Raw genomic sequence first — 136551 nt, 5'->3', positions numbered from 1 at the left:
GTCTTGGCATATTTTATACCCGTATGGAACTCTAAGACCTACCAGGTTGCCTGGCACAGGATAGATACTCAATAATTGCTTATTGAATAAATGAATGGATTATGAGCTCCATGAAGGCATTCCAACTGATGCAGAATGTTGCCCTGATTCCTGATGACTTTCTGGTTCCTGGTTTCTTTCCTTGGAAAGGCCCATTCCAATGCCTGCCCTTGGGTTCCACTAGGACTTTCTGTATCACTCAAGATTCTCTGGTTGCAACCAACAGAAATCTCCTGTGGCTAACTTAAACAGAAAAGGAGTTTACTGAAAGGAAATGCGGAAGGTTAGAGAATCAAAGGGCAAGCAAAGCTGAGGAGTCTGGACAGGCAGGAGCCATCTTTTCTTCCCCGTAGATGTCCCCTTTTTTGCTTCAGCCGGTTTGAGTTTGTTATTTGCAACCAAAATGGCATTTACTAAGACGCTCTGCACAGCCCCAACTGGTAGCTCTGAGAAGCTACCAGCGATCTTTCTTTCCCCTGACATTGTACCAAGGGACAGCAAGGTACCTGCAGTTCCCCCCCAGAACTCCCAATCTTCTGATCCCCCAAGAAGCTAAGCCAAACAACTTCCTTCCACCCTTGCCAATGGGGGCCCATTTGGATTCGTGACTTTGCAGATAAGGTGCCCTTCTCCAGCAACTTGGCAGAGCCAGCAGTGCCTGCTGTTGTGGAAACCGGGGTCATGAAGTGTCTATGGAAGAAAACAGCTTCCCCTGGATCCGTGTTGCAAAGTGTGTTGCTGGTAAGTGGAGTGGTTTCCAATTTTTTAGGATCTTAGGAATGAAAGCAATACACTATCGATGAGAGGAAACACAAAATCTTCTAATGCATTTTTTATTATTATTATTATTTTTAAATTTATGGCTGCATTGGGTCTTCGTTGCTGCGCCCGGGCTTTCTCTAGTTGTGGCGAGCAGGGGTTACTCTTTGTTGTGTTGTGCGGGCTTCTCATTCTATGGCCTTCTCTTGTTGTGGAGCACAGGCTCTAGGCATGGAGGCGTCAGTAGTTGTGGCTCGCAGGCTCAAGAACGCAGGCTCAGTAGTTGTGGGGCACGGGCTTAGTTGCTCCGCGGCATGTGGGATCTTCCTGGACCAGGGCTCGAGCCTGTGTCCCCTGCATTGGCAGGCGGATTCTTAACCACTGCTCCACCAGGGAAGCCCCTCATTTACTCTTAATGCTTCCCCCTGTTGAGGACAAACAGGAGGAAAAAAGAAAGGGCAGGGCTTCCTTGGTGGCGCAGTGGTTGAGAGTCTGCCTGCCAGTGCAGGGGACACGGGTTCGTGCTCCGGTCCGGGAGGATCCCACATGCCACCGAGCGGCTGGGCCCGTGAGCCATGGCTGCTGAGTCTGTGCGTCCAGAGCCTGTGCTCCGCAGCAGTAGAGGCCGCAACAGTGAGAGACCCACGTACCGAAAAGAAAAGAAAAAAAAAAAGGGCAATAGCAAGGTTCCAAATGAGCTGAGAATTGACCTTCTAAAAGGGCTCTCAATCTGGCCTCTGGTAGATGTCTGTCAGGGTTTCTGCCCAGCCTAGACCCTCCTCAGGAGAGAAGACGTTTAGGGCTTACAGTGGGCTGACTGGTGGCCCCAAAGATCTCAGGCTCTAATCCCTGGGACCTGAGAATGTTACCTTACAAGGTAAAGTTTTGCAGATATAAGGATTTTGAGTTGAGACTATCCTCGCCCTAAGTGCCATCTGTAAGTGTACTTATAAGTGAGAGACAGGAGGAGATTATATACAAAGAAGAGGCGGAGGCAGTGACCACAGAGGCAGGACTAGAGTGCTGCACCTATAAGTCAAGGGATGCCAGCAGCTTCTGTGGTTAGAGTCTTTTGAACTCCTTGGCTTTTCAGCTCCTGGGCTGTAAGATTTGAATCCACAAATGCCGCAAGGAGAAAAGCTGCACCAAATGTCAAGCTTGCGTCTGTGTTTCCCTTCTCTCCAGAACTTGGCCCACATGTCTTGGTGTCTCTCTAACATTCAGATGCCAGCGAACAGATGTTTTCTTACTTTATCCAGGTTTTCTAAAATTTCTTTAGACTTCACCTGATCTTATGTTATTATTGAACTACCATCTCAATTACCCCTAGGAAGAAAATTTACAATGTTTAGAGAAAATGGAACCCTGGTACAGTGTTGGTAGGAATGTAAACTGGCACAGCCACTGTGGAAAACAGTATGGAGGGTTCTCAGAAAACTAAAAATAGAACTACCATATGACCTCGAAACTCAACTCCTGGGTATAAATCCGAAAAAAACAAAAACACGTGTTTTCAAAAACATGTATTTGAAAAGATACATGCACCCCAATGTTCAGAGCATCATTATTTGCAATTACCAAGATATGGAAGCAACCTAAGTGTCATCAAGAGATGAATGGATAGGGGCTGCCCTGGTGGCGCAGTGGTTGAGAGTCCGCCTGCCGATGCAGGGGACACGGGTTTGTGCCCCGGTCCAGGAAGATCCCACATGCCGCGGTGAGGCTGGGCCCGTGAGCCATGGCCGTTGAGCCTGTGCATCTGGAGCCTGTGCTCTGCAACGGGGGAGGCCACAACAGTGAGAGGCCCGCGTACCGCAAAAAAAAAAAAAAAAAAAAAAAAAAAAAAATTAAATGAGATGAATGGATAAAGAAGATGTGGTACATATAACCAATGGAATACTACTCAGCCTTAAAAAAGAACGAAATTTTGCCATTTGCAGCAACATGGGTGGACTTGGAGGGCATTCTGGTAAGTGAAATAAGTCAAACAAAAACAAATACTGTAGGATATCACCTATATATGGAATGTAAAAAATACAACAAACTACCGAATATACCAAAAAAGAAGGAGAGTCACAGATATAGAGAACAAACTAATGGTTGCCAGCGCGGAGGGGGAGGAGGGTACAATACAGGGTGGGGAGGTGAGAGATGTAAACTTCTGGGTGTACGATAGGCTCAAGGATGTATTGTACAACACAGGGAATATAGCCAATATTTTGTAATAACTGTAAATGTAAAGTAACCTTGAAAAAGTATATAAAAATTTTTTTAAAAGAAATCATATTGAAAATTGGAAACAATTTAAATGTCCATCAACAGGAAAATGCACATATAAATTATTGTATTTCCCTAGATGGGAATCCTACATAGCGAGAAAAAAAAAAAAAAAGAAAAGAAAAAAGGGATGCCAGCAGCCACCAGAGCTGGAAGAGGCAAGGGATGGACTCCTCCCTAGAGCATCCAAGGGAGTTTGGTCCTTCTGAAAAACCTTGATTGCAGCCCAGCTGATGCTGATTTGGGGCTTCCAGCCCCCAGACCCATGAGAGAATACGTTTGTTGTTTTAGGCCACTAAGCTTGTGGGAATTCATCACTGTGTTTAGCAAACCAACACGGGGCTCAATCTTCAACTCATTAGAGACCAGCCCCCCACTTTGATCTGAACACTTCTGGACTCTTTCTATACGGCAGGAGTGCTGTGGGAATTGCACAAAGGACCTTAGTTGTTTTGTATGTGTGGAAACAAGTAGAAAATTATTCATGTTGTTCAGAGAATAGCTCATGGATGTTTAGTACGTAAACTATGGAGCATGGATGCACCTCCGTCTAAAAGGAAGGCAGGGAGAATGTTAGCTGGGAATGGTAGCAATAGGCTGGAGCCCTGAATAGTGCCTAGGAAGACAAGGAAGTTATCTGCAAGAGTAAATTAAAACCAAAGCAGGAGGTCACTTTCACCTCAAAATTCCCGAAGGCACACTCGTCCTGCTTGTTCACTGGTTCAGACTTCTCAGAGCTCTCTCTCTTTTCACTACAGAAAAAGCTAAAAAGGTAAAAACCAGAAGAAAGACCCTGGCCCTTCCTTTCCTCTCCGCCATGTTTTGGTTCTTAGACTAAATATAAGAAAGGCAGAGACAGGGGAGAAAAATCAAAAGCCACCCACCTCACCTGTTCTTGGGCCCTAACTGGCCCCAGGGCTATGAAAGAGCAAAGAAAATTCCCCCCAGCACTCCCACCCCTCCCAAAAGGAGGAATCTCAGCAGCCATATTGGTGCCATGTGACCTCCACCCTCTCAAGTCACAGCTGATATGTATGTGTTCACCTGACCAGGAGAACCAATCAGAAGCTGGGCTGTGCTAGGCTCATCTCTCCCAGGTCCTGGGTTGGGCAATGTGGTATCAGGGATTAAGGGGCCACAGGTGAGTGAAGCAGGGGACGTACCTCAGCACAGAGAGAAGGTGACTGCTGAAAGAGGCCGACATGAGGATGAGACCTCAGACATAGCTGTGTCCTGATGACTTTCTGGTCTTTGGTCCTGATGCCTTGGAAAGCCCAGCTGTACTTCTGCCCCTGGGTTCCACAAGAAATGCTGTGTCCTCCCAATAAATTCCCCTTTTAAGGTCGGATCCTAAATGTAGTCCATGTCCTTGAAGGCGGGCCCTGCCTTTGCATCATATCAGGCAGTGCTGGGCCCACAGTGGATACTCCACCTGGTCTCAATTTTGATTTTCACTTTTCTCAGACCAGTTACAGTTCTGAAAAGGGGAGCCACAAGCAGATGATTGAGATAAAAGATCGTGTTGGAGCACAACTGTGACTGCAGTGCAGAGCGCTGCCTGGTGTGTGTGTGCAGCTAAGTCAGCTGCATCCACCCACAGATAAGTATGGAGCTCCACAGATATGTGCCAGGGTACTGTTCTGGGTTCTGGGGACAAAGCATGAAGCCCCGCTCTCCATGGGAAGGGTCCTTGCTTGAACAGTGTTTCCCAAAGTGGGTCCCGTGGCCTTGGGTGACAATGACCATGGTCATTTTGGACTGGCTACTTGCCCTGGATCTAATCAACTTGAAAGCCACCAGGGAGCCACGTGCACAGAGAAAGCTGGTCTGCAAGAGGAGACTCATGAAGCAGAGGTTCACGGAGAAAACAGTCCTTCATAGAAAGAGATAGTTCTGGGCTCTCCTTAGCCTGGCCTCACTCACTGTCCTATAGGATGCCCCAGGCTACTTTCAATAAAGTCCTATCTTATGCTTAAACGAGTTGCAGTGGGTTTCTGTTGCTTGATGCCAAATGTTCTGAGACGCCTTGGCTCTGGATGAACACGTGTGAGATGGGAAATCTAAACTAAACCCACAACTGTGGAGCAAAACTGAAAATGGGACACAGCTTTATCTCTGGAAATGGATGGATCAATCAAACCACAGGCCATAAATGGGCAGTACACGAAGAGCCCTTCTGAGGATTACTGGTCTCATTTGTTGCCTTAAGGGCCCTGGCCAGGCCCATTTAGCTCCTAGGACAAATTGTGCTGAGTATTTAAGTGTGGATGTACAAAAGGACAGCCCCTGTTCTGTATGCAAGCGCAGAGGGCGAGAGATGGGCTTTCAACTGGGGAGGACTTTGTTTTAATCCAAGCACTGCTACTTCCTAGAAGGATGATCGTGAGCAAATAATTGGATCCCTCTGAGCCTTCCTCTCTACACCAGCAAAATGGAGTTTCCTAATTTTTTTTTTTTTTTTTTTTTTTTTTTTGTGGTACGCAGGCCTCTCACTGTTGTGGTCTCTCCCGTAGTGGAGCACAGGCTCCAGATGCACAGGTCCAGCAGCCATGGCTCATGGGCCCAGCCGCTCCGTGGCATGTGGGAACCTCCTGGACCGGGGCACGAACCCGCGTCCCCTGCATCGGCAGGCGGACTCCCAACCACTGCGCCACCAGGGAAGCCTTGGAGTTTCCTACTTTTGAGCACCTGAGGAAACCACAGGCAAAGTGCCAAAGCTACGCCTGACACAGAGTGGAGGCGGGGGTGTGGGGGGGAGTTGCCACGTGGTGGCTGTGACTAGACCACAGTCTCCTGATGGAGAACTTGAAGATTCAAGCACTTCTCCAAGTGTGAGCCTCACACTCATTTCTGAAACCGTGTTTTGGGAAAATTCAACAGGCGCCACCAATAGTTTGCAAGGAATCTCATATAAAGCCATCTCAGGAAAACGGCAGCAGGGCCACGTAGGTAAGACCAGTTGAGGCAGCCCTGGGGTCAGCCTTGCACAAGGCTTGGTTCCTCAAGGCACGTGATGGCAACTCTCATGACGTCCGTTTTGTTTGTTTTCAGTCTAACGCCGAGTTGTCTGTGTACTCAGAACTAAGTGGCTGGTACTAGGAACCACGGCCATCAGGATTTTAGCCACCCTCTTCCTGGTGAGTCCCCAAGCACATTTCCCAGGATTTTAATGGGACAACGTCCCTGATTAGCTACATTTGGGAATCTCCAAGTTAAACAGTCTATTCATTCAACACATTTTTATTGAGCACCTACTATGGGTCACATGCTGGGGATAATCTGCAAACAAATGGATCAAGTCCCTGCTGACACAGAGGGCACATCTTGGGTGGAGGGGGGACATAAAATAAACCAATAAATAAAAATATGATGCAATGTCAGAAAATGAGAAGTGCTGTGAAGACAAATGAGGCAGGGTAAAGGACAGATGAGAAGGGATCCCAGATCTGGGTGATCAGGAAAAGTCTCGAGGGAAATCACATTGCAGAAAAGTGACGAGTGAGCCACATGGACACCTGGGTGCAGAGAATTCCGGAAAATCTCTCAAATGTTTGTGCACATTATGAATCTCCAAACAGATGCTGTATGACGTCACATTTCCCAAACCCATTTGGCCACAAAACTCTTTTTCCCCACAGAGCATCTTCCAGGGTCAGCTTTCACAGAACACCCTGCAGGGAATGGTGATGGAGCCACATCTGATATTCTGCAGGGGGAGAAACGGGCCCAGAGCAGACAAGGGTTGCCCATAGTCCTACAGCTCATTGATGAAGTCGTCCATCAGCTTTCTCGCTAGGTGGCATTCAGATCGCAGATCACCAGTAAGGGCAAGCCACTAAGATGGCCCAGCAGCGCCTGGCAGTGGTGGCGGTGGGCAGCGGGGTAGAACCAAGTTCATGGGTGCAGGATGAGCCAGGCACAGGCGCCTGGAACCTCCAGCTCAGACCCCCCTGTGTCCACTCCCCGACAGAGAAGCGTGTGCCTCTGATGGGAAGCCTGCACCCCCTCATGACAGCCTCATGGCAGAGGGGTGGATGCTTTCCAAAGTTCTTGCCACCTGTGTGGGTGGTGGTTCGCAAGGCACCGTCAGACCATTCAGAAGCACCTTTCATGCTGAGCCGACAGGAGAAAGCCATTCCCCGGTGTCTTTGTAGCAATGCAGCTGGCCTAGGAAGCGATGTCCCAGAGTGCCTGAAGATGGGATGGTACGTGACAGCGAGCCACAGCACATCAGGCTCAGATCCTCCAATAACTGAAGGAGAGTAGTGGTCAGGAAACCTGCTCTCCTTGGACATTGCGAAGCAAGCTGACCCAGAGAGGGAGGGAAAGATAGGGAAATACGAGCATACAATACACAGATGCAAATTTCTCCAGAAAAGCCACTAGAGAGAACATGTATACACATGCACCAGACACCTTTAAAACGTAGCCCTGGCAACAGGAGTTTCCTTGGGACCAACCCGCCTGACTGCCATGTGTCTCATCAGACCCCTGGAACTCTGCACTTTCCAGGAAGGCAGTTAGGTGGATGACATGCTGATACAAGCCGACCAGCTCCCAGATGCCACATGTGACAAAACGTTCTCAGCTTGCAGTGACACTGTTAAGGATTCAAGCCAACGCCAGAACTGAATGTTCTCACCTCAGATCAGTGGTTCTCAACCAGGATTGGGTTTGCCCCCCAGTGGACATTAGGCAAAGTCACAGTGGCCGGAGGGGGAGCTGCTGCTGGCATCTAGGAGAGCAGGGATTCTGCTAAACACCCACCAATGCATAGGACAGTCCCCACAACAAAGAACTGTTCTACCCCACAGTCAATGGGGCCGAGTTTGAAAAACGCTGCCCTGAACAAAGGAAAATCCATTCTCTTGGGCAGTGAGGATTCCCAGCAGAGAGCCTGGCCACCCGGTGTCAGTTCCATAAGAAAGAAGCAGGAAACAATCATCCTTGGAGACCAGTCTGAGTGTGGTACTTACCATTTTCCTTTAAAGAAACAGTCTTTTACAAAGACTGTTTTCCTATCCCTCCCCAGTCCAGAACTATAAATCAAATTCTCCATGGCATGATATAAACAGACTTCTCTTCCCTTTCTCCTTTTCTCTATCTCCAGTCCCAACTCTGTGCATTAAAACCTGGAATTTAATTGTAATATAAAAAATGTGGGGGCTTCCCTGGTGGCGCAGTGGTTGAGCGTCCGCCTGCCAATGCCGGACACACGAGTTCGAGCCCTCGTCTGGGAAGATCCCACATGCCACGGAGCAGCTGGCCCCGTGAGCCACAATTACTGAGCCTGCGCGTCTGGAGCCTGTGCTCCGCAACAAGAGAGGCCGCGATAGTGAGAGGCCCGCGCACCGCGATGAGGAGTGGCCCCCACTTGCCACAACTAGAGAAAGCCCTCGCACAGAAACGAAGACCCAACACAGCCATAAAAAAAAAAAAAAAATGTGGGAAAGAAAAGAGTCAGTAGTAGTTAGAAACTCAAATTGATTTGGAGAAATTTTAGATTATTTAAAAGCATACTTGGAACTAATGGAGGGTGAATAACCACAACAAAACCAACTAGAATACAATTTGGGAAGCAAAAGTTATGGCAAAAAGCCTTCTGGGCTATAGGTCTTCCTTATCAGAAAAAAGAACCAATGTCAAACAATACAGCATGCATCTCAGAGATCACCTAGGCTCAATACTGTATAAAATTGGAGAGGTGCATGGGAACTTTAAATGCAAGAAAATGTCCTTAGTGTTTATCATCAAGATGACTTATTTCAGAAAGCATCCTTGATGATATGTCCAGTCAAGAAAAATCATCAGCATCTACTTTAAGAAAACACAAAAGAGAGAAAAATCATATAATAATGAGATAGCAAGCTTTTTCCTTCACTTTTTGGGTAAAACTTGACAAGCTGTGAATATATGTGTTGGTAAGAGAAATTGTGTGAATACTTGATATAAACAAGTGAATAAATGTACCTGCCTGGGCTTCCCTGGTGGCACAGTGGTTAAGAATCCGCCTGCCAATGCAGGGGCCATGGGTTCGAGCCCTGGTCTGGGAAGATCTCACATGCCGTGGAGCAACTAAGCCCATGTGCGACAACTACCGAGCCTGTGCTCTAGAGTCCGTGAGCCACAACTACTGAGCCCGTGTGCCACAACTACTGAAGCCCATGTGCCTAGAGCCCGTGCTTCGCAACAAGAGAAGCCACTGCAATGAGAAGCCCGCGCACCGCAACGAATAGTAGCCCCCGCTCGCCGCAACTAGAGAAAGCCAGTGCGCAGCAAAAAAGACCCAACGCAGCCAAAAATAAAAATAAATGTACCTGCCTTATCTAAATGCTGCCTCTTTCAAAGCTGAACAACAACCACAAAAAAGATAAAAGCTGCATTTTTTTTTGTTTCTGACAAATTAGTTGTCTGCTTTGAAAATCAGATTCAAAGTATGAGCCCACGAATTGACTTTTTGATTAGGAAAGGAAGCATCATTCTAGCAGTTGCCAATGATAAATTCATTTTAGCACCAAGTGGGTTCTTTTAAATCAGCACAAAAGCATGAGAGAGAAAGATTCAGGAATACACATCTCACAGGAGATGCTGTGAGCAGAAGAGAGCAATAATTTGAAAGGTAATGCTAAGTTTATTGAAAATATCCACTCAATCAATTAAAATGGCAAAGAGGAATTGGGACCAAAAATATCTAACTGCTATTTACGATAAAAGTTGATTTTGATGTTTATTTCCCGAGTCTAAAAAAAAAAATTTAAGACCTAAGATTTTTCCATTGACCTGAAAACAGTAAAAATTGTCCATTAACCTTCCCTCAGGCCAATAATAGAAAGGTCTCAAGGGGTAGAATAGGAGCCAGAAATAAGATTGAAGGGAAACAGTAAGGAGATGCACATCAAATGACTAAATTCTATGGGTAGGTTAAAAACAGACGATCTCATTGTCCTACGTCATGTATAGCCGAATTCTCAGATGTGTACATTTTTATATGTACTTCCTTTCACTGAAACATATAAGTAAGAGGAATATGATTTTATCTCTATGGATTTCTTCAAGTCAGTGTTTCTCAGTTTTGACACTAATGATATTTGGTGCCGGAGAGCATTTAGGTGAGGGGGGCCGTCCTGTGCACTGTAGGATGTTTAGCAGCATCCCTGGCCTCTACCTACTGGATACCAGTAGCTCCTCCCTGGTGTGACAATCAAACATGTGTCTAGAAATTGTCAAAAGTCCCCTGGGAGGCAAAATATCCCTAACTGAGAGATACAGCTTTAAGTCTACTGGGGGAAAATGCAGTATGGAGAAGTAGACTAAAAACAGTATCAGCAGGGTGGCAATTTTCATGTTTCTGAAAGGAAGGTGTTGGTAACTGCATTCAGTCACAGGACTGGAAGAATCCAATGACTAAACCATACTGTTGTATGTAATGAAAATGCTACAAAAGGGAGAGTTTTGAACAGGAATGGTGCTCGAGCTCATTTTGTCCAACTTCCTTGTACAGCGAAGGAAAACTGAGAGGCAGAGTTGTTTGTCTAAAGACCACACCAATGCAATACAAACATAGGTGGTTACAAGTAAATACTGCGTAGTTTCCACCTGGAAAAACAAAAACACGGGAGCCAACCTGCATGAACCCCTGAGGTGGCATAGTACGAGCCTCAAACCACATAATGAGTTCAGTGGATTAAAACACATCTACACTGTTTAAATCAAAGACTCCTAATGATATTTTTTAAAACTCACTGGTCACTTTGGCCGTTGCTTCTTTGAATAATGACACATAGGAGGAAAGAACCAATCTCTTATTCTGCCTTCCCTGAACCAAGTGTAGTTTATGATAAACAAATAAACAAATGGTTGATGAAGGATTCTAGCTAATAATTACCAAAGGAATAACAATCAGAAAAAAATCACAACTCTGTGACCCCACAGGAAATACGGATCCAGGGAATGATCCTCAAAGGATGCTAAACCTATTAGGTAAAAAGTTGATGGATGAGCTCCAGTGCCCATTTACAAATGAATGGATAAAACAAGGTATATACACACAAGGAAATATTATTCAGCCTTAAAAAGGAAGGAAATTCTGACACATGCTACAACATGGATGAACCTTGAGGATATTATGCTAAGTGAAAGAAGCCGGTCACTAAAAAGACAAATACCGTATGATTCCACTTATATGAGGTCCCTAGCGTAGCCAGATTCATAGAAGTAGAAAATAGATGGGTGGTTGCCAGGGGCTGCAGTAAGGGGAAAATGGAGAGTAGTTGTTTAAGGGGTACACAGTTTCGGTTTTACATGATGAAAAGTGTTTGGAGGTTGGTTAAGCAACAATGTGAATATCCTTAACATTAGTGAACTGTATATTTTTAAATGGTTAAGATGGTAAATGTTATGTATATTTTACCATAATGAAAAATTAAAAATGTTAATTATTGGGGGAAAAAAAGCCGTTGGAGACGTTGTAATGGATGGCTCAGTCTGTTAGCATTGGACCTACCATTCAATCTCAATATCGTTAAAAACAGGATGACCAGACATTATGTGCTCACTGTGTGATGCAGGATGGATCACACAGTACCGCCTATGAAGGCGTCTGGACAACAAAAAGACTTTGATCTCCTCAGTCCTCTAGATCTAACTATTAGTTTACAGGAAACATGGGGAAAAGAAGAACAAGTTAACTGAAACCAAGAGGAAGTGATCAGCCAAATCCAGGATGTGAATATTCTACAGGACACAAGACCCAGTTTCTCCAACAAATCAGTGGCTGGGGGATAAAAAAGGTCAGGGGCGGGGAGTTGCTGTTACAGAATTAAAGACATGTCAGAGACATAACAACAAAGTGTAATGTGTGGACATTGTCTGGATCCTGATTCTAACAAACCAACAGTAAAAAAGATATTTCTGAGAGAATCAAGGAAATGTGAGCATGGACTGAATATTAGATGATATTCAGGAATGATTATAAGTATTTTTAGCTGTGATCATGTCCAGGCGGGGATAATGTAAAGGAACAAAAAGTCCTTTCAGTTAGGATGTCTTTATGGGTGAAATGACACAACTTGCTTTAAATTAACCTAGAAAAAAACTCAAAAAGGAAGGAAAAAGAATGAGAGAACACTGGGAAAATGTTGAAGCTGGATGATGAATACATGGAGTTAATCGCAGGCTTCTCTAGTTTTGTGTGTGTTTCCAAAATCCCATAATAAAAAACAATTTTTATGTAGGCAGTCTCAAAGGAACATACAGACACACAACACAGAGTGAGCTACAACCAAAGCGTAAGCAAATGAGGAAGCCATTTGCATTTAATAAGAGCAGGAAACAGGAGATTAAGCCTTGGGCCTTGCAAAGTGAGCTAACCAAGTCTAAGATGCCTGTATTAAGCTGGCACCCTCAAAGATGCTCCACACCCTGGCAAGAGGAGGGCTTAAAATTTTTTTTTTCTGGTCTTTCGGAAAGCGGAGCCTATGAAAACCTGAAGTTTTCAATGTGGCTCTGGAGGGGAAAACTAATAATGGCCACAATACTGATGATGATGATGATCACCCTGAAGGTTTGTAACCACGTGGGTCTGGGGCTCAAGTTTACACTCCATGTATTCAGTGGGAAAACTCCAAGTTGAGGAAATAAATGTTAGTGTTCAGAGGTTATTAGCATCCCTGGCATCCAGCTGAAACAAACAAAAAAGACTTCCGAGAGAAAAGCAGCCAGGAATCAGACCCCTCAGGATTCCCACAGATTAAGTTCAATCAAGAATGAGATCACAGTCAAATTACTAAACATCCAAGCAATAAGTCAGTATGAGCCAGAGTAAGCAGACACAACAAACAAGACATTGAGACCCCCCCCGCCACTCCCACCCAAAGACTTCAGATGTTGGAATTATCAGATAACAGATTCTAAAATCACTATGTATTCAATATTTTTTTTAAAGAAGGCTTTTAAAATGAGCAAGGAATGAGACTATCAAAAATGGCCAGGCATTTGTCCTCAGGAGTTTGTGGGAGCACAGGAGAGCTATTTGACCCCTGTACATTTGGCTCTTCCATTCTGGTGGGGAAAACAGATTTCTTTACAGAATCAAATTATGCTGGCAATAAAAATTCAAGTGCTTCCAGGAGCCAGAGAGGAAATATGAGCAGTGCATTGGGCAGGCAGAACATAGGCTGTATCTAAAGACGGAGCCTCTTCTCAACCCCAGCAGACTGTTGATCTATATACAAGAAGAGAGTCCAGGTATTGCCAGATATTCCCATTTTCCCAAAAAAAGGCATAAATCCAGATGTCAATGATCTGTACATGTTGGCTACTGTGGTAGACATCTGGTTTTTGTCACCTGATAACAATTCACCTCTCTTCTAAAATATTATGGTGTTATGATCCCCCTTTGGGGACAACACCTTTCTCCTAGTCTCAGTCCAGTTTCTCAGAGATGGTGTTGATTCCACCTCTGGCTTCAGGGATGGGCACGTTGGCTCAAGCTCAGCCAATCAGAGCAGTCTCCTGGGCCACAATAATTGGCTCAGCAATGGGCTTGTGACCCACCCAGAGAAAATGAGAAGCAGTGAGGCCATTGGGGGAAGCTTAGGAAAAAGACTCTTATCCTTCCCAATGGAATTCAAAGCTGAGAAGATGTAAGGGCTGGAGCTTCGGCCGCCTTTTTGTGACCATTATACAGAGATTCTGTCTAAGGTTGGATCCACGTGGTTCAAAGATACCCTGAGAGCTGGAGAGAGGCCAAGGCCTCATGAAATCATCTGAGCCTGAACCCAGAGGTTCCCTCTAGACTTTTCATTTTGGGTAACCAGTGAATTTGCATTCATGCTAAAGACAATTTGAATAGGTTTCTCTGTCACTCCACAGAAAGAGGCCTCTCCATTCAGCAACTAATTAAAAGTCTTTTAACACGCTGGGAAAGCTAGACAAACATATCTGAGGGCTGACCATGGACCTTCAGTCTGCGGTCTCAGCACCTGGCCACCCCTCTCCTTCTGTACTCCTGTCCCTAGCTTCTCTGATGACTCATCTTCTAGCCTCCATTCCCACTGCTCCTGCCCTGGACCATCCTCTTCTCTCCCTGCTCTGCCTCCGGAAATCCTACTCATCCTTCAGAACTCAAGTCAAATCGGTCCTTTTTTCTTAGTGCTTTCCTGACAACCCCACCCTAAGCCCTACCCGAGGCAGAAGAAGATGCCTCTCCCTCCATCCCCAGGCCCCTCTGACCCCCCCGATGAACACTCAGCCCTTCTGCTGAGGATCCTAATTACGCAGCCACGTTCCTGTCTCCCCTGCTTCTTGACCGTGATCCAAATTCAGACCCAGATTAGAAGGGATGATATTTGAGGCTTAAGTTTCAAAAAACAATCAGTTCTTAGGAGAAGTCAGAAAACATGGTGAAAGATGAGGATTTGGGTCAGGGATTCGAAAGAAAAGAACAGTTGTTCCGGGGAAAAGAGAGGGTCTATGTGGAGTGCAGTGAGGAAGGAGGAAACACTGGACATATTTAGACCAAACGAAATGATTCAGAGGAAACCTGAGAAGAAATGTCTAGAGAGGCATGAGATTGATCTGACTGGAAAGGAATACAAAAAATGTGTGACGGGAATGACCCAAAACAACAACGACAAAATGCCCAAAATAGGTGCACTGTTCACCTGAGAAAAGAATGCAGACAGCAGCAAGACGCTGAGCAACCTCCAGAAAACAAGAGAGAAGGTGACCAAGGATGAGGTCATTTCAAACCAGATAAACTGGGAGGCTTTCTATGGATTGAAAGGGGTTTTTCAAAAGCTAGGGCTCATGTTGGCTTGCCCCTGATGGAAACTCAGGGCACCGAGGCCTTCTGGAATTTTCTGTTCAACAGAAAGACACAGGGAGGGTCCCAGGAGGCCAGGCAGTTGCTAGATGTACCAAAAGACATACCATGGGTCAAAGGTCAAAACAAGCAAGGTCTCAGTTTATGAGCCACCCCAGGCAAGCACTGTCTCGCTTTTTACTTCTAAGGACCATGGGACCTTGTCCACAGTTCCCATGCCTCCTACCGTGGGACCAGTTTTTTCTTCATGTGATAAAATACCTAAGCTGGACAGTAGCCAATCACAGCGGCCTTTAACCTTTGTTGGGGACATACCTGGTTGAGGCTCTGAGCCCTCTTCCCAGAAAAATGCACACAGCCTCAGACACAACAAAGTTTCCTTCCCGTTTAAGCAGCTTATACCCGCCCTGGGGCCCATCTCTTGAACAATATTTCCTAAACTCATTCACTTAATCAAAAAAATATTTATTGAGTGCCAGCTCCCTGGTACCTGCCAGGCACTGCTGCCAGGTACTGCTCTGTGCACCAAGGATACAGGGATCCTCGCCTCATGGAGTGGACCTTCCAGTTTGTATCTGAGCCCTCAAATGATCAGAATGTCTGGCAAAGCGGCCCGGGAATTCAGTGATTCTGACATGGGGCTAGAATTAGGACCTGTCGTCCCAAAGAGCCCCAGCTCAAACACCCCTTCTGTAAGGAGAGAGGGGAGGAGTGTATTGAAAGCATGTGCTCTAACTGGGAAGCTCATAGCCTGCTGAGGGAGTGTAGAGGGTACCTGCACTTTGGAAAAATGTTTGGCAGAATCTCGTAAAGCGGGACGTATGTGTGACCCAGAAATTCTACTCCTAGATATATACCCAAGAGATATGTGCACATGTGCATACCAAAAGGCATACACAACGGCCCCCAATTATCCCTGGTGTTCACACCTCTGTGTCCCCTCCCCTTGAGAGTAGGCAGAACTGTACCTTATTTCTAATCAGTAGATGCTGCAAAGGTGATGGGCATGTCATTTCTGTGATTATGTTACAGAAGATTGTAACTTCCATCTTGCCTGGAGACTCTCTCTATGGACTCTCACTGGCTTTGATGAAGCAAGCCACCTTATGGAGAGGCCCACATGGCAAGAAACAGTGCAGGATCTCTGGCTAACAGGCAGCAAGGAGGTGAGGCCCTCAGACTAACTAACAACCCTCAGGAAACTGTATCCTGCCAACCACCACATGAACTGGAAAGAGGATCCTTCCCCAGCTGAGCCTCAGATGAGACCCCAGCCCTGGCCACCTCCCTCATTGCAGCCTGGGAGAGGCCTTGAGCAGAGAACCCAGCTAAGCAGCGCCCGGATTCCTGACCCACACAAACTGTGACATAAGTGTGTGTTTTTTGGATCCGTTAAGTTTGCCATAATTTGTTCTGCAGGAATAGATAACGGAGTGTAATGCAATGCAGCAGTGAGAATGAATGAACCACAGCTACATCAGACAACGTGGTCGAACCTCACATAGTTGAGTGAAAGAAACCTGGCAGCAAATGGAATCTGTAAGATTCCATTTCCATGAAGTTCAAAACCAAGCAGAACTAATCTATGATTGGAAGTCAGACAAGCGGGAGGGGGTAACCAGAAGTGAGCACAGGGAGTCTTCTCGGAGGGGCGGGGGCGGGTGGTGATGTTCTGCTTCTTGTTCTGGGTTCTGGTTAGGGTGGGTGCATACACTTTGTGAAAATTCTTCAAGCGTACACTTATCAGTTGTGTTCTTTTCGAGATGTATATTATGTTTTGAAAACAAAAGTTTACAAAAAAGACAATATGCTGGAGTCCAACATCCAGGGTTCGAATCTTGGACCTATCACTTACAAGATTTGTAACTGGGCAAGTTACTTGACTTTTCTGAGCCCGCCTCTGTAAAATGGGTTGGGCTAAGAATTAAATAAAACAGTGCATGGCATAGTGGCTGGTACCTAACAAGCCTCAATAAATATTAGCTAGTTTGGTTCACCTCATTCATAATGGTTCATTGTTAATCTCAAAAAAAGAAGTAGTGGAGGTTGATTTGCCTGGATGCCTGCAAGTCGAATTTATGGAGTTGTCCTGCAGGTGCCACCCCACAGAGACCAGCTGGATTCTCAGAATCCCTCTAGCAGTGATCAGGGGAGCTCAGCCTGCCTCTGACACCCACACCCAGAAAGGTCCCTGGGCAACAAGCAAGATGATATGCGAGTGTTCTGAGGTCAAGTTTGCTCTGGGTTGGGACTGAGATGATGCAAATCAAAGCTCTCCCCAGGATGGCCGTGATCGGGTTGAGATGGTGGTGTCCTCCCACATCATCAAGAAAACAACAAAAACAAGCAAACAGACAGACAGCAACGCGGACATTCACAGAAGGAGTCTGTGGTATCGGGCACAGTTTACTACTTCACACATATTAACCCATGTGGTCTTTACAGTCAATGCTGTTATTACCTCCATTTTACAGGTGAGAGAAGTGAGGTACAGACAGAATAAAACAAACAAACAAACGAAACCAGGCCGATCAGAGGTGAGGTGGGATCAGCACCCTTCATCTGCAGTTTTCAAACAGAACATACAGACTGACCTCTCTGGCAAAGCTTTTTTTCTGTGTTGTTGTTTTTTTTTAGAGAGAGTAGTTTTTTATTTTTGTTTTAATTTTTTAAAATTAATTAATTTATTTATTTTTGGCTGTGTTGGGTCTTTGTTTCTGTGCGAGGGCTTTCTCCAGTTGTGGCAAGCGGGGGTCACTCTTCATCACGGTGCACAGGCCTCTCACTATCGCGGCCTCTCTTGTTGCAGAGCACAAGCTCCAGACGCGCAGGCTCAATAGTTGTGGCTCACGGGCCTAGTTGCTCCGCGGCATGTGGGATCCTCCCAGACAAGGGCTCGAACCCACGTCCCCTGCATTGGCAGGCAGATTCTCAACCACTGCGCCACCAAGGAAGCCCCCTGGCAAAGCTCTGATTTGCAAGAGATGAATGTCCCAACCAGCCTTGTCTCTATCTGAGAAAACACCTGGGTGATTTCTCATTTTCTGACAGGGGAAGGGGGTGAGCACGGCTGCAGAAGGCCTCAGTGACCAGCTGTGATTTTGTGGTTTGAATTTATTTTTGTGAACCTGTGTGTGTGTGTGTGTGTGTGTGTGTATAAAAACCTGCATTTCCTTAGCCCATAGCGTCAGGTTATGAATGGACTGTGGAGCCTCCAGTGGCCCTTTGCTCTCCCATCTGACACCTACTCAACAGCTTAGCTACTTCCTGATCTTCCAGCGCTCTCTCTCTCTCTTTTACTCTCCCTTTCTCCTTTTCCAGCTCTTGCCCTGGCTCTCTCTTACCCCTTAAAGGCTGGGCAAGCTCCCTACCTCTTCCAGGCGGGAGGCCAGCATTCATTTCTTGTTGGAATGCAGGGGACAACAAGCAGATCTGGGGAGGGGGCACAGTGGATGGGCTCTCCCAGTCAAGGACAGCCCAGGGAAGGTAACTGCGGCCCAATGAGATTTTATGGGGCAGAGGTCCTGCAGGAAAGAAGCCCAGTGGGTGGCAGGAGAGGTCCCTGGCAAGCCCCAGCTACCCCCTCCTGGCCTCAGCTCCCTCCCCCTCTTGCTGCAGGCACTGCCCAAACTTCAGGACAGCCGGAAGCCCAGATTGTTCAGGGCTGAGGGAAAGCAGGTGGTGAGCATGGGTGTCTCGTGGCTGTGACACCTGTCACGTGTGGTCCCCGGGGAAAATACCGTCCCATCACAGTCATCTAGGTTCAAATCCTGTTCTGGCTGTGTCACCTTGGTCACACACCTCCATGGCTCTTGAGCCCTATTTTCCTGTTCCAGTGGGAGTGACGTGATAGAAATAACACCCGTCACGACACTTTTGGGCGCTTCTCTGCAGAGCTCCGAGGTCCAGGTGTTTCACACACACCTACTGCCCCAGGTTATGCTGAGGATTAAATGAGATGATCCACAGGAAGGACTGGGACAGAGCCCTGCGGGTGGAAAGCCCGGAGTTAACATCACTCGCTCCAGTATTAGGAGGACAGCTGGGAATGACAATGCTGGGACCTGGACCCAGGCCTTTCAGACACCAGCATCCTGATGTTGATGGAGATACAGTACAGCCTTGGTAGACACCCAGAGCTCAAGAAGATTGATTGATTACAGGCATCACCAAGGAGCCCATATAAACTAGAAATCTCTTTTTTTTTTTTTTTTGGCCATGTCTTGTGGCTTGCGGGATCTTAATTTCCCCACCAGGGATTGAACCCGGGCCATGGCAGTGAAAGCACCAAGTCCTAACCAGTGGACCGCCAGGGAATTCCCCAGGTGCAGTATTTTGAACACCCCATCATCGCAAAGTACAACTCTCACTCAGCCCAGGACATGCTATGATAAAGCCATGAGTTATTGGGGTATTTTAGTTTCTGTTTTTGAAATTTAAGTGGATGACATGGAACTGGGTTTTAAGACTTTCACACACCCTTTGAGATGACTGTGGCATCCTGTGGGGAGCGGCAGGGTCCAATCAAGATTTGGCAATTTCTGCTCCAGTGAGCCTGAATGTCAGCTTTGTTCTCCGTTTAGTATTTCCTCATCGAGAGATGGACTAATGGCAACATAGGCTCTCCCAAGCCTATCAGGGGGCCAAGGGCGGCACCGGCTCCAGGCTGGCCTGGATGGGCTCTGTAGGGTCTGGCTGGCAATGAGCAGGGTTGCGTTCTGTGCTCATGTTGATGACACTGAAGACAAGCATGGAGATGGGCATGGGGCTGGCGAGGGCCAAGGCTACAGAAGCCTAGGTCCTGGGGTAAGGACAGTTCAGCTCAGCAGCTCAAGAGTAGGAGGCAAGGCTGTGGGCGGGTGGCAAGGGCTGCCCCTGTTCATTCACTCATTCGTTCATTCAGGCACTGTTCTATGTACTGGTGATACAGCAGTGAACAAAAGAGAAAAAAAAAACCCTGCCCTCATGGAGCTTAAGCTGGGGGCAGGGGGGAGTTGGGAGTGGGGAGACTGACAACAAATAAGAGAAGGAAACTAAATAAATAGCATGTTAGAGGAGTGGTAAGATGAAGGGAAGAGCAATAGAGTGAGGTGTTTGTTTTGTTATTCATGTTTTTTTGGGGGGGTGTCTTTTGTTTTGTTTTGTTTTTTTGGGTGGCATCATGGGGCTTGCAGGATCGACCAGGGATCGAACCGGGCAGTGAAAGCACCGAGTCCTAAACCCTGGATCGCCAGGGAATTCCAAGACCCTTTTAAATACGGTGATACTTGAGTAAAAATCTAAAGGAGCTGAAGGAGATCCCTGGGGGAAGTGCCTGGTAGGGAGAAGAAACAGTAACTGCAAAGGCCCTGAGGCAGAAATGTGCCTGCAGAGTTGAGCCTGACCCTCTCTGTTCCTCTGAAGTTACCACTCAGGGCCCCGGCCTCTGTGGTCACTCCTCATACATTCCTAAGGTCTTTCTGGTCGAATGGAACTAACCCAGGCAGAACCTTCCAGGCTGACTGAGGGCCTGGAAGAGATTTCTAGGGACAAGTGCTGGGAGGGCTCTGCGATTCAACTGCAGGGTTGAAAAAGTCCTGAGGTTTTGCCAAGCTTTAAACAAATGCACAAGGAATTTGAAAGAATGCAACAAATTCATTCCTGGACCATGCTCCAGAGCTGCCTAATCAGAATCTCTGAGGTCTGTGCCAGGGAATGTGCATTTCTAAGAGCCTCTAGGCATGTGGGAGCATCTTTACCATATATTCCATCCCATATCGATTTCCATAATTTTTCTCTCTTATATCATCTTCTAATTGACTAGAGTGGAGTCTGCCATCTTTCATCTTTCTCAGATGAATATTTTGAGTTTGTCTTGGGGCACCTTGTCCGTCATTTCCTGCCAGGGAAATGAGGCATTCTGTAGGTAGTCAGCAGGTCTGTTCTGCTCCCAGACAGAAGGGACTGATCTGAAAAAGGTGACATGGGGTGAGGGGAGATAGTTGGCATTTGCATGTCTTCTCCACACGCTCCATCCCCCCAGCCCCGTGCCCATGGGGAGTGCGGGGGGGTTTCTTAAGGATCTGATCCAGGTCAACACTGGGGCCACCGTCTGACCTTATAGGGACTCAGGTGATGTTTGTAGAAGTAAAGAACACATGAATGAATAAACGCGAGTTTTGACAGGGAAGGACAGGAACAGTAAGGCTGTGGGCTTGTAAATACCCTTTCCCTAGCACGTGGGAGAATCTTCCATTCTTTCAGAAGTGTTCCTTCCACCCCACCCATCTCCCATCTCCACCCCCACCCCCAGAAGTGATGGTCCCCCCAGCTTACTCTGTTTTCTCCTCCACAACAGAGAGAACTAGAGATTCGGGTGGGACGGGGGGTACTAACCTCCAAGCTTCTCGTGGTTCAGCTCCATTACCCTCCCACGCCTGACCACCCCCTCCTCAACGCACCGAGCCTAGAGCTAAGGTCAGTAGGAAGGATTCTCGAGTCTGCTCCTTCCCCGCTGTAAGACTTGGAGCTACTTCTGTGAACACTGAGCCTGTTTCTCCATCCTCTAGCGGGCAGGTCGGGGAGGGCTCGCAGCGCTGCAGCGGGCTGTAATTGGCCGGGTGCTCCCAGCGCACCTCCCCCTCATCCTCGGGCGCCGCGCACGCCACGCCCCTCCCCAGCTCGGCCGTCAGAATGGCGTTGCCGTGGCGACGTTTGTAAAAAGGCCGGGCGGGCGCGCGGGCTGCGGGCCTTCGCCTGGAGACTCCGCGGGAGGGCGACAGAGCGGAGGTCAGGGCTCTCGGCGGAGGACGAGGCGTGGGCTTCTTCCTCTGGCCAGGTGAGAGTGGCGCGCGAGGAGGCGGCGGGCGGAAACCTGGGCCGGAGGAGGCCAGCCCTGCGAGGTCAAGGGCGTTGGGGTAGGCAGGGGACCCGGCGCCAGCCGAGTCCGAACTCTCTGATCCAGGCTCGGGTCGCCAGGAGCACCCCAGAAAAGGTGCCCCAACACCAGCCATTTCTTCCTAAGTGCAGCCCCTACCTCGCCCCCCAAGGGAGGCGGCACGGGAGCTTTAAGCCTCTCCTGGGCACTAGCTCTTGGATGTCCTGTGGGTATAGCTGGGATTAAGAGAGGAACCCCTGTTTCCCATGATTTATGGACAACACCCACCCAATGGTCAGAGACACACACACACACACACCCGCCCCTTACCTGAACTCCCCTTCTTTAAGGAACTTTGAGGCCACTGTAAACCTCAAAAGAAAGTTTGCTCCTATAGCCCAATTCTGAGCCATCCAAAGTGGTCGGGGGAACGCAGATGACTGAAGCCCTTTTGCTCTTTCCTGTGGCTGGTGCTCCATGGCGCTGAGTAAGAACGAATTCACAGAGCTCCACACATTCAAATTACTTTGACAGTGTTTTCACGCAAGGAAGTGATGCACAGGGCAAAATGAAGGTGGAGAAATATTGTCCAATCCAAAAGCTAAAGAGATAGAATTTAGGTTTTCCAAGGAGTCATCTAAGCTAGATACTGACAGGAAAAATGAAAGGTAGTTACTATCAAAGCTTCCTAGCCAGCTGGCTGTACTGACTTGCTTTGAGGTGTCCTTTGTATTTTCATTCACTCAGCAAGTGTTTCCCAAGCACCTACTATGTGTCAGCTACTGCCCCCCCACCGCCCCCTGCCCTGGAGAAGGGGTAATGCACAGAACTGGCAGGAACTGCAAAGGGTCTGACATTTGACCCTGTTTGAAAGTTAGTAAGTTAGCCTGCCCAGCTTATAGTTCCTGGCAGAAGACAAGAGACTCCTGGGCCAGAAACAAAGAACTTGATTACTCACAGCACAGCTGACATAAAAGGCAGCAGAGCTGCATATGCACATTGGTTCCTGTTGCCCTGAAAGTCCCTCAGGGTGGTGCAGAGCAGCCAGTGTGGATGTTGTGCGCACAGTGGGTCTGTGTCCCAGGTAAGGAACTCCAAACTCAGGAAACTGCAATCTTTGAAAGGGGCTGCTAGCAAACCTGCCCAAGTTTTGCCCCAGAAGGAGCCGTTATCTTTATTAGAAACATTACCTCTATCCTCCCAGGCTGTTTGCCATACAAGCAGCCTCGGAAAGTGAGTGCAGGACAAAATCTTTCAATGCCTTTGCTCTGAAGATGGGTACAAACACATAATACCCATGAAGAATCGCTTCTGAACAAAATGAACACAGTCCTGGTTTTCCAGGAACATATACCTTAGTGAAAGAGGAACCAACAGCAAGCATAACTAAAGAAAGGAACAAGAACATGTCAGAGAATGATAAGTACAGGGAAGGAAACACAGCAGGGGAAAACTAGCAGGGGAATAACATGACTGAGGGTGCCTTTAGCCAGAGTGGTCAGTCAGGTGGTTGCCCCGAGGGGGGACGTCTGAGCAGAGAGAAGACCCCAGCCTTGGGGACGTCTGGGGTGAGAGCTAAAATACATATATGCACATGATCCAAGTTTAAGTTTTAGATTAGTGGCGTTTCCTGTGGTTTTCCTGCAGAAGAGACATTTCTTGGAAGTTTCCATTTTAGCTTAATTAGACTTGAATGTGTTGCGTGCTAACATGGTCCTCTGCAATTGAAGATTAATAACTGAAGGCAGCAGAGCATGGTTCTTTGGGAAGAGGAAATGTCTTTTCCCCTGTATACATAACAGCGAACTTAATCAAATGTATTTCTCATTATCTGAAAGCATCAATATTTGTGGGACATCCACAGGCCTCAAAGTTTACAAATATAAACTATCCTGCTTATTTTTATTTCTCTTACCCCCAGGTAGGGTCTCGTCTTCCTTTCAGAGGATAGAATGCTGGTTTCAAGGACTTTCTTTTATTACATGTGCCAAGTGTCAGCAGACAGTGCAATTCCCCCACCCCTACTCTGCCCCACCAGCAGCAATGGAGGTTTGTACACTGGTTACATGCAAAGGCTCAGAGTTGTCACACACTTACTATTGTGTGACCTTAACTTCTCTGAGTCTCAGTTTCCTCATTTGTAAAGCGGGACAATACTGACACCTGCCTCGCAGGGTGTTTCGGAGGGTGAAAAGAGGCCATGTGTGTAAAAGGATAGCCCAGTGCCTGGCACTTAGTAGGGATTCAGTGATGGAATGATGATGGAGATGTTGATGGAAAGCAGAGCCAGACAGGAGACCCTCTACGGTCAGACCTAGAGATTTTTGTTTTTATGCACAGTTTAAGAACTTCACACTTCAGTGACCTTTCAGTTGAAAAGAGACTTTGGGGACTTTTCTGGTGGCTCAGCAGTTAAGAATCCGCCTGCCAATGCAGGGGACACGGGTTCGAGCCCTGGTCCAGGAAGATCCCACATGCCTCGGAGCAACTAAGCCAGTGCACCACAACTACTGAGCCTGCACTCTAGAGCCAGCGAGCCACAACTAGGGCCCGTGTGCCGCAACTACTGAGCCCACGTGCTTCAACTACTGAAGCCTGGACACCTAGAGCCCACGCTCCACAACAGGAGAAGCCACCACAATGAGAAGCCTGCGCACTGTGAGGAAGAGTAGCCTCCGCTCGCCGCAACTAGAGAAAGCCCGCATGCAGCAACGAACACCCAACAGAGCCAAAAAAAAAAAAAAGGAAAAAAAAGAAAAGAGGCTATCTTTGACATGGCACTGAGATGGATCAGAATTCAAATATCATGTGAATTATCATCAACATCTTGAACCAGCTGAAGTCACTGAAATTTTTATGTTTTAAAACACATGTATATATGGGCTTCCCTGGTGGCACAGTGGTTGAGAGTCTGCCTGCCGATGCAGGGGACACGGGTTCGTGCCCCGGTCTTGGAGGATCCCACATGCTGCGGAGCGGCTAGGCCCGTGAGCCATGGCCTCTGAGCCTGTGCGTCCGGAGCCTGTGCTCCGCAACGGGAGAGGCCACAACAGTGAGAGGCCCGCGTAACGCAAAAAAAAAAAAAAAAAAAAAAATTAAAAATAAATAAATAAATAAAAAACATGTATAGGGCTTCCCTGGTGGCGCAGTGGTTGAGAATCTGCCTGCTAATACAGGGCACATGGGTTCGAGCCCTGGTCTGGGAAGATCCCACGTGCCACGGAGCAACTAGGCCCGCGAGCCACAACTACTGAGCTTGCGCATCTGGAGCCTGGGCTCCACAACAAGAGAGGCCGCGATAGTGAGAGGCCCGCGCACCGCCATGAAGAGTGGCCCCCGCTTGCCACAACTAGGGGAAGCCCTCGCGCAGAAACGAAGACCCAACACAGCCAAAAATTAATAAATAAATTTTAAAACCATGTATAGGATTTACTTTGAAATGCATTAAAATATAAAATGTATAGATGGGTAGATATGTGAAAAAGCAAATAGAGCAAAATGTTGATTGTAGAATCTGGGTGGTGGTTCTATAGAAGTTCACCATCCACTTCTTTCAACTTTTCTGTGTGTTTGACGTTTTCATAATAAAATGCCAGCAAAAGATACGTACAGAGTCTTGACCGTACAGCCAAGCTATAATCTTGAGATTTTGTCTTTGGAAATCATTTTTTTTCAACCTAAATATATGAAGGAATGCGGTGACTTAAAAAGAAAGTATCTTCTAATGCCCATTTCCTTGATGGCTGACTCTTCCACACTTTAAGAAGCTCTGTAGAAGTTGGGGTTTCTTGAGTCAAAGTTCAGAAGCCCAAGATTAATAACAGTCACAATCACAGTAGGACAAATGGGTGTTTAGTGTAGCAATCACCATTCTAGATGCTTCACATTTAATCCTCACAAAACTCTTTGGGATACAGAGTATTATTAGCCCCATTTTACAGATGAGGAAACAGAGGCATAGAGAGAGAATAAGTAAATCACCCAGAGTCACAGAGCTAGTAAGTGGTGGGTTAGTAACACTGAGTACTTGATTCTGTCAGATAACTAACCCCAAACTAAGCTTAATGGGAGGTGGAGAGCGGTTATCAGTGGAATTCAGATTTGTTTTTTTTTTTTTTTTTTTTTGCTATTGCTTGTTTGTACTCTGAATTACATAAAGGATGTCCTCTTGTGATCAGAAGCAAGCTCATCTATGCCGGCTATCACTGTTAAAAGGACAGTCTTAAAAATGTGCAGAATTATCATTGTGATCATTGTTAAATCCAGCTATCCACTCCTACCTCTGCTGACTTCTCCTGTGGACATTATGGTGTATTCCATTCATTCTAAATATGACATTGAATAATTAGAGGACTGTATTTTTCTAACAAAATTGTTTTCTGAAAACCTTTTATAGGGAAAGCAGAGAATATGAAAGCCTATCTAAAGAGTGCAGAAGGCTATTTTGTCCTGAATAAAAGCACTACGATTGGAAGGCATGAAAATTCAGACCTTGTTTTAGAGGTAAGACCTCTTCCTACCCAGTCCCCGACCCTCCCTACCCCTCACACCACCAAAAGTCCTTACTGTTCTGTGGACTCCAGTCTCTTGTAAAGCACAGCCTCTGGCTAACAGTCCCAGCCTTCCTCGGTGTGCCACCAATAACCAATCCCGGCATGTGCTGGGTCTCCCTGGCACATGTGGTAAGAATGAGCACAGTGCAAAGTGCGATGGGCCCTGTGTCCTTTGCTGACTGTGTGTGCAGTGTCCCACCCTGATGGCACAGTTTGGAAGGTGGGCGTAGAGCTGATGCTTGACCTTCACCTGCTCCGCGTCTGGCAGCCACGGCCACCTGAAGGGCCCAGCTTGAGCAATGGCCTCTCGCCCTTTCCAGAGCTTCTGGAGACTACAGGCCCCTCAGAGCCCTCCCCCGCCCCCGTACCTCCAAGTCGTAAATCAGGGTAAGCCCTGGGCATGGCCTCAGTGCTCTCTCACTTCATTTCATTCCATTCTCTGAATTAGCTGTGGCTTGGTCCACAGTCCCAGCTCATTGACAGCCAAGGAAGTTGGAAGAAATTGTAAGTAAGGAATTATAAAAACAGTGGCTTTGAGCCTTTTACCATTTTGAAAGGGATTAAAATATTGAAGCAGAAAGAGAAATGCAATGGAATCCCTTTAGGACTGTGAAAGGCAGACCACTCTCAGACTTCACTCAACAGAGTTTTTTAAACTTTATTTTGAAATAATTATAGATGCACAAATGGTAGAGAGAATGGCACGAAGCATGTGTGGAGACCTGTGCCATTTTACCACGTGTGGATTTGGGTGTGGCCATCAGGATATAGGAGTATTGCATCATCAGAGATGTCCCTTGTGATGCTCCTTTTATAGTCACAATTCCTCCTCCCACCATCGTCCCCACGCTCTGAAAACCACTAATCTGTTCTCCGTCTCTATAATTTTCATCATTTATCTATGACCTTTGCGATTGATTTTTTTTTTTTTTAGTCATTGTAATGCCCTTGACATCCATTTAGGTTATTAGCTTGTTCTTTTATTGCTGAGTAATAGTCCACGGTATGGACGTATCACCTATGTTTAACCATTCACTTTTTGAAGGACATTTTGTTTCCATTCGGGGCTATTACAAATATATGTACTGTAAACATTTGTATACAGGTTTTTGTGTGAACATAAGTTTTTATTTCTCTGTGATAAATGCTCAGGAGTATGATTGCATGGATTAACATATGTGTTTATATATATTCGGTTTGTAAAGAAACTGCCAGACTTATCCAGCATGGCTGTACCATTTTTCATTTCCACCAGCAATGTATGAGACACATCCTCACCAGCAATTAGCATAAACACTGTTTTTCATTTTAGCTGTTTTAGTAAGTATGTAGTGGTATCTCATCATAGTCTTAACTTGCATTTCCCAAATCGATAGTGATGTTAAATGTCTTTTCATGTACGTGTTTGCCTTCTGCATATCCTCTTCAGTGAAATATCTCTTCATATCTTTTAAGTGTCTCTAATCGAATTGTTAATTTTTTTACCATTGAGTTTTGAGAATTCTTTATGCATTTTAGATATGAGTCCCTTGTCAGATAGATGGTTTGCAAATATTTTCTCCCATCCGTAGCTTGTCTTTTCATTCTCTTAGCAGAGTATTTCACAGAGCAAAAGCTTTAACTCTTGATGAAGTCCAGGTAGTTATTTTTTCTTTTATAGATCATGCTTTTAGTGTCATGTCTAAGAACATGCCACAAGGTCCCTGACCCTGAGGATTTTCTCTTATGTTTTCTTCTAAGTGTTTTATAGTTGTATGTTTAAATCTATGAACCATTTTGGGTTCACTGTCGTTTATGATGTGAGATTTAGGTCAAAGTTCATTTTTCTTGCATGTGGATATTTAGTTGTTCCAGAACCATTTGTTGAAAAGACTATCCTTTCTCCATTGAATTGCTTTTGCAAGTTTGTCAAAAATAATCTGGCCATACTTTCTATGGGGGCTACTTCTTAGTTCCCTATTATGTTTCATGGATCTATTTGTCATAATGGATCTACCATTATGAGATAGCCTTGATTACTGTCGCTATGTAAGTCTTAAATCAGGTACAGTGATTCCTCCCACTTTTCTTTAAAAAAAGTTTTTAACCTATTCTAGTTCCTTTGCCTTTCCATTTACATTTTAGTGTAAGCCTGTCTGTATATACAAAATATCATGCTGTAATTTTGATTGGAATTGTGTTTAATCCTATATAAGAATGTGAGAATAATTGATATACTCCTACATTGTCTTCCAATTCATGATCATGGTATATTTCTCCATTTATTCAGTGTCTCTCATGAGTGTTTTGTAGTTTTCAGCATACGAGTCCTGAACATGTTTTGTTAGATTTACACTTAAGTATATCTCTCTTTTTTTTTGAGTGATTGTAAATGGTATTATATTTTTAATTTTGGTGTCCACATGTTCATTGACAGTATATAGAAATACAGTTGATTTTTGTATGCTTCTTGGTATCTTGCAAACTTAACTGCACTTTCTTATATAAGGGCTTTTGTAGATTTCTTGGGATTTTATACATAAACAATCATGTCATCTGCAAATAAGAACAATTTTATTGCTCCTTTCAGAAAAGGAGATCTGAATGCCTTGAATCTTCTTTTCCTTGCTTTATTTCCCTGGTTAAGACTTCCAGGACTCTGCTGAACAAGAGCAGTGTATAAATCCTTATATTCGCTTGTTCCTGACCTTAGGGGAAAGCAGTTACTCTTTCACCGTTAAGTAGGAGGTTAGCTTTGGGTTTTTATACATGTTCTTACCAAGTGAGAAATTTCCCCCTTTATTCCTAGTTTTCTGAGAATGTTTATTGTAAACTCAACAGATTTAAAGATAACTCCATGAACCTCCCCGTGAGATTCTCCTCCATGATATGGTCTCCCTTCAAGGACACAGAACATCTGTGCAGTGTGCAAAGTGGTAGGAAAAAGAAGAAGAAGAACTGTAGTTTCTTCTTTATCCTAACAAGGCATAGATTTGGGGTCGTTTTATTTCCTGTCTGGCTAAAGTAGAGACAGAGATCTCTGTTTTGAACTGGACTATGATATTAGAAAACTGTAGTAATTTTTAAAAGCACAGGCTTTGGAGATAGACAGAGCTGGGTTTGAATCTCATTAGGCTACTTTGTGGCTGAGTGACTTCAACCAAATTACTTAATCACTCTGAGCTCCTTTTCCCTGTCTGTAAACCTCTTACCTCACAGGGTTATTCTGAGGATTAAGTGAGAAATGCATATAAAGAGCCTGGCATGTGGTGCTCAGTGAATGACACAATGATCATTATTATGGTCTCCTAAAACAGAGACTGAGAAGAATCCTCAGAGGTGCACAGGGTTGAGATGAGGATCCACTGACATTAATAAGCCATTTGGAAAAGGGAACTAATGAGGACAGTTATTAACTAGACAGAAATTGAGTTGCATTCATTGTATATAAATAATTGACTGCTTACTGCTCCTCGGACTTAGCTTAAGAAATACGTCACTAGGCTTCCCTGGTGGCGAAGTGGTTGAGAGTCCGCCTGCCGATACAAGGGACACGGGTTCGTGCCCCGGTCTGGGAATATCCCACATGCCGCGGAGCGGCTGGGCCCGTGAGCCATGGCCGCTGAGCCAGCGTGTCCGGAGCCTGAGCTCCGCAACAGGAGAGGCCACAACAGTGAGAGGCCTGTGTACTGCAAAAAAAAAAAAAAAAAAAAAAATGTCAGGGATTTATATTACTAAAAATCATCCTTGCAATTACCCAGAGGTTACATCTAGCAAATAAAAAGGATTGTTTGTTTTATTTGCCTGGATCAATCCTAAAGAATAGGCAGTCATGCTTCTAAAGATTTCTACTCATCAGCAAGGCTGACATGTTGTTTTGACTATTGGTATTGTAGTATTTCGACATCATTTACTCTTTCCGATAATGGAAGGTAGTTACATGCTTCTTGTTTTTAAAAATTGGGAGAAAGGAAAATATAAGGAAGAAAATAAAAGTCACTTGTAATCATTTGGCTCAGGGAAAAATCAATATTGATATTTGCAGGGTTTTACCCTCCAGACTTTTTTCTATATCCTGTAAGGAGTTTGGTTCCCTAAGGCAGTAGGAAGCCTGTTTATAGCCAGGCTAGTGAGAACTGTTTATACTCAACAGTGATAACTGTTGCTATCACTCATTCATTGCACAGTATTTACCCAGAGCCTCAGCACCGAGCCAAGTCTAGGGGTACAGTGCTGGCAGAACTGGACATGGTCCCTGCCATCAGGAAGCTGCCAGGAGAGAGAGAAATAAGTCAAATGATCCCACAAAGGTGTGACTAATTCCATTCCAACATTGGGGCTGTAAAGGAAAGGAATATGGAAGACAAGGAGGACTTAACTAGACAATAGGAGAAGGGAATGGCATGTGCAAGGGCCCTGGGGTGGAAGAGCATATTGTGAACCCAAGGGACTGAGAGAAAACCAGGGCGTCCAGAAGTCAGAGTGGGAAGGAGGAGGGCTAAGGGACAAGTCGGCCTACTTCATGTCACCATAAGGGTTTTGATCTTTATCTGAAAAGCAGTGGGAAGAAGGCTTGAAGGATTGTAAACAAGGGGGAGACCTGCCAGTGAACATCCTGGCTGCTGTGTGCAGACGAGCCATCAGGAGCTCTAGTCACAATCTCCCCTCTCCCATTTTACACGGCTCAAAAGCCTCCGCCTTGCTCATTTCACAGCTAAACCTTGCAAGTTATAATTTATATGATTTGATGTGCCTTGTAAAGTGTAATCTTTAGAGTTGGATGTGGCTGTTATTTAAACTCTGCTGAGAAAGGGACTCAGTTCTTCCAGAATGAAGAAACACCAAAGCCAGTGGTTGTTGGATTTTCCGTATGTTTAAGAGTGGTTGTTCAACATGAACTCCTAGGCATTCTGACCCAGTGGGTTTGGGGTAAGGCCCAGGAATCTTCACATTTATATGCTCCCCAGGTTCAGGTGGGGGGAATGGAGTCGCCTGGAGTTGGTTCCAGGACCACACTTTGAGAACCCCACCATCAGTGCTCCCTCCCACTCCCTTCTTGATCAGCAGAGCTCCTGCTTGTGTGTGTGTGTGTGTGTTTGTGTATTCTTTCAATAAATTTTGTTTTGAGGAAAAGAGAAGTGAAGGGTAAACAATGAAGGGCTGACTGACCCTACCCCTCCCCAGGGGCTCCCCCAGTCCCACCCTGGGGAAGTCCCAGGATCCCTAGAAGACTGAGCTCTAGGACAGCCCAAGTCAGTGCAGGGCTGCAGCTAGGAGGGTGGAGATGGAAGAGAAAAAGAAAGAACAGACATGACAGGGGGATGAAATGCTGGTGTCCACCCCTCACCCTCGGTGGTCAGTGTCCTGCCAGGCATCTCCTTTCTCATGGGTTTAGCCATCTCTCCAGCCTGTGTCAGCCCTTCTTGCGTGGGATCTGAGGGTCGTGAAGCCAGACTGATCTCATACACACACCCCAGATCCCATCCAGCCAGATGACTCTCGTCCCTTTTCCTGGCCCCTGCCAGTTCTGGGCTGCCTCTCAGGAAAGAACCAGAGCCTACACCATAATCTTGTTTATTATTATTAAACAAGGCTGCTGGGATTCTCCTATTATTTGCGTAATTTCACGGACATGCAGGTATGTCTGCTCTGTCAAAGGACACACACAGCTGTAGCTCTGATGGGCATGGCCAAATTTCCCACCAGAGGTTTCCGGATGTGGTGTCCTGCCAGCAGTGGACGCCCGTCTCCCACTCCCTCCCCAGCCTAGGGTGCTGACCCCCCATTGGATCTTCACTGATCTATGGGGTGAAGTATGGTACCTGTGTCATTTTAATTCACATTTCTCTTATTCTAAGCGAACACCTGCATTTTGAGACAGAAGGTGACAGGTGGACTCTCTGTGGGGAAATCCACGGAATGAAACAGGCCTGGGAGGGTGCACTTGCTGGCTCCCCATCTGCATCACGCTTGTCCTCCTGCCTGGGTCGTGCTCCCATCCTCCCCCCTCACCCCCACCTCACCCCTGGCTTCTCCCCAAGTGCTCCTTGCTCTGGTGGTTCACCTGTTTGGTCTCACCAGTCCTCAGGGAATGTTTTGTCCCCTGTTTGTGAACTGACGGCTGATTTCATTGGTCAGTACCCACCACAGCAATTGATGGGACTAGTTTCTCACCAGCAGATGGAGGGCTTCCAAGAGGAAAAAGTTCAGAGGAAAGGGCTAGATCGTGATTTCATTTTTCTCATTTTTTTTTATTGTGGTAAGATATGCATAACATAAAATTTACCATCTTAACCACTTTTATTAAGTGTGCAGTTCAGTGGCATTAAATATATTCACACTGTTGTGCAGCCATCACCCCCATCCATCTCCAGAACTCTTTGAATCTTGCAGAACTGAAACTGCACCCATGAAACAACAACTCCCCTTGTCCCCCCATCCCAGCCCCAGCAACCACCGTTCTGCTTTCTGTCTCTATGACCTTGGCTACTCTGGGTATCTCATATAAGTAGAATCATAACAGTATTTGTCTTTTCATGACTGGCTTCTTTCACTGAGTATAATATCCTTTCACTGAGTATAATGTCCATGTTCATCCATGCTGTAGCATGTGTCCGAATTTCCTTCCTTTTTTAAGGCTGAATAATATTCCATTGTGTGGATTCACCACATTTTGTTTATTCATTCATCTACTGATGGACACTTGGGTTGTTTCCACCTTTTGGCTGTTGCAAACAATGCTATGAACATGGGTGTATAAATATCTCTTCAAGGCCCTGCTTTCAGTTCTTTGGGATATATACCCAAAAGTAGACTTGCTGGATCATATGATAATTTTATTTTTAATTGTTTGAGGAACTGCCATGCTGTTTTCCATAGTGGCTGCACCAAGTTACATTCTCACAACAGGGCACAAGGGTTCCACTTTCCCTGCTTCCTCACCAACACTTGTTATTTCCCTTTTTTTTTTATAGTAGCCATTCTGATGGATGTGAGATGAAAGAAAGATCATAATCTTTTGAATAGCATACATAATACAAACAGCTACAGCATACATTTATGGACTACTTACTGTATCTCACATGGCTTTATACATCATCTATGTATGTTCTGCATATATATTTATAGAATTATATCCACAAAACAAATCCTGTGCGGGTGAGAACTACTATTATCATTATTATCCTCATTTGATGACATGGACATGGGACTCAGAAAGGTTAAGGAACTGGCCCAAATCACACAGCTAGACGGGGGAGGTGGGGCTGAGTTTCAGACTGAGCTGACTCAAGCTTCTAAAAACAGAAGCTTCACTTTTTGAGTGTAAATTTAGCTTTGGGAACATCTAATATCTAAATTGGAAATTCTCAGTTAACTGAGATAACAAGATAATTGAGTAAGCTAGGGAAATTCCACCCTGTGGAATCGAGAATGGGGGTTGTCAGTGAAATGTGAGATCAATGTTCTCCTGATCCTCATTCATGCAACAGACTGAGGTGTTGCCATCTAGCGGGGGATTTGGGTAAAGAGGAAACGTTGACCTGGTGCTTTCCCAGGAAGAGGAGCATTGGGGCTGTTAAGTGGGGGCCCAGCAAGAAACACCACTTATCTCTCCAATCCAGCCAGAGTAAGTTCTCTGCTTCTAAGGACTGGTGGAGTTCAATTAGTCCCACCTGGATAACCCAGGATAGTCTCCCACTTTTTAAAAAATTTTTAAAAAGTTTTTGGCTGGGTTTGGTCTTCGTTGCTGAGCACAGGCTTTCTCTAGTTGCAGCGAGCGAGGGTTACTCTTTGTTACGGTGCATGGGCTTCTCATTGCAGTGGCTTCTCTTGTTGTGGAGCACGGGCTCTAGGCACGCGGATTCAGTAGTTGTGGCACGTGGGCTCCGTAGTTGTGGCTCGTGGGCTCTGGAGCGCAGGCTCGGTAGTTGTGGCACACGGGCTTCATTGCTCCATGGCATGTGGGATCTTCCCGGACCAGGGCTCGAACCCGTGTCTCTTGCATTGGCAGGCGGATTCTTAACCACTGCAACACCAGGGAAGTCCTTAGTCTCCCTCTTTTAAGAGCACTGATTAGTAACCTTGACATCGGCACAGTCCCTTTGGCCACGTCATGGAGCATATTCCCAGGTTCTGAGGATCAGGGCATGGGCATATTTGGGAGACCATTCTGCCCACCACATTAATACTACCACCTGACTGGACCGTTGCTTTGGGACTGGTCTGAGAGCTTTCTGGAAGAATCAGTAGGATCAATGCCACAGGCCATGGAGAAAGATGGCTGGATGAGCTGGCAGGTGATAATCCCGTTACCAAGAGGGCAGGAAGCAGGACTGGTTGAGTGAGCACCTCAACATCCCGGAAGCAGCCAGGCAGTTTGGGGCCTGGAGATGAACCAGGGGTTGGAAATACACACCTGCGAATCGAGGGGGTGGCACAGTGGCCCCAGCCCATGGACAGAGTGCAGAGGAAACGGACATCTGCAGGGAGAGGAGCCCGGCGTGGAGACCTGGAAGCAGTCAGAGAGGTGAGGGAGCCAGAGAGCTGCTGCCAGGCTGAGGGTATTCATCACAGAGACAGCTTGCTTTGTGCCAGGTACTGTTCTGGGCACTTTCGAGTGTATTAACTCATTTCATCCTTAGGAGGTTAGTGTTGCTTGCCCCCACTTTACAGATGAGGGCGTTGAGGCACAGATAGGCTGAGTATCCTGCCTGAGGTCACAGAGGGAGGCTGGGGCACTGGGCACCACGCTCGGGCAGTCTGATTTCAGGACCAGCCTCTCCTGAGGCCTTGCCGGTCCACAGGGCTCTCCCGGGGAGACCGGGGAGGAAGGATCCAGCTGACGGGGAAGCAGAGAAGCTTCTTCTTTCCTTCCAATCCCAGACCCGTCGTCTCACCAGCGCCTGGCCATTTCCTCATATCCTTATTCTTTTGAAAACCCCATTTTTTTTTTTTTTACTATTTCTGCACTACATCCCTTTCTGGAGGCAGTGGGGGGATGGGGCTGGGAATGGGATAGCCTAGAACCAAAAGGTTAAAAGAAATAGATAAAACACACACACACACACACACAAACACACACACACAAGTTAATTTCAAAAATGTTATCCCACTCCTTTGAACATGTCACCAAGCAGTACCTTTTGTCAATCCTACGAAGCCCAGCTTATCAAACTCATTTTTGCTGCTCAGGGAGCAACCAAAGAGAAGCAAAGAACCATGCCCCAGGCTGCACAGCTGGAAGGTAGCAGAGGTGGGACTTGAACTCAAGGCTTTCTAACTCCAGAGCCCATCCTCTTGCTCATAATAGAGAACATTTCCCATTTGCCCTATGTTCTCTTCTAAGTGCTTTAGTATGTATTATATCATTTATACGTCACCAGTAGCTTATAAGACTGTCCTTTTGTTACCTTACAGATGAGGAAGCTGAGGTATCACTTGCCCAAGGTCACCCTGCTAGGAAGTAGGAGAGCTGGACTCGAGCCCAGTCTAATAACCACCACGTTGCCCTGCTCCCCCAACCCCTGAACCACCAGGCCACGTGCCTCTCTCTGACAACTGTGTCACATGTCACAGGGAGGCCGAGAGCCCGAGGGCCCCCGAGGGCAATGGCAGTGGGTTGAGGACCCAGCGGGAGAGGAACCTCTTGAAGCCATTTGACAATAAAGGAAAGGAAGGGGGAAGGGGCGGCGTTTCCAGGCCGAGGGGGTGGTGAGCACGTTCACAGGTTAGACGGAAGTTACACTGTCAAGGTGAGGATGCAGAAGAGGAGATGGTTGAGGAGAGGGACCAGACCAGGGTGGGATGAAGGCAGGACCACCCGGAGGCCCTTGGCAGCTAAGAGAAGCCTTGAAGGTCCCACCTAAGAGCTTCTCCAAGCCTGGGAAGTCCAGGTCCTGGCAGGGAGCTGAAGGCACATTCACAGGGGTGTGGAGTGATGGAGGGGAGTTTCCTGAAGGGACTCCATAGGGAGTGGGCAGGGCTCAGAGAAACCACAAAGGATAGTGCAGGGCCCAGAGCTAGTATGAGTGAGGACTGTTCCCACCCCCAGAGCTGAGGGGTGAGGGGCAGGGGCATTTCCTGGGACCCGGAGACCCCGAGGGCTGGGTAGAGTCCTCTGAGGGAAGCTGTGTGGCCCCAGAGAATGGAAGCCAGGGGAGTAAGTACCCCAAGCTCTCTCCTCCCTGCTCTGATCTCTAACCACCCCCATTGGCCAAACCCAACCAGAAACCAGACACAAGGAGCCCGTCAGCCCATGGATGTAGCCGCACAGGTGGGCCTGCTGGGCAGAGGGCACCATGTAAAGGGATGGAGGAGGGTTGGGAGAAGCAGACGGAGGATGCAGGCAGGTGCAGGAGGTGAAGACCTAGGAGGCTGTTGTCAAAGTAGAATGAAAAGCCTGAGAGCAGGGACCTGCTGGCTGTGGGGCCCAAAGGGCACTGGGCCAGCCTCAGGACAGAAGTGTGAGGGTGGCAGGAGGGTTTGGGGGCCGGGATGGACTTGAAGGAGCTGGTGAGCTTGAGCAGGGCCCAGGCTAGGTGAGCATAGGGCATTACCCCTAGGGAGCAAACAGGGAGCAAAGGCTACGTGACTCAAGGGGAGGATGAGACAGAGGATAAGGAAGGCCGGGAGTGGGAGGTTATGGTCTGAGATGGGGCTTCCCAGTGCCAGGTGATGCAAGGTTGAAACCTAGCTCCAAAGGACGGTTCCAGGTACACGTCGAACCTCAGCGACAATGTCAGTGAACCTCAGGGCAATGTCATAACTAAGTCAGCTTCCCGAGGAGGCTTCCTTAAAGCACAGGGGTCATCAGAGCAGATGGTCATTGTTAATAGAAGTTTAAACGTCTCAATATTTTATGGACTCACTATATACTTTTTAAAGACATTTTCAATGCAGGAGCCTTAAAAAATGCACTTGTTTTGTATATTAGGTCCTGCCTGTCTCCTCTCTCATTATTAAATCACTCTCTACTCTGAAAATCACAGGGTACAAATCAAAGGTACAAGTTTTGGAATTAGACTTGGGTTCAAACCCTGACATTGCCCTGGGCCAGCATCCTGATGTTGAGTGAGTCCCTTCATCTTAGCCATTTTTTAAATCGTGGTAAAATACCTATAAAGTTTACCGTCTTAACCACTTTTAAGTGTACAGATCAGTAGTTGTAAGTTATTCACATTGTTGTGCAACCAGCCTCAGAATTTTTCATCTTGCAAAACTGAAACTGTACCCATTAAACAACAATTCCCCATTTCCCCTTCCCCAGCTCCTGGCAACCCCCGTTCTATTTTGTTTCTATGAGCTTGACTACTTTATGTACCTCACATAGTGGAATCATACAAAATTTGCTTTTTTGTGACACTTATTTCACATAATGTCCTCACGGTTCATCCGTGTTGTAGCATGTGTCAGAATTTCCTTCCTCCTACACTGAATAATATTCCACTGTATGGATGGACCACATTTTGCTTATCCAATCATCAGTCAGTGGGCACTTGGGTGGCTTCCACCTTTTGGCAATTGTGAATAATGCTACTGTAAACATGAGTGTACAAATAACTCTTTAAGTTCCTGCTTTCAATTCTTTGGGGTATATACCCAGAAGTGGACTTGCTGGATCATATGATAATTTTATTCTAAATTGTTTGAGAAGCCGCTCTACTGTTTTCCATATCAGCTGCACCATTTTACATTCTCAGCGGTGCATAAGTGTTCCCCTACTCTACATCCTTGCCAACACTTGTTATTTTCTGTTGCTGTTTGTTTGTTTTTGATAGTAGCCATCCTAATGGGTATGAGGTGGTATCTCACTGTGGTTTTGATTTGAATTTCCCTAATGACTAGTAATGTTGAGCATCTTTTTATATGCTTGTTGGACATTTATATATCTTCTTTGGAGAAATGTCTATTCCAGTTCTTTGCCCATATTTGATCAGGTTATTTGGGGGTTCTTTTTTGTTGTTGTTGTTGAGTTATAGTTCTCTATATATTCTTCATATTAACCCTTTTTCAGATTTGTGTTTTGCAACTATTTTCTCACATTCTCTAGATGGCCTTTCACCCTGTTTATTGTGTCCTTTGATTCACTGAAGTTTTAATTTTTGATATAGTTGAATTTATCTATTTTTACCTTTGCTGCCTATGCTTTTGGTATCATATCCAATAATGCATTGCCAAATCCAATGTCATAAAGCTTTCCTCCTGTGTTTTCCTCTAAAAGTTTTATAATTTTAGACTCTGTTTAAGTCTTTGATCCACTTTGAGTTAATTTTTATACATGGTGTAAGGTAAGAGTTCAACTTAATTCTTTTGCAGTCTTTCCCAGCATCATTTGTTGAAAATACTGTTCTTTCCCCATTGAATAATCTTGGCACCCTTGTCAAAAATCATTGGATCATATATGCAAACTTTTATTTCTGTGCTCTCTATTCTATTCTATTGGCCTATGTGCCTGACCTTATGTCAGTATCACACTGTTTTGATTACTGTACCTTTGTATGCAGTAAGTTTTGAAATCAGGAAGTGTGAGACCTCCAACTTTGCTTTTCTTTCTCAAGAGTATTTTGGCTATTTGGGGTCCACTGAGATTCCATATGAATTTTAGGATGGATTTTTCTATTTCTGCCAAAACTGCTGTTGGGATTTTGAATCTGTAGATCCTGCTGTGTAGTAATGACATCTTAACAATATTAAGTGTTCCAACCCACGAATACAAGGTGTCTTTCCATTTATTTGTGTCTTTAATTTCTTTCAGCAGCACTTTGTAGTTTTCAGTGTACACATCTTTTACCACCTTGGTTAAATTTATCCCAAAATATGTTATTCATTTTGATGCTATTGTAGATGAAATTATTTTCTTAACTTCCTTTTCAGATTGTTCATTGTGAGCATATAGAAACACAACTGATGTTTGTGTGTTGATTTTGTGTCCTACGATTTTGCTAGTGAATGGTATTTTTTAGTTCTAAGAGGGTTGTGGTTTTTCATGGACTCTTTAGGATTTTGTACATGTAAGATCATGTTGCCTGTGAACAGAGATAATTTGACTTCTTCCTTTCGAATTTGGATGCCTTTATTTCTTTTTCTTGCCTAATTGCTCTGGCTAGGACTTCCAGTACTTTGTTGAATAGAAGTGGCAAAAGCAGGTATCCTTATCTTCTTCTTGATCTTAGAGGAAAAGCTTTCAGTCTTTCACCTTTGAGTATGATGCTACCTGTGGGCCTTTCATATTTGACCTTTATTATGTTGAGGTAATTTCCCTCTATTCCCTGTTTGTTGAGTGCTTTTATCATGAAAGAGTGTTGCATTTTGTCAAATGCTTTTTGTACGTCCATCGAGATGATCATTTTTTTCCTTCTTTCTGTTAATGTGATGTATTACGTGGATTAATTTTCATATGTTGAACCATCAGGTCTGCATTCCAAGAACAAATCCCACTTGGTCATAGTGTATGATCCTTTTAACGTGCTGTTGCATTCGGTTTCCTCCTGTTTGGTTGAGGACTGTGGCGTCAGTGTTCACAAGAGATACTGGTCTGTGGTTGTCCTGTCGTGTCCTTGTCTGGGTTTGGGATCAAGGTGATGCTGTCCTCTCACTTCAGCCTTTGAGTCTCAGCTTCTTCCTCTCTAAGGTGGAGATAACACTAGAGTCCCTGTTTAGGGCCCTCATGCAGATTAAATGATAAAAATGCACACAAAATGCTTCAGCAGGGCCCAGTTCACAGGAAGCCCTCAAAATATGTTAGAGGAGGATAAGGATAATAACAAAAATAATAATAAATAAATAACAGTTCATCTCATAGTGGGACAGCTCAGTAGGCTGGGGCTTACAGACTCAGCCTGTATTAGCAGCAGGGCGTCTGTCCAGGAGCAGCACTTAGCAATTTTCCAAGTAAAGGGAGCGAGTGATATTATAGGCCAAACTAGGAAGCTGTCTCCTGGCCTAACATGTGGTAGAGGCTCACCCAACTTTGTGGAGTCATTGAAAACTTCCTGCTTGCTTTGATGTCTTAATAATGGCCTGACAGTTTTTGAGGAACTGAACGCAGTGAAGCCTGGCAAGAGACAAACAAAATGTCACAGACAGAATTTCTCTCATTCCTGGGTTATCAAAGGTTCAAAGGACACAAAGATCAATGGCAATGGTGATGAAGGTGATGTGGGTGACATTTTCCAAAGAACTAATGTGTTTTCATTTCTTTAATACTTTATTTTTTTGAACAGTTTTAGGTTTACAGGAATTTTAGCAGAGAATACAGAGAGTTCCCATATATCTACCCCTCCAATACACACAGTTTCCCCTATTATTAACCTCATGCATTAGTGCGGTACATTCGTTACAACTGATGAACCAATATTGATATGCTATTATTAACTAAGTCCATAGTTTACATTAGGGTTCACTCTTTGCGTTGTACGTTCTTTCGTTTTGACAAATGTATAGTGACAAGTATCCACCATTACAGTATCATAAAAAATATTTTCACTGCCCTGAAATCCCCTGTGCCCCTCCTCTTCATCCTGAGCCCCAGAGCCCCTGTGCCCCTGGCAAGCACTGATCTTTTACTCTCCTTATAGTTTTACTTTTTCCAGAATTTCATACACGTGGAATCATACGGTATGTAACCTTTTCAGACTAGGTTCTTTCACTAAGCAATATGCATTTAAGATTCCTCCATGTCTTTTTTGTTATTTGATAACTCATTTATTTTTATCACTAGTATTTCATTGTATGGATGTACCACAATTTGTCTATCCATTTACCTTTTAAAGGACATCTTGGTTGCTTCCAGTTTTGGGCAGTTATGAATAAAGATGCTGTAAGCATGTATCCAAAATAAATGAGTCTTCATGGATATAGAGAACAGACTGTGGTTGCCAAGGGGGAGGGGGTTGAGGGAGAGATGGAGTGGGGGGTTGAGGTTAGCAGATGTAAGCTGTTACATCCAGGATGGAGAAACCACAAGGTCCTACTGTACAGCACAGGGAACTATATTCAATATCCTGTGATAAACCATAATGGAAAAGAATATTTTAAAAAGAATGTATATATATGTATAACTGAATCACTTTGCTGTAGAGCAGAAATTAATACAACATTGTAAATCAACTACATTTCAATAAAATAAATTAATAAACAATATAAATAAGTCTTAAAAATCAACAATAAGAAACCAAACAACCCAACTTAAAAATGGGCAAAAGAGCTCAACAGACACCTCACCAAAGAAAATCTACAGATGTCAAATAAGCATATGAAAAGATGTTAAACATCATATATCATTAAGGAATTTCAAATAAACATGAAATATCTTTTCATTTATTTAGACTACTTTGATTTCTTTCATCAATATTTTGTAGTTTTCTTCATATACCTCTTCATATAGCTAAGTATTTTGTTAGATTTATTCCTAAGTACTTCATTTTTTTTTTTTGGTGCTAAAGTAAATGGTGTTGTGTTTTTAATTTCATATTCCACTTGTTCATTGTTGGTATATAGGAAAGCAATTGACTTTTGTATATTAATCATGTATTCTGCCACCTGGGTACAATTGCTCATTAGTTCCAGGAGGGCTTTCTGTCGGTTCTTTGGGATTTTCTGCATAGACAATCATGCCATCTGCAAAATGGGCAAAAGATCTGAACAAACACCTCACCAAAGAAGATTTCTTTTTCCTTCCCAATCTATCTTTTATTCTCTTTTCTTGCCTTGTTGCATTAGCTAGGACATACAGTACAATGTTGAAAATGAGTGGTGAAAGGGGACATCTTCACCTTATTCCTGGTCTTAATTGGAAAGTTTCTAGGTTCTCACCATTAAATATGACGTTAGCTTTAGGGTTTTTATAGATGTACTTTATCAGGTTGAGGAAGTTCCCCTCCATCCCTAATTGGCCAAGAGTTGTTGTGGTGGTTTGGTGGTTTGTTAGTTTATCATGGATGGTGTTTAATTTTGTCAAATGCTCTTTTTGCATCTACTGTTATGATAATGCGATTTCTCTTCTCTACGCTGTTGATGTGATGGATTACATTAATTGATTTCCAAATGTTGAACCAGCCTTGCATACCTGGAATAAATCCCACTTGACTGTGGTGTAGAAGTCTTTTTATACATCACTGGATTCAATTTGCTAATATTTTGTTGAGGATTTTGCATCTATGTTCATGGGAGGTATTGGTCTGCAATTTTCCTGTTTTGCAATATCTTTATCTGGTTTTGCTATTAGAATAAGCTTGGCCTCACAGAATGAGCTGGGAAGTGTTCTCTCTTCTTCTATTTTCTGGAAGAGATTATTTAGAACTGATATCATTCTTTCCTTAATGTTTGATAGAATTGACCAGTGAACCCATCCAGGCCTGGTGCTTTCCATTTTGGAAGGTTATTCATTATTGATTCAAATTCTTTACTAGATATGAGTCTATTCAGAGTATTTATTTCTCCTTGTGTGAGTTTCAGTAGATCGTGTCTTTCAAGGAAATGGTCCACTTCATTAAGTTATAAAATCTGTGGGCATAGAATTATTCATAATATTCCTTTATTATCCCTTCAGTGTCCATGAGATCAGTAGTGATGCCATCGCTTTCATTTCTGATTTGAGTAATTTGTATCTTCTCTCTTTTTTTCTTGGTTATCCTGCTAGAGGTTTGTCAATTTTATTGATCTTTACAAAAAAAAAAAAAAAAAAAACAGCTCTTTATTTTGCTGACTTTTCTCTATTGTTTTCCTGCTTTTTATTTCATTCATTGCTTCTTTTCTTGTGCTTGTGGTAGGCTTATATTGCTCTTCTTTCTCTAGTTTCATAAGGTGGAAGCTTAGATCTTTTCAAATGTATGCCTTCAATGCCATAAACTTCCCTCCAAGCACTGCTTTCACTGCATCTTGCAAATTTTCATAGGTTGTATTTTCATTTTCATTTAGCTCAAGATAAATTTTTATTTCCCATGAGACTCCCTCCTTGACCCATCTGTTATTTAGAGGTGTGTTGTTTAATCTCCAAATATTTGGGGATTTTCCAGCTGTCTTTCTGGTATTGGTTTCTAGCCTAATTCCATTGTGTTCTGAAAACGTACTTTGCATAATTTCTATTCTTTTACATTTGTTGAGGCATATTTTGTGGCCTGGAATGTGGTCTGCTTCATGAATGTTCCATGGGAGCTTGAGAAGGATGTGTGTTTTGTTGCTGTGGGATGAAGCTGTGTGGTTGCCAGTTAGATCCAGATGATGGTAGTGCTATTCAGTTCAACTTCATTCTTACTAATTTTCTGCCTGGTGGGTCTGCCCGTCACTGACAGAGGGCTGTTGAGGTCTCCAGCTACCATGATGGATTCATCTGCTTCTCCTTGCAGTCCTATCAGTTTTTGCCTTCCATACTTTGATGCTCTATTGTTGGGTACATACAATGAAGGACTGTTATGTCTGCTTGGAGAATTGACCCCTTTATCACTATGTATCGCCTCTCTTTATCCCTGATAACTTTCCTTCCTCTGAAGTTGGCTCTGCCTGAAATTAACAGAGCTACTCCTGCTTTCTTCTTGTGTTTCAGTATTTTAAGTGCCAAAGTGTTTGGTAGGAATTTGAAAAGTGGGTAAAGGCACAGTCATTTGAATCAGGCAAACCTGGGAACAAGCCAAGCGAGTCAAAGTGGCTGACTGTGGGCACACTTAATCGTTCTATGCCTCAGTTTCCTCATCTAAGAAATGAGTAACTATCGGACCTACTGTACAGCACAGGGAACTATATTCAATATCTTGCAGTAACCTGTGATGGAAAAGAATCTGAAAAAGAATAGATATTATATATATGTATAAGTGAATCACTTTGCTGTACACCTGAAACTAACACAACATTGTAAATCAACTAGACTTCAATAAAAAATTAAATTTTTTTTGAAATGAGGAAGTATCCCTTTGAATTATTGTGAAGATGAAACGGGATAATGCAGTAAAGCACTTAGCAAATTTCCTGGCATTTGTGTAATTACACATAATGTGTCATTAATATATTCTACTAATATATGCAGTTATATTATTATCTATTCATATACTATAAGCTATTATTAATATAAGCTATAGGTTATAATTATATTGTGGGACATTAGTATAGATTTCTAAGTCCAAGTACTCTCTATGAAAGTTGGATGAGGCACTCTGAGAAGATTGACTTAGAAAATAGTTGCAAAGTCTCAGGCTGGAGTGGATGGCTCATAGGCAGTGTCCTGAGAAGACAGAGGACTTCGCACGTGCCCTGCAGCCCATAGTCCAGGGCGCCGGGGCCAGGGGGGGATGTGATATTTCCTCCTTGGTGCCGAGTTTTGCTCATTCTTCTTATTAAAGTGGTTACACAGGAGGTTTCTGACGCCACTGACAAATCACTGTCTGGGGTCTCTCTCTTTTGAGGGAAATGTGGTCACACCAGGGCCCCTATTGAAAAATAGATCATCTTTGGTTAGATAAATTCTGATTAGCTTTTAAGAAGCAACAGTAAGAATTAAGCACATGGGAAAAACCTTCATTGTACACCAAGGCTTTTAAAAGGTAGTTATAAAACTATGTTTTGTGGTGTGAGCTCAATTGTGTTTAAACTTTTTAAAAAGATTGTAAGCATAGAGAAAAGACTGGAAGGATGTGAACCACTGTCTTCTCGGTGCCTGCCTCTGGGGGACGGGAGTCTAAGTGATTTTAATGTCTTCTTTGTGTTTTTCTCTAGTTCTCATTTTCTGCATTATTACAAAAAACATGTTATTTTAAAAATGAATAGAACAAACAACAATTATTACAAGACCTCCCCTTAACTTTAACACTTGCAGTAAATGGACAGTTGTCACTTGCCAACTGACCTTTCTGGTTTGTGTTGGGCCATTTCTGCTGTCTTGCCACTCGGGACAACCAAAAGGATCCTTGCATGGGATCAGAGAACTATCAAGTGGCCAATTCCTGGCCAATTCCCCCCGAGTTCCCTCTTGCCTCTGTGTTGCCTGACGCCCTACCCCAAAACTGGGCATCTATTCTGGGTCTGCTGTCAGGGTCTGGTGACCCTCCACTCACTAGCTGTGTGGCCTTAGGCAAGTCACTTAACCTCTCTGACCCTCAGCATCCTCCTCTTAAAATGAGGATTGCAGTGACTGTCCAGCCAGATGAAGTGGTTAGCACATTGGGGCCCCCAGTGTCAGTGGCACTAGTTATTCCTTGTTATTCCTGTTATTGCTGGCTCTGACTGTCCCCCTTCTGCATTTCAGTCTGCAGACGTCGACAACCATCACGCACTCATTGAATATAATGAGGCCGAAAGCAGCTTTGTTCTCCACGACTTCAATTCCTGCAACGGCACGTTCGTCAATGAGTGCCACATTCAGAACGTGGCTGTGAAGCTCCTACCCGGAGACATCCTGAGGTTTGGGTCCAGAGGGCTGACCTACGAACTGGTCATCGAAAACCCAGCCTCGGTGAGTCCAGGCCCCTGCGGGGGTGGGGTGGGGTGGGGTGGGGTGGGGTGCAGAGGTGCCGTGTTGTGTCACCTTCCGTGCAGCCTAGGGCTCGGGTACGGCCACAGGTGGAGTTCGTCTGGAGCGCGTCACTCTTCCTTTCGCGATTCTGCGAAGTTCAGCCCCATCGCGTGGGTGCCCGGGGAGAGCGAGTCCTCCCGCCCTCTTCTGGGCATTTCGTGGAATTACATGCAAGGGTTGCCTAGCGACCAGCCTGGAGCGAGAGCGTTTTCCTGAAAAGTGAAGCTTGGCGAGGGGAGGTGGAAAGCAAGTGTGTGCTTTTGAAGATGCAGAGATGGATGCTTCCTTTTTAGGCAGATCAGTGCTCTGCAACTTCCTAGCTTTGTGACCTCGGCCAGGCTTCTCTGTATGCCTGGGTCTGGGTCTTCTCAGCGGTGCAGGGCGTTGAGAGAGTATCTATGTATAAAAAGTCAAAGTCTCTGGCCAGAGTAGACGCTCAAGGCCTGCCAGCTGTTATCACACCGGATCAGAAATGTTCCCGGGATCAGGACCTAAAGTATGGCCCCAGGTTAAGCGGAACGTAACCCAAAATTCGCCCAGCAAAGCTCAGTGACAAGAAGTATCTGGTTCAGTAGGGAGGCAGGATGGGGGCTGGTTAGCAACACAGTCCTGGGTCAGAACCCCAGCTCTGCCACTGGCCTACTCGGTGCGCTCTTGCACAAACCATTGGACCCCTCGGAACCTCGGTTTCCTCATCTACAAAATGGGGCCAACGACAGCAATGACCTTGCAGGCTTATCTCGAGGGCTAAATGAGATGGTTATCGTTGTAAAACTCCCAGAATAATGCCCATTCGTGGTGAGCACACAATGAATACCTGTCGTGTGTGTCCCAGAGAGACGGCGTGTTAACCTCACTCCCCAGCACCAAGAACCCTGCATGGACTGAGACCTCCGAGGCTTAAAGTCCTTTCTGGGACGAGGCTGGGTATAAATAAATAAAGTTTAGAGAATCTAGACAGAATCCTGGGGTGTGGGTCCACTAGGCAGCCTTAAATACTCACTCAGAGAAGATGAGCACCGTCCCTCAGGCTGCAGGGCCCGTGACACCGCATCCACCACGTTTGGCTTTGAAAACCTGGGACAGTTTTCTCCTGCTGCTTCTCAGCCCCCTTTTCCTCCTTGGACCAACATTAAAGTGTGCTCACTTGTGGGATGCACTGGGATCCACTGGCCGCCCTGAGGAGGGGCTCCTGACCCAGAAGGTGTTGACCTGATCAGGGGTTCTCAACATGGGTTCTAAGGATCCCCCTCGTCCGAAGCACGTGGGGAGCAGACCAACAGTGCAGATCTGGGCTTCACCCCAGGCCTGAGGACTCATACTTAGGATTCCCAGATGAAATACAGGACACCCAGTTAAATCTGAATTTCAGATAAGCAACAAATAATTGTTATGTACAGGTGTGGCCCAACTATTGCAAGGAACCACTTATGCTAAAAAAATTATTTGGTGTTTATCTGAAATTCAGATTTAACGGACACCCTATAGTTTATTATATATTGATTTATTCATTTCTTTCTTTATGCGAAATCTGGCAACCATACACATCCTCCCTGGGAGTAGGGCCTGGGAATATGCATTCTCACAAGCTCCCTGATGATTCTGATGCACCGCCAATAGGAGGGAAACCGAAATTTAGAATCATTTGTATGGAACACTTACAGAATTTTTTAGGGATCAAAGAAAAGGGGATTTCACACTCCCAAGCCTGAAAATCCAAGTTCATGAAGTTTGATTCAATGTGCCCCAACATGTCTGATTCCAAGAATTTTTCAGGAATGTTCAGTCAAATTACAGGTTCCCAGGCCCCCTCCCTGGGAAATTCTGACGTTGTGGCTTGCCCGTGGGGAGAAGAAGAGGGGGAGCAGCAAACAATATCTGCATTTTTTTCTTCTTTTTTCCTACAAAGATATTTATTGAACTATTATTTATAGGGGCATAAAATTTGAAACCTAAATTTCCATCCAAAGGGGGCATTGTTTAATAAATTATATTGTTTAATATATTCTAAGGAGTTTAATATATTATAAGGAGTTCGTTATATATGGAATACTCTTCTGCCTTTTTAAAACACAGCTTTAGTAAGATATAATTGACATGCAATAAACAGCACATGTTTAAAGTCTGTAAGTGGATGGGCTTTTACATATGGGTACACCTGTGAAACCATAGCCACAATCAAGACAGTGAACAGCTCCTTCATCCTCCAAAGTTTCCTCCGGATCACAGCATGTGTTTGTTTGCTTGCTTGCTCTTAACAGCTTCACTGAAGTACAATTTACATAACAGAAACTTCACCCATTTGAAGTGTCCAATTCAATCAATTTGAATATATTGATGGAGTTGTGCAGCCATCACCACAACCTGCTCTCAGAACATTTTCCTCCATTTCTATCACCCCAAACCTCGGAGAAACCTTGGAGGTATTTCATTTTGGGGTTTGTTTTTAACTTTTAATTTTCAAAATTATGGTAAAATACACATAAAATTTACCATTTTAACCATGTTTCAGTGTACAGTTCACAGTGGCATTAAATCTATTCACACTGTTGTGCAGCCATCACCCCCATCCATCTTCAGAACTTTGTTCATCTTCCCAAACTGAAACTCTATGCCCATCACATCAAACCCCCTGCTTCCTTCCTCCCCTCCCACCATGCTTTCTGTGTCTGTGAATTGGACTATTCTAGGTTCCTCATATAAATGGTATCTTACATTGTTTGTCCTTTTGTGACCATCTTATTTCACTTAGTATGATATCCTCATGGTTCATTCCAGTTGAATATTTCATTGTATGGATTCACCACATTTTGTTTACCTGTTCATCCATCCATGGCCACTTGGGTTGCTTCCACCTTTTGGCCATTTTGAGTAAGTTTGTTATGCACACGGGTGTACAACTATGGAATGGGGACTTTATTTTACAAGGTGCTTCTTATATAATTGTGGGAAAAAGTGATGACGACCTCTAACCTTGAGTAGATAAGACGGAAGAAGATGCTTTGTAAGAAGAGAAACCAGGAGAGCAGCAGGAGGAATCACTGACGTGAACAGCACTGTGCTAAGCAATTCACCTGCTCTCCCTTATTTCACGCTCATAGCAACCTATGAGATGGGTTCTCCCATGATCCCTATTTGACAGACAAGGAATCCGAAACTCAGAGAGGTTAAGTAATTTCCCCAGGGCCACACAGCTAGTCAGTGCAAATTAAACACTATCCCCACTTGCGGAAAAAGGAGGGGAGAAAACCATTTAGTCTGATGCTAGCTGGAGCAGTAGCCTTGACTGGTTTTCACACCGAGGAAAGCATACTCTCACGGTCTCTCGAATATACACGGATTTTTTCAATTCTTATTCCTACACGCACTTGCACCTTGCTTCATTCCTCGGTTGACTGCAGGCAGCTGCACAAGTGTTCCCCTGGCCTGTGCCCAGGGCACTTTGCAGGACTCTCCACAGCCCCATCTTCGCAAAAGTGCTCTCTGCCGGGGCGTCCCCAGCTTGAGAAGCTTCCATCCATGATGCTCATATTCATGGAGGGGTCCTTTGCAGCGTCCGTGTGAGGGCGGCCTGTGGACTGACTGACACCTTCCTACAAATTCCACTTCCTGATGACCCCAACCTGCTGGCTATTTAAAAGAAGAGAAAGGAAGAGGGGAAAAGGGAGAGGTATTGAAGAGCATCTCTCATCAAATATTTTGAAGCCCAGTTTTTCTAAAAAATTCGTGGCCCTCTTGCTTCCGGCCTATTCTTGTTTCCAATTGACTTTGGGGTCCCTGGTGAGGGCGCTGTGTTTCCTCCTTGGATGGAGTTTCCACGGAGGACTGCCGTGATATCATACAGATTCAGTATGATGAGAACTGTTCTTCTCCCGACAAAGAGTTCCCAAATGAAAGCATTTATTTCAGGCTTTGTGGTGACCCTAACCAGTAGAGGAGGGTGTGACGGCATTTTATTGGGGGAGGCGGGGGAGGTGCGGGCAGTTAGGAATCCAGATGTGTTTGCAGATGTCTCAGTGGTTAGAGCACGTGCCCTGAGGTCAGGCTGACTCCAGCGCCGTCCCAGCCCTGCTCTTGACCGGCTTTTATACTGGACGTGCACAAATCATCTACCTCTCAGGGCCTCGGTCCCCACTCCTGTAACAATAGTTCCTACCACCTTGAGTGACTGTGGAATTAAGTGGGCAAAGTGTGTAAATTGCTTAGTCCAGCGTCTGGCACCTAATAAGCACATGATAACCCTCAGCTTTAGAGTCAAGCAAACCAGCATGGAGCAGCCAAGATGCCTCCTTTGTAAGTGTCCTTTTGGACAGGGAAACCTCCCAAAACCTGCCCCCGCTAGCAGATAAATACATTTGCAGATAAATTACCCTTAGAATAACATACAAGATGGAAAAATATAAAGAAAAACTTTTGTTTGACAAAGTGCATTGGCAGCCAGGTTGTGCCTAGGACCATTCTTTTTTTTTTTTTTTTTTGTGGTCGCGGGCCTCTCACTGTTGTGGCCTCTCCCGTTGCAGAGCACAGGCTCTGCACGTGCAGGCTCAGCGGCCATGGCGCACAAGTCCAGCTGCTCCGCGGCATGTGGGATCATCTGGGACTGGGGCACAAACCCGTGTCCCCTGCATCGGCAGGTGGACTCTCAACCACTGCGCCACCAGGGAAGCCCCCAGGACCATACTGTGTAAATTATAGCTCTCTCATCAAAGTATAACCTAGGGCTGCCATGTTGCACAACTCCAGGGTCACCATTCACAACGTAGTCCATGTGGATGGCGCCCACTGAAGTTGTGCAGTACATAACCCGCAGGGCCATCTGCAATGCCCTGAAGCAACCGTTGATTAATCCCATAGAGTCTTGGCACCAGGCGTGGGAAATTGAAGTCCCAGAGTCAGGTGTGCTGCCGTGTTGTGGGTTTTGTTGGTTGTTGCCTTTACTCGTGCTTTCTGAGCTCTGGGAAAGGAGGTGTGGAAACAAGTTGTGCTAGTCACAGTGGCGCCGTTCTTACAAGGCAGCTGAGTAAGGAAACCCACGTCACCCATATGTATCAATCATGTCTCTCTCTGTTCTGAAATACGGCAAAACTGATGGAAATGGCCAGAATGAAAAAGGAAGCCAGGCGCCACAAATGACGTGCCGAGTTGTTCCATGAGGGGGTTGACAGCTCCTTGGCGGCAGCCCCCATCCCCATGACAGCCTGTGTCTGGCCTTCCCTGTAGCCTGCTCTGCCCTGTTCCCAGTCCAGCCAGGCTCTCCCACGTGGCTCCTGGATACTGTCTTCTGTCCCTGCAATGTCCTGACGTTCTGTCTTGTGAGAAGAGCGCCATCTGTCGGCCAATATTCCTTGCTGCTTTAATGGGGAAGCTCTGCAGAACACAATCCAGAAAGCAAGGGCTTTGGAGTTGGATGGACCCAAGTTGAAATGCCAGCTGCAACTAGCTTTACCTTTCTGAGCTTCAATTTCCAATGTCTGCCAAGGAGCTACTCATTAATCCCAGGTCCCCTTTCCCCCTTCAGTTGTTTTTATAGAGGTCCCTGGGACCACCCCTATCATGGCATAAACTGAGGCTCAGAGAGTTTCAGCGACTTCCCCAAGGTTAGGCATCAGTCCTATAGATCCAGAGGCAGGATTAAAAGCCAGCTCTCCTGAGTCTTTTGGAGGCTTTTCCTAATAGCATGAAGCATCGTGGGGCCGTGAGAGCCCAGGCAGGTCCTTCACTGCCCAGCGGTTAAGGAAGGTCTTGCAATTCCCAGTCCAACCTGTAATTTCACACGCTGACAGGGGATGATTCATTATGTGGGTAAAAACGAAAGCCACTGATAATAGAAGAAAATGCATTTTCAGTTACCTGGCTTCCTTGCTTGTTTGGCTCCACTAACTTATTTTTAGGCTGCACTAACGCAGGATCTTAGTTCCTCAACCGGGGATCAAACCTGCACCACCTGCATTGGAAGCGTGGAGTCTTAACCACTGGACGGCCAGGGAAGTCCTTGGCTCCACTAACTGTTTTTTCTTTAATTATTTTATTTATTTTATTTATTTATTTTTGGCTGTGTTGGGTCTTCGTTGATGCGCGCGGGCTTTCTCTAGTTGCGGCGAGCGGGGGCTACCCTTCGTTGCAGTGCGCGGGTCTCTCATTGCGGTCGCTTCTCTTGTTGCGGAGCATGGGCTCTAGGTGCGTGGGCTTCAGTAGTTGTGTCACGCGGGCTCAGTAGTTGTGGCTTGCGGGCTCTAGAGCACAGGTTCAGTAGTTGTGGCCCATGGGCTTAGTTGCTCCGCGGCATGTGGGATCTTCCTGGACCAGGGCTCGAATCCCTGTCCCCTGCATTGGCAGGCAGATTCTTAACCACTGCGCCCCCAGGGAAGTCTACCCACTAACTCTTTACTAGGGATATTGCTGCCGTTCCTGGACAAATTCAGTTGCCCCCTTTCTTCTTCTTTTTTGACAATGATGATCATACCTGATGGCTAATGTTTTATGCTCATTTATTATGGACCAGGAAGTGTTCCCAGCATGTCACGTGCACTATCTCATGCACTTCTCACAGACTAAGAAATGGCTGTTAGTATCCCTGTGTCTTACAGACAAGGCACAGAAATGACACACTCGTCAGGGTCACAGAGGAGGAGCAGAGCCGGGAGCCGGACCAGAGTCTGTGTGATGCCAGATCCCAAGGTCTTAACACGAGGTCGGCACGTTATGGCCCAGGGCCAAGTGCAGGCCATTGGCTGTTTCTGTAAAGTTTCCTGGGAACACAGCCATCCCATTCATTTCAGTATTGCCTGTGTTGTCGGCTACAACGGCAGAGTAAGCTGGGCAGATCATATGGCACACAGGGCTGGAAATGCTTACTGTCTGGCTCTACAGAAAACGTTCACCAGCTTCTGCTTGTAACACTATGCAGTACTGCCTCTTTCATTTGACTTGGTTTCTAAAAGAAGAACTTAAAATAGAGGGGGGAGCTGGGGAGAAAGAACTCACTCAGATTGAGCCTTACTGTGTGCCAGGAAATGTGCTGGTTAATTGCTTAAGTTTACTGAGGAATAAGAAGAAACAGACAAGCTGGAAAAATAAATTTTGAACAGTCTTTTCAATACCTCTTTAAAAAAGAGCTGGAAATATGTGGTTCTGAGTATACATACACATATATATGCATTTGCAAATATAGTAATAATATAATTACATTGACATGGATCTGATAAATATACTAGACATTAACATATTATATATACAACAGATGCATATTATAAATTTTACCTGTTTCTTCAACTGGAAAGTTTTCTTTTAAAACTGTGGAATGTTGGGAATTCCCTGGTGGTCCAGTGGTTAGGACTCAGTGCTCTCACTGCTGAGGACCTGGGTTCAGTTCCTGGTCAGGTAACTAAGATCCCACAAGTGCACAGTGAGTCCAAAAAACGAAATAAATGAAACTATGGAATGTCTTCCCTGAGTCACTTTTGAAGCAGAAATTTGGGGTTTGTAGTCTGAAGCCTGCTGTAGCTAAAGAGCTATTTATCTATCAAAGTTTCTCTAAGCAGCGTTTTACTACTTGTCTTATGATTGGTTCCTTGGTCTTAAATCATTCTTCTCTGGAGATGCTGCTTTACTTTTATAAGTTTAAAGGTAAATTTGGTGCATGATGACAGTCTGGTGGGTTTTATTTGAGCATGTCATAACCTTTAAAACAACTTTCACTCTGAGTACATAGTGATGCTTATGCTAAAGTCTCAATAAGCATACTGTCCAGGAAATTTGATTGTTTGCAAGTGTCAGAAAACCAACTAAAACTAGCCTAGGCAAAAAAAAAAAAAAAAAGCTCATGGAACTGAAAAGGCCAAAAGCTGCAGCTTAGGCCTAGCTGGATCCAGGCGCCCAAATCATGGTCAGGAATCTGACTCTTTCTTCCCTGTTAGCTTCCCAATCTCAGACAGACTCTTGCCTCACCTGTAGGAAAGTGGCCAGCAGCAGCCCCAGCACCCTACAAAGTAGCAGTTCCAGGGAAAGAGCCAGCATCTTCATTGATAGTGGCTTGGATCACGTGGCTTCCCCTGAACCAATCACTGAGGCCAGGGGCCAGGAATGCTCTGATTGGCCAGGCCTGGGTTATGGTCTCACCCCTGGGGTGGAAGGGTCAGAGTTCTATGGACTCAGGATTGTCAGGGAAAGGGTGTCTTCCCTGCAAAAAAATTAAGGTGCCCATCCAGAAGATGGAAGAAATGGATGCGGGGGAGGCAAAAACAAAGAAGATGTCCATGACATTAGGAAGCATTCCTATTGCCTAAGTGGAGCCTTCCTAACGGGATTTGCCACCAGGGATCTGGGGGGAGGAAAATGATGAATAATCCACTTTTCCATTGGAAAAGTCCCAGGCCAGTCTCCAAGGAAGCAGAGTTGCTCATTTCTCTCCTGTGGTGAACAGGTGTGATGAGAAGCTCAGAGTCGGGGCCTTAGTTGTCCATCCCCAAGAAGGGTGGTGTTTCCACATTCCTGGGACCTCTGAATAGGGCCCGTTGTTGAGGAGGATGTGGCTTTACTGTACCGGGAGTTGAGAAGCCGGCAACTGAGTGAATGACCAGAGAGTATGGTGCCCTTCAGAACAAAGCCTCTTTCTGGTCAAGCTTTGTCATCTCCTACCTGACCTTGTAGGATTTCCTCTACCCTGTGCTCTTACAGGTCCCATGGGGACTTACTTATGTGATGAGAACTCCTGAGGCTGGGTGTTTTATATCAAAGGCGATTTCCCGAGACCAGTGAAGTGGAGGGCACGGGGCAGCAGACAGCCTCAGGCTCGGCCTCTGCAGCAGAAACTCACACAAAAGGACCCCTGAGGCTGTGTTGTCACCAGATGTCTACAGGCGATGCAGATGACATCGGGGGAGGTGGAGACGGGAGCGCGGGCTGAACCCTTAGCATCCTGCTGAGACAGAACCCGTACCCGGCCAGGAACCGGGCCGCGTCCTGCTTCCTCTGGCAGACCACACCCTTTGTTACCAAATCAGAACCACGTTGCTCCTTCTCTGAACTTAGTTGATGATCATTCATTCATTCATTCATTCATTCATTCCATCTCTCTATCTGGCAAGACCGAATTGAAGCAGGCCAAGTCTAGGGGTAGCAAAAGCTATTTGCAAAAATCCGGCTGTTTTCTCATTAGATTCTATTTCCCATTTTATGGACTGACCAGGAAGCTGATTAGAACTTGAAAGGAAAGGAAAAACCGTAAGATTGAAGATTTACAAGAAAATGGGAAAATTAGATGGGCCAGATCTCCTTGAACACAGCTGGGAAAACCCCAAACGAATGGCTTTTCTGAACAGCTCAAAGGGACTTAATTCTTTTAAGTACGAATGGCTTTTCTGAACAGCTCAAAGGGACTTAATTCTTTTAAGTTCCAAAACCTAAAAATGATGTATAACTTGGCGGTTCTGTGTTCTAAATGTATAACCCTGATTTCTCACACTGAAACCCCGTACCTGATTTACCCTTTTCTTGGGGACATAGAATTATTATCCGTCTCTGAGTTACGGTGACATCCCGGGAGCTGTTGAGATAAAGGCCATTTGTCCTGGCACCATGTAGCCCCCTCTCCTGGCTTCTGAGTTCTACTGGCCATGTTTTCTAGTCTCCATTCTGTCTTTCCAGGTCCATGGCTCCTCCATGCTGCGGTCAGTGTGCCTGCTCGCCACCATCACCCCTACCCCCCAGGCCCTTCCATACTGTGGGAATTAAGCTCCACATCTATGTATGTTAAATTCTTCTGTAAGGAAGCCGGTCTCTTCTCCCTCCTTTATGTATTTACTCACTAATGTATCTATGTCGGTATGGATCCATGTATACTGATTTTACACTTTGAATTATAATCCAATACTCATTAACTTGTTCATCGCTCAAATTCTTCCAGCCTTGGCCACTGGGAGCTCTTTCAGATTGCTTGCTGTGTCCTTGAGCATCTCCCCACCTTTTCGTTTTGGGCACTTCCTTACTCTCTGCTGTTACAAGATGCGCCAGGCTTAGCATGTGTTTTCCCCATCCCAGCCCCAGAATCAAAGTGCTTTTTATTTACACTCCATTTGCCAACTGTTCAGCTCAGTCAGCGAACACCTACCATGAGTAGCAGGCACTCTGCTGGGTGCCAGCACAGCCAGCGATTGGCTGGTAAATATTTAATGACCAGCTCTCTGGGAAAAGTAAAGTACATGGATGCATAGCATAAGGTTTACTGATATAAAGAATGTGTAGCACAGTCTTTCCATGTAACAAGATATACAGTACTCTTTCTTGTAAATTCTATATAGCCAGCTGAGTCTCACAGAATGCTTTCATTGACTTTAGGTGATCTCTTGTATCCATAGCCAATTTCTCATTGCAGTTGACGAATGAGAGAGTTCCCAACCTGAGCACTGGTGGGTATTTTTGTATATTTTGGATTTATGAATAATACAAGTGAAAAAAGAAAGACGTTAGAACTTCACATGTTCATCAGTGACATGAGTGACTTTGTTGCTGCATCAGATAATAATTTTTAAATACTCGAAGAACGTTTCCCCAATTTTTTGCTCTATTCATAACATAACGGCTAAAACACAACATGCTTTTGTATAATCTGCATTGTTAACGTTTTCTCCATTACCGTCTTAAGTCTAGGCAATCAACAAAACAAACAAACAAACAAAATCAAGCTCTACATGTACCACCATTATTAAACCTATTTATAAAACTTTTTAAAAACCAAGTCCTCATTTATAACATTTCCTGATTTCTATGGTGTAATACGCCCTCCACGGTCAATTTCAAGCTCCCAATGACACATCCCTGAATACAGAGAAGGAAAGAGAGGTGTGGTAACACATTACTATGTAACATTTCCAACAGAAACATATAGTAGAGTGAAATAACCTCAAGAGCATAGGTAACAATAAAATAGAGTAAAATAATTAGGAAGGGGTGACTTTTAAGTTTGTATCACCTTTGATTCTAATATAATTTAATTGTAAACTTATGTAAGTTAATTCTTATTAATGGCTGTGTTTCTCAACCAGTTGGCAAAATTCCTGGACATTTAACAATCAGTTCTCGTGGGCGGGTACCAGCTGGCCCCAGCACTCCTCTGGTACAGCAGTGAACATACCACAGGTCTTCCCGGATGGAGGCTGGGGTCCTCTGAGCTGCTTCCAGGGCGTGGCATGTACCAGAAAGAATAACACTTCCATAAGACAGTTGTCAGTGTTCCTAGAAAATCCCATTTCTAAGTAGCCCATGCGATGTCTTGTGTTTTTTCACACCATCTAATGTTCATTTCCTTTTTTTAACTTGGAAAATATCCTATCATTCACTAACCAATCGTCTAAGATCCGTTTGTGAGTATGGAAAGCAGGTAATAAATCATGACTTCGAGTAACCTAGAAGTCCTAAGAGCACAGGTATTGGAGTCAAATAGTGTCACCACTTCCTGGCTGTGAGACCTTGGGCAAGTCATTTAACCTCTCTGAGCTTCAGTTTCTTAATCCACACAATGAGGTGTAAAATGCCTCCTGCAAGATTATTCTGGAGATCAGATGAGACCACATGCATTAAGTGCCCAGCACAGTCTGTGGCACATCTGTGGCTTCTCTACACAGTGGCTCATAGTCGTTGTATTGTTGACAATTACTTACAAATGGCAGAGCGCATAACAAGCTCTCCAAGGGCAAGGTCTAAGTTTCCACCTTCTCTGCAGGCTCCAGGGCTTCCTGGCAGAATTCATGTGTACTGTAGGCACTCGATGTGCAAACTACTTCGAACTTTTTTTAGGGTGTCCCATTCAACTTACACTCTTTTCAGGGTTAGAAGCAGATATTGGGGAAATAACACAAAGAACAAATAGATAATTTGAAAAAACAATGGATAGTGATTTCTTGAGTAAATCATTGACCTGTGTTTATTAAAGCTAATATAAATTCAGCCGTGGATGTGGTCATGGTTAATCCAGGTGGTTGAAAACCTGCTTTTTTTTTTTTTTTTCGGTACACGGGCCTCTCACTGTTGTGGCCTCTCCCGTTGTGGAGCACAGGCTCCAGACGCGCAGGCTCAGCGGCCATGTCTCACGGGCCTAGCCGCTCTGCGGCATGTGGGATCTTCCCGGACTGGGGCACCAACCCGTGTTCCCTACATCGGCAGGAGGACTCTCAACCACTGCACCACCAGGGAAGCCGCAACCTGCTATTTTAAAGGTAGTATGGAAAAGAAATCAGGAGTATCACATATGCTACCTCAAAAACAAAACAAAAACCCAACCATGGCAACATACCATATGGTCAGAGAACAGACACAAAGAAAGAGAAAAGGCATTAGCGTGTACTTTTAAACTAAAGTTTCTAAAAACAGACTTGAAGACTTCCCTGGTGACACAGTGGATAAGAATCCACCTGCCAGTGCAGGGGACACAGGTTCGAGCCCTAGTCTGGGAAGATCCCATATGTCGTGGAGGAACTAAGCCCATGCGCCACAACTACTGAGCCTGCGCTCTAGAGCCCACGTGCCACAGCTGCTGAGCCCATGTGCCCCAGCTACTGCAGCCCATGCGCCTAGAGCCCACACTCCGAAACAAGAGAAACCACCACAAGGAGAAGCCTGTGCACCACAACAAGAGTAGCCCCCCACTCGCCGCAACTAAAGAAAGCCTGCACGTAGCAACGAAAACCCAACACAGACAAAAATAAATAGAATTAAATCTAAAATAAATAAATAATAAAAACAGACTTGTTGATAACTGACCTTGACCCCATGCTTCCTGTACAGCCCAGAGCTGGCTTTTAATGTGAGTCTTCTTCTTATGTTTGCTTTTCTCCCTGCCTGTTTCGTTGTAGTTACCAGCAGCAATTTCTGAGAAAACCTTGACCTTCCCTTTGATAAAGCAAGCCGGGAAACTAGAGAAAACCAACTTTAACCTTCCAACTAAAGCTACCCTCAACCAACATGCTTCAGAGAAAAAAAAAAAAACCTTTATTTTTAAATTTTTATACCCGAAGAGCTTGGAGTCTCTGCTGCGTTTATACATCTTTGGCTCCTTCCCACTAGGGGCCCTATCGTTCGGGCTCTGTGTGCTGCAAGCAACAGAAACCAGCTCTAGCAAGCCTCAGGGATGGAGCACTTCAGGGTAGCACCCCAGCCAGGGCTCAAAACCAGCTTCCTTATTTTCCCCACCATGTTCACAGCAGCATAGTTATAATAGCCAAGAGGTAGAAACCACACAAGTGCCCATGACACTTAATGGATAAACAAAATACACACTAAACTGTATGGTGGAATATTATTTAGCCTTAAAAATGAAGGAAGGGCTTCCCTGGTGGCGCAGTGGTTGAGAGTCCGCCTGCCGATGCAGGGGACACGGGTTCATGCCCCAGTCCGGGAGGATCCCACATGCTGCAGAGCGGCTGGGCCCGTGAGCCATGGCCGCTGAGCCTGTGCGTCCGGAGCCTGTGCTCCACAACGAGAGAGGCCACAGCAGTGAGAGGCCCGCCTACCACACACACACAAAAATAATAAAATAAAAGAAGGAAATTCTGACATGTTACAACATGGATGAACCTTGAGGGCATTATGCTAAGTGAAATACGCCAGTCACAAAAAGACAGGTACCATGTGATTTCACTTATTTGAGGTACTTGGTACTTAGAGTAGTCCAATTCATAGAGACAGAATGTTGGTCACCACGGGCTGGGTGGCGGAGGGAATGGGGAGTTGTTGTCTAATGGTTAATAGAGTTTACGTTTTGCAAGACGAAAAAGTTCTGGAGATCCATCTCACAGAAATGTGACTATACATAACACCACTGAACTGTATACTTTAAAATGGCTAAGATGATAAATTTTATGTTGCAGGTTATTTACCACAATTTGAAAAATAAATAAACAGCTTCCCTCTCTCCATGTCTGGGCTCCACTCCCTCATGCTGGCTGCATTCTGAAGTCCCACCAGGTCACTCCAGATCCTGGTGTCCAGCCAAGTCTTCTTGGGTCTCCTTGGCTCTGATTGCATCACTTGCCCCACCACTGAACCAATCAGTATGTCCAGGGAGTGTGATTGGTTGATTGCTTAGCCCCACCCACAGCAATGGGCCGACAGATTAGGAGAGAGATTCCTGGAATTTCCAGAAGAGCCAGGTGGGTTGCGGCCTGTACACTACGGCAGTGGATCACTTGAGGCATGAGATATGACCACTCCCTTCAGCACCCTGGCAGTTAGTGAGCAGTGAGGCACATCTACCTGAGCATCCCAGCACAAAAGGGAATTCCTCCACCCTACCCGTGGTCTCTCGATTTGTTTTCTATCAGGCGGGGGTAAAACATATTCAAATTTCCCCCTTCCCACCTTCAGCCCTTTCATTCAATAAATCTTTATTAAATCGATGAGGAAAGGTTGTAGGAATGATTGAGGCAAGACAGCCCCAGAGGAGAGGACGGGAAGGGATAGGATGGATGGAGAAGTGAGTGCAAGGCAGGAGCAGGACACCTCAGCTTCTGAAAGGAGAGAAAGGAAGAAAGCTTCGGTGGAGACCGAGGTGCCCACAGTGGAGAGAAATTCGAATCTTCACATAAGGTAACAGAGTTCTGGAACACTGCCAAGTCCGTTCCTGAAACAGGTTTCAACGGGGCCAGTGTCATCATAAATGCTGGGCCAGGTGTCGCCAGGCAATTGGAGTTTGATTTTCCCGAACAGTGCTCTCCCTGACTCCAAAAAAGTCTTCAGGGGAATTCACCAGATTCTTGACTTGGCTGGGAAAGACTGTAGCTAAAAGACTGGTTTGGGAACCTGAGTGAGTGGAGAACCTTCCTCTTGAATACAATCCAGCTGGAGCTATAGGAAGTTCTGTCTGCCAGTGCTCCTATTTCGGAAGCATTCTGTCCTGTTTCTCATTATGTGTCTGCAGTCTGCAGAAAGAGAAACGTGACCGCCACAGGCGGCAAACCTTTGAACTTAGCTTCTTCCTTGAAAAGTGTGTTTTTTTCTGCCAAGCGACTGGGGGTGGGGTTGGGGCAGAGAAGGGAGAGAGAGACAGAGAGGGAAAGAGCTTTCCAGAACCCCAGTCCCACCACCCTCTCCACCACCACCTGAGCTTGGTGAAGTCCTTAACCTCTCCAAGCCTCATTTGTAAGCTAGGAATAAGGAGAGCTCCTCCCCTTCAGGGCTATCGCGAGAAATCGGTGAGTAATTACAGTAAATGGTAGCATTCACGATGGTCACGGTTTAACCACTAGGCACAGGGAGGGATGGCCACAACAGCATTAACCAAGAAAAAGCCAGGTGTCAGCACCTCTCAGCATTTGCTTCTCCCGGTGTAGATGGATTTTGATGTGCTCTCTAATGAAAGTAGATACAGACATCTTCCGCCGGGTTAGATGAAAAAAGGTTCCCTCGATAGATATTTATGGAGCGTCTGCCAAGAATCAGATGTGGCAGATGTTGAGGATCACAGGCTAATGAGCCAGCTGGGTTTCGAGCCAGTTGGGGTGCCTGCCACCCCAGAGCTCTCGGCTTCGGGGAACAGGTGGAATGGGAGTGCCAGGGAGACACACAGTGTGGATGTGTGTGTCCTGGAGAGCTGGGCTTGAATCTCGGAGATGTGTTCATTCATTCTTTCAACCAATATTTAAGGACCTACTGTGTATGTGCCAAGGGTTTATTCTAGGAGCTGAGGATACGGTGCTGAGCAAGGTAGACAAAAAGCTGTCAGCCTCTCAGAGCTCAGAGGTGGCGTTGTACCAGCTCAGACGCTCACTGCCAAATCTGTGGTCCTGGGAAAGTCACTAGGTCTTGCTCAGCCTCGGGCTCATCACAGAGCATCAGGGGTATTAAATGAGGTAATGCATGTGAATCTCTTGAGTGGGTGCCTGGCACGAAGGCTGCACCCAATAAATGGTGGTGCGATAGTGTGCAAGGTGACCCATGGTGGGGACCGCCATCCCAAATTTGGGGAGAGTGTGGGAGGGATTCTTGGGAGAAGTGACTTATACGCCGAAATCTAGGGCAGCAATTATGTCGCCGGGACAGAAAGGTGAAGACCACCCCAGCTGCTCGTAACCTCCCCTGACCCTCTTGTCTGCCCCTGCAGGTCTCCTTCCCATGGGTGAGGGGCCCAGCACCTTGGCCAAGGCCACAGCCACCTTGGGCCACCCAGGAACTGAACCAGTCGCCCTCACCAACAGAGACCCCCTTCTACCCGGGCATCTGGACAGCGCCAGTGCAGAGGAGCTGGTCGCAGGGGTCCCCCGAGCCCCCCATGGTCCCACCAGCCTCCCACAGGCAGCCCGTGAGTGCCAGCGAGAAGATGTTCTCCTTCAAGGTGGACAGAGCCGCCCACAGCGTTCCCATCATCAGGCAAGGTACTCATGGGCGCTTCCTTGGCGGCTTAGGGGAGGGGCTTTTGCTAGGAGGATGGGTCTCAGTTTCTGCTTTCCCCTTTTTTTAAAAATTTTTATTGAGGTGCAGTTGATTTACAGTGTTGTGTTAGTTTCAGGTATGCAGCACACTGAATCTGTTCAACATGTACATGTATCCACTCTTTTTTAGCTTCTTTTCCCATATAGACCATTACAGAGTATTGAGGAGAGTTCCCTGTGCTATCCAGTAGGTCCTTCTTAGTTATCTCCTTTATGTATAGTATTGTGTATGTCAATCCCTCTCTTCCAATTTATCCCTCCCCCCTCTTATTCCCGGTAACCATAAGTTTATTTTCTACGTCTGTAACTCTATCTCTGTTTTGTAGATAAGTTCATTTGTACCTTTTTTTAGATTCCACATATAAGCAATATGGTATGATATTTGTCTTTCTCTGGCTTTTGCTTATGTTCTCTGGTTCTGAAGTAGAACATAATCAAATGTGAAAAAATTGGGATAAGCAGAAAGTTAGAAAACAGTAAAAGATAAGCTGTCACCCTTATCACCAGAATTCTCCCTGTTGACTTTTTGGTACAAACTCCTCCAAGACTGTGCTCTGCCCATCTGCACACGTCAGTACCTCTGTGGTGAGTGAGTGTGTGTGTGTGTGTGTGTGTGTGTGTGTTTGTACATATATATGAATATATATGAATTTGTATCAGAATCTAAATTTATATACTTCAACTCAGATGTACAGACATATTGGTAACTGAAATCCCTCTTGCCTTAGGAGGTTTTTAAATATTTTATTACCATTTTACAGGTAAGAGGAGACTGAGGCTTATGGAGAAAATTATTTCTCCGGAGGTTATGTATTCAATCTAATCTAAAATAACGCTTTTCGGTCAAATTTAAGGCTGGTTATCTCAGTGACTGTCACTCACAGCCTGGTCACTTTGGGGACACACAGCCATCAGGGTTTCCTTCTCCCCCCCTCCCCCCCAGGAGGCCTCATGGCACTTGGGGAGGAGACTTCCTGTCTGTCACCATCCTCTTGGCCTTGCCAGGCTTACTGGCAGAGTAGCTGGGTCGACTTAGTCCCTGGCATGATTCCCAGGTTTCTTCTGTGGCCACTGGTGTGGAGGTCCCATTCTCTGTTTTCTGTGTCCCAGCCCCAGACCCCTCTGAGTCCCCAGGTCTCTCGATGCCTCCACACCCTTCCCTGGTCTCACTCAGGACCACTCACCTAGTCACTTCCCTCAGCCATTCAAATAATAGTTATTATTCTGAAATAAACAGACTAAGGAGCAAATGAAAGGTATCTCTGCAGTTTACATCATCATCATCATCATCTAAGGAACGCTCATGTACCAACCACCCAAATTAAGAAATTACTCAGCCATATGCCCCCAGCATTTTTTTAAATTTAATTTTATTTATTTCTTTATTTATGACTGTGTTGGGTCGTCACTTCTGTGCGAGGGCTTTCTACAGCTGCGGCGAGCAGGGGCCACTCTTCATCACGGTGCGCGGGCCTGTAACCATCGCGGCCTCTCTTGTTGCGGAGCACAAGTTCCAGCCGCGCAGGCTCAGTAGTTGTGGCTCACGGGTCCAGCTGCTCCGTGGCATGTGGGATCTTCCCAGACCAGGGTTCGAACCTGTGTCCCCTGCATTGGCAGGCAGACTCTCAAACACTGCGCCACCAGGGAAGCCCCCCCCCAGCATTTTAATGTGAAAACTTTCAAACATACAGCAAAGCAAAAAGAATTTTACAGAGACAGCTCTCCTCCTAATTCTACCGCTAACACTTTGCTGTACTCTTTATTACATTTCTGTCTACCCATCCTTCTTGTCCTGCATTAATCCATCTTATTTTTTGGATGCATTTCAAAATAAATAGCACACATCTGTAGTCCTCCCCCTAAATGTTTTAGCACATATACCATTAACTAGAACTCAACATTTTTTGTCTCCTTCATGTAAAATGAACACAGAATGTGTATTAGTTATCATGAATGCATAACGAATTCTCCCCAAACATAGTAGCCTAAAGCCAAATCAAACATGTGTTATCATCTATACGGTTTCTGTGGGGTCAGGAATTTGGCAGCAGCTTAGCAGGACGGCTGTGGCTCAGGGTCCCTCGTAAGGCTGCAGTCATCTGAAGGCTTGACCTGGGCCAGAGGATCCACTTCGAACACGGCTGCTCACATGGGTGTCAGCAGGAGGCCCCGGTTCCTCACCACATGGGCCTCCCCAGAGAGTGGCTCGAGCGTTCTCAGGACACGGCAGCTGCTCCTCCTGAGCAAGTGATCCTGGAGGACAAGATGGAAATGGCAACATCTCTTGTGAGTAAGCCTCAGAAGTCATGCTCTGTCATTGTTGCAATATCCTGATGGTTACCCAGGGCGTCACCCTCCAGTGTGGGAGAAGACTACACAGGGGCCTGAAGACCAGGAGGCGGGGATTATCAGCAGTCATCTTGGAGGCCAGCTACCACAGCCTGCCCTCGGGTCCTCAATGATTCACACTCCTCCTCCTCTCTCCCGAGGCGCCCCAAAATCTCACCCCAGTAACAGCATCGGCTCAAATTCCAGAATCTCGTCTAAATCAAGTCCAGGTACAGATGGGGCTCATGGGTGTAGTACGTTACGTTCAGCTCATCAAGTACTACTTCCAGAAATCTGAAGACCTCTGAACAAAGGGTCTGTCCCTCACACACCCAGCACATATTGGTGGGACAGACATAGCATCACTGCTACATACACTCCTCTTGTTCCAAAAGAAGAAAAACAGGAAACACACAGGAGTCCCTGGCCCAAAGCAGTTCTGAAGTCCAGCTGGGAAAATATCGGCAGTTCCTTGACTGGGCTTCAGTCCAACTCTTGCCCAGAAATGACTTTCCAGGGCTCTTGGCTCTGCCCCTGGTCCGTGAGTTCCGCCTTCTGAGTCGTCCTCCCTTTCCTATGAAAGGTGTCCCATGGATGTGGCTGCATAGTTTTATAGCCTGCTTCCTGCCTGTAGAAGCTTGGGGGTCCAGACGCTTCTTTGACTTTTGTGGGTCTCTGTCAGTCTGAGTTGGCAGTGCTTCTTATTGGGGTTCATCCTATCAGGCAAAAACCACACCCACAGACTTTTTTGTCACAAGCCCTTCCACCATGGGCTTCTGCAAAGACTGACAAAGGACAGAAGCTTCTTAGAAGCCCAGTTCTTTGACCGAAGGGTTCTCTTGGACACTGCCCTGGATCTGTATTCTTAACAAAGGATTTTACAACCACACCCTCAGCTTCTTCTCTGGACTGTGTTTTCTTGAGAGTGCCCTTGATTTGATCTTTGCCCAGAACCTGTTTCTTACATTTCATTTGCCACCTGGAGAGGCAGGGAATTTTCAAGCCCAGAACATTGCCCTGATTTAACAGCCCTTCCTTTAACTGTCTCTCCCCCTCACATTTCACTATAAGTAGCAAGAAGTAACCAGGCAGCACCTTCCAAGACTCTGTCTGGGACTCTCTTTAGCTTGACCACTCAGCCTCATCACAAACATTTTCTACCTTCCTCATGACCACAGGCAACGTGTTAGGAAACCTTCTGCCACCACCTGACAAGGATCCCTTAACCCCAGTAACATTTTCCTCACTTTCCTGGAACCCTTCCCTCACTGCCTCCTCAAAGGCCATCGGGCTTCTACTAAGACTATTCACGCTTTCTCAAGGACTCTTGGCCAAAGTCCTCCAGCTTCTGGCCACTGTTCCATCCCAAACCACTCCACATTGTAGGGTTTTTGTTAAATTTTGCACCACTCCTGGTGCCCAAACCTGTATTTGCTACTTATTGTTGCATAACAAATTACTGCAGGATGTAATGGCCTAAAACAACAGTAAACATTTGTTATCTCCTAGTTTCTCTGAGTCAGGAAGTTGGGAATGGCTTCGCTGGGGGATTCTTGCTCAGGCTTGTCCATGAGGTGGCAGTCATGGTGGTGGCTGGGCTGTGGTCCTCTGGAGGCTTGTCTGGGGCTGGAGGACCCACCTCTAGGATGGTTCACTCCCATGGCTTTTGGTAAGAGGCCTTAGTTCTTCACTAAGTGCACCTCTCCATACGTTGCTTGAGCATCCTCAAGCTGCCAGCTCCTCCAGACAGGTGGTCCTAGCGAGTGAGGCAGAAGCTGCAATGTCTTTTAGGATCTAACCTCAGGAATCAAACTGTGTCATTTCTGCAATATCCTTGGTTACATAGAGAAGCTTTGTTACGGACTGAATTGCATTCCCCCAAAATGCATATGCTGAGGCCTCAATCCCAATATCGCAGAATGTGACCCTATTTGGAGATAGTGTATTGAAATAGATGAGTAAGTTAAAATGAGATGATTGGGTGGGCCCTAATCCAAGGGCTGGTGTCCTTGTAAGAAGAGAGAGGGAGACGCCAGGGATGCACGTGCACAGAGAAAAGGGCATGTGAGGACACAGTAGGAAGGTGGCCGTCTGCAAGCCAAGGAGAGAGGCCTAACCCTGCCCACACCTTGATCTTGGACTTCCAGCCTCCAGAACTGTGAGAAAATGAATTTCTTTTGTTAAGACCTCCTGTGGTGTTTTGTTATGGCAGCCCCAGCTAACTAATATAAAGTCCATCCAGTATTGGAGAGGATGATGCAAGGGTCTGAATACCAGGAGACAAGAATCAGTGGGGCCATCTTGGAGACTGGCTACCACATCCTGAAAGGTGTTAGACCTTGAATGTGCTCACTGAGTTGTGCCAATCGTGCACAACTATGTAACCCAAATTCCCATCAAGATATAGAACATTACCATCACCCCAGAAAGTTCCCTCATGTCCCTCCCCAGTCAATTCCCAGCCCCAGGCCCCAGAGGCACCCACTCTTCTGAATTCTTTTCCCGCCATGGATTAGATATTCCTGTTCTAGAATCTCAAGTACACAGAACCATGTAGTACATGTTCCTTTGTGGAAGGCTTTTTTCACTCAGCATAGTATTTCTGAGATTCATTCATTTTGTTGTATGCATCATGTTCTGTCTTATGAACATATATACAGGGTTTTTGGGGTTTTTTTTTAATGTGTCCTTTGGACACATGGCACATGGGCTGTTTCTTTTCTTTTTTTCACTCTGCCATTTAAATTTTTCCACTGTAATCACCGGTTTCTCCAGTGCCATGCTGAACTTGGGGCTTCTCTGAAGGACTTGGATTCCCCCTGGAGAAATGAAGGATGAGTCGTATGGCTTAGAGTCCCTCACATCTACCTGGGCTCTATCTCCTCAGCCTCTCAGCCAGGTCTCATGTTTCCAAACGTTTGCCCTCGTTCCCCTGACACTCTCGCCATCCTCAGAAAAGGACTTTCATCTTCCCGTGTCATGGGGAGTTCCTTTGTGTCTGGGCCTCTCTACTCCACGCTTTAGAGAAAACTCTGTGCTCCAGTCCTCCATGCTGTCTCTTGACAGAAAACACCTCTTTTTAAGGGTTCCGAGAAAGCTCTTTCCTCTCTTAGCAAAGCTGGGCTCTTCCAATTAAATTGGCTTACTGTTAGACTGTCACCTTGCTTTAGACTTGAAAAATTCTATTTGAAAACCCAAAGCCAAGGATTTATTTACTGCAGATCAGGTCAGGGTTTCTCAATCTTGGCACAGTGACAGGTGGGTCGCATAACTCCTTGTTGAAGGATCTGTCCTGTCCACTGTCGAATGTTTAGCAGCATCCCTGACTCCTACCCACCAGAGATACCAGTAGCAACACCACCACCACCAACCGCCCTAACTGTGGTACTCAAAAATGTCTCCAGACATTGTCAAAAATCAAAACATCATTTTGCCTGGGGGAAAAATCACCCTGTTCTAGTTAATACTCATCCTTCCTTTACCACAAGGCAATAAAACGTCAGCTCCAAGGCCAAATCTTAATGGCAAGAGCTCATGGGAGGTGGGGAAGAATTACTGAGAAAAGAAAATATGTGGAGTGACTTATTAAAATAGCATCTTGATTCATATATATATATATTTTTTCCCAATAATGGGATCATATGAACCTAACATAGGTAACCTTTTTTTTTCTTTTTTTGGCCGTGCCGCTCAGCTTGCAGGATCTTTGTTCCCCAGCCAGGGATGGAACCTGTGCCCCCTGCAGTGGAAGCACAGAATCCTAATCACTGGACTGCCAAGGAATTCCCTACCTGATTTTTAAAATTCAATAATATGTCATAAACATCTTCCCACTTCAATACATTGACTACATAGTGGTTAAAAGCATAGGCTCTGAATCCAACAAACTTAGGTTCATCCCTTGACTCTACCACTTACCAGCTGTGTGTCCTTGAGCAGGTGACTTGACGTCTCTGTGCCTCATATCTCTCACGTATAAAATGGAGATGGGAATAATAATGCCTATCTCACTGGGTTGTTATGAAGACGAAATCGTATCCTGCCTGTAAGTGCTGAGCACGGTGCCTGGTGCATAGCGAACATTCAGTAAATATTAAAATATTTAATATTTTAATATTTAAATTTTAAATTTTACAATCTTAATAATTTGTATATTTTAAATTTTAATATTTAAATTTTAAATATTAAAATTTAAAAATTAAGTTATTACCTAACCATGATTGTTATTTAACTTTTATTTACAACTTACAATGTCTGAAAGACACAGTTAAGGTGCACACATACTGCCCCTGCTGCAGACTGGTGATTATTGGAGCGCACCAGGACAGCTGGGGGTTGTTAAAATATTAAAGTAACTCCCCTGCCTTTTGGCCAACAGCTCATGCCCGAAAATTCTTAAAGTGCCTGCGTCCCCATATCCACCGTCCCACCGCCCCAGACCTCCCGACTCTCCCTGGGGCTTCTCCCCACTGGGACGTCCGAAGGATCCAGCATCTAGAGTTAAGCCGGTTTGGTCATACATGGCCCTTAGGTTCTTTTTGATAAATAACAGTAGCCGGTAAAGAAGTTTGGGGCAGGTGAGGGGTAACTGCTCCCGCACCTCCCTGCCTGGGTGTAAGGAAAGCAAGTCTCAGAGCAAATTCTAGCCCCACAAAGACTTTGAGTAAACACACCTTCCCCAGTAAAGGGACCCCATCGATCAGCCTCTTCTGTAAGTTTGATGAAGTCCCCCCTCCGGCCATCATCTTGCAGGGAAGCGTCCCTCAAGACAGCCACGACAGGGTCGCAGAGGCAGCCGGAGTCACCCCTAGAGATGGCATCAGACGCCAGAACTCTAAGCTGAGACTGGACAGGGGCCCAGTTAGGGTCAGACCCCGAGGCCCTCCCTGGGGACACAGGCCAGGCAGTACCTTCCTCCAGTGAGAGCCGATTTCTTGAGGAATATGAAAACAGATGAAATCTTCCTCCTGAAAACTCAGTTTCCAAATTGAGATGCGCAATCAGTGTAAAATAAACCCCAGATTTCAAAGGCTTCATGCCTCGAAGAAAAAGAATATAAAATATCTCCATATTTTTTGTCGATTACATGTTGAAATGATGCTTTTTAATGTATTGGGTTAAATAAAATTGATCATTAAAAAATTCCTCTCTTCTTTTTACCTTTTTCACGTGACTACTAGAAAATTGAAAATTGCATTCTGTAGCTCCCATTATTTCTCTATCAGGCACTGCTGCTGTAGTCAGTTAGGACTTTGCTGCTCAGGATCCAAGAGAGTCAGATGGGGGCAGTGAGCTTCAAATAAAAGTTTTCTAATCATGGACCTAGTTGGGGAGGTGGAGGGAGAGAAAATGGGCAGCTGCTGAAGTTCCAGGCCCTTGTGTTCCTCGCGCCCCAGGGAACACTGTGGCCAGGGCTGCTCATTCAACACGCAAGGCTGTGCATTCTCTGGGCACCACAGGCCATCAGCTATGTCCACTAGAGGTTCTGGGGTCCACAAAGAGGTTTGAGACCTGGCTGGGGGGCAGGAATCTTTGACTCTAAAATGCATAAATAAAAAATACAGAAGCAAAATGAATAGATGATGAATGTCCACAAACGTGACAGTGCCTGCTTCATCCATCATTAATGTTAAGACTCATTAAAGTTCCATCACCACTGAAAACAATTTGTTCAGTTTCTCACTTCACAAGAAGATAAGAATGTGCAGTGACTGTCCAGAAACCATAGTCACTTGGAAATTTAAAATACGCTGCTTGGGCCCAAGTGATCTCACACGTAGAATTATAGAAATCTTTACAAACGTTTCTACACCAATAAAAAGAAATGTATTCAGTGTTGATGTGAGTGAATTGCGAGATGTCTGATGTGATACAGAGTGGGGTCCCCAAACACAATGCCATAATCCCTGAAAGTCATATAAAAAGGCCTTGTAATACTGGGGTAAATAAGAAAAAATATAGGAAAGCTTAAATGGCCATCAAGTGGATCCTAGTTAAACACGTTTGGCACACTTGTACAATGGACCCCAATGCTACCCTGGAAAAGAACCAAGTACAGCCTCAAATACTGACATGGGAAGATGTTTTTGATATTGTTAGCTGAAAAGTAAGCTGGATAAGAATCTCTATCATGTAAATGCATTTTTGTTTCTTGAAAAGATATGGCTGCAATAAAACAAACAGAGCTAATGTTTAGGGCTAAATGCTCTACTTGAGGGGTCAGCAAACTTCTCCTGTAAAGAGCCAGAGAGTAAATACTGTAGTACTTGTGGGTCACATGGTCTCTGCTGCAACTACTCAGCTCTGCCTTTGTAGCTGGGAAGCAGCCATAAATAATATGTAAATGAATCACTGTAGCTGTGTTGCAATAAAACTTTATTTACAAACATAGGCAGAAGGCCAGATTTGGCCGCAGGGCCATAGTTTGCCAAGCCCTGCTCTATATCATTATTCTATTTAATCTCCAGATAGCCCTTTATAACAGAGACTATCAGGGATCCTGAATTATGTATGTGGAAACGAAGGCTTAGAGAGAGCAAATGACTTGCCCAAGGTCCTCAGCTCTTATGCAGCATAGAAAAAAGTCTGGAAAGAGACACACCACAGTGCATCAGTTCAGTTAATGCTGGGGAAGAGAAATGAGGCAGCTCTTACCCTTTCCAGTCCTCCTGTAATGCTTTCAGTGCATAACTCTCATGAATGTGAAAGTTAATCTGAAAATATTTTTTAAGACTTTGGGGAAACTCACTGTCTCCTCTGCCTTCTCTGTTGACCTTGTGTGTTAGTGTGGACCAACGCCGCGGAACTGTCGGAACAATCAGTGGCCGAGGAAAGTCCTGGGACAGGGCCCTACAGAGAAATTTTTGTGGACCAGGACCTGTCCCAGCACGATAAGGTGAGGGGTCTTGGGGAAGCACAGAGCTACAGCAGCAAGAGGGACCATGGAGAGATTGCCACTGCCTCTTGTTCTCTGTGTCTCAAGGACTGTCCCTTTTTCCTACTTCCAAGAAACCACCTCTTCCTCCCAAGACATTCAGCCAGGTTTGGCCACTGCTCATTTTATCCCAAATAACATCTACAACTACAAGGTACTGAGCACCTACTGTGTGCTGGGCCATGTCCTGTGCACTTGACATTTATTAGCTCGTTAATCTTCACCATCTTCAAAAAAGATTTTATCACCCTCACTTTGCAGATGAGGAAACTGAAGCTCAGAGAGGTTCAGTAATGTGTTCAAGGCTGTCCAATGCAAGGAGCAGTGTTAGGATTCAAAGCGAGGTCTGGTTAGCTTCTCAGCGGGTACTTCTAACTCCCACACAGTAATCACTTGGTCAACCTTCAGTGATGGAACAGTGATGCAAAAACACGTTCCTAGCAGGAGGAATTGAGCCCTGAAGTCAGGGAGGCCTGGGCCGAGAGACTCGTTAAAGAACCAGAGAGGTTTAAAACAGGGATGCGAGCAGAACAGGTGGATTCAAGCCATCCTGGGAAGGGCCCAGGTCAATTTCTCCCCACTTAGACACGACTTGAAAGTTACTCTAAAAGAAGCAGTCTATAATATCTCGCTTTCCTTCAGGGCCAGGGCCTGCTCCTGCAGCAATTCTCAGAGTTTGTGAGGAGCAGACCTACCTGGGGTTCTTGTCAGACACGGAAATCCAAACCTTCAGGAGGCAGGGGGTTCCAACCCAGGCATCCTGGGACCAGACTCTGCAAAATGTTGCAGAAAGGCGAGAAGCCACACTCAGATTCTGTATTTATCGCTGTGTAACAAGCCATCCCAAAACTTAGCGGCTTCAAACAGCAATTCATTATTCCCCAGAATCTATGGGTTGACCTGGAAGGTTCCTTTGCTCGTGTCCCCTGGCCTCACTCATGCGGCCTCAGTCAGCCGCTGGCTTGGCCAGGCTGGTGGTCGGTCTCCATTGGCCTCCTTCCCACATCTAGGGCCTCAGCCAGGACGCCTGGACTGGTGCGCCCCTTTGTGCATGTGGTTTTTCATCACAGCACAGTGGTCTCAGGGTTCCCAGGGGGTCAGAGCAGAAGCTGCACAGCCTGTAAGAACTTGCCTGGAGATCATGCAGCATCACTTCCACTCCATTCCGTTAGTTAAAGCTAGTCACGGGGCCAGCCCAGACTAGAGGGTGAGGAAATAGACTGGATGGCAAAACTGCAAAGTATTTGTAGACATTTTTCAACCTGCCTCAATTTTAACTTGGAAATATAGTGCAACCACTATAATTTTTTCTATTTATAGAAAATTTTTATAAGCCATTTATCATTTTTTCTATTTATAATAGAAATAATTCTTTCTCTTGATAAGTCGTTTATACCCTGACTTGCCAGGACTCCTTCAAGTGACAATAAACAAATTAGCTTGAGGGGGAGCATTGATTAGCTCATCTTATTGGAAAATTTAAAGGGCCACTAGCTTCAGGTATGGCTAGATCCAGGAGCTTGAATAATGTCATCAGAACACCTCCCCACTACCAACTTCTCCCCTCTGTTTCCCTCAGTGTCTGGCTTTCTTCATAAGGCTGGCTTTGTGTGTTAGAAAAGACAAACTCAGGCAAACAAGCCTACATGATCCAAAAGAAGGCAAGATCCTCTCCCTCTGTAATCGATGTGTGAAATCTCTGATTGACCAGCTTGGGCCACATGCACATGGGGAGGTGGGACAGGAAGGAGCAGGGCACATGACTGACAGTCCTACCCAGACCAAATGGAAGGAGGAACACTCCCTCCAAGAAGGGCAAGGGGACCCTCAGCAGGAAAGCAGAACCCACAGCTGTCCACTGCTCTCTGCAAACTTCTTATATTCCAGCACTGGCACGGGGCCTGGCACTTAGTTGCTGCCCGTTGAATGTTTGTTGCATGAAAAATGAATAAGCACCTGGCTGATCATAACAGGGTGAAACAGGGGAAACTGCCCAGGAGTAGGGAATATGTCTGATGCTCTCTCTTGAAGTTTTGCCACCAACTTTCACAAGGACCCAAAGGAAGGCTCCTGGCAGCAGCTGGCTGTGTCAGACAGGCTTTCTCATGAGCGAGACCCTGTCCTTCCCCAGGTCACGGAGCTAGCAGGTCGTGAGGCTGACTGCACGGCTCTCCTGGGAATGAGCTGGCCCAGAAATTGCCCGTTTACCTCCTCCCGTGACTGCTTTGGAAAAGGCCTCTGGGGAATTTCTTCTTCTTCTTCTTCTTCAGTTTTTCTGACATTTTATTGATAACGTCTGGTGAGAAGTTTGGGGGAAATTTTTTTTCCTTTTTTGGAAAACCTAACCAATTCTTTGGCTGCAGAGCTTTATCACTGGAGAGATGGAGGACAGGGTTAATTATACCTGTGGGTACAGTCTACCAGCAATTTTGTTTTTCCAGCCAAAAGTTTACATGAGCCCATGCAAATAAATCAGTATTCCTGTCTCATTTACTTTCCAGATTGAGTTACCTGGAAAAAATTCATACATGAATAGCCAAAAGAGGCAGGAAATATTAGAAGAGAGGAAAGGGAAAACAAATAGTTCAGAATGTTTTAAGTTAAAACAAATAACCCTCATTATAGGCAGAATGTGGTCAAACAGAATGTTGTTTTCCTAAGTACCTTTCCTAGGTCCCCGGTGTGCTAGGCTGAATATTATAAATGAAAACACTCTAAGTAAACTTTCTAGCAACAAAAGTTCCCAAGTGGGATGGTTGTTCTTAATATGAAAGTCTAATTCTCGGGGAAAGGAAAGTTTCCGTACCTGTGAGGTACAGACATCCATTACAGGAGTCTATATACAAGTACATCATTTTAACCCAATTCTTGTCTCTATGAGATTTTCCAAGTGACAGAGATAGCCTTGAAAGTCTGCTTTTTCCCTCCCTGCCTGCCCTCACCTTCCCAAAGAATGATACCATATTTTTCCTGTCTTTCTTTAAATGGGCTCAGCCTTACACCCAGACCCACACCTAGTAAATTTCCCATCTGGCCTCCACCCAGGATGAAATAATTCTGCTGCTGGGAAAAGAAGTCAGCCGTCTCTCCGATTTTGAACTTGAATCTAAATACAAAGACACGGTGATAGCAAGCCTGCAGAACCAAGTGGCCAACCTGAGGCAGAAGCTGTTGGAAACAGCTGCCTCCAGGCAGAAGCAGAGGGTGATCCCGCCCAAGTTTCAGGTTCTGCATGAAGAGGACGATGCCCAACATAGAGAGATCCAGAGCTTGAAAAAGCAGGTAGGGCTCAGAGACAAGTGGGTCGGGGTCTTGGGGTCACAACACAGGGTGACAGCTCTCAGGTAGAGCCTTGGCGGAGCCACCCGGGTAGTTAGAAATGGGCAGTCAGCACAGCATGGAGAAGAGTGCAGATCCAGGGAGTGGAGGGTTGGCAAATTTCTAGCCTTGTAAGAACAATATTAGATTTGATTAAGTGCCTACCATGTTCAGGCCCCGGTGCAGGTGCTTTGGGTGCATTAGCTTATTTATTTATTTATTTATTTATTTATTTATTTTATTTATTTATTTATTGGCTGCATTGGGTCTTCGTTGCTGTGCACGGGCTTTCTCTAGTTGCAGTGAGCAGGGGCTACTCTTCACTGCAGTGCGTGGGCTTCTCATTGCAGTGGCTTCTCTTGCTGCAGAGCATGGGCTTCAGTAGTTGCAGCATGAGGGCTTCAGTAGCTGTGGCTCGCGGACTCTAGAGTGCAGGCTCAGTAGTTGTGGCCCACGGGCATAGTTTCTCCACGGCATGTGGGATCTTCCTGGACCAGGGCTTGAACTCGTGTCCCCTGTATTGGCAGGCAGATTCTTAACCACTGCACCATGAGGGAAGTCCCCTCATTAGCTAGTTAAACCTCAGTCTTCTGACACATGCCATTCTACAGATGAGGAGACTGAGGCACGCTCAGAGATGCCCAGGAGCTTGTTACAGCTTGCACAGCAAGTGAGAGGCAGTGATGTGACTTGGGCTCAGCTCTGCCACCTTGTACACCTCATGCTTTCACACCCACTTTGCATTTCCACCCAACTCCTGTCGCTTCAGTGACCACTTCTCACACCCACCCGGACCCAGCCAGAAAGAGCTGGAGGTGGGGAGGAGGAACCCCACAGTGTTCCAAACACTGAGGCCTTTATCAAACCCTGAAGGCAGCTGCTGGTTCATTTATAGGGAATTTCACCAAAAAATCTCCACCCAGAATGTCTGGATTTACCAGTCAACTTCCTTCCTCCTGAAACTAAATCCAAAAAAGAAAAAAAAATTTTTTTTAAGTTTTAAAGAACTACTTTAAAATTGGCCACTGATCTTGTACATAAATTATATCGCAACAAAGCTGATAAAAAAGCAATTGGTCATTGATGAATTTTGGCCTCAGTGCATAATTCTGCTTAAAACCGTAGTCAGATTTGGTTCAACATGGCGGAGTAGAAGGACATGCTCTCACTCCCTCTTTCGAGAACACTGGAATCACAACTAACTGCTGAACAATCTTCGACAGGAAGACACTGGAACTCACCAAAAAAGATACCCCACATGCAAAGACAAAGGAGAAGGCGCACTGAGACAGTAGGAGGGGCGCAATCCCAATGAAATCAAATCTCATCACTGCTGGGTGGGTGACTCACAAACTGGAGAACACTTATACCACAGAAGTCCACCCACTGGAGTGAAGGTTCTGAGCCCCTCGTCGGGCTTCCCAACCTGAGAGTCCAGCAATGGGAGGAGGAATTCCTAGAGACTCAGACTTTGAAGGCTAGTGGGATTTGATTGCAGGACTTTGGCAGGACTGGGGGAAAGAGAGATTCCACTCTTGGAGGGCACACACAAAGTAGTGTGTGCATTGGGACCCAGGGGAAGGAGCAGTGACCCCCCTAGGAGACTGAACCAGATCTACCTGCTAGTGTTGGTGGGTGTCCTGCAGAGGCAGGGGACAGCTGTGGCTCACCAAGGGACAAGGGCACTGGCAGCAGAAGTTCTGGGAAGTATTCCTTGGCATGAGCCCTCCCAGAGTCTGCCCTTAGCTCCACCAAAGAGCCTGGGTAGGCTCCAGTGTTGGGTCACTTCAGGCCAAACAACTAACAGGGAGGGAACCCAGACCCACCCATCAGCAGACAAGCAGATTAAAGTTTTACTGAGCTCTGCCTACCAATGCCACAGCCAGCTCTACCCACCACCAGTCCCTCCTATCAGGAAACTTCCACAAGCCTCTTAGATAGCCTCATCCACCAGAGGGCAGACAGCAGCAACAAGAAGAACTACAATCCTGCAGCTTGTGGAACAAAAACAATATTCACAGAAAGACAGAAAAGATGAAAAGGCAGAGGGCTATGTAACAGATGAAGGAACAAGGTAAAACCCCAGAAAACAACTAAATGAAATGGAGATAGGCAACCTTCCAGAAAAAGAATTCAGAATAATGATAGTGAAGATGATCCTGGACCTCAGAAAAAGAATGGAGGCAAAGATCGAGAAGATGCAAGAAATGTTTAACAAAGATCTAGAAGAATTCAAGAACAAACAAACAGAGATGAACAATACAATAACTGAAAAAAAAAACACACTAGAAGGAATCAATAGAATAACTGAGGCAAAAGAAACGGATAAGTGACCTGGAATACAGAATGGTGGAATTCACTGCTGCAGAACAGAATAAAGATAAAAGAATGAAAAGAAATGAAGACAGCTTAAGAGACCTCTGGGACAACATTAAACACAACAACGTTCACATTATACGGGTCCCAGAAGGAGAACAGAGAGAGAAAGGACCCGAGAAGATATTGAAGAGATTATAGTCAAAAACTTCCCTAACATCGGAAAGGAAATAGCCACCCAAGTCCAGGAAGCACAGAGAGTCCCATACAGGAGAAACCCAAGGAGAAACACACCGAGACACATAGTAATCAACTTGGCAAAAATTAAAGAAAAATTATTGACAGCAGCAAGGGAAAAATGACAAATAACATACAAGGGAACTCCCAGAAGGTTAACAGCTGATTTCTCAGCAGAAACTCTACAAGCCAGAAGGGAGTGGCATGATATACTTAAAGTGATGAAAGGGAAGAACCTACAACCCAGATTACTCTACCCAGCAAGGATCTCATTGAGATTCGATGGAGAAATCAAAAGCTTGACAGACAAGCAAAAGCTAAGAGAATTCAGCACCACCAAACCAGCTCTACAACAAATGTTAAAGGAACTTCTCTAAGTGGGAAACACAAGAGAAGAAAAGGACCTACAAAAACAAACCCAAAACAATTAAGAAAATGGTCATAGAAACATACATATCGATAATTACCTTAAACGTGGATGGATCAAATGCTCCAACCAAAAGACACAGGGTTGCTGAAAGGATACAAAAACAAGACCTATCTATATGCTGTCTCCAGGCGACCCACTTCAGACCTAGGGACACATAGAGACTGAAAGTGAGGGGATGGAAAAAGATATTCCATGCAAATGGAAATCAAAGGAAAGCTGGAGTAGCAATACTCATATCAGGTAAAATACACTTTAAAATAAAGAATGTTACAAGAGACAAGGAAGGACACTACGTAATGATCAAGGGATCAATCCAAGAGGAAGATATAACAATTATAAATATATATGCACCCAACATAGGAACACCTCAATACAAAAGGCAATCGCTAACAGCTCTAAAAGAGGAAATCAACAGTAACACAATAATAGTGGGGGACTTGAACACCTCACTTACACCAATGGACAGATCATCCAAAGAGAAAATTAATAAGGAAACACAAGCTTTAAATGACACAATAGACCAGATAGATTTACTTGATATTTGTAGGACATTCCATCCTAAAACAGCAGATTACACTTTCTTCTCAAGTGCGCACGGAACATTTTCCAGGATAGATCACGTTTTGGGTCACAAATCAAGCCTCAGGAAATTTAAGAAAATTAAAATCATATCAAGCATCTTTTCTGACCACAACGCTATGAGATTAGAAATGAATTACAGGGAAAAACCTGTAAAAAACACAAACACATAGAGGCTAAACAGTACGTTACTAAATAACCAAGAGATCACTGAAGAAATCAAAGAGGAAATCAAAAAATACCTTGAGACAAATGACAATGAAAACACGACGATCCAAAACCTATGGGATGCAGCAAAAGCATCCCATAGTTCTAAGAGGGAAGTTCATAGCTATACAAGCCTACCTCAAGAAACAAGAAAAATCTCAAATAAACAATCTAACGTTACACCTAAAGGAACTAGAGAAAGAAGAACAAACAAAACCCAAAGTGAGCAGAAGGAAAGAAATCATAAAGATCAGAGCAGAAATAAATGAAATAGAAACAAAGAAAACAATAGCAAAGATCAATAAAACTAAAAGCTGGTTCTTTGAGAAGTTAAACAAAATTGATAAACCATTATCCAGACTCATCAAGAAAACGAGGGAGAGGACTCAAATCGATAAATTAGAAAGGAAAAAGAAGTTACAACAGACACCGCAGAAATACAAAGCATCCTAAGAGACAACTACAAGCAACTCTATGCCAATAAAATGGACAACCTGGAAGACATGAACAAATTCTTAGAAAGTTATAACCTTTCAAGTCTGAACCAGGAAGAAATAGAAAATATGAACAGACCAATCACAAGTAATGAAATTGAAACTGTGATTAAAAATCTTCCAACAAACAGAAGTCCAGGACCAGAAGGCTTCACAGGTGAATGCTATCAAACATTTAGAGACGAGCTAACACCCATCTTTCTCAAACTCTTCCAAAAAATTGCAGAGGAAGGAACACTCCCAAACTCATTCTCTGAGGCCACCATCACCCTGATACCAAAACCAGACAAAGATACTACAAAAACAGAAAATTACAGACCAATATCACTGATGAATATAGATGCAAAAATCCTCAACAAAATACTAGCAAACAGAATCCAACAACACATTAAAAGGATCATACACCATGATCAAGTGGGATTTATCCCAAAGAGGCAAGGATTCTTCAATATATGCAAATCAATCAATGTGATACACCATATTAACAAATTGAAAAAGAAAAACCATATGATCATCTCAATGGATGCAGAAAAAGCTTTTGACAAAATTCAACTCTGATTTATGATAAAAACTCTCCAGAAAGTGGGCATAGAGGGAACCTACTTCACCATAGTAAAGGCCATATATGACAAAGCCACAGAAAACATCATTCTCAATGGTGAAAAACTGAAAGCATTTCCTCTAAGATCAGGAACAAGACAAGGATGTCCACTCTCACTACTATTCTTCAACATAGTTTTGGAAGTCCTAGCCACAGCAATCAGTGAAGAAAAAGCAATAAAAGGAATCCAAATTGAAAAAGAAGAAGTAAAACTGTCACTGTTTGAAGATGACAGGATACTCTACAGAGAGAATCCTAAAGATGCCACCAGAAATCTACGAGAGCTAATCAATGAACTTGGTAAAGTTGCAGGACACAAAATGAATGCACAGAAATCTCTTGCATTCCTATACACTAATGATGAAAAATCTGAAAGAGAAATTAAGGAAACACTCTCATGTACCACTGCAACCAAAAAATACAATACCTAGGAATAAACCTACCTAGGGAGACAAAGACCTGTATGCAGAAAACTGTAAGACACTGATGAAAGCAATTAAAGATGATAGCAACAGATGGAGAGATATACCATGTTCTTGGATTGGAAGCATCAATATTGTGAAAATGACTCTACTACCCAAAGCAATCTACAGATTCAATGCAATCCCTATCAAATTACCAATGGCATTTTTTAGAGAACTAGAACAAAAAAGCTTAAAATTTGTGTGGAGACACAAAAGACCCCGAATAGCCAAAGCAGTCTTGAGGGAAAAAAACGGAGCTGGAGGAATCAGACTCCCTAACTTCAGCCTATACTACAAAGCCACAGTAATCAAGACAATATGGTACTGGCACAAAAACAGAAATATAGGTCAATGGAACAGAATAGAAAGCCCAGAGATAAACCCACACACCTATGGTCAACTAATCTATGACAAAGGAGGCAAGGATATACCGTGGAGAAAAGAGAGTCTCTTCAATAAGTGGTGATGGGAAAACTGGACAGCTACATGTAAAAGAATGAAATTAGAACACTCCCTAATGCCATACACAAAAATAAACTCAAAATGGATTAGGGACCTAAATGTAAGACCAGACACTCTAAAATTCTTAGAGGAAAACATAGGAAGAACACTCTTTGACATAAATCACAGCAAGATATTTTTTGATCCACTTCCTAGAGTAATGGAAATAAATACAAAAATAAACAAATGGGACTTAATGAAACTTCAAAGCTTTTGCACAGCAAAGGAAACCATAAACAGGATGAAAAGACAACCCTCAGACTGGGGGAAAATACTTGCAAAGGAAGCAACTGACAGATGATTAATATCCAAAATATATAAAGAGCTCATGCAGCTCAATATTAAAAAAACAAACAACCCAATCCAAAAATGTGCAGAATACCTAAATAGACGTTTCTCCAAAGAAGATATACCGCTGGCCAAGAAGCACATGAAAAGCTGCTCAACATCATTAATTATTAGAGAAATGCAAATCAAAACTGCAATGAGGTATCACCTCACACCAGTTAGAATGGGCATCATCAGAAAATCTACAAACAACAAATGCTGGAGAAGGTGTGGAGAAAAGGGGACCCTCTTGCACTGTTGGTGGGAATGTAAATTGATACAGCCACTATGGAGAACAGTATGGAGGTTCCTTAAAAAACTAAAAATAGAATTACCATAGGACCCAGCAATCCCACAACTGGGCATATACCCAGAGAAAACCATAATTCAAAAAGCCACATGTACCCCAATGTTCATTGCAGTACTATTTACAATAGCCAGATCATGGAAGCAACCTAAATGCCCATTGACGGACGAATGGTTAAAGAGGAAGTGGTACATATATACAATGGAATATTACTCAGCCATAAAAAGGAACAAAATTGGGTCATTTGTAGAGACATGGATGCATCTAGAGACTGCCATACAGAGTGAAGTAAGTCAGAAAGAGAAGAACAAATATCATATATTAACGCATATATGTGGAACCTAGAAAAATGGTAAAGATGAACCAGTTTGCAGAGCAGAAATTGAGACACACATGTAGAGGACAAACGTATGGACACCAAGGGGGGAAAGCGGCAGGGGGTGGGGGTGGTGGTATGATGAATTGAGAGATTGGGATTTACATGTATACACTGATGTGTATAAAATGGGTGACTAATAAGAAAAATATAAATAAATAAATAAACATTTTAAAAAAGGAGAGAGGAAAAAAAAACCATAGTCAATGCTTGGGGGCCTTTGTTCTCTTGTTCTCTGTTTACTGTCTTTCCCTCTGTAACCGATTCTAGGTACACAGTTTCAATCCTAGAAATGGTGCTCTAGAAAGGACACAGATTGTGTATGGTGAACCTAGGAGATTCTAGCAGGAAACTGTAAGCTCCATGAAGGCAAAGGTTGGGCCCAGTAACCTTCTAGAACTCTGTTAGGACCGTGTCTGTTTGTTTGTTCTTTATTCATCCATCCATCCATCCGTCCATTAATCCAAAGAAATATTTTGGGGGGCCTATCCCGTGCCATGCCCTCTTCCAGGCTCTGAGAATTCAGCAGAGAACAAGACAGACATGATCCTTCCCCCTGTTATGCTCTAGTGAGGGAGACAGAATAAACAAGTCAACAAATACATGCTCTAATATTTAAAGGAACTAATGACTCTCCTTCAAACCTGGTTTTGAAAAAACAAGGAAAGTAACAGGTCCTGTAGGGATTATTAGTGCAAACAGCTACCTTGACATGTAGCTGACAGATTAATGAGCATCTTTTTCTTGAACTGAACACAATTTTGCTGAAATATTCCTTTCAGTTATTCTCCCATTTCAGAGCTTTCCTGAGAAAGTGACATGTCTTTTTCAGGTACATGGATGAGGCTGAATTATTCCCACATACCTTTTTTTTTTTTTGGCCGTACCACGCGGCTTGCAGGATCTTAGTTCCCTGACCAGAGATCAAACCCAGGCCTCCAGCAGTGGAAGCACAGAGTCCTAACCACTGGACTGCCAGGCAATTCCCCACATACCTTTTTTTAAATAATTGAAATATATTTGACATAGAATATTATATAATTTCCACATATCTTTGAATATCAGCCGGTCCCAATTTGAGTATTATTTAAAGTGGCTGCCGATATCTGGGGGAAAAATGTTTTTTTACAAAGAAATTATCTAGAAATAATTACACTGATGCATCGTGCTGTTGGCTCCCCTACCCCTGGAGCTTCACTTATAACTGAAGAAGAATATTTTATAGCAAGGCATATATGAACCAGAGGCTCCATCGGTTTGAACTCAAATCGAGTTTCATCCACTGACATTTTAGTTTCTTAACTATTCTACTGCCTGCAGAGCATTCCACCAGAAGTGTAAGCCACATGGCAGGTTGATTTATGGTTCTGATTACTTTATGTGTTTTCCCTGGTCCCTGAAGGTGTGTGCATAATGATTTGCTCTCAGAGATCTTCGATCTGCTACAGTATCACTAGAAAATTCTTACCTCCATGTGCTCTTATACGCCTGTGGTAATTAGAAGCCAAATTATCATCCTGAAACAATCACTCCTCCTAGCACTCTTAACTTTCTTATGATTCAGTGCCCATTTTATTACACAGCTTAACAGACATTAAACATCTTGGAATTTATGCCATTACAAACAATATGGATATTTACTTTGATAGTAAAAGTATCAAAGAGGTTTGAAGAGTCTTTGGAGTTTTCCAGCAATCCAAAATCCTAAAACTCTGACACTCAGATTGAAATATTTTCAATCTGTCAAAACCACTGGAGTCTTAGAGGGGAACATACGTTTTCCCTTCTGGAAGTTTGTCTCTGTGTGTTCTATCTCTGGTATCATGCAAATAAAAGCATTAAGCTGAGAAGAGCTTACAAACACTTTCAGTGTTCCAAGGACCTTTTATGGAAAAGTTGTAGTTCCCCCCAACAGAGAAAAGTAAGATGTGAAAGAATTTTTTTACTCAAAGTTTCCAAAGCACAAACATGCAAAAGTATAGCCTTGGGGAGAGTGGGGGTCAGAGTGGCCTGTGTCCCCGCAACTTCCAGCATAGACCCCCCCCAATAATGTCTCAGGTGCCCCAGGGAAAAAGTAAGTGTAACTGCCCCAAATGTCCTAGACTCTGAACCATGATGGTGTATGAAACGAGTCAGAAAACTTGTGAGACCTTGACGTATCTGTTAACTCTACCAGAGTAATAATGACAAGATTTCCAAGGACACAAACCAAGACCAAAGGCTGTGAGCGCCATCTGGTGGCCATATCAGCACGCCCGAACTCCATTAACTGGGCATGCCCACCACCTCCCCCCAATCTTTTTTTTTTTTTTTTTTTTAGAGTGATGCCCGCAACCTGGTCTGATGATAAACAGGGAAATTCCTGTATTTCTTCTTTTGGAGGGATTATTTTTATTTAAGACACTGAGTCTCTATTTATTCTTATAACAGTTATTTTTAATTTAATGCACGTTTTTAAGTTTAAAAAGGGAGCTGCTTCTACGAAAAATGCTAAGAAATTATAGTGGGGCTAGCCAAGAGACATGGGAAAAATGGTGAAAGTGGTATATGAATAACTGAAGTTTAGGAACTCTCTTCGGGTGGGGTTGCCAGATAAAGTAAGGACACCCAGTTAAATTTGAATTTTAGAATTTCGTTTTAGTGTGTGTCCCAAATATTGCATGGGACACACTTGCACTAAAATATTATTCATTATCTGAAATCCTATTTTAAGTGAACATCCTTTTTTCCTCCCCTAAATCTGGCAACCTTACCTTAGGAGAACAAAGAAATTGCACCCAGGACTTGGCTGGTGGCACAGTGGTTAGGGATCCGCCTGCCAGTGCAGGGGACACGGGATCGAGCCCTGGTCCGGGAAGATCCCACATACCGTGGAGCATGTAAGCCTGTGCGCCACAACTACTGAGCGCTCTTGCCACAACTACTGAAGCCCGTGTGCTTAGAGCCCAGGCTCTGCAACAAGAGAAGGCGCCACAATAAGCCTATGCACCGCAACAAAGACCTAACACACCAAAAATAAATAAATAAATAAAATTTATTTTTAAAAAAAGAAAAGAAATTGCATCCTTCTCCTTGTCACTTCCATTTTGATCTATCAAAACAAGCTAGTGGGGCTTCCCTGGTGGTGCAGTGGTTGACAGTCCGCCTGCCGATGCAGGGGACGCAGGTTCGTGCCCCGGTCTGGGAAGATCCCACATGCTGCGGAGCGGCTGGGCCCGTGGGCCATGGCCACTGAGCCTGCACTTCCGGAGCGTGTGCTCCACAACGGAAGAGGCCACAACAGTGAGAAGCCCGCGTACAGCGAAAAAAAAAAAAAAAAAAACAAGCTAGCTCTTGTCCTGTCTATGGATTGCTTGACATTTATGCCCCAATAAACGTGCCCCTGTGGGAGTACTGAGGCCTGACATCTGAAAAATCACAGGGCAAAGGCCCACAGTGCACCTTGAGGTGGGAATGTCCGGGCCACTCAGAACAAGCAGTCTGGCCACATCAAACCGAGAGGGAGGGGGTTCTGGGCCCAGCTCTCTTTCCCGGCCTCTCGGGTACCTGCTCTGTGGAGGCCGAGGCCTGGCAGCTACTTTCGGGCCCTTACCAACGTTGCATTTGATGGAGAGCCTTCCACACCCCACGTGTAGACCTAGACCCCTAGAGGGGGGCCCGCCCTTGAGGGGGCTCTGAGCCATGGACTTAGAGGGTGCTCACAGCAGCCATAGATAGAGCCGGCCTGTGGTGCACCCACCCACGATTCCTGTATTTCCTTTATTTTTTTTTATTATTTTTTTTTGTGGTACACATGCCTCTCACTGTTGTGGCCCCTCCCATTGCGGAGCACAGGCCCCGGATGCGCAGGCTCGGCGGCCATGGCCCACAGACCCAGCCGCACCGCGGCATGTGGGATCTTCCCGGACTGGGTCACGAACCCGCGTCACCTGCATCAGCAGGCGGACTGTCACCCACCTCGTCACCAGGGAAGCCCCTGTATTTCCTCTTAATAACAACCACACTGGCGTTTAAGTGAGCCTGGCAAGGCTTACAAATGCACACATAAAGATTACCAACTACATTCTCCAGAGACGGACGAGGGAAGTTGAAGCTAAAACACACCGTGAGGGCTTCCCTGGTGGCGCAGTGGTTGAGAGTCCACCGGCCGATGCAGGGGACACGGGTTCGTGCCCCGGTCCGGAAAGATACCACATGCTGCGGAGGGGCTGGGCCCCTGAGCCATGGTCGCTAAGCCTGCGCGACTGGAGCCAGTGCTCCGCAATGGGAGAGGCCACAACAGTGAGAGGCCCGCGTACCGCAAAAAAACCCCAAAATAAACCCAAAACAAAAGAAAAAAACACCCCGTGGGTAGTCAGAGGAGAGGACCGTCATAGCTCATCCCCCTGTGCCGTGTGCCAGGCATGATCTGAGCACTTGTACACATGTTAACTTATTAAAATACTTGTAACAATCCTATCAGGTTGGGACTACCATCACCCCGCGTGCAGACTGAACAAAAGGAAACAGAATATGGTGTCCTCCTTGTGTTCACAAAGCCCGTTAACTGGCAGAGACAGGACTTGAAGGCCACAGTCCGGCTCCCGAGTCCATGCCATGCTTTACAGCCTCCAACTTCTCACGCTCAATCCTAGAGCCACCTGGGAAGGAGGAACCAGGCAACTAAAGACTGGGTTTGAATCAGACTCCACGTCTGACCAGCCACGTGATCCCGAGCAGGGGGCCTCGCCTCTCTGAGTCTCAACCTGGCTCCCTTGCAAAATGGGCACATTAATGGGAACGTCAGCCTTCAGCAACGCTGTGACGAGTATCAGTGTAGCATGTGTGAACGGGCTCTGTAAACTCTGGAGTGTTCTGTGAGGTATAAACTACCCTCTATTCTCATTAGAGGGAATTCATTTCATAACCTGCTCCCGGCTCTTGAACTTGGCTGTGCATCCAGTCAGTGCTGGATGATCTGGAACCAACAGCTGGTCTATTTATGGCTGAAAACCCACAGGTCATAGGAAGACAGCAGCACCGGAGCCCCTGGGTGGCCACAAAGATAAGGTTCGTGTCTTGAGGACTGATGACATGGTGGTCACTGAAGGAACAGGCCCCTCCTGCCCCTTCCACTAGTGACAACTGAAAACCTTGGTTTCCCCAACACCCCGATCCAAGATCAACCCGACTCTTTGCCCAACGTTGGAGAATTACCGGCGTGTCCTGCAGGCCTGGCTGGCCCCCTCTGACTGTGTGTTGCCTCCTTCCACAGATCAGTGCCCTACAGCAAGGCTACAACCAGGTGCTGAGCCAGACCCTGGAAATCACCTCCCTGAAGCACGAGGCCGAGAACTTAAGGAGGGAGGCCGCCATCACGTCAGGTGAGGCCCTTCTGCATTCAGGCCCCAGAGCTTCTGCCCTCCCCCTGCAGACATCACCAGTCAACCAGCACACCTGTGCCCGTGACCTGGGTGCAGCCTCAGGGATCACCCGTGTCGGTGCATTAGAGTTCTCCCTCAGTTTAGGTTTCTTGCCACCCAGTTCCGAGGGCAGGGCCTGGTAAATATTTGAGAGAATGGTATCTCTTGGCTACAAGGTCTCCTGAGCACTGGCCCCACCAGGGAGAACACAGGTCGCCTTGTGGCTTGGGTGGTTCCACAAAGCAGCCTGAGTGCAAACTAGAGCGTGGACAAAATGGGGTCACTCCTTTAAGGCACCCATGGTCTCACCCATTTCAGCCGAGTGCACTTGGGCCCAAGGGAAACCATTTTCTAATTTGATCAGAGGTTGTTCCCTGATAAAGGGCTTGGGTTGGGAGAGGGGCAGCCAACGCACAGCTGTGGCTGAGCTTTGATTCCCTGGATTCCTTCATTGCTCCACATGTTTCTTGAGCTCCTACTAGGTGTCAGGCCCCGTTCCAGGCTCTGGGGAGGGAGAGCCAAGCAAGACAGTCAGATTCCTGTACTCACAGATTTGGGAGGGGGTGACAGACAATAAAAGTAAACGGATGAATAAACAAGCCCACTTCAGAGAGCAGTGGTGCTGTGGAGAAAATAAACTGTGTGTCGTGGTGGCCAGCGCTTCAAGGGAGGAGACCAAGGGGGACCAGCTTAGTGGGTGTGCAACCATGGAACTCAGGTGGGACTTGAACCCGTGGGCTGGGACTCAAACCCAGTCAGAACCCACTATCTTTTAATCGAGATCACTCATCTGGCCTCGGGACTTAATAAAGCTCAGGTTCTTTATGTCTCATCGCAGAAAGAATCCAGTGAGAGACAAAGTAAGAAGTGGATTTCTTTAGAGAGAAACACACTCCACAGACAGAGTGTGGGCCATCTCAAAGGCTAGAGACCCCCAAATATGGGGCGGTTAGTTTTTATGGGGTGGGTAATTTTATAGGCTAATGAGTGGGAGGATTGTGACAACTCTAATATTTTGGGGAAGGGGCAGGGATTTCCAGGAATTGGGCCAACACCCACTTTTTTTTTTTTTTTTTTTCCTGTACGCGGGCCTCTCGCTGTTGTGGCCTCTCCCGTTGCGGAGCACAGGCTCTGGACGCGCAGGCTCAGCGGCCATGGCTCACGGGCCCAGCTGCTCCGTGGCATGTGGGATCTTCCCGGACCGGGGCACGAACCCGTGTCCCCTGCATCGGCAGGCGGACTCTCAACCACCGCGCCACCAGGGAAGCCCCACCACCCACTTTTTGACCTTTATGGTCAGCCTCGGAACAGTCCTGGTGCTGGTGCGTGTGTCATTTTGCTCATGTATTACAATAAGCCTGTAATGAGGCTCCAGTTCCCCAGGAAGTCGAATCTTATGCCCCCTTGGACCTAGCTGATTCTAACCAGTTTATGTTGTATCCTCCACGGCTATGTCCTTCTTTTAGAGAGGACCTGTTTCAGGTGGACAAGGACAATCCAAGGGCAAGCGAGTCTGCGTGGAGTGAACAGGGGATTGTGGGGCTGGGCAGGGTTGGGGGGTCTGGGTTTTTATTGCAAGGGTGTTGGGAATCCAGTGGAGTTTTTTAAGCAGAAACTGACATGTCTAGAGACCTGAAGAGGATGGGACCGCTCACAGACGAGGGGAGGGAGAGAAGCAGGTGACAGGGCGGAGGCAGTGAGCCTCGGAGGGGCACATCACTCTGAAAGCAGCCGGCGCGTAACAGGAAACATGCCCACAGCTGTAGAAGCCAGGCATAGCATTGAGTCGCACGTGAATCCCCATCTCTGTATGAATCTGTGCTTTTCTTCTGCCTCACTCTGCAACTTAATCACACCCAGCCCCACCCCCTGCTGCCCCCAGGTCTCTGCTTATGCTCCTCCCTCACTTGGGATGTCCTCAGATATTTTCTGAGCACCTCCCCCAGGCTAGGTGCTGTTCTGGGCACCAGGAATGGAAGGATGAACTCGCTGGTCCTCACCTTCTTCCCATATGTCAGCCAGTGAAACCTCATCCAAGCATCGAGCCTGTCTCAGATCCCACCTTCTCCGATCACGGAGTCGGACAGACCTGGGTTGTGATAACGCTTGAGATGGGCTGGACCCACTCAAAGTGTGGCAAGCCCCAGAGGAATTTCCAAGTAACTGAACTGTGTCCTGGAGGCAAAGCTCATTTTTAAACTGAAATTCTGGAGCATTTTGTGCTTTATTTCATAGACATTCTTGATTGATACCTACCACTAAAACTGGGCCTGATGTTCTTTCAAGAAAAGAACCGTAGGAGATAACCCAATACCACTGCATTTATGCACCCTTCTTCCCACTTTTATTCAAAGTGATACTACAATGCAAGAGGGAAGAGATATGGGGAGATATGTATATGCATAACTGATGCACTTGGTTATAAAGCAGAAACTAACACACCATTGTAAAGCAATTATACTCCAATAAAGATGTTAAAAAAAATGATACTACAGTAATGGAGTAGTTATCTATTGCTGCATAACAAGTTACCCCAAAATGTAATGGATAAAACCCCAACCAATATTTATTATCTCACCCAGTATCTGTAGTTCAGGAATTTGAGCGGGGGGTGACTTAGTTCTCACGAGTTGCAGTCAAGATGTCGGCTGGGGCATCAGTCATGTCATCTAAAGCCTCGGGGGGAGCCGGAGGATCCCCCTTCCGAATGGCTGCTCATGTGGCTATTGGCTGGAGGCCTTAGTCCCTCAGCCCACATGCTTCTCTCTAGGGCTGCTTGAGTGTCCTCACGACACAGCAGTTGGATTCCCCTGGAGTGAGTGATTCGAGAGAGAGCAAAGAGGAGCCCACAGTGTCTTTTATGACACAGCCTGGGAGGAAACAGTCCGTCATTTCCACAGTATCATATTGGTTACCCATGGCATCCCTATTCAGGGTGGGAGGGGCTACACAGGGCATGAATTCTAGGTGGTAGGGATCACTGGGGCCATTTTGGAAGCTGGCTGCCGAGAAAAATAATAGGCGCCCTGTAACAAACATAATTTAGCCACTTTGTGTTCTTGGGACATACCGCATCATTTGACCCTTACAATAACTCTGTGTGGGACAGACAGTGGGAGGTGAAATAACTTGTCCAAGACCACCAAGCTAATAAGTGGTAGAGAGGGGTCCAAACTCAGAGGACTGTGAAACCAACCACCCCATCAATAGTGTCCAGCAGTGCCCTCTGCCACACGCCCGTCACCTGGCCTCTGGAGAAGAATTCCTGGACCTTCCCTGTGCTGGGCCTTTGTTCCCCAGGCCCATGGTGTGGCCTCTCCTCCCAGCTTTGCCTGGCCTGTGCCCACAAGGGGCCCCCAAAGGCTTCTCCTCTCGCTGGTGCTGACTGCCCCTCATTCTCACTGAAGCCTCAAACCCTGTTCCGTGGACTTCGCTCTCATTCCCATTCCTTCTCTGGGACCCTTGGAAAAAGCCTCCCCAATTGTAGGCAGGCAGTGGTGGTGGCCAGGACTTGGAAGGTCTTTTCCAAACATTGGCTGACAGCCACGGTGTTGCCAATAATCCTTCCTGCCTCTTTGACCTCCATGAGTCTTTTGTTTTGGTTTGGTTTGGTTCTTTTACAGAGATGGTGTCATCTTTGCAAAGAGACGTGTTAGTAAAGGATGGTCAAGTTCAACAACTACAACAGGAGGTGAATCAACTGAAAAGTGAGAACAAAGAAAAGGATCACCAGCTCGAAGCCCTCAGCTCCAGAGTGAGTGTCGGGTCATCAGCAAATTGTAGCTGCGAAAAGCAGACACAGTGGAGTCACATGACACACGGTGGTGAGATGAGGCCAGTGCCCAAGGACCCAGGGAGGGTAGCTGCTGGGCAGGTGGCCAACTTCTCTGAAGCCTTTCAAAGGACAGCATGTATGTGGCTCAGAATAAGCATAATAGATTTTCAAATCAAGCAAACATTTTCTAACCCCTATTATAAATGAGTTTGTTTAATCCCAGCAACAAACACACCTATGAGCATATACTGCCAGTACAAAGTTTAACATTAAACAGAATACGATCTCTCTGTGAGCAAGGATGACCAAACGGCTGCATCATGGTCCCAGCACCACTGGTTCTCATAATTGTCTTCAAAGCAGAATATCTGAAGATCCAGATGCAAACACGCAGACTCTCATTTCTTCCTTAGACTTTAGTGTGTAGAATGTCTCTATGGAAGATGAACGTGGTAGGCAAGCAAAGAGCTTCTTCCATGTAACTGACTCTTTGCAAATCTTGCCTTCAATGCTAACTTTAGAATCCTGACTCTAGAGGATAAGATTTCTCAGTATTTGTATGATGTGCCTGTTTCTGTGAGTCAAGGTAAAACCTCGAAGCTTTCATCTCAGGTGGCAACTCAGAGATTCCCAGAGGCTACCGGATAGCTAGGTCTGCATGGGGGTGGGGTGAGAACAGATCTTGAGGTTCCAAGGAAAAGGCAAAATAAGTAATACCTAGTACATAGTACCATACCCAGTTTGGAGCTGGTGAAAGGCACTGCACGAGCTTTGGGATCAGACAGACCAGGGTCCAATCCCAGAGCTTTCTTTCATTGTAACTTATTTGGCCTCCATTTCCCCATCTGTGAAATGGGGATGACAAAATCGTTTTCTGAGAAGTGGGAGGCTGGTTTTAGTTGTGCTCTTCTGCCTCTGCCCTGGGTCGGCTGCCTGGCCAAGCCCTCTGCATTCGTTTCTCCCAAGCAGAGTGTCTTCCCAGGCATGTGCTATAGCTGTTTAATGTGGGGTGTGTGTGTGTGTGTGTTGGGGACGGGAAGGGGATGCAGAGGTGGTGCTAAGTAGAAGGAATCTGCAAAGACAACAACTGCTTGGCTCTTCTACCTCCTGAAGTGCATTTGGATGATTTATGTCCCCGTTTCCCCTTCCTTGTTGACCTCGGAATGAGGTCCCTTCTCCCCTAGACTGTGCTGGCCAGTAGCACAAGGGCTCGTCACCACCAAGGGTACTGCTCTTGTGAACATTTGAGATGCCTTTTTTTTTTAATGACATACATCATGTGTGTTAATTTTAGAAAAATATGTAGATGACATTGAGAAGAAAAAATAAAAAGAGAGGAGAGGAAATGCTACCTTGAGAAATCAGTGTTAATATTTTCATGTATGTTCTTCCAGTCTTATTTCTATATATTGCCTAGAAATCAATCAATCAATCATTTTATAGTGAATTTATTCTATGCACCTTTTTAAAATTTTTAAATACTTACTATTTTCCTGTGCTAATAAATCAGCGCTCTTATCATTCGTCTTAAATGCTACATACTTTCTCCTGGATGTACCCAGTGTTATAAAGTGGTCTGCTGTTCTAAACAACACTTGGGATGTTTCCTCATTTTTTTTTTTATTCCACGGTTACTGACAATTCTGTGAAGAGCATCCTTGAAACTACAGATTTACTTATTTCTCCAGTCATTGTCCTTAAGGTACATTCCAAAAGTGGGAATTGCTGGGTCAGAAGAAGGCACATCCATCCTTATGCACTTAATGCCTGTTGCCAAGCCACCCTCGGGCAAGACAGCTCCGTTTACCCCTCCACACCAGTCGGGGCAGTTGTGTCTTTGAGACTCAACCTGCACAAAAGCCCTAAGATGGACCCCAGCTCTCTGGCTCGGCCCCCTGCACCCTCACCGGTCACAGCCTGAAAACATCCCAATTCCTGCACCCTAAGTACCCAGACTCTACAAAGCTGGATTTCCCCTGAATTGAAGTTTGCTGGCTCTTGAAGAGGAATTTAGACGCTCTATTCCTCAGAACTCATGAGAGGGGTGAACTGGGAATGACTGCAGGATCCTGTGCTCCCATCACACAAATGGTCCCGCCTCTCAGAATTCAGAGGTGTGATTGGGTTATACAGCAGGAAACACACCTGGGCGTGAACACAGGTACTTGGGACCCCCAGCCAAGCCCCCGTGGCCTTGTCCTTTTTCTCCACAGTGCTCAGTGCTGAAAGAAGGGTTACAGAAGGAAGATGCCCAGAAGGAGAAGTGGGAAGCCCAAGAGAAAGAGTTAAAACTCTGCAAAACCGTGCGTTGAACCTCCTGACCCCTAGGTGTCCACTGAAAGCCTAGATTGTGGCCTTGAGGGTTTTGGAGGGGTTCCTTGGCCCATTAGCTAGCACAAGCTCTGGGGCTTTCTGGGTGTTTGTCTGTTAATGTAGTCTCCTAATTCTTTGATTTGCTAGCCTCAAAGAGATGGGTGAAAAGACCATGGAAAACACACTCTCCCCAGATTTTCTGGGCAGTTGGCTCAAGGCCCCTCATCAGGTTTCCCCTGGGGACAGGGATGGGAGGTGGCCACCATATGCTGCTAGAAATTCACCGTGGTCCCTACCCCTGGACTTGTGATGCCCAGACTTTCATGATCCACTGTCACAAGTTTTATCACAGCCCTGAGCACTGTTATTAACACAACTCTTCTTGAAGTATTTTTGCTTAAATACATTCAATTTTACAACAATTCATAAAAACAAAATAAAAAGCAAATGTATCACTGGCCTTGTATGGAAGGTGAACATAAAAATTTATAAAATGAAAAGATGACCACTAAATGTAAATGTTCACCCCCTGTACTGGCCCGAACCCTCGTGCACATCACCAGGCATACGTTTTCCATCCGTTGGGAAGGACGGTGCCTGCGACGGGGGCAGAAGACGTGTGTTCTTCTCTCTGTCAGGAGCACACTTCTCTGCCTCAAATGAGATAAAAGAAAAATGTCATTGTTCTTTTCTTCCAAACTGTGCCCATTGTGTCTTCCAAACAGCCCTTATTTAGATTGAACTCAAAAATGTGCCCCAAGGAAAGAGACTCTAATGAGTGGATAGGTATCTTATACTGTTTAATCCAGGATCCATGCTGATCTTCAAAAGAAACTGAAATTTTCCCTCACCCAGCCCTTTCATTGCATCCGTTGAAAGAAAGTCTACTTTGCCTCAAAGATGTGGAATTGTCCCCCAAGGGAAGGAATGAAGCGAATCCCAGACTAGGTTTCTGCCTTAATGAACCAGATGAAATGAGTTGTGAAGTTGACTTCCCTGTTGTTGGAACTCTTTCAGCAAATCCATGACATGGAAAAAGAAATGAGGAAGCTCAGGGTGGAGCTGAAAAGGAGCAGTACCGAGCAGAGCCTGATCTCTATGACGCTGCAGGAAAAGAACAAGGTATGGCAGGGACAGGTCAGCCTGGGAACCACTCTGGGACAAGCACTCCACCTGCATCATCTCTGTTCATCCTCACAATGACCCCATGCGGTCTATACTGGTATTAACCCCACTTTACAGTTGGGAAAACTGAGGCTCACAGAGGTGAAGGAAGTTATCCAAGTTCACTTGCATAAAGTAGTTGTGGCAGAACTTGAATCCAGGTCTGCCTGACTCCAAAGCTCCTGTGTGTAACCGCAACCCTAGCCTGCCTTCAGATCTTAATTGTGAAATTATCTAAGAAAGAATTGATCCGTTAAATCAAGTTTGCCAATGATGTTGTTCCAACTTAAATTCTCATATTGATTTTTTTTGTCTTTTTGTTGCATCATTGAGAATGTTTTTAAAAATCTCAACATGTTTGTCATTTGTGTGTTTCTTCTTTTAATATGAACGATGTTTGCTTTATATATTTTGAGGCTGTGTTACTAGGTGCATATGAATTTAGAATCCTAATACTTCCTGTAGAGCAAAACTTTAGATCATCATGAAATGTCGCTTTTCATCTCTAGTAGTGTTTCTCCCTTAACGTCTCCTTTGTCATTTAGCTTCATCACTGGCTCTCTGTTGGTTAGAGTTTTCATACCATATCTTTTTCATATGTTCTCTGTCAATTTTTGTCTTAAGGTTTAGACATATGCCATTAAATAGCGTATCATTTTTACAAAATCCAGTTTGACAATCTTTTACTTTTAGTCCATTTATATTATGTAATTACTCATGTACTGGGGTTTAAATCTACCTTCTTGCTCAATACCAGTTGTACCATCTGTGTTATGTTCCTTTCTCTCCTTTCTTGCCTCCTTCTGAGTGGATGGTTTTCTCTTATTCCACTTTCCCCCTCTATTAGCTTGGAAATATTTCACTTTTTTACTATTCTTTTAGTAATAGTAAGACAATAGCATTCATCCTTGACTCACCAAAATCACACATTAATTAAGTTTTTCACTCTTCTACTATTCTCTTTGTAGTCATCCTGAAGACTACAATATGCATTCTTTTTTTTTTTTTTTTTTTTTTTTTGCGGTACGCGGGCCTCTCACTGTTGTGGCCTTTCCTGTTGTGGAGCACAGGCTCCGGACGCACAGGCTCAGCGGCCATGGCTCATGGGCCAAGCTGCTCCGCGGAATGTGGGATCCTCCCAGACCGGAACACGAACCCATGTCCCCTGCATCGGCAGGTGGACTCTCAACCACTGCGCCACCAGGGAAGCCCTGCATTCTTAACTTACCAAGAGGCAATAGTAGTTGATAATTATGCCCTTCTCCTTGACAGTGCAATGAGTTTCAAACACCTTAACTTCACTTACCCCCTCCAGATTTATAAGCCATTGCTGTCATTTTCTAAACTCCTCTTCATACTTAAAACCCCACAAGACATTATTAGTGTTTTTCTATAGTCAGTATCATATCCACACATTACCCTTACTGTTGCTTGTCTTTTCTGTATCTCTGATCACCCACCTGGGTTCATTTTTCTTGTGTCTGAAAATACCCTTTAATGTTTTCCCTCATTGTGGCTCTGCTGATGACAAATTCTCACATGTGCCTGTGTGTCTGCCTGGAGATGTATATTTAACCTTCACTCTTAAAACACATTTGACTGCGTATTGAATTCTACAATGGCAATTCTTTTCTTTCAGCACATTAGATATGTCACTATTGTCTTGTGGCTCCTATTATTTCTATTTAGAAGTCATCTGTAAGCCTAACTGTTGTACCTTTGCATAATCTGTCTTTTTCTCCGGTTGCTTTTAAGATTGTCTTTTCCCTTGATTTCCAGCAGTTTTATTATGGTTTATCTAGGTGTGGATTCAGTTTTATTTACCTCGTTCAGAGTTCGTAGCTGCTTCTTGAATCCCTGGCTTGGTGTTTTGCCTTAGTTCAGGAGCTTGGGCTCTGTACCACACAGGCAGTGGGGAGCTACTATGGCTTCTGAACAAGTGACTGATGGAAAGACATTCGTGGACAGTAATCAGGGTGACAATGATAGTTACAATTTCTCACTTACTAGGTGTTCCCTTGAACATTTCATCTCTTCATCTTCACAACAGCACTGTGATCTAGAAATCATCCTCTCCATTTTACAGATGAGAAAGTCAAGGCTACTAGTTACTAGTAAAGTAACTAGCCCAATGGCACAGTCGGTTTTGTCTGACTCCAGGTTCGTCTGACTTCAGTTACCCTGGCGTAGCAAACAGCCACATGCTACTGTTTACACTGAAATTAATGAAAATTAAAGAAAATTATTTATTCAGTTCCTCCGTCACACCAGCCCCATTTTGAGTGCTTGATCCCCAGATGTGGCTGGTGGCTACCGTATTAGACAACACAGCCTCGCTCAGAGTACCTGTACCATTGCAGAAAGTTCTGTTGGACAGAGCTGCCTTACAGCTGGGTAACTCTCACAGTACCGTTAAGATTGCACGGGAAGAAACTAAACTTGAGGCAAGGAGGCCAGTTGTCACAGTCCAGCTTGCATGTGAGAGGGACTGGAGGACAGGCGTGAGACGACCGAGTGTGAGAGAGGGAGCAGGGCGGCCGCTGAAGGTGACTCTGAGGCTTGGGGCTGGGAACGGGGGCTGTTCATGCAGAACACAGACAGGGGCAGAGTCCAAGGCTGGACTTGGCTTTTGCAGTACATGAAACAGGCTGCTGACATAGAAGTCAGAGCATGTTTAGACCTGGGAGAAAACTAAGGCCCAGAGAGTTTAGATGACTTTTCCAAGGTAACGGAGCTGGGTAGAGGCTCTTCCACTGGACCACACTACTCAGAAGAAATCTCTTAAGGGCTTTTCTGGGTCTTTTATTAGATCCCTGTGATCCGCCTCTTCAGATCCCTAAAAAAACAGCCTGTGAATTTGTTTCAGCACAAAAACTTTCCATTTATTTACGAGAGTTTGCCTCATTTCCTGTTAGTGCCAGGGCCCAGGGCTCAGCAGGTGCATCCAAGAATTGAGCAGCTGCGAGGCCTACACTGGCCAGCCAAGGGTAGCGTGGAGCACTCCCAAGCCTACCGTGCGTTGACTGTTACCCAAGCAAGGGGGGATAAGTAGGCAAGCTTCTCCACTTTAAATGCCTTCGTTTGCAGGCTGCAATTCTTAATAGACATTGCTTTAGCAAGCCTCCATAGAGGTTACCACCAGTGAGTGTGCTCAAAGTGGTAATGACAAACAGTTATGATAATAAACCCAATCATAACATTTCCAAGTACCCATCACGAGTTATTAGAAAGAGACTGTACGGCGGACATTCCCGTCCACCTTTCATAGGTTACAACAGTACTTAACACACTCACAGAGCCCTTAAGCACTATGCCAAACATTGAATCCCCACAATAACTCTATGCAGTGATACTAGTATCATCATCCCCATTTGACAGATGAGGGCACTGAGTCACGGAGCAGTGAAATAACTTTCCGAGTCTCGTACGGCTTGTTAGGGACGGAGCTGGGATGGGAGTGTGCGGTAGAACATAGTTGAGCCCCGGGTGCAGAGCTCATCCCTTTCCCGTAGGGGGCAACTCCCTGTGAGTTTGCCTCAACCCTGTGCATGCCTGTGACCCCTGCTGCTGGGCTGCAGCTGTCCCTACCCCTCAGGGACTCCCCCACTGCCACTAGCACCCCCCAAGAAGAGTTTCCCCAGAGGGCATGATGATCACATTAGCAGCAAGCCCTCGGTTTCATCATCCTTTCAGGTTGAAGAGAAGCTTCGGGAGGATTCCAGAAGGAAATTGCTTCAACTGCAAGAAATGAGGAACAGAGAAAACCTCATTAAAGCCAATTTGAAAAGGGCAGTAGGTCAGGTAGGCGTGCTGCAGAGCCCCTTCACAGGCCTGTGCTCTCCACGGAATCCCACACCCAAGTGGCCGGCAGGGATGAATGAGGAGGAAGACGGCCTGCCTTAGTTCACCCGCTTATTTTCTATACGAAGAAGTGTCTAGAAAGAACTAGAGCTGAGATTCTATCTAGATCTAGAGTCTGAGCTCTTAACCACGATGCTCTACTACTTCGCTATTAGTTACTATGCTAAGCATCGTTTTTCTGTGTTTTGAAGAAAGTTTCGTGAACCTTTGTCCCGCCCCCAAAGGTAGTGGAAATGACTCCTGCGTTAGTCCTGTCCCCCATCAGCTGCAGTTCCCCTTCCCCTCATTTCAGATGAAGATCAACAGTTCTCAGGAAACTCGGCAGCATCTGGCAGAGAAGGAGAAGCTGACCGAGGAAAGGCTACAGCAAGAGGAGAAGCTGAAAGCCAGAGTCAAGCGGCTAATGGAAGAGAAATCGGTAAGGTGGTCCCCGTCCTTCTCTTTACTACTGGAAACTGATGAAATGGGCTTTCCTATGAGAAACAGAGGGCGCGTACTTAGATGGAGGAATCTCAGCAACTCCTTGTTGGGAGCTAAATTAATTAAAGAGGGTGAATGATGTAGGAGGAATTAACATGAAGCTTGCATCCTAAAACTCAGAGATCAACTTGAAGATCAACTTGAAGAGGCAAGGTTATTGAAATGTCTAGAAATGATACTTTGTTTATATACCGCAGCTGATTTTATTGATACAAATCCCAGTCGTTACTGCGGGTCCTGGTTTGTGTCTAAGTGTGTGCAAGACCAACCAATAGTATTTCAGTCTTTTGCTTTCTCTTCATGCATATCAGGGGAAACACATGGCCAAAACGGCTACTTACTTTTCCAGAAACCAGCCAATTACAGGATAGTTAACAGTGGCACCTCTCAACTCAAAGGTGTCCACGGATCATATGCGGATGTTGTTGAAATGCAGATTCTGACTCAGCAGGTCTCGGGTGGGGGGAACCTGGGATTCTGCATTTCTGAACAGCTCCCAGCTGGTACCGATAGCACAGCTCTGCAGACTACATTTTCAGCCACAAAGTCATAGAAGAAGGTTTTCCCCAAGTTGGCCGATAAGAACCACCTGGGGCTTCCCTGGTGGCGCAGTGGTTGAGAGTCCGCCTGCCGATGCAGGGGACACCGGTTCGTGCCCCGGTTCGGGAAGACCCCACGTGCCGTGGAGCGGCTGGGCCTGTGAGCCATGGCCACTGAGCCTGCGTGTCCGGAGCCTGTGCTCCGCAACGGGAGAGGCCACAAGAGTGAGAGGCCCGAGTAACGCAAAAAAAAAAAAAAAAAAAAAAGGCCGCTCCAGGGACTTCCCTGGCGGTCCAGTTGTTAAGACTCTGTGCTTCCGCTGCAGGGGGCACGGTTTCGATCCCTGGTCAGGGAACTAAGATCCCACATGCCGCATGGTGCCGGCAAAAAAAAAAAAGCCCCTCCAGGAGCAAATCTGATGTGATTGTTCAGAGATGAGACCAGAATGACAACAAGTGGAAACCCCAGCTTAGAAGAGCATTAGAAGAACAAGAGAAAGAAAACGTGGGGAGGGAACACAGGGGGGATCTCTTATTTATAGTGATGCTAAGTCGGTAGGAAAGTTGGAAATCTTCCTAGATGGGACTTTGTATTCGAAATGAAATTTTTAAATTCCTTCTCTGCTGAAGCCCTGTAATGATATTTTCCAAGGTACTGAGTAAGTGACAGGGTTTCTGCTAATCCATGATTTGTTCATGTTTCTTCAAATACAAGAGAGGGAGGTTGTGATCACTGATAAAGCTGCTGTCCTCACCATTCTGGCCGCAGGAGCAGTCCTTCAGTGATCTAGGGGCCAAGTGCAAAGGGTCCCGACATGAGGAAGTCATTCAGCATCAGAAAGAGGCTTTATCTGAGCTTCGTGCACGAATTAAAGAACTTGAGAAGGCCTGCTTGTCAAGTAAGTTTCCTCCTGCCTAGTCACCCCTCTGTGCTGAGAACCGCGGACCCCAGACTTGAGGGTTCACTTTAGGGACTAACCAATTTGCCAGGACCACCATCTTCTATCCCCATCATTTCATAACTAAAAAAACAGAGTTATAAAAAAAGATGGGCAGGAAAAAAAAATAGATGGGTAGGCATGAGCTCGAGTCAAGAGCAGGCCTTGATATTAAATAAACAGGATTTCATGAAAAACTCAGAACCTTGTCCCTCTTTTTCTTATTTCACTGTGGCCCAGTGAAAACTTTTTCATAGACTGATGCTGTGCAAGGACCAACCTTGGGGAACTTCCCAGGATAAATACCCTGTTTAGAGGGAATAGGGCTTTCAAGAAGCCAAGCTTGCTGCTGGGTGGAGCCCTGGGCCAGGACACAGAAGCCTGGGTTCAAGTCCATCCTCACACCTGTGGCCGAAGGTTCCCCCTCAGTGCCCCCGCCCTGGGAGGCTGCAGCCTCATATGAGCTGTGTGGCCTTGGACAAGTCATGTCACCTCTCTGGGCCTCGATGCCTCACCTGCCAAGGGAGGATGGTGAGCTAATTAGTACTGGCCTGTGGTAAGGGTCCAGTAAATAGCAGCTGTGACTTTTACATGCAGTAACTTCTTCCTGAGCCTTTCTTTTGAGTGTAAACTTTTTCTTTTATAGATCACAAGGACCACATGGATGGATCATTTCTAGACTTAAAGACCCTCGGGATGGAAAAAAATGTTCGGAAAATATTGGATGTAAAACCTGACTTGCCAACTTTTTCAAGAGTAGAGATCGGAACGGTAACCAAAGAAACTTTGTCTCTGCATTGACTGACACGTGGGGAGGGTGGGCATGAGGACAGACACGAGCCGTGTGCCCTGGCACCACTGTATACATCATTGGTTTGAGGCCAGGTCCTCCCTGATGGGCTGGCACCTGTATGGACTGGTCGTTGCCTGGCCGTAATAGTGATCCAATGTTTGAATAGAAAGGCGGCTTCCCATCATGTACAGCATGATATAGCATTGCACTGATGCTGGCCAGGTCAATCTCTGGGCCCTCCTTTTCACATCACATGTTATATTCTGCAGAAAATATCCAACAAGCTAATGTACAACATTATGTCATGAGCTTGCCTAACACTTGCTTTTTGCTATAAACTGAAAAACATGAACACATAAAGGGCAGCAGAAGGGAGCCATGATGATTAAGAAGACACAAGTTCTAGAATCAGAGACCTGTGTCCTAATCCCAGCTCTACAAGCTCTGTGACCTTGGGCAGGCTCCTAACCTTTCTGGGACTTCATTTCCCAGCTGTAAAATGATGATGGAAAAATTAAAGGAGATCATCATGTAAAGTGCTTATCCCAGTGCCTAGCTCATAGCGAGCACTTTAATAGATGATAGTTATTATTGTCAAACAGTATTTAAAGAGTATTATCCAAGAAAACCTTCCTTTCTTAGGGAGCATAGTTTGTGTTTTCCAGGATTTTCAGAAGTAATTTGATTGTTAGGTTGAAGGTGCCGTGTATCCTAAATGGATGTTTGATCAGGTGTTTGACTGACACATGACAATGGACAGCTCAGGTCAGCGTGGCTTGCTGCGGCAGCTAGTCTAAACCAGCTTTTGGAAAACATAATAAAGCCATCCTCTCTGTACCAGCATTTTCTCCTACAATTTTTCTAGACATTTGCTCACACGTCTAGAGATGTGAGTCTTCAGAAACGTGTTGGTCTTCCTGGTAAAATCGAATCTTCCTTCTCTGAGGTTGGGAGTAGAGGGCCTGTCTCCAGGTGGGGAGCTCAGCTGGATCTCACGTCCTGATGGTCCTGCTTCCAAGATTGACCTTCCCCTTGGCAACAAGCCCTCATCCCACCACTGACACCACAGAGCAGGAAACCTCCCAACTCTCAATCCTCCAAGGTTGGCAGTAATTAAAGGAAAGAGCAGGAGGAAGAATAGCTGACATCTGTGAACTGCTTACTGTGTGCCAGGCGTTGAGCTCAGCCGGCTCCATGCCTTATGTCATTTAACCATCGTAGCAGCCTTGTGTCATAGTTACTATTATTGTCCCCATTTAACAGATAAGAAAAATTAAGGCTTCAGGAGGTCAAGTACCTCACCCAAGGTCACAGAATAATGATTGAAGACACACCAGCGGTGTGTCCCTGGTGGTCTGTCTGCGAGCCTGCAGAGACCGGGTGGGGACTGTGTGCTTGGATCCTGTAGCCCAGGCTCTTCCTTAGTGACCCTCCCCTCAGGAAAAGAGGGGGCGTCTGGAGCGGTACAGAGGATGCAGCTCAGGGTAGCTGAAGACACTGAACAGCATCTCAGGTTCTTTTTGCAGCAGATCTGCCCGGTTTATTGTCATCTTCAGATACCCTCTTTTATTCTCATCTCCATAGGTACATAGACAAATATGTCCACTCTTATCTATCACAGTCACTTTGGGGGCATTTATATTTCTGTAGTTGTTTTGTTTTTAATCTCAGAGGGTTTCAGGGTAGTGCCAACAAATGCTAGGGCTAAGAGAGGCTCATGGCAAGCATTAAAAGCCAATTTATTTTTTAAGGAGGCTTGTTATGGTTATTTGTAGTCGTTCAGATCAGGTCCCCTATTCAGTCTGGTGGCCTTTCCATGCAGTCAGTTGGGCTTCCAGCAGCCAGCTGGCTGGTTGGGGTCTTAGGGAGATGCAGCTGCAAACACTATCTGCATTGTCTCTGGAAAGGTTCTGAAGGGATGCCCACCCACCAGGTTCCAGAGCTAGGAGAAGGTTGGGCCGAATTTTGTGAGGGTATGGTTTCTGCTGCACAGAAATGAGATTCCTTTAGTAAAAAGGAGGGAGGCCATTTTCCACTTAACCTTCATTCGTTCATTCAACAAACATGACCACTATGCACCACTCGGTGACAGGTGCCATGCTGGGCACAAGGAGGGAGATAGTGAGCAAAAGCCACATGGTCTCCATTTTTCTGGAGCTTGTCTTCTCAACATCAGCGGTACTGATTTTTTGAGCCAGGTAACTCTTTGTTTGGGAGACTGCCCTATGCATCATGGGGTGTTTAGCAGCATCCTTGTCCTCTACCCACTAGACGCCAGCAGCAATTATGACACCCACAAATGTGTCCAGGCATTGCTAAATGTCCTGGAGGGGGTAGGGTGGCCAGAGTCACCCCCGGTTGAGAACCACTGGCCTAAAGGGAAGACAGACGAGACGGTGGCCAAAGAACGGCACAAGTGATGCATCATTTCAAAGGCAGTTGTGCTCTGAAGGGGTAGGAGCACAGTCATAAAGAAAGCAGTTCACAGAGTCAGAGTGGATTTAAAACCAACTCTCTTGGCGTGGACATATATACACACACACGCTACCAAAGGTAAAATAGATAGCTAGTGGGAAGCAGCTGCATAGCACAGGGAGAGCAGGTCGTTGCTGTGTGTCTACCTAGAGGGGTGGGATAGGGAGGGTGGGAGGGAGATGCAAGAGTCAGGGGATATGGTGATATATGGATACGTATAGCTGATTCACTTTTTGATACAGCAGAAACTAACACACCATTGTAATGCAATTATACTCCAATAAAGATGTTAAAAAAATTAACTCTCTCAAATTATTCTTTAGTATCTTTCCGGTTCTTCCATTATTCTTTGGGTTATTATTCTGGATGTAGAAAATCATAATGGAATGCCAAGAGAGTTTTTCTTCTTTTTTTTATTTCAGCCTCAAAATGGCCTTTCCAGCCCAGGGTCCATCATGGTCTCTGAGAAGTTAGGGAAAATGGATGTGGCTGACGCTTTAGATCTCAGTGAAAACCTGGTAGGTATACCCAGCATCAGTCCCCTCCTGTGCAAACCTGTGTGCCCTGCAGATAGTTTAAACATCAACTCCACATACATGTTTAGTTGGTACAGTAGCTCCACGAGACCCATCTCCTATCCCAGCATGGGCTGGAAATTGCAGAGCCCAATTCCTTGGAAGACTGGGTAGTAAGAATGAATGTTTATGTCTGTTGTCATTCCCCCTCCCCCACCCCAATTCTCAAAAAGGCATAGTGTAAATGGATGCGGGGGAAAATGAAAGTCGTACTAAAAACCCCAAATGCACTCATTTGCAAAGCATGTGTTTCTTCTCTGCAACTGCAGAAAATGAATGAAACAGAGTTAGATGTTTGCCTCCTCAAAGTGGCCACCAGCGGTCTTGGGCCAGGCCTCTTACCTGAGAAATGCTTTCTCGTAGTACATGGATATGAGCAAAACCCTCGGGACTTTGATGAACATCAAAGATATGTCAGGTCACGTGTCCATGAAACACCTCTCCCCAAAAGAGAGGGAGAGAGTCTACCAGCTTCGACAAAGAGACCTGTACCTGGTGTTTGATAAGATCACCCTACTCAAGAACCAGCTGCAGAGAAAAGAAGAGCTTTTGAGACGATACGAGGAGGATATTGAACAGCTCAAGTATGGCCCGTGTCCCCGGCAAAAGGCCCAGGCCTCCATTCTCCAGGCTAAACCTCGGTGCAGCTGCAGACCCGTAGGGACCAGGACAAGAGGACAGAGGCCTGGGTGTGGAGGGGGGAGGCGGGATGGTGACTCAGGGCCTTATGGACCCAAGTCTCTGGGCAAGAAAGCAGCAGTTAAAGTACCCTACTGTTAAGGAATAAGGTGCACCTTTTATAAATGTGTCTGATGTTTCACCATGTGTGTGCTTTTCGTAATTCCACCCTATTTTCAGTGGTATCCGTTACCCCACCCTCTCTGGGAAATTGGGAGGGGCTGGTAGCATAACCGTTGCCCCCTTCATGCTGCACGTCCACAGCCAATGGGCTATTTATTCTGCCCTCTAGTCCCCACATCTTCAGCCTTCCCCCCACTTGTAAGGAAACCGCGAAGCCAGGCATATATGGAAGTGTTCTGAGGATCTCCCAGGTCAGGAGCATTGGTGGTGAGTGAGAAAGCTGAGGAGAAAAGAGACTTTGTCTCTCCCGTGTGCTCAGGCAGAGCAAAGTGTCGGTTCAGATGTACCAGTCACAGGTGGCAAAGCTGAAGGACGACACCTCCAAAGAGGCCGAAGAAAAGGCGCTGCTGAAGGAGGCCCTGGCGCACATGGAAGAGCGGCTGCACCAGGAGAAGAGGGTCACCAGGGCGATCAGGCAGCAGAAGGTGAGAGGTCCCTGCTCGGAGCAGAGCCTCTGAGGCTGCCCCTCAGCTCCCTTTAGAAACAGCCAACTGAGGTCCCAGTGGGATCCAGGCAGCACAGAATGCATTCGCTCATTGCAAAGGAAGGTGGCAGAATAGCTTTAGCGTTAGGCAGACTTAGGTTTAGACTCTTGTTCTGCCATTTACTGTGTGACTTCAGGCAGCTTTTTGTTTTTAACATCTTTATTGGAGTATAATTGCTTTACAGTGTGGTGTTCGTTTCTGCTGTATAACAAAGTGAATCAGCTATATGCATACGTATATCCTCAGATCCCTCCCTCTTGTGTCTCCCTCCCACCCTCCTTATCCCACCCATCTAGGTGGTCACAAGGCACTGAGCTGATCTCCCTGTGCTATGCAGCTCTTTCCCACTAGCTATCTATTTTATGTTTCGTAGTGTATATATGTCCATGCCACTCTCTCACTTCGTCTCAGCTTACCCTTCCCCCTCCCCATGTCCTCAAGTCCATTCTCTACCTCTGTGTCTTTATTCCTGGCTGCCCCTAGGTTCATCAGAACCTTGTTTGTTTTTTTTTTTTTTAGATTCCATATATATGTGTTAGATTAACCTCTCTGAGACTCATAGTCTAGCTTGCCTCTATTTTTTTAAACTTTCTTTTTCTTTAATTTAATTTTTATTTTATATTGGAGTATAGTTGATTTGCAGAGTTGTGTTAGTTTCAGGTGTACAGCAAAGTGATTCAGTTATACATATACATATATCTATTCTTTTTCAGATTCTTTTCCCATATAAGTTATTACAGAATATTGAGTAGAGTTCCCTGTGCTATACAGTGGGTCCTTGTTGATTACATATTTTATGTATAATAGTGTGCATATGTTAATCCCAAACTCCTAATTTGTCCCTCCCCAACACATTTCCACTTTGGTAACCATAAGTTTGTTTTCAAAGTCTGTGAGTCTGTTTCTGTTTTGTAAATAAGCACATTTGTATCATTTTGTTTAGATTCCATATATAAGTGATATCAAATGATATTTGTCTTTGTCTGACTTACTTCACATAGTATGATAGTCTCTAGGTCCATCCATGTTGCTGCAAATGGCATTACTTCATTCTTTTTTATGGCAGAGTAGTATTCCACTGTATATTTGTACCACATCTTCTTTATCCACTCCTCCATCGACATTTAGGCTGCTTCCATGTCCTGGCTGTTGTGAACAGTGCTTTCTGAGACTCATAGTCTAGCTCGTCTGTATTTTTTTAACTTTTGATAATTCGTGTATTTTATTTTGTTCTTTCTATCCAGATAACTATTTTTTCCACCAGTTTTATTGAGACATAATTGACACATAGCACTGTACTGAGTTTAAGGGTGTCCAGCGTCATGATCTGACTTCCCTGCCTCCTGCAATGATGACCACAATCAGTTGAGTGAACAGCCCGAGTGTTTTCAAAGGCGGCGATTCTGACTGTCATTGTTCTGCCAGGTGCCAGGGATACACCGAGGAATAAGCTCTCTGAGAATAAAGATCTGGGTTTGCTCTTCTGAGTAGCCAGAACAGTACGCCAGTCTTTCTGACTTGGGGCTGTGTATTTGTACACGCATGCTTGCGTGTATGTGTGTACATGTGAGTATGTGCTGTGTGTTGGCATGTGTGTGTATTTGTATGTGTGTGTTTGTTGCCTGCATGAGCTCTAAGGAGGCCAAGGTCATAGAAGGGTGCCCTTCTGCTCAACCAGGAGGTGATGGTCAGATAGTTCCTTGCAGAAGCCTGCCCCCCATCCTGCGAACCTTCCAGGCAATAGGTTTCCAGACAGCAGTCTGTCTGGCTTAGAGCCCCAGAAATGAAAAGTGGCTGTCCTGCTCTGAGGGAGCCTGGATGAAGTGTTTCCAGTGCTCACTGCTGTGAATTAAACATCACAGACCTTAGTCTGCATATGTCATGGGGCTGCCTCAGGCAGAGGACAGTTTCCTTTCACACCAAGCAATGCCAGGGAGAGCTGGGCCAGTGACAGAGTTGTGACTTTCCCTTTGATGTGCCCTCTGCAGAGCTCACCCCTCCCCGAAGTGCCCCCCCCCGCCCCCAGGGCTTGGCAGACTAGGCCCCAAAGCAGAGACACCAGACCACAGAATGGGACAGCGTAGGGCCCAAAAAAAGCCATTGTCATGTACTGAAAACCTGAGGATTTACATAATCAGGCTTCACATGCATTATTCATGGGCTGCCTCATTCATACACAATGCAAGGGACGTGCCAGCCTGTTTGTCAGGAAGAAAACAATACTACATTTTAAAGTTTTGCTGGATCCTAAAGGTCACTTGTATACATCTGTCTTGGCATCCATTCCTTCCAGGGAGTATACCTTCGTTGTCTTTAAGCAGAAATGAACAGAAAGCAGAATTCCTCTTTTCTAAGTTTTACACTTAGTATTTTCACAAGGAGCCTTAGTTTTTTAGCCTCCTGTATAAAACTTTGAAACTCTTCACCCGTTCACAGAGGTGGCAAGGTTGAAGCACTGAGATGAAATTACACATCTTAAGCTTCAGAATTGCCCCCCCCAAAAAAAATGGAGTTTGTAGTTTTAATGTTTGATCATCTCTTCACCAAGCAGACCTTTCAAGAATCAAAAGTCCTATTTCCACACTAATATCTCTGGCTGTGAAAATGAGACTTGGTATAAGATGCTGGGCCTTCACAGCGAACTGGGCCTGTGGCTCTGTCCATGTGGCAGAGGGACGGGAAACGCGGCCCAGGCCGTGCTCACTCGAATCCACATCCCACATCCCTCGAGAAGCCGGCAGTGTCTCTCAGAGTTCAGAGGCCAGATTTGGAGTCAAACAAATAGGGGTCAAGCCCCACCACTGCTCCGAATGACCCTGAGTAAGTGGCTTGACCTCTGTATCGCAGGTTCCTCAACAAAAGCAACCAAAACTCTTAGCAAGGGGCCTACTCCGTGGGGCAGTGGGAGGGTTAAATGGCAAAATGCCTACAGTTCCTGGCATATCACAAGCCCTGTTTCTAAGGGGGAAGAATAGGCAGCTCATGCATGGGTGGGGATTCCTCTATTTTTTCCAGGGAGCTTCCTGCCAGCTGACGCCTTCCCCGGTCCTCCCAAAGCCGCCACCTCTTATGGGACGCGCTCTTCTCTTTGGTGAATACGACTAGGGCCACGGCCAAGAAAGGACCCAGATACCTTTTGTGAAAGGGCTAAGGCTGGGATTTTCAAGAGGAAATTTTTAAATGCACAGAAGTTGCCACTTGGGAAGCACGCAAGCCCTTTCTTAGGACTTGAAGTGGAAGAAAGGCTGAAGGGCACCAGCTGCTTCTGGCAGGAGAAGCCGCTCAGCTCTCCTGCCAATCAAATCTCCAACCAATCAAGTCCTGGCTAGGGGGCGTGACCACCGCTTTGCCTTGTGGTCTCAGCCAGGAAAACCCCCTAAGCTTCCCTCTGCTTAATTAGCTCAGATCCCTCTTCTTTAAGATGAGAATAAAAATGGCACCTAGCTCGTAGCCTTCCCAATGGGAGCTTGTATACAAAAGCCTTAGCACATAGGACCACAAAGCATTCACCCTCTCCTACCATCGTCATTATCCTCACTATTCTCTTTAACTCACTATCTTCCAAGATTTCCTTGGGCCCAGGTATTCTCAAGATTCTGGCTTCCTCCGTGCCACTTGTGTGTTTTGTTTGTTTGTTTGTTTGTTTTTGCGGTACGCAGGGCTCTCACTGTTGTGGCCTCTCCCGTTGCGGAGCACAGGCTCCAGACGCGCAGGCTCAGCGGCCATGGCTCACGGGCCCAGCCGCTCTGTGGCATGTGGCATCCTCCTGGACCGGGACACGAACCCTGCACCGGCAGGCGGACTCTCAACCTCTGCGCCACCAGGGAAGCCCCACAATTGGTAGATGTTGTGTAGGAGGAGCGTGGGATGGGAGGGGCTTGGGGTGGTGCTCTTCCGCCCACAATGATGAAGTAGAACCATGTGGCCAGGCCTATGCAGCATACGGATAGAAGAAGGCTAAAGAAAAAGACCCTCCCGCACCCCCTTCATCACATCCCAGTGAGTTCAGTAAAGTTCAGGAAAAGCAGGTGCACAGGGGCCAGGCTCTGCCCTCAGTGCCCAGCTGCCCACTGATGGAACTTAATCCAGGAAGGAATTTTGCAGCAATGTTCAAACTGGGGTTCCCTGGAGCCTTTGGGTGCCATGGAAGGGTGTGACTCTCAAAGCACACACACCTTTCTCCCGCCAGAGAAGCTCTCCGTTATCTTATACCCCAAGTTCCTCATGGGATTTTGCTTGGATAAAGGGTTCTGCAAACAAAAGGGAGGGGGGGGATGGGGTGGGAGAGAAGAAGGCTGTTGGTTTAAAACTAACCCCTGCTCTATAATATCTGGGCATTTGGATAGTGATTGTCTCAGCGGAGTTTGTGATAAATACCGAGTGGCCGCAGGCTCGAGGCTTCTCCACGGAAAACGCCTGGAGGGCAATTGTCAGTTCAGTACGGGCCCATCAGCCTTCACGGACAGTCCTCTGAGGGTAGAGTCAGCATCCTTCTGGGAGAAGGGAAGAGTCTCGTAAGCACCTATGCCCTGTCCCAAAAGACAGCCTTATTTCCTCCCTGAGTTTTGTGACTACCCGGTAGGGTTGCCAGATTGAGGGGAAAACAAACAAACCAAAAACACGATGCCCAGTTAAATTTTAATTTCAGATAAACAACAAAAGCTATTCGGTATAAATGTCCTAAATATTACACGGGGCATATTCGCACTCACAAATTTGTTGGCTTCATTCTGGAATTCAGATTTAACTGGGCATCCTGTATTTTATCTGGCAACCCCTCCAACATTTACTGAGCACCAACTAGACACCAAGCAGGGAGGTTCTGAAGCAGGTGTCGCAAGATGGCAGCCCACAGATATATTCCATTTGTCTCTTGGGATTTTTTTTTTAAGTTACATTTCAAAATAGGGCAGTTTCCTGGAATATTCTGGATTTCCAGCTTCTCTGGGAAACTTGGAAGATCTGGCGACCCTAGGCCCACAGACCCACAAGCCACCATCACAAGCCTCTATCTTCCAGGCCCCTTAGAAAGGCGCTGGGCTCGTGTGTTTGCTGCTGTCCACCACCACCCCAGCTCACTTCACCCACTTCTTTTACTTTCCTGGCCGCTGTAGGAATCAGGTTGGCGACCCCAGTGGATGCTCAGGGCTCTAGGAGAACGTCTCCTTCCTGACACCACTGCACATTCACCTGCGGAGTGTCAGTCTGCAAGGGAGACCCCAGTTCCCTCTCACTTTTGTGTCTCCAGTGCCTAGGGGACGCTCTTTCTTTGATGAGCTGCCCCTGAGGTGCAGGGTCTTGAGCAGATCAGGGTCAGCAATAGTCATCAAACCCCAGGGGAGCGGCAAGCTCCAGGTTTTCAGTGATGCTGGCTTGCCAACAGGCCCCTGTAGTCCCTGCCAGGGAGGTTAGCCACTGGGGCTTTCAACATTTCCACTGGGTGGAAAGCCACTGGACATCTACAGCCTCTTCCACTGATCTAGGAGGCTCTGCTTCCAGCTAAAGCAGATCTGTCCTCCAAGAAGAATGCAGTATCCTTCATAGCCTTCTTGGTTGACCACCTCCTTCTCTGCTGGAATCTGGAACAGAGATTCCCTAAAAGGTGCAGCAGGACAGTGTAGCGTTACCCCAAAGCCACACCCCCTTCTGGAGACCTCTATCCTCACCTCCTCACCTAGGAAGGCTCAACATTCCATCCAAATGGGTAGCATCTGAAAGTTGAGAAAAATCCATTTTTCTCTGATGCAAAAGGCAAAGAAGAACATAAGCTAAATTTTGTCAATATTCTTTCTGTGTTAGAGACGAATGTTTGGAGAGCTGATGAAGAACTCAAAGATGCAGAACTCACATTTCCAGGTGAGCCAGAAGAGAGAAGAGAGAAAACCCTAGGACGTCAGCAGGAAGCCCAGTGGACAGTTATCCCACATCTATTATGTATTGAGCCTTTGGCATGTGCCGGGCACAGAGCCAAACACTTGACGTGCAGTATCTCTTTTAAGCTTCACAACAACCCTATGGGGTGGGTGTTGTTATTATACCCAATTTACAGATGAGGTGTCTGAGGCTCAGAGACTTTCTTTGTCCAGAGCCACACAGCTCAGTAGGAGAGCTGGGAATCAGTGCAGATCTGACACCCAGGTGAGTGCTAGCTTTTCCTCCTTTAGGTTATAAACCTCCAGGTAATAAACCTGATACATTTCCAGTGGAATTTGTCTTAAATTTCAAGGAAGCATCCTCTAGAATTCTCTTCAAAGTTGAGGATTAAGACTATGAAATCTTGAACATGTTGAAACATTGCCATTGACAAATCAGCCCTGGAACTGGAATTAAGCCAGTCCACGTTCCCACTTTGCAGACAGTAGAGGCGAGCTCTCAGGAAGCTAGAAAGCCAAACACATTTTGGTTGAATATGAGAGAGGAGACATTCAAGTTTGATAAAAGGCCACAGTCATGCTGAGGCAACCAAATTATCATGGGAAGAAACGAAGATATTCTAGGTGAGGGATATATTTGAAAAATAGAAGCTTCTCAACCAGCATCCTTGTGCTAAGACCAGAAGGTGGTTACTCCCCAGAGCAGGATGTTAAGAGGATAGAGAGCATCCTGAGGGCCCCACTTGATCTGAGACGTTTGCCACCCTGCAAAGTGGAAACGACTGGAAGTTTGTTACTTATTCACTCACATATATGACTGAGCTGGGAGGAGGCAGAAACTGCCCTACATCTAGGTTTTGTCTGAGGACCAGCGGGGATGTGAAATGGCAGAGGAGATATTGGGATGGGTCCCGGATGTTGTGGGAACATTGTGCTTCTCTGAGATGTGAGACACCCTGGAACTTCACGCTGCCTCTGGCTTTAACAGAAGCAGGGCAGATGGTGCTTCGGCTAAGAGCAAAGAGCCAGCTTCCCATTCTCCCTGCCCTCCAGCCTGAGCTTAGAAGTTTGGTGTCTAGGATCTCCTCAGTACAGAAAGGTTTCCTCCAGGTTCCTTGCCAAGTGTAACTTGGGCGACTCCTTCCCCAAGAGTGGGCCTTGGGCTTCCCTGGTGGCTCAGTGTTTGAGAGTCCGCCTGCCTATGCAGGGGACACGGGTTCATGCCCCGGTCTGGGAAGATCCCACATGCCGCGGCCTGTGAGCCATGGCCGCTGAGCCTGCGTGTACGGAGCCTGTGCTCCGCAACGGGAGAGGCCACAACACTGAGAGGCCCGTGTACCGAAAAAAATTAAAAAGAGGGGGAGGGGGCTTTTTTAAGGATATAGGGGTGAGTGCCTCATAAAAACTGGGAGCTGAAAGAGAGCCTGGCCTCGAAATATAACTGGTAAGCCATCAGATCTCAGGCATCATCTCTTTTACACACACACAAGCATGTGCACACGCACACACAGGCCGTATCTCCTCTCTGTGTCTCTGTGTGGCTCCCCTGATCTCTGCTCTCTCCAGTCATGTGACAGGAAGGAATGACCTCATGGTCCCCCAGTTCAAAGGACCAGCCCAGGAAGCAAGTAGCATCTTAGAGCCCATAAGCCCAAATCCTGGGAGTGACCATCTTAAAAGCCCAGCCCGTGCCAAGTGCCCGATCAGCTATGACCAGGGACAGAGTCACACACATGGCTGCCTGGATCCAGGAGTAGTGCTCAGAAAAGGGTTAGACAGACCCCCTAGAGTATGCTGCATTTTACCCTCCTAAGACATCAGAGACATAAGGCATTCAGTTCAGTAACAGCTTTTCGAGAGAAAGTCCATCCCAATGAAATTGCCTATCATCAGAAACTCCTGGTTCAAAAAAAGATGCAAATGTAAGAAGAAAACGTTATCTGTGTATCTGGAAGAGTGTACACCAAAATGTGAATAAGGTTACCTGTGGGTAGTGTGAATATGGTGGATCATTTTACCTTCGTTTTGCTCACGTCTGTGTGTATATAAATATTTTTTACAACAAAGATTTTATCTTGAGTAAAAAAAAATGTCATTTGAGAAATATTTGGGGATCTCCCTACAATTATAGAGTCTGGGCATTTGTTGCTCTTGCTTGTTGTAGGTTGGAGCCAGAAAAGGCACCCCAAAGATGGACCAAGGAAGGGAGATGCTGAAGAGAGAAATGTCCAGCAAATCCAGCCAGAGCCTTCTGTTTACTAAACCTGGTGGAAGGAACTAGAAACGTCGTCCCGCTGGGCCTTGCGTGATCCTCCGTGAGTCAGTGTAACTCTTCTGCGTCAAACTACTAAGATGCTTTTTTAGGACATTAAAGGTTGCTACCCTAGTGTGTTGCTTCCTAGACTGGTATTTTGCACAATACTGGATTTTGGAGTGTGTGAGGAGAGGGGTTCTTTTCACAGATATTATGAATGTAAACATACGCAGGCATATGAAGAATAAGTTTGAAATTCAGACTCCTAGGCCTGGTAGATGCAATTATGTGTTTGGGTAGTGACAAACCCAAATGTCACACCTCCAAGGAGCTCTGAGAAGCCCGCAGTTGAGAAAACCCAGGGCGTGTACTGGGGCCACAGGACAGAATGGTAACCTCAGGGCTGTTGGGGCCATGGTATAGTGCATTTATATCTGAATTGATTATAATAAATGTGAACAGCAACCAGTTTTATCGCTTCCATAACAGTGAGTCATGTTTATATGGCGCTCTGCGGTGTTCAAAACACTTCTCGTCTAATCCTCTCTCAAGCCCTGGGAGGTAAATAGCATTATGTTCCCCATTTTACAAATGAGGAAGCTGAGGCCGCGAGAGGTTAAATGGCCCGTCTAAAGTCACACAGCTAGTAAATTCAAGAATTGGGTCTGGAACCCAGGTTTCTAACTCCATCTCACGCTGCCCATTCTGCCGCACCAAGACAGCCCAGTAGGTCAAGTCCCAGGCCATCAGGACAGACCAAGTACCCAGTCATCAAAGAACACACACTGCCCAGGTGTACACACCCCTTTCCCGTGGTGTTTGAAGAGACCCTCATTTTTGCCTTCTCTCCAGCCATCTGTTCTCTCCCTGCCTTTCTTGTACGGCCAGAGACCACCAAATAAAACAGGAAGAAGAGCCAGAAGCCATGAATATCATTTATTTTTTATTTTTAAAAAGCCACAATAAAAGTATTTTGATATTTTAAAACCAAATGCATTCTTTATACTGATTAAAACTAGAAGGAAATGGGAAAAATGATTTGCATGATCTTCCACTAAAGGTACTTCTTACACAGTGAGAAGGGTGAGCATCACCTGACCTTAAAAATAATCTTGAAAATCCCAGCAGTTTTCCATAAAGAACATATTACTTATACTGTACCATATCCCCCAAATCCAAAACAGCCATCTCCAGCACCAGAAAAGATCACTTGGTCAGGCAGTAGTTAAGTAGCTGGCTCATGTTTGGGAGCCAAATTGTGTGGGAAAAAAACTACTTTGGTTGAATACAAATATTTGAATTTGCATAAGTTAAATGTAATGCCTATGTGACTCCACTGTATTTGAGGTCTTTCAAAGGACGTGTTAATCTTTATCGTATCAACATTGCAACCCACAATGGCAATGTCCTTTCTTCACTCCTTGAACTAGATGGTTCTTTAGGTGTCTCCTCAGCCACACACCCCTTTCCCTGAGAATGCACATTCCCCAACCAGGTTTACCCTACCTACTGCTGCTCTCTTGGCCACACCTGACTGGCTGATCAGTAGATATTCTACCCAAGCCAGACCAATCAGGTTTCTCTTCTAACCCAAGCTGGGCCAATCAGCACCTGTGCCCTTGATATTTGGAAGTGGGACACGGAGTTACCACACAGGTCATTAATGGCCCGGAGCTGAAAGTCTTGATGCAGTTCCCAGCTGGGGTGGCCATTTCTCCCACTGTGTTTGTAGAAACAAAGCCAGTCTTAGAAAGACATGGCCAGGATAGATAAGCAACAGGTAGAGACAAGAAACCAAGACCCAGGGAATTCCCTGGCCGTCCACCCTGCGCTTTCACTGCCAAGGGCCCGGACTCAATCCCTGGTCAGTTAGCTAGGATCGCATAAGCCACACCGTGTGGCAAAAAAAAAAAAAAGAAGAAGAAGAAACCAAGACGACCCCCAGAGAGACAGTGCAGCAGACACTACAAGCCCCTTAGTCATTGCCCCCCTCTACTGTATAAGCAGCCCGCGAAATGCCCTCATTTCCCAGCCTCCCTTGCAGCTAGACCTGGCTGTGTTGTTCAGTTCTGGCCAGTGACATGCAGGTGAAGGCCCTGGGCAGGGCTTCCCTTCTGGAATTAAAGGCAAGGCTTTGCTAGGAGAAAGTTTTTCTCTTTGTCCCTTTGCCTTGTCTCCTTTTCTTCTCCTGCAGCTCGGACTTGGAGCTGGAGCAGCCATGTTGGGGATCACCAGGTAACAAGCAAGAGACCAAAGCCCACCTCAAAGGACAGTGGAGTGGAAAGACATGAAAAGCCTGGGTGGGAGCCTAGTGGCATCACTGTGCTCTGCACTGTACCTGAACTGCCTACCTCTGTACATCCTGTTGTATAAATAAATAAATCCTATCAGTTTAAGCCACTGTGGTCAGATGTACCTGTTTGTGCTGTGGAGCCAACCACTCAAAATTTAGTGACTTAAAATGGCAACTATTAGTTCTCATGATTCCAGGCGTCAAGCTGGCCACTTGTACTAGTCTGGTTGGTTTGGCTGGGGCTCGTTTAGGGTGGCTTCGTGTACATGCCTGCCTGGTCATTGCCAGGCAAGCTGGGTTAGGACAGTGGTTCTCACCTGGGGGCAATTTTGCCACCCAGGGGGCATTGGGCAATGTCTGGACACACTTTGGTTGTTAAACTGGGGTGGGGGTGATCCTATCATCTCGGGGTAGAGGCCAGGGATGCTGCTAAACATCCTGCAGTGCACAGAACAGCTGCCCACAACCAAGACTTATTTGATCCAATATGTCAATAGTACCGAGAATGAGAAACCCTGGTCTAGAAAGGCCTCAGCTGGGACGTCTGATTCTGCCTGGTGTGGTCCCTCATCACCCAGCAGGCCAGACCAGGCCACGTGTGGTGGGTACAGGTTTCCAAGAGCAGCAGGAGAGAGAAAGCCCCAAAGCACACTTTTCAAGTCTCCACCTGCCATGTGTTTGCCAACATCTCATCAGACAAAGCAAGCCACATGGCTAGAGTTCATTTGGGAGGGGCTCCAAATTTTTACCATCTACCCACATCCAGGTTTCTGTTATTTAAAGCTGAAGGCAGCGCGCGCCCAGAGCGTTAACGGGCGGGGGCGGGGGTGTGGATTTGGGAGGTCAACTGGGCCTCCTGGTAGCCTCCCTGAGTTCAACCAATCCAGTGAGGAGAAGCCGTGGGCGGGCCGAGCTCCGCTGCCAGAGCGGCGTGAAAAATTTCCCAAGGCAGAGCGAAAACCTTTCCTGAGCGACTGAGCATGCCCAGTGGTGAAAGGTCCAGCCCAACTTTCACCACATCCCAGACTCCAGAGGGACTTTTCTGAAACCCAGAGAATTGACCATGTCCTCAAACAGCTTAAAAACCTTTCAGGGCTCCCCCATGCCTCCTCAGGAAAAAAAGATCACACTTCAGTGGGTTTTTTATGCTTCATCCTCAACCAATTTCTTCAGCCACGTCTCCCACTACTTTTGCAAGAACTCTTTTGCTCCACGGATGTTGAAAACTTGCAGCTACTCATACATACCATGTTCTCTGTGCACACAGGTTCACCTACCTGCGATTCTCTGCCCAGGCCCTCTCTACCAGGGTAATTGCATCTGGGCTTTCTAGGTCTATGAAGACAGTCATGCTTCATCCCTCTGGCATAGCTCTTGTTTTTTTTTTTTTTTTTTGCATCTTTGTTGAAGTGTAGTTGCTTTACAATGGTGTGTTGGTTTCTGCTTTGTGGCAGGGTGAATCAGTTATGCATGTGCATGTGTTCCCATGTCTCTTCCCTCTTGCGTCTCCCTGCCTCCCGCCCTCCCTGTCCCACCCCTCTAGGTGGTCGCGGGGCGCCGAGCTGATCTCCCTGTGCTGTGCAGCTGCTTCCCACTAGCTATCTATTTTATGTTTGCTGGTGTATATGTGTCCATGGCATAGCTCTTCTTATTCTGTGTTGTGAATATACTCTATGTGCTCACATGTCTTATCTTCACTAGAATGTGAGCTACTTGAGGGCAGGGGTCTTGGCATATTTTATACCTGGATGGAACTCTAACACCGACCAGGGTGCCTGGCACAGGAGAGATACTCAATAATTGTTTATTGAATAAATGAATGGATTATGAGCTCCATGAAGGGAAAAAAAAAAAGCTGAAGGCATTCCAACTGATGCAGAAAGTTGCCCTGATTCCTGATGACTTTCTGGTTCCTGGTTTCTTTCCTTGGAAAGGCCCATTCCAATGCCTGCCCTTCGGTTCCACTAGGACTTTTTGTATCACTCAAGATTCTCTGGTTGCAACCAACAGAAATCTCCTGTGGCTAACTTAAACAGAAAAGGAGTTTACTGAAGGGAAATGCGGAAGGTTAGAGAAACAAAGGGCAAGCAAAGCGGAGGAGTCTGGACAGGCAGGAGCCATCTTTTCTTCCCCGTAGATGTCCCCTTTTTTCTTCAGCCGGTTTGAGTTTCTGTTATTTGCAACCAAAATGGCATTTACTAAGACGCTCTGCACAGCCCCAACTGGTAGCTCTGAGAAGCTACCAGCGACCTTTCTTTCCCCTGACGTTGTACCAAGGGACAGCAAGGTACCTGCAGTCCCCCCCCCCAGAACTCCCAATCTTCTGATCCCCCAAGAAGCTAAAGCAAACAACTTCCTTCCGCCCTTGCCAATGGGGGCCCATTTGGATTTGTGACTTTGCAGATAAGGTGCCCTTCTCCAGCAACTTGGCAGAGCCAGCAGTGCCTGCAGTTGTGGAAACAGGGGTCATGAAGTGTCTACGGAAGAAAACAGATTCCCCTGGATCCGTGTTGCAAAGTGTGTTCCTGGTAAGTGGAGTGGTTTCCAATTTTTTAGGGTCTTAGGAATGAAAGCAATACACTAACGATGAGAGGAAACCCAAAATCTGCTAATGCATTTATTTTATTATTATTATTATTATTATTTTTAATTTATGGCTGCATTGGGTCTTCGTTGCTGCGCCCGGGCTTTCTCTAGTTGTTGTGAGCAGGGGCTACTCTTTGTTGCGTTGCGTGGGCTTCTCATTCCATGGCCTTCTCTTGTTGCGGAGCACAGGCTCTAGGCATGGAGGCTTCAGTAGTTGTGGCTCGCAGGCTCAAGAACGCAGGCTCAGTAGTTGTGGCGCACGGGCTTAGTTGCTCCGCGGCATGTGGGATCTTCCTGGACCAGGGCTCGAGCCTGTGTCCCCTGCATTGGCAGGCGGATTCTTAACCACTGCACCACCAGGGAAGCCCCTCATTTACTCTTAATGCTTCCCCCTGTTGAGGACAAACAGGAGGAAAAAAGAAAGGGCAGGGCTTCCTTGGTGGCGCAGTGGTTGAGAGTCCGCCTGCCAGTGCAGGGCACACGGGTTCGTGCTCTGGTCCGGGAGGATCCCACATGCCACCGAGTGGCTGGGCTCGTGAGCCATGGCTGCTGAGCCTGTGCGTCCAGAGCCTGTGCTCCGCAGCAGTAGAGGCCGCAACCGTGAGAGACCCACGTACCGAAAAGAAAAGAAAAAAAAAAGGGGGCAATAGCAAGGTTCCAAATGAGCTGAGAAATGACCTTCTAAAAGGGCTCTCAATCTGGCCTCTGGTAGATGTCTGTCAGGGTTTCTGCCCAGCCTAGACCTTCCTCAGGAGAGAAGACGTTTAGGGCTTACAGTGGGCTGACTGGTGGCCCCAAAGATCTCAGGCTCTAATCCCTGGGACCTGAGAATGTTACCTTACAAGGTAAAGTTTTGCGGATATAAGGATTTTGAGTTGAGACTATCCTCGCCCTAAGTGCCATCTGTAAGTGTACTTATAAGTGAGAGACAGGATGAGATTATATACAAAGAAGAGGCGGAGGCAGTGACCACAGAGGCAGGACTAGAGTGCTGCACCTACAAGTCAAGGGATGCCAGCAGCTTCTGTGGTTAGAGTCTTTTGAACTCCTTGGCTTTTCAGCTCCTAGGCTGTAAGATTTGAATCCGCAAATGCCCCAAGGAGAAAAGCTGCACCAAATGTCAAGCTTGCGTCTGTGTTTCCCTTCTCTCCAGAACTTGGCCCACATGTCTTGGTGTCTCTCTAACATTCAGATGCCAGCGAACAGATGTTTTCTTACTTTATCCAGGTTTTCTAAAATTTCTTTAGACTTCACCTGATCTTATGTTATTACTGAACTACCATCTCAATTACCTCTAGGAAGAAAATTTACAATTTTTAGAGAAAATGGAACCCTGGTACAGTGTTGGTAGGAATGTAAACTGGCACAGCCACTGTGGAAAACAGTATGGAGGGTTCTCAGAAAACTAAAAATAGAACTACCATATGACCTCGAAACTCAACTCTTGGGTATAAATCCGAAAAAAACAAAAACACGTGTTTTCAAAAACATGTATTTAAAAAGATACATGCACCCCAATGTTCAGAGCATCATTATTTGCAATTACCAAGATATGGAAGCAACCTAAGTGTCATCAAGAGATGAATGGATAGGGGCTTCCCTGGTGGCGCAGTGGTTGACAGTCCGCCTGCCGATGCAGGGGACACGGGTTCGGGCCCCGGTCCGGGAAGATCCCACATGCCGCAGAGCGACTCTGCCCGTGAGCCATGGCCACTGAGCCTGCGCGTCCGAAGCCTGTGCTCCGCAACGGGAGAGGCCACAACTGTGAGAGGCCCGCGTACCGCAAAAAAAAACACACAAAAACCCCAAAACAAAACTAAAAAACACCCCGTGGGTAGTCAGAGGAGTGGACCGTCACAGCTCATCCTCCTGTGCCGTGTGCCAGGCATGATCTGAGCACTTGTACACATGCTAACTTATTAAAATACTTCTAACAATCCTATCAAGTTGGGACTACCATCACCCCGCGTGCAGACTGAACAAAAGGAAACAGAATATGGTGTCCTCCTTGTGTTCACAAAGCCCGTTAACTGGCAGAGGCAGGACTTGAAGGCCACAGTCCGGCTCCCGAGTCCATGCCATGCTTTACAGCCTCCAACTTCTCAAACTCATTCCTAGAGCCACCTGGGAAGGAGGAACCAGGCAACTAAAGACTGGGTTTGAATCAGACTCCACGTCTGACCAGCCACGTGATCCCGAGCAGGGGGCCTCGCCTCTCTGAGTCTCAACCTGGCTCCCTTACAAAATGGGCACATTAATGGGAATGTCAGCCTTCAGCAACGCTGTGACGAGTATCAGTGTAGCATGTGTGAACGGGCTTTGTAAACTCTGGAGTGTTCTGTGAGGTATAAACTACCCTCTATTCTCATTAGAGGGAATTCATTTCATAACCTGCTCCCGGCTCTTGAACTTTGCTGTGCATCCAGTCAGTGCTGGATGATCTGGAACCAACAGCTGGTCTATTTATGGCTGAAAACCCACAGGTCATAGGAAGACAGCAGCACCGGAGCCCCTGGGTGGCCACAAAGATAAGGTCCGTGTCTCGAGGACCGATAACATGGTGGTCACTGAAGGAACAGGCCCCCTCCTGCCCCTTCCACTAGTGACAACTGAAAACCTTGATTTCCCCAACACCCCGATCCAAGATCAACCCGACTCTGCCCAATGTTGGAGAAGTACTGGCGTGTCCTGCAGGCCTGGCTGGCCCCCTCTGACTGTGTGTTGCCTCTTTCCACAGATCAGTGCCCTACAGCAAGGCTACAACCAGGTGCTGTGCCAGACCCTGTCTGAGAGAAACTTAGAAATCACCTCCCTGAAGCACGAGGCCGAGAACTTAAGGAGGGAGACCGCCATCACGTCAGGTGAGGCCCTTCTGCATTCAGGCCCCAGAGCTTCTGCCCTCCCCCTGCAGACATCACCAGTCAACCAGCACACCTGTGCCCTTGACCTGGGTGCAGCCTCAGGGATCACCCGTGTCGGTGCATTAGAGTTCTCCCTCAGTGGAGGTTTCTTGCCGCCCAGTTCCGAGGGCAGGGCCTGGTAAATATTTGAGAGAATGGTATCTCTTGGCTACAAGGTCTCCTGAGCACTGGCCCCACCAGGGAGAACACAGGTCGCCTTGTGGCTTGGGTGGTTCCACAAAGCAGCCTGAGTGCAAACTAGAGCGTGGACAAACTCGGGTCACTCCTTTAAGGCACCCATGGTCTCACCCATTTCAGCCGAGTGCACTTGGGCCCAAAGGAAACCATTTTCTAATTTTATCAGAGGTGGTTGCCTGATAAAGGGCTTGGGTTGGGAGAGGGGCAGCCAACGCACAGCTGTGGCTGAGCTTTGATTCCCTGGATTCCTTCATTGCTTCCACATGTTTCTTGAGCTCCTACTAGGTGTCAGGCCCCGTTCCAGGCTCCGGGGAGGGAGAGCCAAGCAAGACAGTCAGATTCCTGTACTCACAGATTCGGGAGGGGGTGACAGACAATAAAAGTAAACGGATGAATAAACAAGCCCACTTCAGAGAGCAGTGGTGCTGTGGAGAAAATAAACTGTGTGTCGTGGTGGCCAGCGCTTCAAGGGGGAAGGCCAAGGGGGACCAGCTTAGTGGGTGTGCAACCATGGAACTCAGGTGGGACTTGAACCCGTGGGATGGGACTCGAACCCAGTCAGAACCCACTATCTTTTAATCGAGATCACGCATGTGGTCTCGGGACTTAATAAAGCTCAGGTTCTTTATGTCTCATGCAGAAAGAATTCAGTGAGAGACAAAGTAAGAAGTGGATTTCTTTAGAGAGAAACACACTCCACAGACAGAGTGTGGGCCATCTCATAAGGCTAGAGGCCCCTAAATATGGGGTGGTTAGTTTTTATGGGGTGGGTAATTTTATTGGCTAATGAGTGGGAGGATTGTGACAACTCTAATATTTTGGGGAAGGGGCGGGGATTTCCAGGATTTGGGCCACAACCCACTTTTTTTTTTTTTCCTGTACACAGGCCTCTCGCTGCTGTGGCCTCTCCCGTTGCGGAGCCCTGGCTCCGGACGCACAGGCTCAGTGGCCATGGCTCACGGGCCCAGCCGTTCCGCGGCATGTGGGATCTTCCCGGACAGGGGCACGAACCCGTGTCCCCTGCATCGGCAGGAGGACTCTCAACCACCGCGCCACTAGGGAAGCCCCACCACCCACTTTTTGACATTTATGGTCAGCCTCGGAACTGTCCTGGTACTGGTGGGTGTGTCATTTCGCTCATGTATTACAATGAGTCTGTAATGAGGCTCCAGTCCCCCTGGAAGTCGAATCTTACGCCCCCTTGGACCTAGCTGATTCTAACCAGTTTATGTTGTATCCTCCACGGCTATGTCCTTCTTTTAGAGAGGACCTGTTTCACGTGGGCAAGGACAAGCCAAGGGCAAGAGAGGCTGCATGGAGTGAACAGGGGATTGTGGGGCTGGGCAGGGTCGGGGGGTCTGGGTTTTTATTCCAAGGGTGTTGGGAATCCAGTGGAGGTTTTTAAGCAGAAACTGACATGCCTAGAGACCTGAAGAGGATGGGACCACTCACAGACGAGGGGAGGGAGAGAAGCAGGTGACAGGGAGGAGGCAGTGAGCCTCGGAGGGGCACATCACTCTGAAAGCAGCCGGCGCGTAACAGGAAACATGCCCACAGCTGTAGAAGCCAGACATAGCATTGAGTCGCACGTGAATCCCCATCTCTCTATGAATCTGTGCTTTTCTTCTGCCTCACTCTGCAACTTAATCACACCCAGCCCCACCCCCTGCTGCCCCCAGGTCTCTGCTTATGCTCCTCCCTCACTTGGGATGTCCTCAGATATTTTCTGAGCACCTCCCCCAGGCTAGGTGCTGTTCTGGGCACCAGGAACGTAAGGATGAACTCGCTGGTCCTCACCTTCCTCCCGTATGTCGGCCAGTGAAACCTCATCCAAGCATCAAGCCTGTCTCAGATCCCACCTTCTCTGATCAGGGAGTCGGACAGTCCTGGGTTGGGATAACGCTTGAGATGGGCTGGAGCCACTCAAAGTGTGGCAAGCCCCAGAGGGATTTCCAAGTAACTGAACTGTGTCCTGGAGGCAAAGCTCATTTTTAAAATGAAATTCTGGAGCATTTTGTGCTTTATTTCATAGACATTCTTGATTGATACCTACCACTAAAACTGGGCCTGATGTTCTTTCAAGAAAAGAACCGTAGGAGATAACCCAATACCACTGCATTTATGCACCCTTCTTCCCACTTTTATTCAAAATGATACTACAGTGCAAGAGGGAAGAGATATGGGGAGATATGTATATGCATAACTGATGCACTTGGTTATAAAGCAGAAACTAACACACCATTGTAAAGCAATTATACTCCAATAAAGATGTTAAAAAAAATGATGCTACAGTAATGGAGTAGTTATCTATTGCTGCCTAACAAGTTACCCCAAAATGTAATGGATAAAACCCCAACCAATATTTATTATCTCCCCCAGTTTCTGTAGTTCAGGAATTTGAGCGGGGGGTGACTTAGTTCTCATGAGTTGCAGTCAAGATGTTGGCTGGGGCATCAGTCATGTCATCTAAAGCCTCGGGGGGAGCCGGAGGATACCCCTTCCGAATGGCTGCTCATGTGGCTATTGGCTGGAGGCCTTAGTCCCTCAGCCCACATGCTTCTCTCTAGGGCTGCTTGAGTGTCCTCACAACACAGCAGTTGGCTTCCCCCAGAGTGAGTGATTCAAGAGGGAGCAAAGAGGAGGCCACAGTGTCTTTTATGACTCAGCCTGAGAGGAAACAGTCCGTCATTTCCACAGTATCATATTGGTTACCCATGGCAGCCCTATTCAGGGTGGGAGGGGCTACACAGGGCATGAATTCTAGGCGGCAGGGATCATTGGGGCCATTTTGGAAGCTGGCTGCCGAGAAAAATAATAGGCGCCATGGAACAAACATAATTTAGCCACTTCTTGTTCTTGGGACATACCGTCTCATTTGACCCTTACAATAAATCTGTGTGGAACAGACAGTGGGAGGTGAAATAGCTTGTCCAAGACCATGAAGCTAATAAGTGGTAGAGAGGGGTCCAAACTCAGAGGACTGTGAAACCAACCACCCCATCAATAGCGTCCAGCAGTGCCCTCTGCAACACGCCCGTCTCCTGGCCTCTGGAGAAGAATTCCTAGACCTTCCCTGTGCTGGGACTTTGTTCCCCATGCCCATGGTGTGGCCTCTCCTCCCAGCTTTGCCTGGCCTGTGCCCACAAGGGGCCCCCACAGGTTTCTCCTCTCGCTGGTGCTGACTGCCCCTCATTCTCACTGAAGCCTCAAACCCTGTTCTGTGGACTTTGCTCTCATTCCCATTCCTGCTCTGGGACCCTTGGAAAAAGCCTCCCCAGTTCTAGGCGGGCACCGGTGGTGGCCCAGGCTTGGAAGGTCTTGTCCGAACGTTGGCTGACAGCCATGGTGTTGCCAATAATCCTTCCTGCCTCTTTCACCTCCATGAGTCTTTTGGTTTGGTTTGGTTTGGTTCTTTTACAGAGATGGTGTCATCTTTGCAAAGAGACGTGTTAGTAAAGGATGGTCAAGTTCAACAACTAAAACAGGAGGTGAATCAACTGAAAAGTGAGAACAAAGAAAAGGATCACCAGCTCGAAGCCCTCAGCTCCAGAGTGAGTGTCGGGTCATCAGCAAATTGTAGCTGCAAAAAGCAGACACAGTGGAGTCACATGACACACGGTGGTGAGATGAGGCCAGTGCCCAAGGACACAGGGAGGGTAGCTGCTGGGCAGGTGGCCAACTTCTCTGAAGCCTTTCAAAGGACAGTGTGTATGTGGCTCAGAATAAGCATAATAGATTTTCAAATCAAGCAAACATTTTCTAACCCCTATTATAAATGAGTTTGTTTAATCCCAGCAACAAACACACCTATGAGCATATACTGCCATTGCAAAGTTTAATATTAAGCAGAATACGATCTCTCTGTGAGCAAGGATGACCACACGGCTGCATCGTGGTCCCAGCACCACTGGTTCTCATAATTGTCTTCAAAGCAGAACGTTTGAAGATCCAGATGCAAACACGCAGACTCTCATTTCTTCCTTAGACTTTAGTGTGTAGAATGCCTCTATGGAAGATGAACGTGGTAGGCAAGCAAAGAGCTTTTTACATGTAACTTTGACTATTTGCAAATCTTGCCTTCAATGCTAACTTTAGAATCCTGACTCTATAGGATAAGATTTCTCAGTATTTGCATGATGTGCCTGTTTCTGTGAGTCAAGGTAAAACCTCAAAGCTTTCATCTCAGGTGGCAACTCAGAGATTCCCAGAGGCTACCCGATAGCTAGGTCTGCATGGGGGTGGGGTGAGAACAGATCTTGAGGTTCCAAGGAAAAGGCACAGTAGGTAATACCTGGTACGTAGTACCATACCCAGTTTGGAGCTGGTGAAAGGCACTGCATGAGCTTTGGGATCAGACAGACCAGGGTCCAATCCCAGAGCTTTCTCTTATTGTAAATTATTTGGCCTCCATTTCCCCATCTGTGAAATGGGGATGACAAAATCGTTTTCTGAGAAGTGGGAGGCTGGTTTTAGTTGTGCTCTTCTGCCTCTGCCCTGGGTTGGCTGCCTGGCCAAGCCCTCTGCATTCGTTTCTCCCAAGCAGAGTGTCTTCCCAGGCATGTGCTATAGCTGTTTAATGTGGGGTGTGTGTGTGTGTGTGTGTGTGTGTGTGTGTGTTGGGTACGGGAAGGGGATGCAGAGGTGGTGCTAAGTAGAAGGAATCTGCAAAGACAGCACCTGCTTGGCTCTTCTACCTCCTGAAGTGCATTTGGATGATTTATGTCCCCGTTTCCCCTTCCTTGTTGACCTTGGAATGAGGTCCCTTCTCCTCTAGACTGTGCTGGCCAGTAGCACAAGGGCTCGTCACCACCAAGGGTACTGCTCTTGTGAACATTTGAGATGCCTTTTTTTTTAAATGACATACATCATGTGTGTTAATTTTAGAAAAATAAGTAGATGACATTGAGAAGAAAAAATAAAAAGAGAGGAGAGGAAATGCTACCTTGAGAAATCAGTGTTAATATTTTCATGTATGTTCTTCCAGTCTTATTTCTATATATTGCCTAGAAATCAATCAATCAATCATTTTATAGTGAATTTATTCTATGCACCTTTTTAAAATTTTTAAATACTTACTATTTTCCCGTGCTAATAAATCAGCGCTCTTATCATTCGTCTTAAAAGCTACATACTTTCTCCTGGATGTACCCAGTGTTATAAAGTGGTCTGCTGTTCTAAACAACACTTGGGTTGTTTCCTCATTTTATTTTTATTCCACAGTTACTGACAATTCTGTGAAGAGCATCCTTGAAACTACAGATTTACTTATTTCTCCAGTCATTGTCCTTAAGGTACATTCCTAAAGTGGGAATTGCTGGGTCAAAAGAAGGCACATCCATCCTTATGCACTTAATGCCTGTTGCCGAGACGCCCTCGGGCAAGACAGCTCCGTTTACCCCTCCACACCAGTCGGGGCAGTTGTGTCTTTGAGACTCAACCTGCACAAAAGCCCTAAGATGGACCCCAGCTCTCTGGCTAGGCCCCCTGCACCCTCACCGGTCACAGCGTGAAAACATCCCAATTCCTTCACCCTAAGTACCCAGACTCTACAAAGCTGGATTTCCCCTGCAGTGAAGTTTGCTGGCTTTTGAAGAGGAATTTAGGCGCTCTATTCCTCAGAACTCATGAGAGGGTGAACTGGGAATGACTGAAGGATTCCGTGCTCCCATCACACAAATGGTCTCGCCTCTCAGAATTCAGAGGTGTGATTGGGTTATACAGCAGGAAACACTCCTGGGCGTGAACACAGGTACTTGGGACCCCCAGCCAAGCCCCCGTGGCCTTGTCAATTTTATGCACAGTGCTCAGTGCTGAAAGAAGAGTTACAGAAGGAAGATGCCCAGAAGGAGAACTGGGAAGCCCAAGAGAAAGAGTTAAAACTCTGCAAAACCGTGCGTTGAACCTCCTGACCCCTAGGTGTCCACTGAAAGCCTAGATTATGGCCTTGAGGGTTTTGGACGGGTTCCGTGGCCCATTAGCTAGCACAAGCTCTGGGGCTTTCTGGGTGTTTGTCTGTTAATGTAGTCTCCTAATGCTTTGATTTGCTAGCCTCAAAGAGATGGGTGAAAAGACCATGGAAAACACACTCTCCCCAGATTTTCTGGGCAGTTGGCTCAAGGTCCCTCATCAGGTTTCCCCTGGGGAAAGGGACGGGAGGTGGCCACCATATGCTGCTAGAAATTCACCGTGGTCCCTACCCCTGGACTTGTGATGCCCAGACTTTCATGATCCACTGTCACAAGTTTTATCACAGCCCTGAGCACTGTTATTAACACAACTCTTCTTGAAGTATTTTTGCTTAAATACATTCAATTTTACAACAATTCATAAAAACAAAATAAAAAGCAAATGTATCACTGGCCTTCTATGGAAGGTGAACATAAAAATCAATACAGTGAAAAGATGACCACTCAATGTAAATATTCACCCCCTGTACAGGCCCGAACCCTCGTGCACATCACCAGGCATATGTTTTCCATCCGTTGGGAAGGACGGTGCCTGGGACGGGGGCAGGAGACGTGTGTTCTTCTCTCTGTCAGGAGCACACTTCTCTGCCTCAAATGAGATAAAAATGTCATTGTTCTTTTCTTCCAAACTGTGCCCATTGTGTCTTCCAAACAGCCCTTATTTAGATTGAACTCAAAAATGTGCCCCAAGGAAAGAGACTCTAATGAGTGGATAGGTATCTTGTACTGTTTAATCCAGGATCCATGCTGATCTTCAAAAGAAACTCAAGTTTTCCCTCACCCAGCCCTTTCATTGCATCCGTTGAAAGAAAGTCTACTTTGCCTCAAAGATGTGGAATTGTCCCCCAAGGGAAGGAATGAAGCGAATCCCAGACTAGGTTTCTGCCTTAATGAACCGGATGAAATGAGTTCTGAAGTTGACTTCCCTGTTGTTGGAACTCTTTCAGCAAATCCATGACATGGAAAAAGAAATGAGGAAGCTCAGGGTGGAGCTGAAAAGGAGCAGTACCGAGCAGAGCCTGATCTCTATGACGCTGCAGGAAAAGAGCAAGGTATGGCAGGGACAGGTCGGCCTGGGAACCACTCTGGGGCAAGCACACCACCTGCATCATCTCTGTTCATCCTCACAATGACCCCATGCGGTCTATACTGGTATTCACCCCACTTTACAGTCGGGAAAACTGAGGCTCACAGAGGTGAAGGAAGTTATCCAAGTTCACTTGCATAAAGTAGTTGTGGCAGAGCTTGAATCCAGGTCTGCCTGACTCCAAAGCTCCTGTGTGTAACCACAACCCTAGACTGCCTTCAGATCTTAATTGTGAAATTATCTAAGAAAGAATTGATCCATTAAATCAAGTTTGCCAATGATGTTGTTCCAACTTAAATTCTCATATTGATTTTTTTTTGTCTTTTTGTTCCATCATTGAGAATGTTTTTAAAAATCTCAACATGTTTGTCATTTGTGTGTTTCTTCTTTTTATATGAACGATTTTTGCTTTATATATTTTGAGGCTGTGTTACTAGGTGCATATAAATTTAGAATCCTAATACTTCCTGTAGAGCAAAACTTTAGATCATCATGAAATGTCCCTTTTCATCTCTAGTAGTGTTTCTCCCTTAACGTCTCCTTTGTCATTTAGCTTCATCACTGGCTTTCTGTTGGTTAGAGTTTTCATACCATATCTTTTTCATATGTTCTCTGTCAATTTTTGTCTTAAGGTTTAGACATATGCCTTCAAATAGCGTATCATTTTTACAAAATCCAGTTTGACAATCTTTGACTTTTAGTCCATTTATATTATGTAATTACTCGTGTACTGGGGTTTAAATCTACCTTCTTGCTCAATACCAGTTGTACCATCTGTGCTATATTCCTTTTTCTCTCCTTTCTTGCCTCCTTCTGAGTGGATGGTTTTCTCTTATTCCACTTTCGCCCTCTATTAGCTTGGAAATATTTCACTTTTTTACTATTCTTTTAGTAATAGTAAGACAATAGCATTCATCCTTGACTCACCAAAATCACACATTAATTAAGTTTTTCACTCTTCTACTATTCTCTTAGTAGTCATCCTGAAGACTATAATATGCATTCTTTTTTTTTTTTTTTTTTTTTGCGGTACGTGGGCTTCTCACTGTTGTGGCCTCTCCCGTTGTGGAGCACAGGCTCCGGACGCACAGGCTCAGTGGCCATAGCCCACGGGCCCAGCCGTTCCGCGGCATGTGGGATCCTCCCGGACCGGAACACGAACCCATGTCCCCTGCATCGGCAGGCGGACTCTCAACTACTGCGCCACCAGGGAAGCCCTATCCTGTGGTTTTTAAGTATCCCTGCACACTCTGCCTGTCTCTAGAGTATTAAGTCCAGTTGCGCTGTTTTTACCTCTTGGTTTATTGAGATTATTATTTACTTGCATTAAAATGTACCAATTTCAAAGGTACAGTTTGATTAATTTTGGTAATTGTATACCAGGTGTAACCACCACCACGACCCAGATATAGAAAAGTTACTTACCCTTTAAAAGTTTTCCATCCCAATTTGCCCCAATTCAGTTTTGAGACACTTTATTGAGTTTTACTGCTTTCTCTAACATCGACTCTTCGGGTGATTTAGGAAAGTCACTTTACCTCTCTGGATGTGTTTTTGCTTTTATAACATGAAAAATGCCAGAACAGATGTGTTACCAAGGGCCCTTGCAATACTTTCAGAAAATGAGGGGGTAGGGTAAGGGCGGGGATCTCAGCCTTGCGTCCTCATTCTTCACACAGCACACGCATGTGGCAGATCCTAGTGGGAAAAGCCTGTGGTCGCACCAGAGAGAATTAGGTTTCCATCTCCTCTCTTGCTAGTGTGTATGTAACCTTTTGTAAGCATCAGCTTTCTCATCTCCAATATCAGGCTTATTAACAAGGTCTATTTGTTTACTGTTGTGAGGATGAATTGAGATGCACCGGCAGCCTTAAATGTTAGTTGGTATTTGTATTATGGCATAATAGAAAGGCACTGCATTCAACCATCTCAGTTACTACACGTTTATGCAGGCTGATTCTCACAGCCAAAACAGACGCACAAAGTACACCCACCCATTTACATACCTGGGGAAGCCCGAAGCCTCCCTTGCCTGCCTTCCTTACGGGGCTCAGAGAAAAGCTGCGCATGCGTGCGCGTGCTTCCAAAGCGCCTCGCTAGGGGGCGGAATGGGAAACAGGAAGTTCTAACGCCTGTCGTACAAGCGCGACGTAAAGCGGGTCTGCTTTATGGCACCCTGCTTCCGCCGTAAAGCGCCGTTGGCAATCCCGCGTGAGTGGGTTGACGAGACGACTGCCAGGTGAAAAACGCGGTTCTTGGAGGTTGGCTGACTTGACGTCTTCCCCATGGGCAAACGCGGGAGCCGGAGCCGGAGCCGGAGCCGGAGCCGGAGCCAGAGCCAGCTGCTCAACTCCCTAACTAAAAAGCAGAAGCATCATCTAAGGGATTTCGGCGAGGAGCATCCCTTCTATGACAGGTATGGAGAGGCAAGGCTGGGACCGGCGCTGCCGGCGTCCTTTCCCGGTGGGAGCCCGCGTGTCCCCGCGTTTGGTCCGCCGGTGCCCCGGGGGTAGTGACAGGGCAGCTCCCGCCGCGTGCCACGCTGCCCCGGCGCCGGCCTAGCTCGCCCGGGGATCCTGGCGGCTTCCCGCCTGAGGTGGGGTTCTTCGCCGGTCTTCCTACCCTTTGTTGAGCCTGTAGTTTTATGCTAGACGGCACGCCTCCTGTGTGGCGACTGGGCAGAGGTTTTATAAGCTTGTGTTCGTTTTCTATGTTTTTAAAGAATTGCTTGGGGGCTTCCCTGGTGGCGCAGTGGTTAAGAATCCGCCTGCCAAGGGAGGGGACAGGGGTTCGAGCCCTGGTCCGGGAAGATCCCACATGCCGCGGTGCAAGTAAGCCCGTGCGCCACAACTATTGAGCCTGCACTCTAGAGCCCGCGAGCCACAACTACTGAGCCAGGTTGGTGCAACTACTGATGCCGGCGAGCCTAGAGCCCCTGCTCCGCAACAAGAGAAGCCACCTGTCGCCGCAACTAGAGAAAGCCCGGGCGCAGCAACGAAGACCCATAGCAGGCCAAAATAAATAAATTAAAGAAGTTAAAAAAAATAAAAAAAGAATTGCTTGGGACCCTCGACCTCACCTATCTATTCAATGACCATGAGGAAACTAATGTTTGGGTAGTTGTGGGTTCCTCTCTAAGTGTCCAGACTCTCAGTTATGATCTTAGTGCTCATCCCACCCCTTTGGGCTGCTTTATCAACAGTTAGAGGGATAGTCTACTTAAGAAATTTGCTAGAAAAGGTGAACCCCGAGGGCTTTTATTTGCCAAAATTTCCCATCTTTTGGATGAGAGCCTGTTACTGTGTGACTGTAGTATTTGTCATGTGGTCTTGTTAGACTTTTTCATTCGTCTCTTATTATCTATTTGGCATATCCTTCCAAAACCTGTCCAAATGCATATGGAGTTTTTACTTGACAATAGATATAATGTATTTATAACGGTATAGTCTGCCATGTTCATTTAAAGTTGTATCATTAGACTTTTCCTAATTGCTACCTACTAGTAGTTAAAGTTTAACATTGCCTGTTTCTTCTTAGGGTTTCCAGAAAGGAAGCAAAACCACAGACTTGTCAACTGGTAATGCTTTATACCTTCTTTATGATAGTAGATTCTGGACTGTTACTTTTAAGATTATATATGGTACTAAAGTTTGGCTACATTTCCACTCTCTTTGATTTTAGATGTAAGCTATATTTTAGTAATATTGCTTAGTTTTAAGTGCAGATGTCTGTTAAAATGCCATTGTGATAACTAATGTAGTATAGAGTATGGAACTGTCCTGAGAGATTAGCCTGTTAGAACCTGTTAAGGAGGCTTACCAGAGGGCTCTTGGTGAATCCTAAGAGGGAATGTCATGTTTGCTTAACATAAAATAGAGTGCAAAATCATCAAAGGTCTTATTTCATTACCACAGACTCAGAAATAAAGTACTTTTTTGTTGTAAGTTTTCCTGTTGCTCCTTTAAAGGTGCCAAATGTCTGACACATAGGTTAGATCGCCTTATAACCTAAAGCTCCATGTGTTTAGTTTGCTGTCTTCCCATGTGGAACATGAGCAGTTCAAAGAAGAGGAAGCGCTTCTAGAATCATAGCTAGATTAGCTGTTTTAAACAAATTTGGTGCTCGGTCTGGTTGAATAGATAGGATTGCATATTTGCAGAAAAGCTAGTTTTTATTTAGAAAAGTCTGAACTTGGTTCCACTGTGGGCCTGATGATAGTCGTGGGGTAGCAACAAGACCAGTATAATTTTTGTTTTTAAAATCCCCATTTTCCTTTTAGTCAGAGAGTTTATAGATACTTTAAGTTCTGAAAGTGAAGCATAGAGTGAACCAGAACAAGTTTCTGGTTACAACAGACTACTTGCCACATTAAAGGATGTCTCCAAGGAAGATGAGGAGGAGGAAGAGGAGGAAGACAGTGTTCTAGATGAGACAGAAATGAATCTTGAAGATGGCGATAGTGACGTCATTGTGGAGGAAGAGCTGGCAGTGGAGTCCACTGACATGCAGAAGAGTGAGTGTCTCTGATGTGGGTTTATCATCTTTGCAGGGACCACAGACAGATTGCCCCAGGGGCAGGGTGCCTTGTACCACAGAGCTGGGTGAAAGCACATGGATTCAAAGCAGAGATTCTTAGCATTGTTGGGCTCTGTGATATCTTCAAGAATCTGATGAAAACACAGGACCCTGTGGCCATAAAAATGCAGAAATGACATTTTTGCTTACGATTTCCAGGATTTCATCAATCCTACTTCAAATTCCCCTGATTGGGAGGAAAGGGAACATAATTCTGTTTTTGTAATGGTCTCAATTTATGAAAGAGATTATTGTTCCTGCCTTAGAGGAACCAAGTTTAATGGAAGCTAGACATAAAATATACAAAACTTTTCAAGCATCAAATCTGAATGGAACCGATAAATATAAGGTGTTAAAGAGATGCAAAGTGGTCACATGCTGCCAGGGTAAACGAGGGGAGGCTTCAGAGAAGAGCTGGGACTGAAAGCTGAAAGGGACTCTGTCTCACTCAGACATCTAGGTGACTATTTTTTTAAAAATTATCATTAATTTATTTATTTCTGGCTGCATTGTGTCTTTGTTGCAGTGCGCCGGCTTCTCACTGTGGTGGCTTCTCTTGTTGTGGAGCATGGGCTCTAGGCACGTGGGCTTCGCTAGTTGTGGCACACGGGCTCAGTAGTTGTGGCTCACGGGCTCTAGAGCACAGGCTCTGTAGTTGTGGCGCACGGGCTTAGTTGCTCGGCGACATGTGGGATCTCCCCAGACTAGGGCTTGAAACCACGTCCCCTGCATTAGCAGGCGAATTCTTAACCACTGTGCCACCAGGGAAGTCCCCATAGGTGACTTTTTAATTTAACTTTAAAATCAACTTTATTGAAGTATGAATTACATTCAACAAGGTGTACCCATTTTAAGCGTGTAATTTGATAAGTTTTGACAAATGTGTATATCTATATTGTCATCGCCAAAGTCAAGATACAGAACACTTCCAATACCTGCAACAAGTTCCTTCTTATCCTTTTACAGTCAGTTTCCCAGGCCTGGCATCAGGCAACCACTGACATGCTTTCTTTCACTATGTATTAGTGTTTCCTTTTCTAGAAATTCATATGAATGGAAGCATACAATAAGTACCCTTTTGCACGTGGCTTCTTTGGCTCCTCATGTTGTGACTCATCCGTGTAGCTCATATTAGTAATTCATTTCTTTTTATTACTGGAATAATAGTCCATTGTCTGAATATATCTGGGTAACTTTTTATATTCTATTATCTTAATGCCTACTTGCCTTACTGTATTTTTTTTCTATACTTTAAGGTGTCACACACCATTCTTAGTATTTTCATTCATCACTTGTACTCGGATAAAAAAATCGTTGCCTCAGACTTAGGGATTGTTTTAATTTTGTTGGTTTTCCAGTTTTCTTTCATGTTTTAGGTTTTTAAAAATGAAAAGTTTGGCTTTTTAAATTATAAAAGTAATATATATTTACTGTAAAAATTTAAGAGGGTAATACAGTTAACGTATATCTCCTCCACCGTGGGATGAACACCTTTAACATTTTATAGAACCTTCCAGACTACTTTTTTATGGATATATGAGTGAATATATATTTGTGTGTATGTGCATAATGGCCTCATACATTTCTGTAAGTTAGTTTTTTCTTTAATAATATAACGTGTGTAACTGTGGGTTACTGCCGCTAGAACCCTGGTGTCCAAACTCCCAGGCCAAATCTCCTTCTACTACATTACACTACCATGGGGAAGCTTAAAAAAGAAAGGGAAAGTATGAAGGGTGATTTTTCCATAAATTAAATCAACTTGAAAAGGTGCATTTGGAGAGTCAGAGAGTACTGATATTGTCAGAAAGAAGAAAGGTTTAAAAGCTGGTTAAATCTCATTCAAAAAAAATCCATATGTACCACATTGTAAAAAAGAGAAGGAAGACGGCGTTCATGATTACTGGGCTGGCAGGGTAGGGGACAGTTGCATGCTGGGGTTGGCTCTCGTACTGGCTCTTCCACTCTTCACACTTGTGCTCGGCCAGGGCCAGGGACCGCTGAGGGAGATCAGAGGAGAGGGTGGTGCCTTGGGGGTTCCAGGGAGTTGTGCAGCTGGCTCCCTTGCCACCCAGACTGCCCCAGGGTTCCCAGCCCCAAGGATTATGGAGCATCCCCACACCTGTTTGCTCTGCAGTTGCTGTTGTGCACGCATTTTCTCCTCCAGCACTTTCTGCAGTGTCTCCTTGGCCTTCTGCTCATAGCTGTTTTCCTGGTCTTCCATCCGTAATAGCAACTTATTCATTGCCCAAGAAGTGTATTTCTGTAAATTTGAGGCAATTCAACAAATACACATTGACCTACTGTGTGCTAAAGCCTGAGCAGGGATACAGAAATGAAAAGAAATTGGTCCTTGCCCACAGGGCAGAGATGTCCGTAATCTGGTGGACCTTCTTCCAGGCTGGAGGCAGGCAGGGAGAGTCCCTCAGGTGATGTGAGAGGTGAGTGGGGATAAAAAACTGCCCTGGGCATGCTGGGCCTCCTCCCCTAGGCCTTCCACAGGCATTTGAAATCCGACATTTCCAAAGGGAAATCATCTTTCTAAACCTGCTCCTATCTCAGTGGCCAGCATCACCCCCCACCCAGTCTCCCAAACCCTAAACCAGGGAATCATCCTTGATTTCTCTCTCACCTTCTTCAAGGAATCAGTTCATCATCAAGCTCTGTCAAATCAGCGTCTTTAACGGCTCCTTCGTTACCTGTATCCTCTATCCCTACCGCCACCTCCTTAGTTCAGACCCTAGTGACACTATTATATGGATTATATAGAGACTATGTATTATCTTCATGCCTTGCCTCCCTCCAAACCCTTTTCAGTCCTGCAGCTAGAGGGTTCTTTCTAAAACTTAAATCTGATCCCATCACAACCTGCTTAAATCTCTCAGTGGTTCTCAGTGTTCTAAGAATCAGGTCCAAACTCCTTGGCATGGTTCCTACTTACAAGCCCAGACTTTCATCTCATGCTGCCTCCACGCAAGCTGAACTGCTTGTAGGTCCCCTAAGCACTGTGCTTTTCAGCCTCTGCCTTTGCCCATAAAGCTTCTTCTGCTTAGAGTATCGTGACCCACGCTTCTCACCTGGTTAACTTCTACCCATGTTCAAGATTCAGCCCTAGAATCATAAATTCTGATAAACTTAGCCAACCATACCTACCCCCCGACTCTTTATGGATTAGGCAGTTTTACTGGTGTTACATAGTATCTATATTTCTGATCTATTGACTCATCTGTCTCCTTTAAGGGATTGTAAACTCCTTTGAGGCAGGGAGCATTTTTATTTTTGTATTTTTTGTATTTTATTTATTTATTTATTTATTTATTTATTTTTATTAGTTTCTGCTTTATAACAAAGTGAATCAGTTACACATATACATCTGTTCCCACATCCCTTCCCTCATGCATCTCCCTCCCTCCCACCCTCCCCATCCCACCCCTCCAGGCGGTCACAAAGCACCGAGCTGATCTCCCTGTGCTCTGCGGCTGCTTCCCACTATCTATCTACCTTACATTTGGTAGTGTATATATGTCCAT

General features: G+C 45.9%; 1 protein-coding gene across 1 annotated transcript; it reads left to right on the top strand.

Moving 5' to 3' along the window:
* Positions 1-25413: 25413 nt before the first annotated feature.
* LOC308610202 (forkhead-associated domain-containing protein 1-like) lies at positions 25414-113443 on the top strand (the record flags this gene model as incomplete). The annotated part of the gene is made up of 17 exons (XM_081259434.1): positions 25414-26258; positions 45522-45728; positions 61882-62152; positions 71323-71432; positions 74517-74753; positions 86883-86991; positions 90654-90784; positions 93019-93108; positions 94136-94240; positions 97976-98077; positions 98436-98561; positions 99932-100061; positions 100747-100871; positions 103791-103886; positions 104307-104527; positions 105064-105229; positions 113327-113443. The coding sequence occupies exons 1-17, from the start codon at positions 26166-26168 to the stop codon at positions 113441-113443; spliced, it is 2436 nt and encodes an 811-aa protein (XP_081115560.1). The 5' UTR covers positions 25414-26165.
* Between the last annotated feature and the right edge of the window lie 23108 nt (positions 113444-136551).

Source organism: Mesoplodon bidens (assembly GCF_964165515.1).
Source record: "Mesoplodon bidens genome assembly, contig: HAP1_SCAFFOLD_116, whole genome shotgun sequence".
Lineage (NCBI taxonomy): Eukaryota > Metazoa > Chordata > Mammalia > Artiodactyla > Ziphiidae > Mesoplodon > Mesoplodon bidens.
This window is presented reverse-complemented; position numbering and strand designations above follow the sequence as displayed.